The following is a 144,179-nucleotide window of genomic DNA, read 5'->3' as shown; positions in this document are numbered from 1 at the left end:
GGACGGGCCGGGCAGGACTGTGGACACGCACCGTGGGCTTGGTGCAGGGAACAGGGATGGGCCGGACAGGATTGGGGACACGCACCACTGACTTGGTGCAGGGAGCAGGGACGGGCCGGACCGGACTGGGGACACGCACCGTGGGCTTGGTGCGGGGAACAGGAACGGGCCAGACAGGACTGTGAACACGCACTGGTGAACTGAAGCGTGGAGCCGGTTTAGCCACTCGTCCTGGCTGGATGCCCATCCTAGCACGGCATGTGCTGGGCATGTCCACCGGACGCACCGGGCTGTGCGGGCGCACTGGCGACACAGCGTGCAACTCCGCATCCCATGGCTTGGTGCGGGGAGCAGGGACGGGCCGGACAGGACTGTGGACATGCACCGTGGTCTTGGTGCGGGGAGCAGGGATGGGCCGGACAGGACTCTGGACACACACCGTGGGCTTGGTGCGAGGAACAGGAACGGGCCGGACAGGACTGTGGACACGCACCGTGGGCTTGGTGCGGGGAAAAGGAATGGGCCGGACAGGACTGGGGACACGCACCACTGACCTGGTACGGGGAGCAGGGACGGGCCGGGCCGGACTGGGAACACACACCACTGGCTTGGTGCGGGGAGCAGGAACGGGCCGAGCCGGACTGGGGACACGTACCACTGACTTGGTGCGGGGAGCAGGGACGGGCCGGACAGGACTGTGGACACGCACCGTGGGCTTGGTGCGGGGAGCAGGGACGGGCCGGACAGGACTGTGGACACGCACCGTGGGCTTGGTGCGGGGAACAGGGACGGGCCGGGCAGGACTGTGGACACGCACCGTGGGCTTGGTGCAGGGAACAGGGATGGGCCGGACAGGACTGTGGACACGCACCACTGACTTGGTGCAGGGAGCAGGGACGGGCCGGGCCGGACTGGGGACACGCACCACTGACTTGGTGCGGGGAGCAGGGACGGGCCGGACAGGACTGTGGACACACACCGTGGGCTTGGTGCGGGGAACAGGAAGGGGCCAGACAGGACTGTGAACACGCACTGGTGAACTGAAGCGTGGAGCCGGTTTAGCCACTCGTCCTGGCTGGATGCCCATCCTAGCACGGCATGTGCTGGGCATGTCCACCGGACGCACCGGGCTGTGCGGGCGCACTGGCGACACAGCGTGCAACTCTGCATCCCATGGCTTGGTGCGGGGAGCAGGGACGGGCCGGACAGGACTGTGGACATGCACCGTGGGCTTGGTGCGGGGAACAGGAACGGGCCAGACAGGACTGTGAACACGCACTGGTGAACTGAAGCGTGGAGCCGGTTTAGCCACTCGTCCTGGCTGGATGCCCATCCTAGCACGGCATGTGCTGGGCATGTCCACCGGACGCACCGGGCTGTGCGGGCGCACTGGCGACACAGCGCGCAACTCCGCCTCCCATGGCTTGGTGCGGGGAGCAGGGACGGGCCGGACAGGACTGTGGACATGCACCGTGGGCTTGGTTCGGGGAACAGGAACGGGCCAGACAGGACTGTGAACACCCACTGGTGAACTGAAGCGTGGAGCCGGTTTAGCCACTCGTCCTCGCTGGATGCCCATCCTAGCACGGCATGTGCTGGGCATGTCCACCGGACGCACCGGGCTGTGCGGGCGCACTGGCGACACAGCACGCAACTCCGCATCCCATGGCTCCTCCTCCAGATCTTCCCTCAGCAGGTCCTCAATCAACCGCCTCATCTTCGTCTCCTCCTCCGCCGTCATCCCCCACGAGAGCAGTGGTCTGGGCTCTTCCTCTGCCCTTCCGGACCACCCCATTAGCCCCCCCCAAAAAATGTCTTGGGGGTGTCTTCCGGGCCTCCTCGACCGCCGCCTGCGACTCCGTCCACCGGCTGGCATTACCTCCTCGACCTGGGAATCCTTTCGCCAGGGTCCTTTCCCCGACATGATCTCCTCCCAGGTCCAGAACTCCTTCCCCTCGCGAGCCCATCTCTCGCGCTCCTTATCCTCCCGCTGCTTGGTCCTGGTTTGGTGGGGTGTTCTGTAACGATCGTCGTCGGGTGACGAGGAAGCGGACCAAAACGCAGCTGGGAGCGAACACGTTTATTCTTTACACTGAAATAAACACGTACACAAAATCAAGAAAATGCCGATACGTTAACTGCTCAAAAACAAAGAGACAACACCCCACAAACAGCGTGGGGGAAAAAGGAACTTAAATGTAATCCCAATCAGAGACAACTAGCGACAGCTGTCTCTGATTGGGAATCGACAGAACCCAACATAGAAATAACCCACATAGATCTAACACAAGGCTATAACGCACACATAGAAAACAAACCAAGGAAAAATACCCAACATGACACACCTTGACCAAAATACCCGAGTTCACCTGGTCAGGGCGTGACAAGCAGGCTTCACTGATTTCACCTCTTTTCCACATTCCAAAGTGAGGAGCGTTTGGCGAGTTGAATTAGAATGTTATCCTCTGTGCGGCCAACTGTTCCTTCAGCTGGGGGCCCATCGCTTTGTGAAGGCCTCTCGCAGTTCTCGGTCTCCTCCAACGAAGTTCATAACATTGTCCAAAAGAAGCTCGAAAGGCTTGCCTCAACGTGCAAGGAAGCATCTAAGAGACATCAGGAAGGCATCGGCATCCAGGCTCTCCAGGAGGTCCAGGTAGGTGCAGCGGCTGGTCATGCTTTTGTAGACGATGCCCCATCAGTTGTCATTGCAATGTTTTTTATGTTGAATGGTCCAAAACAATCCACTTCGGTAGAGTAGAAGGGTGGCTTGTACAGTCGCAGATGAGCAGGAGGTAGGTCTGCCATCTTTTGAACTTCAGGTTGGCGTGCCATCTTTGGCATTTGAAATAGGTGTGCTGAAACTTTCGGATGGCTTCTCTTCCCCACAGAATCCAGTATCTACAGCGCAGTTCCGTCAGAACCCTCTCTGGGCTGAGATGGAGGAGAGTCTCGTTGAAATCTTGAATAACTAGCTTGGTCAGTGGATCATGTGGATCCAAGACGATGGGGTGCATATCATCCATCTCCAGGTGCTCTGCTCTTCGCAGTCTACCGCCAACTCTAAGGAGTCCTGCATCCTTATCATACTCAGGAGACGAGGGACCCAGATGACTGTTAGAAGGTATAGACCGGTTTGACATGACGTCCTTGACCTCTTCAGGAAACGATTCCATCTGAGCTTGCTTCAAGAGAAGGTTCTCTGCAGCTATGTAGTTTGCTGCTTCACTGGGTGAACTGGAGAGTTTATCGGCCGCCCCGTATAGGGATCTAGCTGTTACCTTCATAAAGTTTTTCCATGTATCAAACTTGCTGATACCTGGGAGCTGAGGACTGGAACTGACAGACATGTCCGCAGAAGGCTGATTTCTTCAGTTCGCTGTCATCAGGCTCCGGGTCAGCAACAGGCATTGAAGGCCACTGATCTTCTGAGTGTTGGAGGAACTCGGGGCATTGGTGCCATCCATGTGGTTGGCCAGCTCTTGGCCCGAGTGATGTCATCAGCCGGGTTGTTCGCAATATGTTCGCAATATCCATAAATCCATATACCTCCAGTTGGCTACATCCATAAGGTTCTGAATCTCTGCAACACAAGTTCCTAAGAAGACCTTGTACCTACATGATTCTGTCTTGAGCCAATGAAGGACTGTGGTGGAATCGGACCAGAGGATGACTTGTCCGATGGGCAGGGTGAGTTCTGCTTGGAGGACACTGGCCAGCTGAGCCCCAATGAGTGCAGCACTCAGCTCCAAGCGTGGCATCGACAGCTGCTTCTTTGGCGCAATGTGAGACCTGGTCAGAACGAAGGAAATGTGTACCTGCTTCTGGTCATACACAGTCCGCATGTAGGCAACAGAGCCATATTCTCTCTCTGATGCATCACAGAATATGTGAAGGTCTCTGGTTGACTTTGGATTGTCAGCATATGGTGGTGCGTAAGTTCTGGGGAAATCCATCTAGACAAAGTCAGGAATCTCTAGTTCCCAGACAAGCATTGTGTCCAGCAGGCTCTGATGATGAATGTTGACCCAACCTATCCCTTATTTTCACAGGTCCTGGACGAGTACCTTGCCCCGGGTTGTGAAAGGCTCGATGTAGCCTAGTGGGTCGTATTGACGGGCGAGCATGCTGTAGATATTCCTCATTGTTGGTTCCTGGAGATCTGTGCTACTTTGGGAAAGCCACAGTTTGCTGCTTTCCGATCTGGCCTCAGATGTTAGGTGCTCAATGACAGCTGATACGCCAGTGGGCTAGCAATGTATCTAAACACCTCTGGTATGGAGCAACTGCCGCAGTCCATTAATGAGGTTTCTTGCTTCATCGGCAGAGGGGATGCTTCGAAGGCAGTTGTCCACGTAGAATGACTCCTCGACTGACTTCACAAGCTCAAGGCTGACTCCTACATTGTCCTGAATGTGTCACTGCAGAGTGTAGATGGCACTCATAGATCCTTGGTTCTTCATTTCTATGCATGTTCCACCAGATGAAGCGTAGCATCAGTTTGTCAGCTGGTAAGAGGCGGATCTGATTAAACATGCCTTTGATGTCTCCACTTACAAGTACGGCATGTTGACGGAATCTGAGGAGGACACTGAGCAGGGATGGTCCCAACGTTGGTCCAGGGAAGAGAAGGTCATTGAGCGACTGTCCTTTAAGCTTGAACGAACAGTTAAACACAATCCTATCCTTCCCATTGTGATGCACAATATGGTGGAGTATAAACCAGGACTCAGTAGATTGTTCAGTTACCTCGGGTGGCAACAGTGACACGTAACCTGCCGTCGGCAGCTTCTTGATCTCCTGACAGTACACCTCTGTGCATTTTGGCTCGTTTGCGAGTCTTCGCTCCGTGCTACGGAGGCTTGGCAGTACAGCTTCCTTTGGAGCGCGGAGAGTTGCATCGTTGACTCAACGAAACATGGGTGTAGTGTAGCGCTGAACGACATCAACTTATATCCTAGAAGATGACTTCTAGAGAAGCGTCATGGCTTGCTGGTCTTGTTTCGAGCGAGTCGCCAGCTTCTCACTCACATAGGGAAGGGTATCAATCTGCCAAAGTCACTCCACGTTTTTGAAGAGCTCGGCGGAAGGCGAAACAGTAGTGGTGAGCAGGCACTGTTGTTCAGCTGGTGCTGTGTGCACAAAGCTAGTAGCGCCTTGCTAGTACCAGCAGAGTTTGGTGTGGACAGCCAGTGTAGCTGTATGGGTATCAGAAGGTGAAGCATGTCTGAACCAATCAGCAGCAGAGGTTGAGCTTGGTCCACAGGTGGCAAAGGCAGCTTGCAGAGGTGGTCATATCGCTTTTGGAGAGCTGCTACTGGGAGGAGTGTTCAGAAAAGCCTAGGTAGTCTGCAGTGAATGCCTGACGTGTCTGACACTTCTTGAACTGTTTAAGCAAGAGGGGACACGTCAAAGGTAACTGAGGCACCTTGCAGTTGCAAATCATCTTGTCGAACAGTCCTGAGGGTGAGGGTCTCCGGCTCAGAACTGAGGTTTAGTTGTTGAACAGCGTGTGGCAGGACGCTATGATTCAGTCATTCTTCATTCAAACTAACAGGAAAAGGTTAATCTGGTGAATTTGGCCATCAGTTGGCAAGGCAATAATGGGCCGGGGGCCTCAATGAAAAGATGGGACAGTGTGTTAGAAATACCAGAGCCGATTACTGGTCGATGGCAAAATGGCAGATTCTCAGGCACCCCTTGACCCCTATATGTGCACGTGTCTGCTTGTAAACAACATTCTTCCCCTTGCTGTAAGAAAGTGTTTTGGCAAATAAAGTTGAAATTCAACATTTGAACACTGTAAAGGAGTATCCTTATTCTGAATTATGTCTGTTTGTGTAAAAGATGACCCGTAATAGTCCATTTGTAATTTAGTTATGGTTTATTGATAAAATTATGAAATGTATCAATGAGTAAAACTAAGCCTGATAATTATGCCAGGCATGACTCTCTCTAGATAAGGTACTCTGTCTATTTTATACACGCCTTCTCCACAGAAAGGTTCATATTTCAATTAGATCATTTAGATCATTATAATTCAATAATATAATAATTCCAAGGAATGTTTACCCAGTGACGTCCTGAGGCATTGACAGATCACAAGCGAAGAAAAACAACTCTCAATACACACAGTCACGAATCTCTAACCCTGATTCTCCCACCTGTGAGTATATCAGAGGTGTGGGTACTGTGGCAGTAAAAATACACATTTCTGTTGCATAATGGACATAAATACATATCTATTTGAGGGGTCTTTTATTTTGAAAACTCCTTATGAATACCCACAGTTAACTGCCAAAATGAAGGAAACACTTCAGTAAATGAGAGATACAAAGTATGTTGAAACCAGGTGCTTCCACACAGGTGTGGTACCTAAGTTCATTCAGTAATTAACATCCCATCATGCTTAGAGTCACGTATAAAAATGCCCAGTTGCCCATTATTTTGGCTTCCATAGCTAGAAGAAGATATCTCAGAGACTTTGAAAGAAGGGTCTCAAAGGAGTATAGTTGTCAAAGCTCCCTAGGAGAGGTGGGTGTGAAGTCAGGCGCAGGAGAGTAAATAATGTAGAGAAGGCGTTTATTCAAGAGTCCATTATAAGAACAGGCACAGGACCAAATACAACAGCCCACTAAATGAGTCCAGAAAAATACACCTGTCTAAACGAACAAAATAAACCGCAAACCAACGACAGGTACACAAACAATCCCGCACGAAACCACACTGGTAGGGCGAGATTAAATACCCCACTAATGAACCTAAACTCGACACAGGTGAAACACAAGACAGACAAAACCAAACGAAAAGGAAAAGGGATCGGTGGCAGCTAGTAGACCGCCGACGACGACCGCCGAGCGCTGCCCGAACAGGGAGAGGAGCCACCTTCGGTGGAAGTCGTGACAATAGTGGGTTTAAAGGGTGTTTGTGTGAGTCTCAGTCACCAGATCTCAACCAAATTGAGCACTTATGGGAGATTCTGGAGCGGGTCATGAGAAAGTGTTTTCCACCACCATCAACAAAACACCAAATTATGGAATTTTTTGTGGAAGAATTGTGTTGCATCTCTCCAATAGAGTTCTAGAAACTTGTAGAATCTACACCAAGGCGTATTGAAGCAGTTTTGGCAGCTCATGGTGGCCCAACGCCCTATTAAGACGCTTTATGTTGTTGTTTCATTGATTTTGGTAGTTACCTGTAAATGTGTTATGAAAGTGTTATGAAGGGGAAGGGGGAAAGGGGGTACATAGTCAGTTGCACAACTGAATGCATTCTACCGAAATGTCTCTTCTACATTTAACCCAACCCCTCTGGTTTCATCAGGTGTTATTGATGCCTGATGTATCCCCCCTTCAAAAGAAGTGTTACCCACTGTTTAGAAATGTTTTTTATTTGGTTTTTACGTTATTGATTCTATTTACATTTCCGAAAATGTGTCCTCAAAGTAATTTCCTCAATAGGTTATGTCAGGGTTCAGCATGTCGGAGAACTCGGGAACAGAGATGATTCACTCATTCTGCATTCAAACTGTCACGTCCTGACCATAGTAAGAGGTTATTTTCTATGGTAAAGTAGGTTAGGGCGTGACAGGGGGTGTTTTGTGTTTTTCTATTTACATTTACATTTACATTTACGTCATTTAGCAGACGCTCTTATCCAGAGTGACTTACAAATTGGTGCATTCACCTTATGATATCGATTCTATGATTTGTATTTCTATGTTTAAGTTCTAGTTTTTCTATTTCTATGTTGTTTTTTGGGGGTTGATCTCCATTTGGAGGCAGCTGGTCCTCATTGTCTCTAATTGGAGATCATATTTAAGTAGGGGTTTTTCTCCCTGGGTTTTGTGGGTTATTATATTTTGAGTAGTGTTTGTTTCTCTCTGCATCACGGTTTGTTGTGTTGTCAAATTCAGATATTTATGTATTGCTAAGTTTCACGGATTAAATAAAATGTGGAACTACAACCACGCTGCAATTTGGTCTGCTCCTTTCGACAGCCATGACAGAATAACCCACCACAAAAGGACCAAGCAGCGTGGAAAGGAATGGACCTGGGAGGAAGTTCTGGACGGCAAGGGATCCTGGACATGGGAGGAGATCCAGGCTGGATGAGATCGCTTCCCATGGGAACAGGTGGAGGCAGCGAGAGCAGAGCGGCGACGAGAGGAGGAACTAGCCTGGCAACAAGGCAAGCACAAGAGGCAGCCCCCCCCAAAACATTTTTTTTGGGGGGGGGGCACATGGGGAGATTGGCAGAGTCAGGTTGGAGACCTGAGCCAACTCCCTGTGCTTACTGTGGGGGGCGAGTGATCAAGCAAGCACCATGTTATGCAGAGATACGCACTGTGTCACCTGCGCGCAGCTACAGCCCGGTGCGCTCGGTGCAAGCTCCTCACAGGTGCGGTGCCAGGAAGGTGTATGCCTGCTCAGCATTCCTGGTCTCCGGTGCGTCTTCTCGGCCCAGGTTATCCTGTGCCAGCTCTACGCACGGTACCCCCAGTTCGCCAACACAAACCCTTTGCGACCTGTCACAACGCCTCGCGCTTGTCGGGCTACGGAGTTTATCCAGCCAGGACAGGTTGAGCCAGCCATAAGCTCCAGACCTCCAGTGTGCCTCCACGGCCCACTATACCCTGTGCCTGCTCCGCGCACTCGGCCTCCAGCGACGTTCCCTAGTCCAGAACTCTCAGCGACGTTCTCTAGTCCGGTGAGACCTATTCCAGCTCCACGAAAGAAGCCTCCACTGATGATCTATGGTCTGAAGCCTGTAGGGATGATCCATGGCACGAAGCCTCCAGTGATGATCCATGGCCCTGAGCCTGTAGGGATGATCCATGGCACGAAGCCTCCAGAGATAATCCATGGCCTGGAGCCTCCAGTGATGATCCATTGCACGAAGCCTCCAAGGATGATCCATGGCGCAAAACCTGTAGCGACGATCCATAGCACTGAGCATGCAGCGACGGTCCCCGGTCCGGAACCTCCAGCGACGGTCCCCGGTCCGGAGCCTCCAGCGACGCTCCCCGGCCCGGAGTCTCCAGCGACGCTCCCCGGCCCGGAGTCTCCAGCGACGCTCCCCAACCCGGAGCCTCCAGCGACGCTCCCCAACCCGGAGCCTCCAGCGACGCTCCCCAGCCCGGAGTCTCCAGTGGCGGCCTGCAGCCCAGAGTCTCCAGCAATGATCTACATTCCGGTTATTTCGACGACAATCCACGGTCCTTTGGTAATAAAGCAGAAGGATCAGCGGGTGGAGCGGGGATTACGCCCCGAACCGGAACCGCCTCCTCTGCTGGAGGTTAAGGTTATGTGGACTGCATTTGAGCCACCATAAACAGGAGTTGCCCACCCTACCCTCCCTTTTGTTTTTGTTTAGTAGCATTCGGAGTCTGCACCTTTGGGGGGGGGTACGGTCACGTCCTGACCATAGTAAGAGGTTATTTTCTATGGTAGAGTAGGTCAGGGAGTGACAGGGGGTGTTTTGTGTTTTTCTATGTTTTGTATTTCTATGTTTAAGATCTAGTTTTTTATTTCTATGTTGTTTTTTGGGTTGATCTCCAATTGGAGGCAGCTGGTCCTCGTTGTCTCTAATTGGAGATCATATTTAAGTAGGGGTTTTTCTCCCTGGGTTTTGTGGGTTATTATATTTTGAGTAGTGTTTGTTTCTCTTTGCGTCACAGTTTGTTGTTTTGTCAAATTGAGTTATTTATGTATTGCTAAGTTTCACGGATTAAATCAAATGTGGAACAACAACCACGCTGCACTTTGGTCTGCTCCTTTCGACAGCCGTTACACAAACAGGTAAACCAGGCAGGACTTGCTTTAGGTCAAGTACTCTGTTTACTTCAGACATGCCTTCTCCCAGATATCATCACAGAAAAGTTATTTATTCAATAAGATAATTCACTTAATTATAATTCCAAGGAATGTTTACACAGTGGCATCCTGAGGCATTGACAGAATACAAACAACTCTCAATGCACACAGTCACTACGCCAGGGCTTAACATGTACTTGAAGAAAAAAAGGTACTGAATTGTACTTAAAGGGGTACAAGCCCTTGTCACTGTAGTGCAGCGTTTACCAAACTAGGGGTCTTGACCCCATGTGGGGTTGCCGACTTGGACATGGGGTCGTGAGATAAACTCACGCTTGGTTTATAGAACCTGGGTTACGTCAGTAAACGGTAGGCCCTAGATGTGTTTAATAAATAGAGCTGTTTCTGTTTTCTTCCTACAAATGTGGTCTTATCTCTTGAACGGTTTAAGTGTAAAATATTATCACCCCATCGCTGAAAGATGAGACTCTCAGGAACACGTGTTTTCTGTTCACCTCTGGAATGCCCACAAGCCTCCTTAGAACAGAATGGACAAGACAAGGCACTAAATCCAGCTGGAGGAAGAATGTTATTTTCTACACTGAAAATCATACAAAATCACTGCCTGATGATCTTCTGAACTGCCCAATACCTTTCTGATGCATTTCAGTCACTTCAAAGCAAACTTCCTTCAGAATGATTTTTTTTTAATCAAATGGGGTCGTGGGCCAAAAAAGTTTGGGAACCCCTGCTGTAGCTGTACCCTATAAGGTCTGTTGTACCATTAGTTATAGGTGAATACTTGTACCCTTGCAGGTTTGTCAAACCAGCACCTTAATCATTTACCCAAGAGCCCTGTACTAGTGATGGGTTGTTTGCGAATGAACAGCTCTTTTTGAATATACCTTTTTGGTGAACGTCAGGAACTGAATCGAATGGATGAAAGAGCCGTTCATTTGGCTCCCTGATTTGCAGGCTTCTACTACTGCTTTTTGAGGCGCAAACAACAATTCTCTGCAGTTCACTTCAGACTCATTCTCTGAAGATGTTGAATTCTCACCACAGAAAAAAATCTATATTGGGGAGAGTGCTTCATTCTGAGCCACTCTCATTTTTGCGGTGCGTAAAAAACATTACACTACATTCAAACATTCAACACAATGGTAGGCTACCTTTTTAGACTTTGCAAAAGAGATTTGCAATTTTTCCATGATTCTCTGTCAGTTTTTAAGCATTTTGAACAAAGAGCTATGTGGGAGCCAAATCAACATATATTTTATGTGAACGGAGCTAAACAATCCGGCTCACAGAAAATACTTTTTGCTCAGCACTTTAATGTCAAATGCTATTATGTAAGCCTTTTTAAAGACTTCAGAACAGTTAGCAGACATGCTCAAACTTTAATTAACATATCCATAAATGACTTAAACTGCTACAAGACTTATTTTTGCGGGTGGCCAAAAATAACTAACTGAAAGCCATGGCCCAACTAGGCCACACCGCCAATGATTGTACCTTCACATAAAACATAATAGGGACAAACATGTACCATAATACTAGATTATCTGCACATGTACCCTAAAATACCGAACCTCTAAAGGTACATTATGTGTAATTTGATATTTTATACCCCAGGGAACAATACTGTACCCTAACTGTACCCATTTTCTGAGAGTGTTGGAAAATTGTGGTACAGAGAGGGTTCTTATTCTGCATTCAAACAAACAGGTCAAGGATCATCTGGTGAATTTGGCCTTCGTCTGTGGTGGTTCTTGTTAAAAGGCCTGATCACCATGCTGTGGCCTTAAGGCCTTAAGTAGGCATGTGACATGTTTTCCTTCACAGCTGTTTCAGGGAAGCAAACAGAGTTAATACAAACCAACCCTCCTCTACTCTTGAAGAAGGTGTCTCTTAAAAACCTATTTAAAGGAGAGGAGGGATAGGTAGAATGTAGGACACAGAGAGAGACCCAGTGCAGTTCTTTGAAGATCTCTGAAGAAGGGAAGCTACAACTGAAGATTTCAGAAGGTGAGATTTCAACAGATATTAATTTAAAACTGTACCTGCTTGCATTCCAATTGGTACCCTACTCCCTATGTAGTGTGATACTTTTGAACAGGGCCCATAGGGCCTACAGTATGTGTTGCTGGTCAAAGTAGTGCACTATATAGGGAGTACGGTGCCATTTGGAAAGCAGCCTCCTGAATTCAAAAGCATAGACTTCTCCTTACCATTGAATTGAATAGTCAATCTCAGACAAGGTATGGCGAGCATCCTAATGGCATCCTATTCCCTATGTAGTGCACTGTGGGTCCTGGTCAAAAGTAGTGCACTACATAGGGAATATGGTGCCCTTTAGGAAGCATACATATTCCTGTGTGCTAGGCTATTCTATTGTATGTGGTTGAAGGAATGATACCTGGTATTCCTTAGCATAGCGTTTCCCAAACTCGGTTCAAAATGTGCACCGCATGACCGAGTTGGGGAAACGTTGCCTTAGGAGTTCCATACTGTTTTTCCATAACCTCTCCTCCAGTTCCCCCAGTTTCACTTATTGGATTTATTCAATAAGTGAAACTGGATTTATTCCACAGCTGACAAATGGTCAACTAATCACTAGCCCTTAATTCATTGAAAATGATGTGATAGCAGTGGGATACATCAGCTAAGTGGAATGGCTGGGAGTAATCGAGGAGAGGCTAGGGAAACTGCATTTACCTACTCTGAAGTACTCACTGAATTTGTCTTAACGGCTTCTCTCTCTCACTGTATTTGTCTGTCTCTCTGTCTGTCTGTGTGGCGCTCTCTCTCTCTCAGAAGACTATATCAATGGCGATGTTGACCATTCTTCTGCTTCTCAGCGCTGCCATTGTTCTGGGCGAGGCCTTTGATCTACGTGCCGCAAGTAAGAGGGAATCCATTTTACACTTTACATTACGAATTCATTAATGTGTGCGTGTGTGTGTGTGTGTGTGCGTGCGTGCGTGCGTGTGACTGACTGACTAATCTACAAGTAATATTGAATAGTTATTTATTATGCAAGGTGATTTGTAGATCAGTCAGTATCCTCTCACCTTTAAAGTCAACTGCAATTTGGAACGTGCACTGTGTCTCCTCCTTACAGAGGCTGGGGTGGTGGAGGAACAGCAGGAAGCAGAAGCAGCAGAGAGTGATCGTCCATGTCCCGGAGGTTGGACCAAATACAAATCACGTTGCTTTATGTTTGTCAACAATGCAATGACATGGCCCCAAGCTGAGGTATATCATGCTTACCCACTTCTACTTAAAGTAGAAGTTCAATTGAAATCAACTCGCTTATTTGTTTTGAGGTTATTGTGAGTCCAGAAAACAAATTCTCACAGACTGGCCTACTGACTAATACTTACATTATGAAATGTCTTTGTCCCTGTCCGCCGCATTCTCTAGAACCACTGTCTGTCCTTTCAAGCAAACCTGGCGTCTATAAAAGACTGTGTGGAGAACTATAATTTACAGCAATTGGTGTTGAGAAACACCGGCCAACATCAACCTACCTGGATTGGAGGATTTAATTCTGTTCAGGTAGAGTATACTCACAGATGAATAGGATCATCAATATCTCAAGGGTCACTTGTGAAGTCAGATCTAGGTTTGAAAGATCTGATAGATGTACTCCCCCAAAAAATGCCCAGTACCAGTGCCAGTCTACACGTTTTAAAGTTGTTTTTGTGTTGGTAGCTTTTGCGGTTTGGCATTACAGGTGATGCAGGAAAGAAAATAAGTATGTTTCAGCAAGCACACCTACTAACAATAATACCAATAATAATAATAAAAAAATGAATAATGATAATATGGTATTTCTTTGAAACTGAGACCTTAATTCTTCCCCACAGAACAAACTATGGTTCTGGAGTGACGGCTCCAAATTTGATTACCAGAGCTGGGGGCAAGGAGAGCCCAATAATTATGGTGGCAATGAGCACTGTCTTCAGATGAACGCGGGAGGTACAGTTAGCCCACTATCATTCACTGATCCATTCATAAAATGTAACTTTTAAATTGTACATTTAACAAAGAAATCTGGCACACACACAGACAATGATATTGTTGTGTCTATATCTGAGTTGATTTAAGAGTTCATTTCTGTTCCGTGTTTCCTCTGAAGGTGACAAAACGTGGAACGATTTAAACTGTGAAGTGAAATTGCCCATGGTGTGCGCACTGAGAACCTGTTAAATCCAGCAAAACATCAACTCAACTGAAAAATACATGTTTTTCCAGTGTCAGCATCCTAACTGAACACACAAGTCAAATACTTTTAAAATTATTTGTTTCTGTAAAATTAACATTTTAGTTACTTGTTGTGCATAAATGTTGAGTAATGATTCTGTTGTTTGTTGTCAATAAAACTGCTGTACACATTATTTTAATTATTAAACATGAATGATACTGCCATAATTGTCAAATCCTTTGAAAGGTTTCCAGTCTAGGATCTGAGAGTCTGTTCAATGGTCATTTCAACTTTTGATTCTTGAAGAATATAGTTCATAAATTCTTCTCTTTTAAGACCACAAATTTGTATTACTCCACGAACGTAAACAAACAATGTATGTACCTTTAAAATAAGTTCAAAACTATCAGGTGGATGTCACAGACTGTCAGAGCACTGTCTATGCATTTGAGAGGTGTTATATTTCCCTACCACACCCCCCTCCCTGTATAAAAAGTAGTGGTTCGGCCATTTTGTTTTTTGTCGAATCCCAGAATGTAGCTTTACACTTCCAAACTCTTACTGGGTATATGCATGTGTGAGTATAATATGTGCTTGTTATAGCCAAATGTATTAGTCTTGTATGGTATGGTACTCCCAGCGTGACAGGGCCATGCTGTCAAAGTGAAAAAAGGGCAAATCACAACCAAAAATAAATAAATCAACCTTAATTAACTGCTCCTGTAGAAAAATTATATATTTTTTAACATTGGCCAACATTTTCTGCAAAAACACACTTAATCATCACACATTGCAGGCTAAGCAAGCTAGTTTCACAGATGAAAGGGAGTTTGTTAAAAGTATAATTTGCTAGAACCACTACTGAGGTGGGCTATGTCAGCTGATCATGGTGAATGTAGGCTAGATCAATAAGCTAGTAAACTAAGCTAAGCCACAAACAAAAGGGTAAACCCAGACATGTCACAGTGGCTGTAAATCGGAAGCATTCGTTTAGAACTTCTTCACACCACCATTATGACAAAGGATGTAAAAGGAATAATAGCGCCATCTTTTGGCCGGTTGGGCACTTATCAACGGAGAGGTTAGAGTTGAAACATCAGGATTCATTTTCATGCATATTGCAGAGTCTGTAATTCTAAGGTTAACTCTAGATATTTAAATGTATTCACTACTTACATTTTACAGCTGACATTGCATTTTTATGTTACTGTTGTGAGTTAGCCTTGGTAGGTTTCCATAGGAAACAGCACCGGATGTTTGGGGTTTCATTAATTAAACCCCCATGGAACATTGGTATTGTAAGGTTGAATTAGAGGGTGATGCTTATGAAATGTATTCACTGATTTAGTAAGTGAAGTTATGGAGATTGTACTCCTATTAGATAGACGGTGTCATGTCTTTGGCTATGCCGGATTAAGTGATATGACATGCTAACCTATAAAATTCTTTCTCTAATTAATATTACCTGATTAAGCTAATCATGTAAATGTAATTAACTAGAAAGTCGGGGCACCACGGAAGAACGTTTATAGAGCCGTTATCTTCCGAATAAACTCTTAAAATACTTAGTAATACTTTACATCGGTAGCAGTCAATATTAACCCTTATCTTATTTTCAGTCTCATAATGAAAGTTGTAAATTCTTGGCTATCTTCACGAACCCTGGCTAACAAGTTGAATCAGCAATACAAAATTGGGTTTAATTATTTATTTACTAAATACCTAAACCAATCACACAGAATTACAAATACACAGAACACAAATGATGTCATACAGAAAACGTCCTGGTGGACGGAACCTGTATCATGGCTGGTTACACAAAGGAAAGGGGGTTGGGCTTGAATGAAAGAGCGGGAAGATTTAGGAACAAACAAACAGCAGCTATGCTATCGTAAATACATTATCTTATGCATTCTAAATTACCACCCATTTGGAAAAGGAAAATGCAATAAATATTTACTCTGAGCTGCGCTTCGGTAGATTGGTCGTAGATGCTGGCCGGGTTGGCCAACAGATCTTCCTGTACTCGGAAGAATGTCTCTGGTGGTAAATTGGATACGTGGTGGTATCTTCGTCCGTCTGTTAGACTGGATCCGTCGTCCGTCCTTTCCTAGCCCACATCTACAGCGCCCGCTGCTAACTCAACGGCTAGGAAGTATCACTTCTGTGGTGAATAAGCTCAAAGTTCATACCATTCGCCACCAAAGCTCACGCCGAGGTTGGCTTAGTTCTGTACTTGACCTGTGTGTCCTTCTAACGTAGAGGCTGCAGACCTCACGTACTGGAACAACGTGGTTATCTTTTCGTCAAAGGCTTATATAGTGGAGAGGGGGTGGATGTGTTTCATCGTTTATAACCCCTGTCTCTTCACAGGGGTGGGCCACTGATCAAGCAGGGCACTTTCCTTATGAAAACCCAATTCTCTCATTTGGAAGCTAAAATTAGATTTAATCTCCTAACAAACAATTTCAATATCAAACATTTCAATTGCATAACAATTCCATGTTACTCTGATAACTAGAGGGTGTATACTTTCTCAGGTACAGTTTATGTCGTCCTGTCATCAGTCATAATGTCTCAGATGACAACCGAACTGACATACATACTCATTACGTTCCCAAGCATATTTCCAACTGGTTTTATTACCAAAATATGGTTCCTTTTCCCCATTTGTTTGATGTTCCCAGACTCTCTATATTTAACACAGGCTATTCAAGTCCTTCAGTAGGGTCAGAGAGGGGAAGGGAGAAAGGTATTTATGGGGGGGTGGGTCATAAACCTTACCCACAGGCCAACGTCATGACAGTCCCCCCATGTTGGGTTCAATCTTGCGATTAAACTGCATGTTGTAAACCAACATAAAAATGAACGTGGGTTGTCCTGGTTGTGGATCATCGTTCTGGTCCCCATCTGGCGGTCGACCCGGGTAGGGTGTCTGCAAATGAAGAAATCCGCTCCAAGGCTGGGCAGCAAATGTCCAGTTGGTGGTTGCTATTGCAGTCCCCCCTCTGGTGGTCGACCCGGGTAGGGTCTCTGCAAATGAAGAAGTCCGTTCCATGGCTCGGCAGCGGATGTCCGGATTGGGATCGCCGTTCCGGACCCGTCGTCTGGTCGTTCAGACTGGAATATCTGGGAGGTAACTTAGGCAGATGTTAACCTCTATGGGCTAGGTGGGACGCTTGCGTCCCACCTACGTAACAGCCACTGCCAGCCTGTGGCGCGATTTTCAAAACCTTAAAAATCCTATTACTTCAATTTCTCAAACATATGACTATTTTACAGCCATTTAAAGACAAGACTCTCGTTAATCTAACCACACTGTCCGATTTCAAAAAGGCTTTACAACGAAAGCAAAACATTAGATTATGTCAGCAGAGTACCAAGCCAGAAATAATCAGACACCCATTTTTCAAGCCAGCATATAATGTCACCAAAACCCAGAAGACAGCTAAATGCAGCACTCACCTTTGATGATCTTCATCAGATGACAACCCTAGGACATTATGTTATACAATACATGCATGTTTTGTTCAATCAAGTTCATATTTATATCAAAAACCAGCTTTTTACAGACCTCCTCTATGCACTCGATATGTCCGATTTTAAAATAGCTTTTTGGTGAAAGCACATTTTGCAATATTCTAAGTACATAGCCCAGGCATCACGGGCTCGCTATTTAGACACCCGGCAAGTTTAGCACTCACCATAATCATATTTACTATTATAAAAGTTTGATTACCTTTTGTTGTCTTCGTCAGAATGCACACCCAGGACTGCTACTTCAATAACAAATGTTGGTTTGGTCCAAAATAATCCATCGTTATATCCGAATAGCGGCGTTTTGTTTGTGCGTTCCAGACACTATCCGAAATAGTAAAGAAGTGTCGCGCGCATGGCGCAATTCGTGACAATAAAATTCTAAATATTCCATTACCGTACTTCGAAGCATGTCAACCGCTGTTTAAAATCTATTTTTACGACACTTTTCTCGTAGAAAAGCGATAATATTCCGACAGGGAATCTCCTTTTCGGCAAACAGAGGAAAAAATCCCAAAGGCGGGGGCGGTCGGGGTCATGCGCATAAGGCCAGTGTCCCTTGATCGGCCACTTGAGAAAGGCGATAATGTGTTTCAGCCTGGGGCTGGAATGACGACATTCTGTTTTTTCCCGGGCTCTGAGCGCCTATGGACGACGTGGGAAGTGTCACGTTAGAGCAGAGATCCTTAGTAAATGATAGAGATGGAAAAGAAGTTCAAGAAATGGTCAGACAGGCCACTTCCTGTAAAGGAATCTCTCAGGTTTTGACCTGCCATTTGAGTTCTGTTATACTCACAGACACCATTCAAACAGTTTTAGAAAATTTAGGGTGTTTTCTATCCATATGTAATAAGTATATGCATATTCTAGTTACTGGGTAGGAGTGGTATCAGATTAAATCGGGTATGTTTTTTATCCAGCCGTGTCAATACTGCCCCCTAGCCCTAACAGGTTAACAATGCACACACACTCATGAAATATATCATTACATTTCCTCCCAAATGAGCAGCGTTGTGGCACTAACTGATGGTTGTATGGGGGAGTTGTTTATGGCTCTATCACTTTCTATGTGCCGAAGAAAATGAAACAAAATGAATGAAAGCATAAACAAAACAAAATATAGTTATGCCACCTTAATCATCTAATTGGACTGTATTCTATCTACGTCCATGGTCTTGGCAAAATGACCCTATCATGGCATTGTCTAATGTCATATCTAGGGCTTTCCTAATTTGCGGGGTGGCGCTTAGGGTACTATCCTAAGTTGACAACTATATGATAAGTCTACAGCTGTAAGGCACTAGTTTTGGGCAGTCTACAGAGATGACCTATGGACTTCTGGTTAGAAAACTGGTGAGTGCTGTAGAGTCAAAGGCCTAGAAGTAAATGTTCAACTTTACTCAGGCTGGTATTTTGCTTGGACCCTTAAGTGATCCTAGCATAAATCCTAATTGGATGTTCCGTTGTGCATGTGCATTTATGCTTACACAATCGCGCATGTCAAGGGAAGAAAACCAAGTATCCTGGCAGATTACAACTTGTTCAGAATGAGTCTGACGTAGTCAGGTAATTTTCAGGTCAATGCCTGGAGGTCAGTCAGAATTGGTGTCAAGGGAGTCTGTAGTAGTTTTTCTACAAGTCACTGTGTCTTCCACTATTGTAGTGGCAGTAGGTATGAAGTCTATTTCATAGCTATGTTATCCACGGAGGAGCTAACCTCACGACGGAAGTACTCTTTAAGTATTAGACCAGTCGTACGTGGCGTGATCATGGTTCATGACTTCTAATAACTTTTCTCCTGAACGGAGGGTTCTATTTATTAGTGGCATGTGTTAACCATTGGAAGAGTGCAATGGAGATTCCCTTCCCCGTGTTGCACTCTGAGTGACTCCTATGACGCTATTATCAATAGCAATTTAACTTGTGAGGTTACTAATCCTCTTACTGAGTGTTGCTGGACTGACTGTGGTATTGGTACTGGTATTCAAGGGGTCCAGTTGTCCTACCGATTTATTCTGAAATATTATCTATCGGAACACATGATTGGAGCATATTACTAGTTGTATTGTAGTTGAACCTACACATGGCAAGGAATGATTATTGTTGCCATTTGTTTTGGAGGTGGACAAGTCCATTGGACTTCCTTTACGACCAGTGTGGTACACCTCAGTACTATCTTAGATGTGTTCTAAGATAATCCCCGTCTAGGGGCCTGTCTGCTCCTCACTGTTCTCATAGGGGAGTTTACAACTAGATTTGATTTATGCTCTGGCGGCCTCGTACGGTGTTGTCCGTAGTCTCGACCCCCCCACCGGCCTCGATGAGGCTCATCATGGGTCTGGGCTACTATTCCCCCCCTTTGTGTCTCGGGACCCCCCCACCAGCGGGTGGTGTTGGTGTCCGAGGCGCAAACGAAAAGGTCGGACCCTATGTACGAGTTGTCAGTGGCCGCGTTATTATGATAATGGCTGTAACCTTTCAACCAAATCTCCTGGTGTTTGTGCTTCAACACCCTCAGTGGCTGTCGAGGTCTGTCAGTCACCACCGCGTCCGAGTGTGGCAACCTCTTCAGTACCTGTAAACTGAGACGAGGATATCGGTCTGTGATATCGCAAAGTGTTTCACCAGTGGGAGTCATCGGGTCAGTTGCTGGACTGACGCCATTAGTGTCATTGTAAGGGGTGACAGTCCCCAACAAAGCAGACGGTGTATCATCGGAAGCAGAGTGTACTCTGCGCATCAATGTTTTTCTTGCTGAGACGGCCGCAGTGCTTGCAGAAGTGTCCGAAGGGCAAGAGAAGTTCATCTCAACTACCGTATTGCACAACTGCAAGGAGGAGGGAAGTTGCTCATTCACAGAGACAGCTGGCTCGAAATCATGAAAAGAATGGTCAATCAGATTGGCTGATGGAATGTGTCGAGATATCGTAATATCTCCTTGGATCGGATTCTGCACCCAGAGGTTTCTAAACGTCTTTTTCCCAAGGGGTGCTTTCGACAGATACCCCTCGTGAATGACTGCGTTGCAGCTAGCGTTAGGGGAAGACAGTGTGGTCAGTGGAGAAGGCACTGTGGCCTGTGACCATACCTGGTTGGTTTTCCAATCCATCAATGGGAGTAATCGATCCATCAAGTCTGCTCCAAGTAGCAGGGGTACAGTTTCGAGGCTGGTAACATACACAGGGTGAACGAGCGATACGTCCTTGAACTGTAGTTTCAGCATGACTCTCAATGTGAGAGGCGAGGTAGTCTGAGTGACCCCTCGAAGTGTAGTTTCGCATCGTTCCACTTTTAACCAACGTTTAGTTGGCTTCAAAGCCCTTTTGAGATCATCAAACAATGTTTGAGAGATGAGTGATATTGTCGCACCCGAATCAATTAGCGCATGACAAGTTAAGCAGTCCTCCAGGACTGTTTCCAGGTATGGCCGTTTAGATTCGTGGTTAGTGGACATATTCTTTAACGAAGCGTTTGACCATTTCTTCTTAAATTTTGTATCAGAGTCTACAGACAAAGCCCGGGGCTTGTTTCTTGATCAGGCGGGCCCTGGATAGGGTCTTGAATGAGAGCGGGAGAAATTTGAACTTTAACGTCCTTGCTATGGGTGTTAATTCCTGCGGACCTGGTGTCCGGTAATTCCCAGTCTAGTCCTTGTGACTTATCTTTTACCCTTTTGTCAAATTGTTCTCGCTTTAGTTCTTCACGTAGTGGAACTTCTGGAGAACATTGGTCTACGTTTTGATCGTCCTTCAACCCTTTGTTACCCTTGTGTTCTGACACTTTGTGTGGGTTGGGTGCAGGAACGTAGCGAACAGGTCGATTGTAGCGGTAGTCGTTTTGAAGGCGACGTACTTTACAGTTATTTCGACCGCAGCGGTTATTGGAATCATGGTTTCGTTGTAGAAACTGTTGTTGTGCGTCAGCTCTCGACGCTCCAATACCTGATAATGCACCCTCTAACTGGAGTGAGTGCTCCTGGTCAAACTTCAAAACCGAGTGGTCAGGGCTCTTAGCGTTGCGAGCTTTTGATGCCTCAAAAGCTGTGCTTGCAAGCTCTCTGAGTTGTAAGATAGGCAAGCCAACGTGGGCTGCAGGGCCCAAGTAGGTAATGACGGTGGGATACATGTTCGACAGAAACATTTGTTTGAATGGTAACAGCTCTTCCATTCCTGTTTCCGTGAATAGGCCAAAGTAAGCTGAACGAAGCCTATGATAGAAAGCTTGTGGGTGTTCGTTACATTTACATTTACATTTTAGTCATTTAGCAGACGCTCTTATCCAGAGCGACTTACAGTAGTGAATGCATACATTTCATACAACTCATACATTTTTTTTTCTTTTTTTCTGTGCTGGCCCCCCGTGGGAATCGAACCCACAACCCTGGTGTTGCAAACACCATGCTCTACCAACTGAGCTACAGGGAAGGCTCGTTCCGAGCTTGTTTGACCGTGTTAGCCAGTGAGCTATCGTGTTTGCGAGTCGCAGAACCACTGAATTCTAATTTCAAAGCTGTGGCAAGTTTAGCGTAGTCATTTAGCACGTGTTGCTGTTGTAGGCGAATGAACCTCGTCACGTGTCTATTCGACGTTCGCTTCAACAGGTAAACCCTGTCAGAACCCGTAGCATTCGGGTAGCCACCCAACGCGTCCTCTATGTCAGCTAGGAACGTCTCAGTATCGTTTGGCTGACCTGGAACGGGGTCAAAGGTGGGGAAATTCTTGACGAGTTTGTCAAGGTATTCCGTGCCAAGCGGGCGGAGAGTGTTGGCTTCATCCTGTGGAGAAATTGGAGCCGACAGGCCAAGAGGAGAAGCCGTGCTTTGGCTTTGTTGGCCAAGAGGCTCCATATTACTCAGTGCCGAATGGCCAAGAGGAGAAGACTGAGGGACACATGATGGAGGCAATGTCTGAAACCTATCGTCTTCACTCCTTTGAGTACCGGACTCCGGTTGCTTGGATGGGTAGGCATGCTGTAGAGCGTGACCATTCTGGACTTCCTCCAGATGGTACCTAAGGGTGGTCTTCTGCTGCCTTGCAGAGTCCACTTGAGCGCTTAGAGTACCAATTTTGGACACGTGAGTGTCACACCTGCTCCATTCGGTCTCAAAATTATCTGTCATGGTTTGCAGATTGAGGTCTCGAGTACGGAGCGAGAGATTCAGTGATGAGATTTCCTCTGCTTGCTTAGAAATCAATATTTCCATCCTCATCACCTGAGTTCTCTCATCATTCATTTGGTCAGCAACTTCAATAAGTTCTGCTGATTTGTCATCCAACGTTGTCATTGTGTTCATCAACTGATCGTCTTTGGTCTGCAGAATTTGGAGTAGAACATTGTTACCTTGAGTAACGTTCAACAAAACTGCCTGCATGTTATCAAATTGCGCGTTCCTGTTTGTAGATAACTCGACAGATTTATCTAGTTTGGCGTGGACTACATCGCATTATGTTTTGGCTAAATCGAGTTGTTCCTGCAGACGATGATTTTGTTGGAGAGTTTGTGCTCGTTCATCGTCATAAGTATTTGCAATTACTTTTAATTCTTCCGATTTCAAACGCAGTTCCTCAACTAGCAGAATGTTTTCATTTCCTTCTTTTGTCAATAGTTGCTCAGTTCTCTCCACCTTTGCCCTCATGTTAGCCATGTCGTGCACGTGCTTCAGCTGTGCACTGTGGTATTGGATCGATGCCAACCTTTGATGGTGATACATAAGTGCTAAAGTGGAGAGAACCGTCACAAAGCCTGTGTTTGATGGTTGATTTTGGAGAGCGTTCGCAATTTCGGCTGTGTTTTCGCTAATGTCATAATTAGGGTTGGTATCCCTGCTGAGGTCAGAGATCGATCCTTTTATGGGTTGAGGTACACTAATTAGCGGAGGAGTGGTGACCACCTCCTTTGGTAGCTTGCACATTATTAGAAAAATGTAGAGGAAAAATGTTCCTATTTTTTTCAATGTTTGGGTTTGGAATTCATTGGAAGCTGCAAAGACAAGTTTAATCTATTCATAGATGTTGACGAACCATCAGTACTGTACCAGTAATGTGGAAGTTGGACGTGAATGAATTTGCAAAAGCAAATTGAATTAATTAATCAATGCCAATGATTAACCTGTATAGTGCTAGGGGGCAGTATTGACACGGCTGGATAAAAAACGTACCCGATTTAATCTGGTTACTACTCCTGCCCAGTAACTAGAATATGCATATAATTATTGGCTTTGGATAGAAAACACTCCAAAGTTTCTAAAACTGTTTGAATGGTGTCTGTGAGTATAACAGAACTCAAATGGCAGGTCAAAACCTGAGAGATTCCTTTACAGGAAGTGGCCTGTCTGACCATTTATTGTCTTTCTTTGACATCTCATTCAATTACAAAGGATCTCTGCCTGTAACGTGACACTTCCCACGGCTCCAATAGGCTCTCAGAGCCCGGGAAAAACCTGAATGTCGTCATTTCAGCCCCAGGCTGAAACACATTATCGCCTTTCTCAAGTGGCCGATCAAGGGACTGTGGGCTTAGGCGCGTGCACTGGTCGCCCCCGTCTTTGTGTTTTTTCCTCTGTTTGCCGAAAAGGAGATTCCCGGTCGGAATATTATCGCTTTCTTACGAGATAAATTGCATAAAAATTGATTTTAAACAGCGGTTGACATGATTCGAGGTACGGTATTGGAATATTTTGAATTTTTTTGTCACGAATTGCGCCATGCACGCGACCCTGATTTACCATTTCGGATAGTGTCTGGGACGCACGAACAAAACGCCGCTATTCGGATATAACGATGGATTATTTTGGACCAAACCAACATTTGTTATTGAAGTAGCAGTTCTGGGAGTGCATTCTGACGAAGACAACAAAAGGTAATCAAACTTTTATAATAGTAAATCTGATTTTGGTGAAGGCTAAACTTGCCGGGTGTCTAAATAGCTAGCCCGTGATGGCTGGGCTATGTACTTAGAATATTGCAAAATGTGCTTTCACCAAAAAGCTATTTTAAAATCGGACATATCGAGTGCATAGAGGAGTTCTGTATCTATAATTCTTAAAATAATTGTTATGCTTTTTGTGAACGTTTATCGTGAGTAATTTAGTAAATTGTTAGTAAATTCCCCGGAAGTTTGCGGGGGGTATGCTAGTTCTGAACGTCACATGCTAATGTAAAAAGCTGTTTTTTGATATAAATATGAACTTGATTGAACAAAACATGCATGTATTGTATAACATAATGTCCTAGGGTTGTCATCTGATGAAGATCATCAAAGGTTAGTGCTGCATTTAGCTGTCTTCTGGGTTTTTGTGACATTATATGCTAGCTTGAAAAATGGGTGTCTGATTATTTCTGGCTGGGTACTCTGCTGACATAATCTAATGTTTTCCTTTCGTTGTAAAGCCTTTTTGAAATCGGACAGTGTGGTTAGATTAACGAGAGTCTTGTCTTTAAATAGCTGTAAAATAGTCATATGTTTGAGAAATTGAAGTAATAGGATTTTTAAGGTATTTGAAAATCGCGCCACTGGATTACACTGGCTGTTACGTAGGTGGGACGATTACGTCCCGCCTAGCCCATAGAGGTTAATCCTACCTGGGTAGGCTATCTGGGTATTAAACTTGAATTAACCTGAGAGGTTGCTTCATCCAGGTTAATATGGGAAGTTTAAAAGTGTCTCATTTGATTGCAAGAACATTAAGGTATGTTCAACAATTTAAGTTACTAAATTGAATGAGATGATAATCCATACAATCTCCATTGATTGGATATCATAAGTGTAAACAGTAGTTCAAATGTTGGGAACACTCCCCACTATGGTACACTTCTTCCTTGGGCCGAAGCCACATGGGATTCCCAAGGGGGCGGGACTTCTGTCAGTACTGGATTACTGAATGGGTTTTGCAAAAACCAAATTTTACTGATTGATCAATTTTAATGATAAATCAAACCTGTATAGGCTATTTGGGATTTAAACTTTAATCAACCGTTGTTTGCCGCGAGTTCCGGTTAAAATATCGTCAAATATCGCCGAAAAGGGTTTGAACATAATACATTATAAGTAAAACCTTTCCCTTGCCAAGGGAATCCTATGTTGAGCATTTTTCAGGCATAAAGTAGCATTAGCTTGCTCGAGATGCTAAGCTAACAAAAGGGAAAACAGCCATTTTGTTATGTGCCACATTGTAAATCCTCCGCCTTGGGTACTTCCGCTTGATTTCAGCGTGTGCCAGCAGGGACCTCTGAAGAGTCACCAGTACTTTCCTTCAAGAATAATTAGTCAGGTGACACTCAAGCCTGAGAGGTTTATTCATCTAGGTTAATGTGGAAAAAAGATTACAATGTCTCATTTAGAAAACTCATCAATTTGGATATTATTTAAAAGATCCACTTGAGAATGTAAATCTGGCAATTTCACTTATTAGTTCAATTGAATAAGACATCGATATCCGTCTGGATATCACGAGTAACCTTATCGCTGGTCAAGCTAATCTCTCCTAAATTTCAATCGGCTGGCTCTTTGTCCTCGCTCGAGAAATTAATAATGACCTAGCCAACACGCGTCTGAAACGCGAGAGGCAGAAATAGCCCAGCGTTTGGCCAAACGCGCTATTTCTCAGATAGCTTTATCAGCCATCATACATAAATGTATAGTTTATGCTACCCACTGACTACGTCAGAGCACAACACGGAGGCGATTCTCCAGAGCACACACGCACCAATAAATCCGGTCTACAATTCCCATAATGTATAAAATAAACTTGGTATATTACGTAATCTGCTTTTCAATTTTATATAGGCTGAATCAAAATGAAAGCTTCATCCTATTTTAGATGCCTCACACGGGGCACCAAATGTCGTGTCTTTGGCTATGCCGGATTAAGTGATATGACATGCTAACCTATAAAATTATTTCACTAATTAATATTACCTGATTAAGCTAATCATGTAAATGTAATTAACTAGAAAGTCGGGGCACCACGGAAGAACGTTTATAGAGCCGTTATCTTCCGAATAAACTCTTAAAATACTTAGTAATACTTTACATCAGTAGCAGTCAATATTAACCCTTATCTTATTTTCAGTCTCATAATGAAAGTTGTAAATTCTTGGCTAGCTTCACGAACCCTGGCTAACAAGTTGAATCAGCAATACAAAATTGGGTTTAATTATTTATTTACTAAATACCTAAACCAATCACACAGAATTACAAATACACAGAACACAAATGATGTCATACAGAAAACGTCCTGGTGGACGGAACCTGTATCATGGCTGGTTACACAAAGGAAAGGGGGTTGGGCTTGAATGAAAGAGCGGGAAGATTTAGGAACAAAGAAACAACAGCTATGCTATCGTAAATACATTATCTTATGCATTCTACATTACCGCCCATTTGGAAAAGGAAAATGCAATAAATATTTACTCTGAGCTGCGCTTCGGTAGATTGGTCGTAGATGCTGGCCGGGTTGGCCAACAGATCTTCCTGTACTCGGAAGAATGTCTCTGGTGGTAAATTGGATACGTGGTGGTATCTTCGTCCGTCTGTTAGACTGGATCCGTCGTCCGTCCTTTCCTAGCCAACGTCTACAGCGGCCGCTGCTAACTCAACGGCTAGGAAGTATCACTTCTGTGGTGAATAAGCTCAAAGTTCATACCATTCGCCACCAAAGCTCACGCCGAGGTTGGCTTAGTTCTGTACTTGACCTGTGTGTCCTTCTAACGTAGAGGCTGCAGACCTCACGTACTGGAACAACGTGGTTATCTTTTCGTCAAAGGCTTATATAGTGGAGAGGGGGTGGATGTGTTTCATCGTTTATAACCCCTGTCTCTTCACAGGGGTGGGCCACTGATCAAGCAGGGCACTTTCCTTATGAAAACCCAATTCTCTCATTTGGAAGCTAAAATTACATTTAATCTCCTAACAAACAATTTCAATATCAAACATTTCAATTGCATAACAATTCCATGTTACTCTGATAACTAGAGGGTGTATACTTTCTCAGGTACAGTTTATGTCGTCCTGTCATCAGTCATAATGTCTCAGATGACAACCGAACTGACATACATACTCATTACGTTCCCAAGCATATTTCCAACTGGTTTTATTACCAAAATATGGTTCCTTTTCCCCATTTGTTTGATGTTCCCAGACTCTCTATATTTAACACAGGCTATTCAAGTCCTTCAGTAGGGTCAGAGAGGGGAAGGGAGAAAGGTATTTATGGGGGGGGGGGTCATAAACCTTACCCACAGGCCAACGTCATGACAACGGTGAGAGAGACAGTTCATCAGTTTAGTTTTTTTTAAATGTTGATTGGAGATTAGCAGTGTTTGAATTTCTGTGCCATGTCACTCAACTGTGATTATCCAATTAACTGTCCATTTATCCATACAACATGTGGTCTGAAAATCATCAACATTAATACAATGGCATCAATACTAAGATAAGGCATATTCATTTATAATAATCCAATGACAAGTGAAAATACAATTCGCTAGCAACATCAGACTAACCAGCTATCAATGACGTGCGAAAATGTACCTAACGATGTGAGATAGCTAGCATAAAAACAAAATACATAATTCTGTAATAATGAAGAAAATATTCTTTAACTATTGAAAACTTCGTCAGAAAAACAGGGGAAATCATATACCGTACTTACAGTTCTTGTATTCACGTACTGTGATGAATAAATTGGTCATAAAGGAAATAATGTCCAAATCTGAGACTTTGCATTCAAAGCTTCACTTGGTAATGAACTAAACACTCTGCCAGCTTGCGATAGCTGTGATGTCATCACTGAGTTCTTAAAAGGGACAGGCTTTCTTACACAGCCAATCCCAAATGTCTGCTACGACATTCTAACCAGATTTAAAGTCTAGATGACAGGTTCTTCTACATTGTCATCAAGGATGGCTGGGAGCTGAACCAGCTGCGTAGGTAAGTCCGACCCTTGACCTGGATAGCAGCGGTCCTAATACGTCCACCACGATGAGAACCACTTGATCCACAGTAAGGTCCCTTCATTCCTCCACTTCTGTCTTTTCTGTCGACTTGGCAAGTAATAGCAAACGAACTGGGACCAAAAGTGATCAGCAAGGACTTGGCTGTGCTTCCGGCGACGTTTCCCTAGGATGTTACAGGAGTCATACAAAACCTGAGGAAGAGATGTGTCGTAGCGTCCCATGAGTAGGAGGCTTGGTGTGATGGGATCTGGGTCGGCGAAATCAAAGGAAATGGACCAGAGGGGTTTTGAGTGCAACATTCCCTCCACTTCGGTAAGCACAGTGTGGGGCACGGTTTCAGTGACGGTCTGTTCCTTGAGTATGACCTTGAGAGCAGTGTAACGATCGTCGTCGGGTGACGAGGAAGCGGACCAAAACGCAGCTGGGAGCGAACACATGTTTATTCTTTACACTGAAATAAACACGTACACAAAATCAAGAAAATGCCGATACGTTAACTGCTCAAAAACAAAGAGACAACACCCCACTAACAGAGTGGGGAAAAAAGGAACTTAAATGTGATCCCAATCAGAGACAACTAGCGACAGCTGTCTCTGATTGGGAATCGACAGAACCCAACATAGAAATAACCCACATAGATCTAACACAAGGCTATAACGCACACATAGAAAACAAACCAAGGAAAAATACCCAACATGACACACCTTGACCAAAATACCCGAGTTCACCTGGTCAGGGCGTGACAGTACCCCCCCCCCAACGGTGCGTACTCCGGGCGCACCAAACTTAAGTCTATTAGGGGGGGACCCGGGTGGGCGCCTCACCCTCGGTGGAGGCTCTGGCCCCGGGCGTGTTCTTTCCCCCGCCTCCACCTTAGCCCTACCCCTCTGGCCCGGACTGGACCACTGTGGAGCGGCATGCTCAAGCTCCGGAGCGGAGCCGTTGACCGGAAACAGGATTGGGCACCGGTGGACCGGACACGGGCCGTGCCGGACTGGGAACACGCACCACTGGCTTGGTGCGGGCAGCAGGAACGGGCCGGGCCGGACTGGGAACAAGCACCACTGACTTGGTGCGGGGAGCAGGGACGGGCCGGACAGGACTGTGGACACGCACCGTGGTCTTGGTGCGGGGAGCAGGGACGGGCCGGACAGGACTGTGGACACACACCGTGGGCTTGGTGCGGGGAACAGGAACGGGCCGGACAGGACTGTGGACACGCACCGTGGGCTTGGTGCGGGGAACAGGGATGGGCCGGACAGGACTGGGGACACGCACCACTGACCTGGTACGGGGAGCAGGGACGGGCCGGGCCGGACTGGGAACACACACCACTGGCTTGGTGCGGGGAGCAGGAACGGGCCGAGCCGGACTGGGGACACGCACCACTGACTTGGTGCGGGGAGCAGGGACGGGCCGGACAGGACTGTGGACATGCACCGTGGGCTTGGTGCGGGGAGCAGGGACGGGCCGGACAGGACTGTGGACAAGCACCGTGGGCTTGGTGCGGGGAACAGGGACGGGCCGGGCAGGACTGTGGACACGCACCGTGGGCTTGGTGCAGGGAACAGGGATGGGCCGGACAGGACTGTGGACACGCACCACTGACTTGGTGCAGGGAGCAGGGACGGGCCGGGCCGGACTGGGGACACGCACCACTGACTTGGTGCGGGGAGCAGGGACGGGCCGGACAGGACTGTGGACACACACCGTGGGCTTGGTGCGGGGAACAGGAAGGGGCCAGACAGGACTGTGAACACGCACTGGTGAACTGAAGCGTGGAGCCGGTTTAGCCACTCGTCCTGGCTGGATGCCCATCCTAGCACGGCATGTGCTGGGCATGTCCACCGGACGCACCGGGCTGTGCGGGCGCACTGGCGACACAGCGCGCAACTCCGCATCCCATGGCTTGGTGCGGGGAGCAGGGACGGGCCGGACAGGACTGTGGACATGCACCGTGGGCTTGGTGCGGGGAACAGGAACGGGCCAGACAGGACTGTGAACACGCACTGGTGAACTGAAGCGTGGAGCCGGTTTAGCCACTCGTCCTGGCTGGATGCCCATCCTAGCACGGCATGTGCTGGGCATGTCCACCGGACGCACCGGGCTGTGCGGGCGCACTGGCGACACAGCGCGCAACTCCGCATCCCATGGCTTGGTGCGGGAAGCAGGGATGGGCCGGACAGGACTGTGGACATGCACCGTGGGCTTGGTGCGGGGAACAGGAACGGGCCAGACAGGACTGTGAACACGCACTGGTGAACTGAAGCGTGGAGCCGGTTTAGCCACTCGTCCTGGCTGGATGCCCATCCTAGCACGGCATGTGCTGGGCATGTCCACCGGACGCACCAGGCTGTGCGGGCGCACTGGCGACACAGCGCGCAACTCCGCCTCCCATGGCTTGGTGCGGGGAGCAGGGACGGGCCGGACAAGACTGTGGACACGCACCGTGGGCTTGGTGCGGGGAACAGGAACGGGCCAGACAGGACTGTGAACACCCACTGGTGAACTGAAGCGTGGAGCCGGTTTAGCCACTCGTCCTGGCTGGATGCCCATCCTAGCACGGCATGTGCTGGGCATGTCCACCGGACGCACCGGGCTGTGCGGGCGCACTGGCGACACAGCACGCAACTCCGCATCCCATGGCTCCTCCTCCAGATCTTCCCTCAGCAGGTCCTCAATCAACCGCCTCATCTTCGTCTCCTCCTCTGCCGTCAACCCCCACGAGAGCAGTGGTCTGGGCTCTTCCTCTGCCCTTCCGGACCACCCCATTAGCCCCCCCCAAAAAATGTCTTGGGGGTGTCTTCCGGGCCTCCTCGACCGCCGCCTGCGACTCCGTCCACTGGCTGGCATTACCTCCTCGACCTGGGAATCCTTTCGCCAGGGTCCTTTCCCCGACATGATCTCCTCCCAGGTCCAGAACTCCTTCCCCTCGCGAGCCCATCTCTCGCGCTCCTTATCCTCCCGCTGCTTGGTCCTGGTTTGGTGGGGTGTTCTGTAACGATCGTCGTCGGGTGACGAGGAAGCGGACCAAAACGCAGCTGGGAGCGAACACATGTTTATTCTTTACACTGAAATAAACACGTACACAAAATCAAGAAAATGCCGATACGTTAACTGCTCAAAAACAAAGAGACAACACCCCACAAACAGCGTGGGGGAAAAAGGAACTTAAATGTAATCCCAATCAGAGACAACTAGCGACAGCTGTCTCTGATTGGGAATCGACAGAACCAAACATAGAAATAACCCACATAGATCTAACACAAGGCTATAACGCACACATAGAAAACAAACCAAGGAAAAATACCCAACATGACACACCTTGACCAAAATACCCGAGTTCACCTGGTCAGGGCGTGACAAGCAGGCTTCACTGATTTCACCTCTTTTCCACATTCCAAAGTGAGGAGCGTTTGGCGAGTTGAATTAGAATGTTATCCTCTGTGCGGCCAACTGTTCCTTCAGCTGGGGGCCCATCGCTTTGTGAAGGCCTCTCGCAGTTCTCGGTCTCCTCCAACGAAGTTCATAACATTGTCCAAAAGAAGCTCGAAAGGCTTGCCTCAACGTGCAAGGAAGCATCTAAGAGACATCAGGAAGGCATCGGCATCCAGGCTCTCCAGGAGGTCCAGGTAGGTGCAGCGGCTGGTCATGCTTTTGTAGACGATGCCCCATCAGTTGTCATTGCAATGTTTTTTATGTTGAATGGTCCAAAACAATCCACTTCGGTAGAGTAGAAGGGTGGCTTGTACAGTCGCAGATGAGCAGGAGGTAGGTCTGCCATCTTTTGAACTTCAGGTTGGCGTGCCATCTTTGGCATTTGAAATAGGTGTGCTGAAACTTTCGGATGGCTTCTCTTCCCCACAGAATCCAGTATCTACAGCGCAGTTCCGTCAGAACCCTCTCTGGGCTGAGATGGAGGAGAGTCTCGTTGAAATCTTGAATAACTAGCTTGGTCAGTGGATCATGTGGATCCAAGACGATGGGGTGCATATCATCCATCTCCAGGTGCTCTGCTCTTCGCAGTCTACCGCCAACTCTAAGGAGTCCTGCATCCTTATCATACTCAGGAGACGAGGGACCCAGATGACTGTTAGAAGGTATAGACCGGTTTGACATGACGTCCTTGACCTCTTCAGGAAACGATTCCATCTGAGCTTGCTTCAAGAGAAGGTTCTCTGCAGCTATGTAGTTTGCTGCTTCACTGGGTGAACTGGAGAGTTTATCGTATAGGGATCTAGCTGTTACCTTCATAAAGTTTTTCCATGTATCAAACTTGCTGATACCTGGGAGCTGAGGACTGGAACTGACAGACATGTCCGCAGAAGGCTGATTTCTTCAGTTCGCTGTCATCAGGCTCCGGGTCAGCAACAGGCATTGAAGGCCACTGATCTTCTGAGTGTTGGAAGAACTCAGGGCATTGGTGCCATCCATGTGGTTGGCCAGCTCTTGGCCCGAGTGATGTCATCAGCCGGGTTGTTCGCAATATGTTCGCAATATCCATAAATCCATATACCTCCAGTTGGCTACATCCATAAGGTTCTGAATCTCTGCAACACAAGTTCCTAAGAAGACCTTGTACCTACATGATTCTGTCTTGAGCCAATGAAGGACTGTGGTGGAATCGGACCAGAGGATGACTTGTCCGATGGGCAGGGTGAGTTCTGCTTGGAGGACACTGGCCAGCTGAGCCCCAATGAGTGCAGCACTCAGCTCCAAGCGTGGCATCGACAGCTGCTTCTTTGGCGCAACATGAGACCTGGCCAGAACGAAGGAAATGTGTACCTGCTTCTGGTCATACACAGTCCGCATGTAGGCAACAGAGCCATATTCTCTCTCTGATGCATCACAGAATATGTGAAGGTCTCTGGTCGACTTTGGATTGTCAGCATATGGTTGTGCGTAAGTTCTGGGGAAATCCATCTAGACAAAGTCAGGAATCTCTAGTTCCCAGACAAGCATTCTGTCCAGCAGGCTCTGATGATGAATGTTGACCCAACCTATCCCTTCTTTTCACAGGTCCTGGACGAGTACCTTGCCCCGGGTTGTGAAAGGCTCGATGTAGCCTAGTGGGTCGTATTGACGGGCGAGCATGCTGTAGATACTCCTCATTGTAGGTTTGGAGTGCTCCACAGTGCGGTGCTTGCACACCAAAGAGTCTCTGAGGCAACGTAGCCCCAGGGTTGGTTCCTGGAGATCTGTGCTACTTTGGGAAAGCCACAGTTTGCTGCTTTCCGATCTGGCCTCAGATGTTAGGTGCTCAATGACAACTGATACATTGCTAGCCCACTGGCGTATCTAAACACCTCTGGTATGGAGCAACTGCCGCAGTCCATTAATGAGGTTTCTTGCTTCATCAGCAGAGGGGATGCTTCGAAGGCAGTTGTCCACGTAGAATGACTCCTCGACTGACTTCACAAGCTCAAGGCTGACTCCTACATTGTCCTGAACGTGTCACTGCAGAGCGTAGATGGCACAACAGGGACTACAAATCTTTCCGAATGGTACGACCTGCCACTCATAGATCCTTGGTTCTTCAGTTCTATGCATGTTCCACCAGACGAAGCGTAGCATCAGTTTGTCAGCTGGTAAGAGGCGGATCTGATTAAACATGCCTTTGATGTCACCACTTACAAGTACGGCATGTTGACGGAATCTGAGGAGGACACTGAGCAGGGATGGTCCCAACGTTGGTCCAGGGAAGAGAAGGTCATTGAGCGACTGTCCTTTATGCTTGAACGAACAGTTAAACACAATCCTATCCTTTCCATTGTGATGCACAATATGGTGGAGTATAAACCAGGACTCAGTAGATTGTTCAGTTACCTCGGGTGGCAACAGTGACACGTAACCTGCCATCTGCAGCTTCTTGATCTCCTGACGGTACACCTCTGTGCATTTTGGCTTGTTTGCGAGTCTTCGCTCCGTGCTACGGAGGCTTGGCAATACAGCTTCCTTTGGAGCGCGGAGAGTTGCATCGTTGACTCAACGAAACATGGGTGTAGTGTAACGCTGAACGACATCAACTTCTATCCTAGAAGATGACTTCTAGAGAAGCGTCATGGCTTGCTGGTCTTGTTTCGAGCGAGTCGCCAGCTTCTCACTCACATAGGGAAGGGTATCAATCTGCCAAAGTCACTCCACGTTTTTGAAGACCTCGGCAGAAGGCGAAACAGTAGCGGTGAGCAGGCACTGTTGTTCAGCTGGTGCTGTGTGCACAAAGCTAGGAGCGCCTTGCTAGTACCAGCAGAGTTTGGTGTGGACAGCCAGTGTAGCTGTATGGGTATCAGAAGGTGAAGCATGTCTGAACCAATCAGCAGCAGAGGTTGAGCTTGGTCCACAGGTGGCAAAGGCAGCTTGCAGAGGTGGTCATATCGCTTTTGGAGAGCTGCTACTGGGAGGAGTGTTCAGAAAAGCCTAGGTTGTCTGCAGTGAATGCCTGACGTGTCTGACACTTCTTGAACTGTTTAAGCAAGAGGGGACACGTCAAAGGTAACTGAGGCACCTTGCAGTTGCAAATCATCTTGTCGAACAGTCCTGAGGGTGAGGGTCTCCGGCTCAGAACTGAGGTTTAGTTGTTGAACAGAGTGTGGCAGGACGATGCTACACTCCGAGCCATCGTTGAGCATTGCGTATGTCTCCAGGGCTCAGTCTCCATTGTGAAGTAAGACCTTCACAACTTTCAACATTACATTCACTGATCGGTTGGGTCTGTCCAGGTACACCTTGGTCGTAGGGACACTCACCATGAGCAGGCTTTTCTGGATTTCCAGTATGGCGTCATGAAGGATCGTTAGGTGCTGCTCTTTACATGTCTTGCAAGGTCGTCTGAGGGTGCAAGCATCAGCTTTGTGGGATCATCCGCAATTCCAACACCTTTTTCCATCCTTTATCCACTTGACGATCTATCGTGTGTTCAGCTCCTTGAACTCTTCACTTGAGTTGAGAAAGTGTTCTTTATTGTCACAGTGGGGGCGGTAAGGCAGTATGGCTTGGGTCTGGATTTCTCCTTGGATTGAGTAGGCTCCTTGGAATACATGGCACGTGTCTGCTTGTAAACAACATTCTTCCCCTTGCTGTAAGAAAGTGTTTTGGCAAATAAAGTTGAAATTCAACATTTGAACACTGTAAAGGAGTATCCTTATTCTCAATTACTGCAACTCGCTGTTGGCTGGGCTCCCTGCCTGTGCCATTAAACCTCTACAACTCATCCAGAACGCCGCAGCCCGTCTGGTGTTCAACCTTCCCAAGTTCTCTCACGTCACCCCGCTCCTCCGCTCTCTCCACTGGCTTCCAGTTGAAGCTCGCATCCGCTACAAGACCATGGTGATTGCCTACGGAGCTGTGAAGGGAACGGCACCTCCATACCTTCAGGCTCTGATCAGGCCCTACACCCAAACAAGGGTACTGCGTTCATCCACCACTGGCCTGCTGGCCCCCCTACCTCTGAGGAAGCACAGTTCCCGCTCAGCCCAGTCAAAACTGCTCGCTGCTCTGGCACCCCAATGGTGGAACAAGCTCCCTCACGACGCCAGGACAGCGGAGTCAATCACCACCTTCCGGAGACACCTGAAACCCCACCTCTTTAAGGAATACCTAGGATAGGATAAAGTAATCCTTCTAACCCCCCCCCTCCCCCCTTAAAATATTTAGATGCACTATTGTAAAGTGGTTGTTCCACTGGATATCATAAGGTGAATGCACCATTTTGTAAGTCGCTCTGGATAAGAGCGTCTGCTAAATGACTTAAATGTAAATGTAAATGTAATTATGTCTGTTTGTGTAAAAGATGACCCGTAATAGTCCATTTGTAATTTAGTTATGGTTTATTGATAAAATTATTAAATTTATCAATGAGTAAAACTAAGCCTGATAATTATGCCAGGCATGACTCTCTCTAGATAAGGTACTCTGTCTATTTTATACACGCCTTCTCCACAGAAAAGTTCATATTTCAATTAGATCATTTAGATCATTATAATTCAATAATATAATATTTCCAAGGAATGTTTACCCAGTGACGTCCTGAGGCATTGACAGATCACAAGCGAAGAAAAACAACTCTCAATACACACAGTCACTAATCTCTAACCCTGATTCTCCCACCTGTGAGTATATCAGAGGGTTGGGTACTGTGGCAGTAAAAATACACATTTCTGTTGCATAATGGACATGAATACATATCTATTTGAGGGGTCTTTATTTTGAAAACTCCTTATGAATACCCACAGTTAACTGCCAAAATGAAGGAAACACTTCAGTAAACGAGGGATACAAAGTATGTTGAAACCAGGTGCTTCCACACAGGTGTGGTACCTAAGTTGATTCAGTAATTAACATCCCATCATGCTTAGAGTCACGTATAAAAATGCCCAGCTGCCCATTATTTTGGCTTCCATAGCTAGAAGAAGATATCTCAGTGACTTTGAAAGAAGGGTCTCAAAGGAATATAGTTGTCAAAGCTCCCTAGGAGAGGTGGGTGTGAAGTCAGGCGCAGGAGAGTAAATAATGTAGAGAAGGCGTTTATTCAAGAGTCCATTATAAGAACAGCCCACTAAATGAGTCCAGAAAAATACACCTGTCTAAACGAACAAAATAAACCGCAAACCAACGACAGGTACACAAACAATCCCGCACGAAACCACACTGGTAGGGCGAGATTAAATACCCCACTAATGAACCTAAACTCGACACAGGTGAAACACAAGACAGACAAAACCAAACGAAAAGGAAAAGGGATCGGTGGCAGCTAGTAGACCACCGACGACCACCGCCGAGCGCTGCCCGAACAGGGAGAGGAGCCACCTTCGGTGGAAGTCGTGACAATAGTGGGTTTAAAGGGTGTTTGTATGAGTCTCAGTCACCAGATCTCAACCAAATTGAGCACTTATGGGAGATTCTGGAGCGGGTCATGAGAAAGTGTTTTCCACCACCATCAACAAAACTTTTTGTGGAAGAATTGTGTTGCATCTCTCCAAAAGAGTTCTAGAAACTTGTAGAATCTACACCAAGGCGTATTGAAGCAGTTTTGGCAGCTCATGGTGGCCCAATGCCCTATTAAGACGCTTTATGTTGTTGTTTCATTGATTTTGGTAGTTACCTGTAAATGTGTTATGAAAGTGTTATGAAGGGGAAGGGGGAAAGGGGGTACATAGTCAGTTGCACAACTGAATGCATTCTACCGAAATGTCTCTTCTACATTTAACCCAACCCCTCTGGTTTTATCAGGTGTTATTGATGCCTGATGTATTCCCCCTTCAAAAGAAGTGTTACCCACTGTTTAGAAAATGTTTTTTGTTTTGTTTTTACGTTATTGATTCTATTTACATTTCCGAAAATGTGTCCTCAAAGTAATTTCCTCAATAGGTTATGTCAGGGTTCAGTATGTCGGAGAACTCTGGAACAGAGATGATTCACTCATTCTGCATTCAAACTGTCACATCCTGACCATAGTAAGAGGTTATTTTCTATGGTAAAGTAGGTTAGGGCGTGACAGGGGGTGTTTTGTGTGTTTCTATTTACATTTACATTTACGTCATTTAGCAGACGCTCTTATCCAGAGTGACTTACAAATTGGTGCATTCACCTTATGATATCGATTCTATGATTTGTATTTCTATGTTTAAGTTCTAGTTTTTCTATTTCTATGTTGTTTTTTTGGGGTTGATCTCCAATTGGAGGCAGCTGGTCCTCATTGTCTCTAATTGGAGATCATATTTAAGTAGGGGTTTTTCTCCCTGGGTTTTGTGGGTTATTATATTTTGAGTAGTGTTTGTTTCTCTCTGCGTCACGGTTTGTTGTGTTGTCAAATTCAGATATTTATGTATTGCTAAGTTTCACGGATTAAATAAAATGTGGAACTACAACCACGCTGCAATTTGGTCTGCTCCTTTCGACAGCCGTGACAGAATAACCCACCACAAAAGGACCAAGCAGCGTGGAAAGGAATGGACCTGGGAGGAAGTTCTGGACGGCAAGGGATCCTGGACATGGGAGGAGATCCAGGCTGGATGAGATCGCTTCCCATGGGAACAGGTGGAGGCTGCGAGAGCAGAGTGGCGACGAGAGGAGGAACTAGCCTGGCAACAAGGCAAGCACAAGAGGCAGCCCCCCAAAAAATGTTGGGGGGGGGGGGGGCACATGGGGAGATTGGCAGAGTCAGGTTGGAGACCTGAGCCAACTCCCTGTGCTTACTGTGGGGGGCGAGTGATCGAGCAAGCACCATGTTATGCAGAGATACGCACTGTGTCGCCTGTGCGCAGCTACAGCCCGGTGCAAGCTCCTCACAGGTGCGGTGACAGGAAGGTGTTTGCCTGCTCAGCATTCCTTGTCTCCGGTGCGTCTTCTCGGCCCAGGTTATCCTGTGCCAGCTCTACGCACGGTACCCCTAGTTCGCCAACACAAACCCTTTGCGACCTGTCACAACGCCTCGCGCTTGTCGGGCTACGGAGGTTATTCAGCCAGGACAGGTTATGCCAGCCATAAGCTCCAGACCTCCAGTGTGCCTCCACGGCCCACTATACCCTGTGCCTGCTCCGCGCACTCGGCCTCCAGCGACGTTCCCTAGTCCAGAACTCTCAGCGACGTTCTCTAGTCCGGTGAGACCTATTCCAGCTCCACGAAAGAAGCCTCCACTGATGATCTATGGTCTGAAGCCTGTAGGGATGATCCATGGCCTGGAGCCTCCAGTGATGATCCATTGCACGAAGCCTCCAGGGATGATCCATGGCGCAAAACCTGTAGCAACGATCCATGGCACTGAGCCTCCAGCGACGCTCCCCGGTCCGGAGCCTCCAGCGACGCTCCCCGGTCCGGAGCCTCCAGCGACGCTCCCCGGTCCGCAGTCTCCAGCGGTGGCCGGCAGCCCGGAGCCTCCAGCGACGCTCCCCAACCCAGAGCCTCCAGCGACGCTCCCCAACCCAGAGCCTCCAGCGACGCTCCCCAACCCAGAGCCTCCAGCGACGCTCCCCAACCCAGAGCCTCCAGCGACGCTCCCCAACCCAGAGCCTCCAGCGACGCTCCCCAACCCAGAGCCTCCAGCGACGGTCCCCAGCCCAGAGCCTCCAGCGACGGTCCCCAGCCCAGGGTCTCCAGCGACGGTCCCCAGCCCAGAGTCTCCAGTGGCGGCCTGCAGCCCAGAGTCTCCAGCAATGATCTACATTCCGGTTATTTCGACGACAATCCACGGTCCTTTGGTAATAAAGCAGAAGGATCAGCGGGTGGAGCGGGGATTACGCCCGAACCGGAACCGCCTCCTCTGCTGGAGGTTAAGGTTATGTGGACTGCATTTGAGCCGCCATAAACAGGAGTTGCCCACCCTACCCTCCCTTTTGTTTTTGTTTAGTAGCATTCGGAGTCTGCACCTTTGGGGGGGGGGGGGGGTACGGTCACGTCCTGAACATAGTAAGAGGTTATTTTCTATGGTAGAGTAGGTCAGGGAGTGACAGGGGGTGTTTTGTGTTTTTCTATGTTTTGTATTTCTATGTTTAAGTTCTAGTTTTTCTATTTCTATGTTGTTTTTTTGGTTGATCTCCAATTGGAGGCAGCTGGTCCTCGTTGTCTCTAATTGGAGATCATATTTAAGTAGGGGTTTTTCTCCCTGGGTTTTGTGGGTTATTATATTTTGAGTAGTGTTTGTTTCTCTTTGCGTCACAGTTTGTTGTTTTGTCAAATTGAGTTATTTATGTATTGCTAAGTCACGGATTAAATAAAATGTGGAACTACAACCACGCTGCACTTTGGTCTGCTCCTTTCGACAGCCGTGACACAAACAGGTAAACCAGGCAGGACTTGCTTTAGGTCAAGTACTCTGTTTACTTCAGACATGCCTTCTCCCAGATATCATCACAGAAAAGTTATTTATTCAATAAGATAATTCACTTAATTATAATTCCAAGGAATGTTTACACAGTGGCATCCTGAGGCATTGACAGAATACAAACAACTCTCAATGCACACAGTCACTACGCCAGGGTTTAACATGTACTTGAAGAAAAAAAGGTACTGAATTGTACTTAAAGGGGTACAAGCCCTTGTCACTGTAGTGCAGCGTTCACCAAACTAGGGGTCTTGACCCCATGTGGGGTTGCTGAATTGAACATGGGGTCGTGAGAAACTCACGCTTGGTTTATAGAACCTGGGTTACGTCAGTAAACGGTAGGCCCTCGATGTGTTTAATAAATAGAGCTGTTTCTGTTTTCTTCCTACAAATGTGGTCTTATCTCTTGAACGGTTTAAGTGTAAAATATTATCACCCCATCGCTGAAAGATGAGACTCTCAGGAACACATGTGTTTTCTGTTCGCCTCTAGAATGCCCACAAGCCTCCTTAGAACAGAATATACAAGACAAGGCACTAAATCCAGCTGGAGGGAGAATGTTATTTTCTACACTGAAAATCATACAAAATCATTGCCTGATGATCTTCTGAACTGCCCAATACCTTTCTGATGCATTTCAGTCACTTCAAAGCAAACTTCCTTCAGAATGATTTTTTTTTTATCAAATGGGGTCGTGGGCCAAAAAAGTTTGGGAACCCCTGCTGTAGCTGTACCCTATAAGGTCTATTGTACCATTAGTTATAGGTGAATACTTGTACCCTTGCAGGTTTGTCAAACCAGCACCTTAATCATTTACCCAAGAGGCCTGTACTAGTGATGGGTTGTTTGCGAATGAACAGCTCTTTTTGAATATACCTTTTTGGTGAACGTCAGGAACTGAATCGAATGGATGAAAGAGCCGTTCATTTGGCTCCCTGATTTGCAGGCTTCTACTACTGCTTTTTGAGGCGCAAACAACATTTCTCTGCAGTTCACTTCAGAATCATTCTCTGAAGATGTTGAATTCTCACCACAGAAAAAAATCTATATTGGGGAGAGTGCTTCATTCTGAGCCACTCTCATTTTTGCGGTGCGTAAAAAACATTACACGACATTCAAACATTCAAAACAATGGTAGGCTACTTTTCTAGACTTTGCAAAAGAGATTTGCAATTTTTCCATGATTCTCTGTCAGTTTTTAAGCATTTTGAACAAAGAGCTATGTGGGAGCCAAATCAACATATATTTTATGTGAACGGAGCTAAACAGCCACGGCCCAACTAGGCCACACCGCCAATGATTGTACCTTCACATAAAATATAATAGGTACAAACATGTACCATAATACTAGATTATCTGCACATGTACCCTAAAATACCGAACCTCTAAAGGTACATTATGTGTAATTTGATATTTTATACCCCAGGGAACAATACTGTAACCTAACCGTACCCATTTTCTGAGAGTGTTGGAAAATTGTGGTACAGAGAGGGTTCTTATTCTGCATTCAAACAAACAGGTCAAGGATCATCTGGTGAATCTGGTGGTTCTTGTTAAAAGGCCTGGAGGGCTGATCACCATGCAGTGGCCTTAAGGCCTTAAGTAGGCATGTGACATGTTTTCCTTCACAGCTGTTTCAGGGAAGCAAACAGAGTTCATACAAACCAACCCTCCTCTACTCTTGAAGAAGGTGTCTCTTAAAAACCTATTTAAAGGAGAGGAGGGATAGGTAGAATTTAGGACACAGAGAGAGACCCAGTGAAATTCTTTGAAGATCTCTGAAGAAGTGACGCTACATCTGAAGATTTCAGAAGGTGAGATTTCAACAGATATTAATTTAAAACTGTACCTGCTTGCATTCCAATTGATACCCTACTCCCTATGTAGTGTGATACTTTTGAACAGGGCTCATAGGGCCTACAGTATGTGTTCCTGGTCAAAGTAGTGCACTATATAGGGAGTAGGGTGCCATTTGGAAAGCAGCCTCCTGAATTCAAGAGCATAGACTTCTCCTTACCATTGAATTGAACAGTCAATCTCAGACAAGGTATGGGAAGCATCCAAATGGCATCCTATTCCCTATGTAGTGCACTGTGGGTCCTGGTCAAAAGTAGTGCACTACATAGGGAATATGGTGCCCTTTAGGAAGCATACATATTCCTGTGTGCTAGGCTATTCTATTGTATGTGGTTGAAGGAATGATACCTGGTATTCCTTAGCATAGCGTTTCCCAAACTCGGTTCAAAATGTGCACCGCATGACCGAGTTGGGGAAACGTTGCCTTAGGAGTTCCATACTGTTTTTCCATAACCTCTCCTCCAGTTCCCCCAGTTTCACTTATTGGATTTATTCAATAAGTGAAACTGGATTTATTCCACAGCTGACAAATGGTCAACTAATCACTAGCCCTTAATTCATTGAAAATGATGTGATAGCAGTGGAATACATCAGCTAAGTGGAATGGCTGGGAGTAATCGAGGAGAGGCTAGGGAAACTGCATTCACCTACTCTGAAGTACTCACTGAATTTATCTTAACGGCTTCTCTCTCTCACTGTATTTGTCTGTCTCTCTGTCTGTCTGTGTGGCGCACTCTCGTTCTCTCTCTCTCAGAAGACTATCTCAATGGCGATGTTGACCATTCTTCTGCTTCTCAGCGCTGCCATTGTTCTGGGCGAGGCCTTTGATCTACGTGCCGCAATTAAGAGGGAATCCATTTTACACTTTACATTATGAATTCATTAATGTGTGTGTGTGTGTGTGTGTGTGTGTGTGTGTGTGTGTGTGTGTGTGTGTGTGTGTGTGTGTGTGTGTGTGTGACTGACTAATCTACAAGTAATATTGAATAGTTATTTATTATGCAAGGTGATATGTAGATCAGTCAGTATCCTCTCACCTTTAAAGTCAACTGCAATTTGGAACGAGCACTGTGTCTCCTCCTTACAGAGGCTGGGGTGGTGGAGGAACAGCAGGATGCAGAAGCAGCAGAGAGTGATCGTCCATGTCCCGGAGGTTGGACCAAATACAAATCACGTTGCTTTATGTTTGTCAACAATGCAATGTCATGGCCCCAAGCTGAGGTATATCATGCTTACCCACTTCTACTTAAAGTAGAAGTTCAATTGAAATCAACTCGCTTATTTGTTTTGAGGTTATTGTGAGTCCAGAAGACAAATTCTCACAGACTGGCCTACTGACTAATACTTACATTATGAAATGTCTTTGTCCCTGTCCGCCGCATTCTCTAGAACCACTGTCTGTCCCTTCAAGCAAACCTGGCGTCTATAAAAAACTATGGGGAGAACTATAATTTACAGCAATTGGTGTTGAGAAACACCGGCCAAAATCAACCTACCTGGATTGGAGGATGTAATGCTGTTGAGGTAGAGTATACTCACAGATGAATAGGATCATCAATATCTCAAGGGACACTTGTGAAGTCAGATCTAGGTTTGAAAGATCTGATAGATGTACTCCCCCAAAAAATGCCCAGTACCAGTGCCAGTCTACACGTTTTAAAGTTGTTTTTGTGTTGGTAGCTTTTGCGGTTTGGCATTAAAGGTGGTGCAGGAAAGAAAATAAGTATGTTTCAGCAAGCATACCTACTAACAATAATACCAATAATAATCATAAAAAAATTTATAATGATAATATGGTATTTCTTTGAAACTGAGACCTTAATTCTTCCCCACAGAACAAACTATGGTTCTGGAGTGACGGCTCCAAATTTGATTACCAGAGCTGGGGGCAAGGAGAGCCCAATAATTATGGTGGCAATGAGCACTGTCTTCAGATGAACGCGGGAGGTACAGTTAGCCCACTATCATTCACTGATCCATTCATCAAATGTAACTTTTAAATTGTACATTTAACAAAGAAATCTGGCACACACACAGACAATGATATTGTTGTGTCTATATCTGAGTTGATTTAAGAGTTCATTTCTGTTCCGTGTTTCCTCTGAAGGTGACAAAACGTGGAACGATTTAAACTGTGAAGTGAAATTGCCCATGGTGTGCGCACTGAGAACCTGTTAAATCCAGCAAAACATCAACTCAACTGAAAAATACATGTTTTTCCAGTGTCAGCATCCTAACTGAACACACAAGTCAAATACTTTTAAAATTATTTGTTTCTGTAAAATTAACATTTTAGTTACTTGTTGTGCATAAATGTTGAGTAATGATTCTGTTGTTTGTTGTCAATAAAACTGCTGTACACATTATTTTAATTATTAAACATGAATGATACTGCCATAATTGTCAAATCCTTTGAAAGGCTTCCAGTCTAGGATCTGAGAGTCTGTTCAATGGTCATTTCAACTTTTGATTCTTGAAGAATATAGTTCATAAATTCTTCTCTTTTAAGACCACAAATTTGTATTACTCCACGAACGTAAACAAACAATGTATGTACCTTTAAAATAAGTTCAAAACTATCAGGTGGATGTCACAGACTGTCAGAGCACTGTCTATGCATTTGAGAGGTGTTATATTTCCCTACCACATCCCCCTCCCTGTATAAAAAGTAGTGGTTCGGCCATTTTGTTTTTTGTCGAATCCCAGAATGTAGCTTTACACTTCCAAACTCTTACTGGGTATATGCATGACTGAGTACAATATGTGCTTGTTATAGCCAAATGTATTAGTCTTGTATGGTATGGTACTCCCAGCGTGACAGGGCCATGCTGTCAAAGTGAAAAAAGGGCAAATCACAACCAAAAATAAATAAATCAACCTTAATTAACTGCTCCTGTAGAAAAATTATATATTTTTTAACATTGGCCAACATTTTCTGCAAAAACACACTTAATCATCACACATTGCAGGCTAAGCAAGCTAGTTTCACAGATGAAAGGGAGTTTGTTAAAAGTATAATTTTCTAGAACCACTACTGAGGTGGGCTATGTCAGCTGATCATGGTGAATGTAGGCTAGATCAATAAGCTAGTAAACTAGGCTAAGCCACAAACAAAAGGGTAAACCCAGACATGTCACAGTGGCTGTAAATCTGAAGCATTCGTTTAGAACTTCTTCACACCACCATTATGACAAAGGATGTAAAAGGAATAATAGCGCCATCTTTTGGCCGGTTGGGCACTTATCAACGGAGAGGTTAGAGTTGAAACATCAGGATTCATTTTCATGCATATTGCAGAGTCTGTAATTCAAAGGTTAACTCTAGATATTTAAATGTATTCACTACTTACATTTTACAGCTGACATTGCATTTTCATGCTACTGTTGTGAGTTACCCTTGGTAGGTTTCCATAGGAAACAGCACCGGATGTTTGGGGTTTCATTAATTAAACCCCCATGGAACATTGGTATTGTAAGGTTGAATTAGAGGGTGATGGTTATGAAATGTATTCACAGATTTAGTAAGTGAAGTTATGGAGATTGTACTCCTATTAGACAGACGGTGAGAGAGACAGTTCCTCAGTTTAGTTTTTTTTTAATGTTGATTGGAGATTAGCAGTGTTTGAAATTCTGTGCCATGTCACTCAACTGTGATTATCCAATTAACTGTCCATTTATCCATACAACATGTGGTCTGAAAATAATCAACATTAATACAATGGCATCAATACTAAGATAAGGCATATTCATGTATAATAATCCAATGACAAGTGAAAATACAAGTCGCTAGCAACATCAGACTAACCAGCTATCAATGACGTGCGAAAATGTACCTAACGATGTGAGATAGCTAGCATAAAAACAAAATACATAATTCTGTAATAATGAAGAAAATATTCTTTAACTATTGAAAACTTCGTCAGAAAAACAGGGGAAATCATATACCGTACTTACAGTTCTGGTATTCACGTACAGTGAATAAATTGGTCATAAAGGAAATAATGTCCAAATCTGAGACTTTGCATTCAAAGCTGCACTTGGTTTGAACTAAACACTCTACCAGCTTGCGATAGCTGTGACGTCATCACTGAGTTCTTAAAAGGGACAGGCTTTCTTACACAGCCAACCCCAAATGTCTGCTACGACATTCTAACCAGATTTAAAGTCTAGATGACAGGTTCTTCTGCATTGTCATCAAGGATGGCTGGGAGCTGAACCAGCTGCGTAGGTAAGTCCGACCCTTGACCTGGATAGCAGCAGTCCTAATACGTCCACCACGATGAGAACCACTTGATCCACAGTAAGTTCCCTTCCTTCCTCCACTTCTGTCTTTTCTGTCGACTTGGCAAGTAATAGCAAACGAACTGGGACCAAAAGTGATCAGCAAGGACTTGGCTGTGCTTCCGGCGGCGTTTCCCTAGGATGTTACAGGAGTCATACAAAACCTGAGGAAGAGATTTGTCGTAGCGTCCCATGAGTAGGAGGCTTGGTGTGATGGGATCTGAGTCGGCGAAATCAAAGGAGATGGACCAGAGGGGTTTTGAGTGCAACATTCCCTCCACTTCGGTAAGCATAGTGTGGGGCACGGTTTCAGTGACGGTCTGTTCCTTGAGTATGACCTTGAGAGCAGGCTTTACTGATTTCACCTCTTTTCCACATTCCAAAGTGAGGAGCGTTTGGCGAGTTGAATTAGAATGTTATCCTCTGTGCGGCCAACTGTTCCTTCAGCTGGGGGCCCATCGCTTTGTGAAGGCCTCTCGCAGTTCTCGGTCTCCTCCAACGAAGTTCATAACATTGTCCAAAAGAAGCTCGAAAGGCTTGCCTCAACGTGCAAGGAAGCATCTAAGAGACATCAGGAAGGCATCGGCATCCAGGCTCTCCAGGAGGTCCAGGTAGGTGCAGCGGCTGGTCATGCTTTTGTAGACGATGCCCCATCAGTTGTCATTGCAATGTTTTTTATGTTGAATGGTCCAAAACAATCCACTTCGGTAGAGTAGAAGGATGGCTTGTACAGTCGCAGATGAGCAGGAGGTAGGTCTGCCATCTTTTGAACTTCAGGTTGGCGAGCCATCTTTGGCATTTGAAATAGGTGTGCTGAAACTTTCGGATGGCTTCTCTTCCCCACAGAATCCAGTATCTACAGCGCAGTTCCGTCAGAACCCTCTCTGGGCTGAGATGGAGGAGAGTCTCGTTGAAATCTTGAATAACTAGCTTGGTCAGTGGATCATGTGGATCCAAGACGATGGGGTGCATATCATCCATCTCCAGGTGCTCTGCTCTTCGCAGTCTACCGCCAACTCTAAGGAGTCCTGCATCGTTATCATACTCAGGAGACGAGGGACCCAGACGACTGTTAGAAGGTATAGACCGGTTTGACATGACGGCCTTGACCTCTCCAGGAAACGATTCCATCTGAGCTTGCTTCAAGAGAAGGTTCTCTGCAGCTATGTAGTCTGCTGCTTCACTGGGTGAACTGGAGAGTTTATCGGCCGCCCCGTATAGGGATCTAGCTGTTACCTTCATAAAGTTTTTCCATGTATCAAACTTGCTGATACCTGGGAGCTGAGGACTGGAACTGACAGACATGTCCGCAGAAGGCTGATTTCTTCAGTTCGCTGTCATCAGGCTCCGGGTCAGCAACAGGCATTGAAGGCCACTGATCTTCTGAGTGTTGGAGGAACTCAGGGCATTGGTGCCATCCATGTGGTTGGCCAGCTCTTTCAAGGTCTTGCCCCGAGTGATGTCATCAGCCGGGTTGTTCGCAATATCCATATGCCTCCAGTTGACTACATCTGTAAGGTTCTGAATCTCTGCAACACAAGTTCCTAAGAAGACCTTGTACCTACATGATTCTGTCTTGAGCCAATGAAGGAATGTGGTGGAATCGGACCAGAGGATGACTTGTCTGATCGGCAGGGTGAGTTCTGCTTGGAGGACACTGGCCAGCTGAGCCCCAGTGAGTGCAGCACTCAGCTCCAAGCGTGGCATCGACAGCTGCTTCTTTGGCGCAACATGAGACCTAGCCAGAACGAAGGAAATGTGTACCTGCTTCTGGTCACACACAGTCCGCATGTAGGCAACAGAGCCATATTCTCTCGCTGATGCATCACAGAATATGTGGAGGTCTATGGTCAACTTTGGATTGTCAGCATATGGTTGTGCGTAAGTTCTGGGGAAATCCATCTGGACAAAGTCAGGAATCTCTAGTTCCCAGACAAGCCATCTGCCCAGCAGGCTCTGAGGCTGAATGGGGTTGACCCAACCTATCCGTTCTTTTCACAGGTCCTGGATGAGTACCTTGGCCCGGGTTGTGAAAGGCTCAATGTAGCCTAGTGGGTCATATTGACGGGTGAGTATGCTGTAGATATTCCTCATTGTAGGTTTGGAGCACTCCACAGTGTGGTGTTTGTATACCAAAGAGTCTCTGAGGCAGTTCCAATGTAGCCCCAGGGTTGGTTCCTGGAGATCTGTGCTACTTTGGGAAAGCCACAGTTTGCTGCTTTTCGATCTGGCCTCGGAAGTTAGGTGCTCGATGACAGCTGATACATTGCTAGCCCACTGCCGTATCTCAAAACCTCCAGTATGGCGCAACTGCCGGAGTCCATAAATGAGGTTTCTCGCTTCATCGGCAGAGGGGATGCTTCGTAGAATGACTCCTCAACTGACTTCTCAAGCGCAAGGCTGACTCCTACATTGTCCTGAACGTGTTGCTGCAGAGCGTAGATGGCGCGACAGGGACTACAAGTCGTTCCGAATGGCAAGACATGCCACTCATAGATCCTTGGTCCTTCAGTTCAATGCATGTTCTGCCAGATGACGGGTAGCATCGGTTTGTCAGCTGGTAAGAGGCGGATCTGATTAAACATGCCTTTGATGTCACCACTTACAAGTACGGCATGTTGACGGAATCTGAGGAGGACACCGAGCAGGGATGGTCCCAAGGGTGGTCCAGGGAGAAGAAGGTTATTGAGTGAGTGTCCATTAGGCAGGCCTGTACCCACTGGCTGTATGGGTATCAGGAAGGGAGGCATGTCTGAACCAATCAACAGCAGAGGTTGAGCTTGGTCCACCAGTGGCAAAGGCCGCTTACAGAGGTGGTCATATCGCCTTTGGAGAGCTGCTACTAGGTAGTAGTTGAACAGCCTGTGGCAGGACGATGCTGCGCTCCGAGCCATCGTCGAGCATTGTGAAGTAAGACCTTCACGACATTCAGCATTACTTTCGCTGATTGGTTGGGTCTGTCCAGGTACACCTTGGTCATAGGGACACTCACCATGAGCACACTTTTTTTGTTGTTGGCAAGAACAGTTCAAATAAGCAAAGAGAAATTACAGTCGATCATTACTGTAAGATGTTACGCACGCCTCTAGAAAGAGGGAACACAACACCCTGCTACAACTTAACTCTCCATGGTGTGAAAGAGGTATGGGAGTGTAGGTGTGAGTAAGGATGACAAAAGGCAGAGAATACCGTTTACAGGGAATTTATTCCTTCACACGGTAAGTTTGGGGAAAAGGGGCTGGACGGAACCAAAGCAAAGAAAGTAAATATCAAAGCCCCCTCTCCTACCTTACCTGCCTACCCACTACTTACCTAACTAGCACCACCTGGTGCACTAACCAAAATACAGGGGATGGTCCGCCCAGGTCTTACCTAGTGTGCATAGACAGCAAACTACTACGGGTAATGTATGCCCGCGGGCCTCTTGCCTAAGCACTCCCTAGGTGCCTTCCCCTTCCCCCCTGGGAACAAAGGAAACAGAATAATAAACAATTTCACAACAAAACTGAGAAAACACTAAACCAGGACATTAAAGAAAACTTTGAGCACCAAACACAGAACATAACAATAAGCTTTCTCAGCAACAACTAACTAAGTACATACCAAATCTCTTTCTGAGAAACAACCAACACATATATATATATATATATATCCCTCTGCCATCAACCTTCTCTGCCATCAACCTTCTCTGCCATCAACCTTCTCTGCCATCAACCTTCTCTGCCATCAACCTTCTCTGCCATCAACCTTCTCTGCCATCAACCTTCTCTGCCATCAACCTTCTCTGCCATCAACCTTCTCTGCCATCAACCTTCTCTCTCAGCAATTATCTCTCAGTGGTCATCTCCCTTTCTGAGCAACAGAACACTGGCTTATATAGCTTTAGGTGGGGTTGGTAATTGGAGACAGCTGCGTCCTGACGAGGGTGCGGGGTCAGCTCTCCAATCAGCAATGGGGCCGACCAATCAGCTGCTTGGGGAATTTCAGGAATCCATTACCTGAAACACACTCACAAATACACAAACTACAACACAGAAACTGGGGAACGTAACATAAGACATGAAGGTCAGTCAATACAGAATTCACAGAATTCTGCAGCGATACCATCCCATCTTGTTTGCACTTAGTGGTACTATAAAGTTTTTCAACAGGACAATGACCCAAAACTTACCTCCAGGCTGTGCAAGGGCTACTTGACCAAGAAGGATAGTGATGGTGCTGCATCAGATTACTTGGCCTCCACAATCACCCGACCTCAACCCAATTGAGATGGTTTGGGATGAGACTGTTAGAAAAGCATTGCTCATGAAGCTGGTTGAGAGAATACCAAGAGTGTGCAAAGCTGTCATCAAGGCAAAGGGTGGCTACTTTAAAGAATCTAAAATCCAAAATATATTTTGCTTACTACATGATTCCATGTGTTATTTCATAGTTTAGATGTCTTCACTATTATTCTACAATGTTCAACGATATTGCCTGACATTCATGTCTTACAGTAATGATGGACTGTTGCTTATTTGAGCTGTTCTTACCATAATATGGACTTGGTCTTTTTCCAAAGAAGGTTATCTTCTGTATACCACCCCTACATTGTCACAACACAACTGATTGGCTCAAACGCATTAAGAAGGAAAGAAATTCCACAAATTAACTTTGAACAAGTCACACCTGTTAATTGAAATGCATTCCAGGTGACTACCTCATGAAGCTGGTTGAGAGAATACCAAGAGTGTGCAAAGCTGTCATCAAGGCAAAGGGTTGCTACTTTAAAGATTCACAAATATAGAATATTTTGGTTACTACATGATTCCATGTGTTATTTCATTGTTTTGATGTCTTCACTATTATTCTACAATGTAGAAAATAGTAAGAATAAAGAAAAACCCTTGAATGAGTAAGTGTGTCCAAACTTTTGACTGATACTGTATGTATAATTTATTTTAGTCTCTCTGTGTTTCATCATTTTCATTAAATTCGCAAGTGGCCAGGCTAAATGTATATCTCAACAGAGAAATCATCAGAGCGAGGGAAACAGTGCCCCGCTGTCTCAGTAGTCTATGTGTAGTCAATGTATCTGATGCTGTCTGGTCAAAAAGAGAGTATAACATGATGTTGCTGCCAGTAGCATTGAATTCAGAAGCAACTGCTTCCCTTAATAAAAATAGTTTAAAATAATAGCCAATCAGTATTGAACTGAAATGAGAGAGCTCAACTCTGAATGGTCTTGGTTCAGCCCCCCAAAAATGTAAAAGGAGGCCCTTTTGGATTTGGCTTCACTCCAATCAAATCACACCAAAGCAAAACGTCACTGTTAGCTTCTGGTCTGTGTCCTGCACAGTGGTGACCCATCATTTCGGTCAGGTAAAAATATATATTTACATTTTTTGGGGGGGGGGGGGTTATCCTATTTTGCATGTTATTTTGGCATTAATATGTGTCACATATCAGTTTGCAAACCATTTCAAATATATGTTTATATATATCATTGAGTTAATAAAGCCGCATGCAAACATGGTCTCTTTTTTGTTTTCTATAGTAAGGCAGCTTCAAAATGCAGGTGTTTCAACCTAGCTCAGTGCTTTCTGTGGTGGTAGAGCAAGCCAGCAGAAAATACGGAGTGTTGTGTCGTGATTGGCTCAGTGTTCTGTCACTCATGGGGACACTACGTCACCACCAAGTCTAAGGGTAGATTTACAAAATTCAAGCCCCTTGGGTGCTGCCATAGAGTTACATTAGAAGTGCCCATCCAAAAAGGTTCAATGCCATTGGCCACAGATAAAATCACATTATATCTACAATAGATTTGATTGGACTGATCATGTCAACATCATACTTTCAAAATCTTAACTAGCAGTCATCATCATGAATCATTTCAACAATCTACTGGCAAATACTTTTTAATCCTTGTCATATGAAAATAATTAATGAAGAGAAATTATAGATAAAACATATCAGTGCTCATCGGCCATTGGACATAAACATTACACAACAAGTTGTAAATCGCAAATTCAACAATGAGTGGTTTGGAAGGAATCAGTGACAGTGGCTAATTGCAAGCACTGCAATGCAATAAATAGCCTGCTATTCAGTGGAGTGGCAGTGTTGTCCCAAGTCTAATATTAAGGGTCTCTTTTCCTAGTTTAAAATGATAAACATTCAACATTGGCTATGCTGTCAATGAAGCATGACTTGTGCCACGCTCAAAACAACTGTTAACTAGTAAGTGCAAAATATTACTTTAGTGAGTTCAAGACAACTGGGAACTCGGGAAAAACAAGCTATGACTGGGAAAATACGTTTTGAACTTTCATCCAACTCGGAATTGTACATTCTGAACTCAGGCCTCTTTCTAGAGCTACGACCTGAAGATCACTGACGTCATCATGATTCTACCTTTTTTTTCCTGAGTTCTCAGTTGTCTTGAAAGCATCATAAATCCAGAAAATGCTAGACTTTGATGACAAAATTTGCCCACAAAGGACCGCCGTGCCACCTTCCTGTTCAAGTGAGCACGTCCAAAAATGTTTTGTATGCTGCTGCATAAATGATGTAATATGCCAGGGAGATGTATGCTGTAGCTAAGAAAGTAATACTAAGTGTATGTTGTGTAGTAAGCTGTTAGTAGCACATGTGCCTCACCGTAATAATTTGGTCTATTTACACTTCTTAATTTCGCCTACTTTTCTGACCTGGTGGGGCACATGTAACCTATAACCTGTTTTTGGTCAATGTAACCACTGAATATTGTAAGAGCTTTCGTTGTCTGCTTATATGCCCCCTTTATTTATCCTACGGTTCTGACTTGGTGTACAGGGAGAACACTAAGAACGGCTCATTTTTTAAATTTTGTTTCTGTACATTTCAAAAGTGCTGAACAAATAGTTATATTGACTACGTCCGTCCTAGCTCCCTCATAATTGTCTTAATCGAAATTACGGATTGCCTCTTGTCCGCTTGTCCTCCCCTTTTGCCATAGTTTGTACATCTCAATTGTCAGTAGAAACCAACCACAATTGTTTAAGCAAGTCAGCCATATCAGCTATGTTTTTTTAAAAGGAGGTAAATGAGGCTGAATTAACTGTTTCGCTGGCACACAAGGCTCAGCTGATAGCCAGGTGTAGCAGTGGTAAGGTGTTGGGACTACTGTTGTGACTGCTGTTGGGTCAGCTTTAAGTAGGCTCTAACAGTTTGTGATCACCTTTTGTCACTGTTATAGCGCAATTAATGTTTTGTTTAGTGTTGTGTTGTGTAGCAGCTGTGCTGGGATGTATCCCACTTTAATTTTGTTTTGCCCCACCAAGATTTATATGCAAAAATCGCCACTGGTCCTGCAGTAGTTTGCTATGGATGGAGATGGGGATCTAGAGTTTCTAGTTCAAAACGATTTTGTAAAATCAAAGAGAATGGGAGGCAGACTCTGAAATTGGATATTGTGCAGGGGAGAGGAGCACGGGTTGGACCTGATCTTTCAACACTGATAATTACCATAGGACCAACTGGCGACCTCAGAGTGCTATGCTGAAGAAGCTGTTTTGCTGGATATGCCTTCTATTTGAGAAGAGCATGTTTGCTCAACAACTCTTGGGCCATGACTGGTTTTTCTGAACATGCAAACTTGAGCAGATCCCTTGACTGGCATGGAAAATCTAAAATGCAAGTTATGACGAGCTTGAAACTAAAGCTCTTTGGTCGAGTCTGGATCAAAGAGTCTCTCAACCAGGTCGCAGTGATCAGTGTCCAGAGGCACAACGAACAGGTGAATAAAAACAGAGACATTCTGAAGAAACTGGTCATCGCAGTAATGTACCTGGGACAGCAAGCCTTTAGGGGGCATGACGAGTCAGCAACAAGCCTTAACAAAGGTCATTTATTGGAACTTGTCAATGCATTTGCAGAGTTCAATACTACCATGGCTGAACACCTTGGGACAAGCACCGTATTTACAGGTATGTCAAACATCATAGAGAATGACATCACTCAGAGCATCGCAGATGTGATACAAAGTGAAATTGACAGTGAGATCAGTTCAGCACCCTTCATAGCAGTCCAGGTGGATGACACCACAGACATATCCTGCAAATGTCAATTGACAATCAGAGCACGCTATGTCAATGATAAGGGTGTTGAATGCGAGAGATTCCTGATTTTTTTTCCATGTGAGCACAGAGTTAAATGCAGAGGCGATCATCGCTATTATAATGGAAACTACTGGCAAATACAACTCAACCCAAACTCATCTGCCAAGCTTACGATGGGGGAAAGCTGCATGTTATGTACCCAGTAGTTCCCTCTGGCCCTCTGGCACTGGCCTTTTATCTATCCCAAAGTCTAGGACCAAGAGGCATGGAGAGGCAGCCTTTAGTTACTAAGCCCCCAGTCTCTGGAATAGCCTGCCAGAGAACCCGAGGGGGGCTGAAACTGTGGACATATTTAAAAGAGATCTTAAAACACACTTTTTTACCTCTGCTTTTCCTTAGGCTGCTTTTTAGTTTAGTTTGTGTAATTATTTTGTTTTTATCTTATATTTGTTGTATAGTAAATATTTCAGCTTTTATTTTCATTGTTCTTTCTTAGTTTTTTTCCTGTAAAGTACATTACGTTGCATTCCATGTCTGAAATGTGCTCTATAAATAAAGCTTGATTTGATTTGCGTGGGCAGCAAGGTGGGGTTCAGGCGCTCGTGAAAACTCATTGTCAATATGCCCTGTTCATGAATTGTTATGCCCACAAACTAAACTTCGTTTTAGCACAGGGGACAAGCAATATTGAAAACGCTTATTTTTTTTTTGCATCCATTGACAATTTTACCTGTCATGCATTTTACAGACACGCTTACTGAGGTTGACAATACCATTCGGTTACCAGGAGGCTGTGCAACTGATTGGAACTTCAAAAGCAGAGCATTGCATGCTGTGCACGAAGGCCAGAGATCATTGGACATTGTTTTTGATCGGTTCATTACTGAGCCCAGCTGTGATGAAGATTCAATCGCCCAGAGCAGTGCTCTGAAACAGAAACTGAAGGACTACATGTTAATTGTTTTAGTTGATGTTTGAGGCCATTTTTTGATTCACCGAACAACTGTTTCAGGCCCTACAGAGCAAATCTTTTGACGTAAGACATTCTTGTGTACAGGTAGATGGTACACTGAATGCATTGAAAGCCATCAGAAGTGATGCAAAGTTTCAAGGGATAGATGACAACACTATCCAGACTGTTGGAATGGAAGATGAAAAACTCATAAGACACCACGGTGGCTGGGATGACTATGAGCTCAACCACCGGGACAACGCTGACTATGACCTAGGCTTCCTGGACAGATACCGACGACTGTACTTCAAAATACTCAATGGAATCATACTACACATGACCCAGAGGTTTGCTGACATGAAGAGCCTCGACTTCGTCCATGTTCTTGATCATAGGTAATTTCCTGAGTACTCAAAGCAAGAGGGGTTTCCTGATAGAGTACTCACACAGCTGTTCCAGACGTACCCTTTCTTTGACAACCAGAGATTGAAAAATGAGCTGCAGGTAGTCTATGCTGATGCCTTGTTCAACAAACCACCAGATGAGCTGCTGCAATCACTTGTGAAAAATGACCTGACCACCACTTTACCCTAGGTATGCAAGTTCCTGAAACTGATGCTCACCATCACTGTTACAAGTACATCAGCTGAAAGGTCATTTTCCTGTTTGGAAATTATTAAAACATACTGTACTTACGCTATAACTGTAGACAAGAGAGATTCACGCATTTGTCAAAAATGTAAATGGAAACGTGAAAGCACTAGTTATACAAAAGTATGTGGACACTCCTTAAAATGAGAGGATTCGGCTATTTCAGGCACACCCGTTGCTGACAGGTGTATAAAATCGAGCACACAGCCATGCAGTCTCCATAGACAAACATTGGCAGTAGAATGGCCTTAGTAAGGAGCTCAGTGACTTTCAATGTGGCAATGTCATAGGATGCCACCTTTCCAACAAGTCAGATCGTAAAAATTTCTGCCCTACTAGAGCCACGGTCAACTGTAAGTACTGTTATTGTGAAGTGGAAACGTCTAGGAGCAACAACGGCTCAGTCGGTAAGTGGTAGGACACACAAGCTGACAGAATGGGACCACCGAGTGCTGAAGCACGTAGTGCGTAAAAATCATCTGTCCTAGCCTCCCTAGTGGCACAGTGGTCTAAGGCACTGCATTGCAGTGCTAGCTGTGCCACTTGAGATCCTGGTTCAAGTCCAGGCTCTATCGCAGCTGGCTGTGACCGGGAGACCCATGGGGTGGTGCACAGTTGGCCCAGCGTCGTCCGGGTTAGGGGAGGGTTTGACCGACAGGGATGTTCTTGTCCCATTGTGCACAAGTGACTTCTGTGGCGGGCCGTGCGCAATGCATGCTGTACATGTTTCCTCCGACACATTGGTGCATCCGGGTTAAGTGGGCATTGTGTCAAGAAGCAGTGCAGCATGGATGGGTTGTGTTTCAGCGGATGCACGCCTCTCGACCTCCGCCTCTCCCAAGTCCATACGGGAGTTGCAGTGATGGGACTTTAACCACAAAAAAGGGGTAAACATTTTTTATATAATAATAACTAAAGAAATGTAAAAAATAAGATCTAAAAATAAAGAACAACAAATAAAATAAAGGAAAAAAAAGATTTTTTTTTTTATATAAAAATAAATAAAGAAAAAAGAATAATCTGTCCTTGGTTGCAACACTCACTACTGAGTTCCAAACTGCCTCGGGAAGCAACGTCAGCACAAGAACTGTAAGGAGCATCATGAAATGGGTTTCCATGGCCAAGCAGCCGCACATTGTGTCAAGAAGCAGTGCAGCATGGATGGGTTGTGTTTCAGCGCAATGTCAAGCGTTGGTTGGAGTGGTGTAAAGCTTGCCGCCATTGGACTCTGGAGCAGTGGAAATGCGTTCTCTGGAGTGATGAATCACACCATTCCAGTGAAGGGAAATCTTAATATTACAGCACAATGACATTCTAGACAATTCTGTGCTTCCAACTTTGTGGCAACAGTTTGGAGAAGGCCCTTTCATGTTTCAGCATGACAATGCCCCTGTGCACAAAGTAAGGTCAATACAGAAATGGATTGTCGAGATTGGTGTGGAAGAACTTGCCTGGCCTGCACAGAACCCTGACCTAAACTCCATTGAACACCTTTGGGATGAACTGAAACACCGACTCCAAGCCAGGCATAATTGCCCAACATCAGTGCCTGACCTCACTAATGCTCTTGTGGCTGAATGGAAGCTAGTCCCTGCAGCAATGTTCCAATATCTAGTGGAAAGCCTCCACTAAAGCAGCAAATAATGCCCATGATTTTGGAATACAGATATATCGTATTCCCAGTCATGTCTCTTTCTCTCTTTCTGTCTTTCTCTCGGAGGACCTGAGCCCTAGGACCATGCCTCAGGACTACCTGGTATGATGACTCCTTGCTTTCCCCAGTCCACCTGCCCGTGCTGCTGCTCCAGTTTCAACTGTTCTGCCTGCGGCTATGGAACCCTGACCTGTTCACCGGACGTGCTTGTTGCACCCTCGACAACTACTATGATTATTATTATTTGACCATGCTGGTCATTTATGAACATTTTAACATTTTAACATCTTGACCATGTTCTGTTATAATATCCACCCTGCACAGCCAGAAGAGGACTGGCCAACCCTCATAGCCTGGTTCCTCTCTAGGTTTCTTCCTAGGTTTTTGGCCTTTCTAGGGAGTTTTTCCTAGGGAGTTTTTCCTAGCCACCGTGCTTCTTTCACATGCTTTGCTTGCTGTTTGGGGTTTTAGGCTGGGTTTCTGTACAGCACTTTGAGATATCAGCTGATGTACGAAGGGCTATATAAAAATACATTTGATTTGATTTGATGTGAAATCCACAGATTAGGTCCTAATGAATTTATATAAATTGACTGATTTCCTTATAGGAACTGTAACTCAGTAACATCTTTGAAATTGTTGCATGTTTGTTCAGTATATAAATTCATGGGTGCAATTAAGAAAACCGTTCCAATAGGATTCTGATAGAGGTGATTACAAAATACTATATAATTGCTAGAATCATATGGGGTCCAACAGTATTACTTTTTATTTCCAATAGGAAAAAAATGGGTCTAATAGGATTCCAATAGGATTCTGATACAGGTGACACAAAATCCTATAGGACTGCGAGAATCCTACAGGATCCAATATGGTAACTTTTTAATTTCAATCAAATCAAATGTTATTTGTCACATGCGCCAAATATAATGTTAATTGCTTACTTACAAGCACTTAACCAATAGGAAAAATGTTATCCAATAGGATTCCAAAAGGATTCTGATTGAGATGTTGCAAAATCCTGTAGGATCGTGAGAATCCTATGGGATTCTATTTTAAAAATCACAAATGCTATAGGATTTTTTGACTTAACATTGCCAACATTGCTGTTCTCCAGAATGAATGAGTAGTACGTTCCACCTAGCCACCTTGCCACCACATTCAGCAGCGTTTTTTGGGTATCACACAACCCATCACCTGCACTTTAGGAGTGGAAGCCTTTTCTGTTAGTTGAAGTCGTTAGGGATGGCGGTGTGGATTCCGTCTATTACTGCGTTCGTATTTGGGAACCCACTGATGGGAAAGAAACCATTCTTGAATTTAACCTGTTGTGCGATGGTATATGGAAATTGAATGTTACAGTTCATTTTACTGATGATTGCACCCAAAACATTGACTCATTGAGGGATGTGAGATGGTGATCGCCAAGCTCCCACTGAAAAGTACCCGTTGCCAAAAACCTGAGGGTGGAGAGCACTTTGATGTGCAGTGGAAAGTGTTTGTTTTTCTAAAGTATGTCTTAAATCCTCGCAAAGATCCTATGTGATTGGTTTTGGAACACTACAGTATATCTGATGAGCCAATCAGTACTTTCTGCAAAAAAAAGTCCCACCTGTCTCTAAAAACACGCTCTCTGTGGAATGCAGCCTGTTCTAAATCTTCAAACAGGGCAAGATCAGCCATCTCTCATTCGATTTGCCATTATATTAGTATTTTATAGTATACTGCTCAAAAAAATAAAGGGAACACTTAAACAACACATCCTAGATCTGAATGAAAGAAATAATCTTATTAAATACTTTTTTCTTTACATAGTTGAATGTGCTGACAACAAAATCACACAAAAATAATCAATGGAAATCCAATTTATCGACCCATGGAGGTCTGGATTTGGAGTCACACTCAAAATTAAAGTGGAAAATCACACTACAGGCTGATCCAACTTTGATGTAATGTCCTTAAAACAAGTCAAAATGAGGCTCAGTAGTGTGTGTGGCCTCCACGTGCCTGTATGACCTCCCTACAACGCCTGGCCATGCTCCTGGTGAGGTGACGGATGGTCTCCTGAGGGATCTCCTCCCAGACCTGGACTAAAGCATCCGCCAACTCCTGGACAGTCTGTGGTGCAACGTGGCGTTGGTGGATGGAGCGAGACATGATGTCCCAGATGTGCTCAATTGGATTCAGGTCTGGGGAACGGGCGGGCCAGTCCATAGCATCAATGCCTTCCTCTTGCAGGAACTGCTGACACACTCCAGCCACATGAGGTCTAGCATTGTCTTGCATTAGGAGGAACCCAGGGCCAACCGCACCAGCATATGGTCTCACAAGGGGTCTGAGGATCTCATCTTGGTACCTAATGGCAGTCAGGCTACCTCTGGCGAGCACATGGAGGGCTGTGTGGCCCCCCAAAGAAATGCCACCCCACACCATGACTGACCCACCGCCGAACCGGTCATGCTGGAGGATGTTGCAGGCAGCAGAACGTTTTCCACGGCGTCTCCAGACTCTGTCACGTCTGTCACGTGCTCAGTGTGAACCTGCTTTCATCTGTGAAGAGCACAGGGCGCCAGTGGCAAAATTGCCAATCTTGGTGTTCTCTGGCAAATGCCAAACGTCCTGCACGGTGTTGGGCTGTAAGCACAAACCCCACCTGTGGACGTCGGGCCCTCATACCACCCTCATGGAGTCTGTTTCTGACCGTTTGAGCAGACACATGCACATTTGTGGCCTGCTGGAGGTCATTTTGCAGGGCTCTGGCAGTGCTTCTCCTGCTCCTCCTTGCACAAAGGCGGAGGTAGCGGTCCTGCTGCTGGGTTGTTGCCCTCCTACGGCCTCCTCCACGTCTCCTGATGTACTGGCCTGTCTCCTGGTAGCGCCTCCATGCTCTGGACACTACGCTGACAGACACAGCAACCCTTCTTGCCACTGCTCGCATCGATGTGCCATCCTGGATGAGCTGCACTACCTGAGCCACTTGTGTGGGTTGTAGACTCCGTCTCATGCTACCACTAGAGTGAAAGCACCGCCAGCATTCAAAAGTGACCAAAACATCAGCCAGGAAGCATAGGAACTGAGAAGTGGTCTGTGGTCCCCACCTGCAGAACCAGTCCTTTATTGGGGGTGTCTTGCTAATTGCTTATAATTTCCACCTGTTGTCTATTCCATTTGCACAACAGCAGTTGGATTTTATTGTCAATCAGTGTTGCTTCCTAAGTGGACAGTTTGATTTCACAGAAGTGTGATTGACTTGGAGTTACATTGTGTTGTTTAAGTGTTCCCTTTATTTTTTTGAGCAGTGTATTTCAACAATGGTTTCTCTTTCACACATGCCTCTAATTTAACACATTACTGTACTTTATATGGATTATCTGAGGACGTGGAAACCGGCCAGTATATTTTACAATAGTTATATTTTGTTTATTTTTAGTCCCATCCAGCTCCACTCAACCCCTCCAATCTATCTCTGAACACCATCCATATATTTTCAACTGTGCTGTGTTGTTTCACTAATGTTCTGAACCTTTCTATTTTCATAGATTCTACATATTGTACGTTAAAAAAATGTTTTGCTAAGAGTATCATTTTATTATTGATCGATTGACTACAACTTTTTAAATCACCCAGCAGTGCTATTTGCAGAAAGGAACATAACTTGGCACGGTGTCTGGGGGTCCTCCCATTTTTGGGGGCATCTAAAGCACATTTCCTACATTTCTACACAATCTAATATGACCCATGGCCCTTCTAGCCTTCTCTATTTAGAACAACAAAAAGTAAGCAAAAATGCCCACAGTCATCAAGCTAGGTAAGATATTATTAAATATGTTTAAGTGATTGATAAGATTGAACTTGATCCATGATCATTCAATAATCAATATTGTGTTGCACCTTTAACCAATTGCCTACAAATAAACAACTCTTACAAATAAAGTACAAATTTCAGAAAGACAACCCAGCCAACCAAAGCCGCCTACACACCCGACCCCCACCAGTCTAGTCAATAACTCAACTCTCTCTGCAGCACAACTGCCTTCCCATCTTTTTTTTTTATGTCTCAAGGGAAAGGTTTGGAAAACAAAAGTTGAATGAAAACACACATACACCTACACATTAACACACAGAAACAGTACACGTTCCATATAATTCATACCATAGGCCTAATAGTACTGTAGAGCTCTTTTTACTTGCACACAATATAGCTGGGTCACCCTGTCCTGCCCCTAGGGGTCCACTGCCCTGCAGCGCCTCAACCCAACACACCCCACTCAGCTTTAGGATCTTAGTGAAACATTTATTATTGGTTTCAGATGTGTTAGGTCGAGGCCAGAGTGACAACAGTACAGCCCCAGGGACAGGACTGAGCAACCCAGCAGCTAGGGATTGCCTAAATAGGTATCTTCCCTGACGTGGGCATGTTTTCAATACAGACTCCTTTTGTCGTACAGTGTTCCATATAAGGCATCCAGACCTTATGAAAGTTGCACAGTTTACCCTTAATCTTAAAACGAGTGTTTTAGAGCAGAGAAAGGAAGGGACAGGGGTGGACTGAAGACAATAGAGAGGCACCAAACTCACCTCAGGAAAGACAGTGGTATTAGTTTGAGGACTGATTCATTAACCCTCAGGCACTGGGGATGAATAGAAGAGACCATGACCATGCTGTCTGTACCTTTACAGTTTCAGGGCTCACATTATGTTCAATACATATGCCTTGTGCTATATGCAGATATACCATTTGCTCTATGAGCAGGAATTGGCATCAGAATACTTGTGATTGAATGTTGCCATGTAAGCACAGGTTGGTTGAGGTCTAAACATTTTTTTACTGGCAATGACGTAGGATGACTGCTTGAGGCGGTGCCCCTCTCTGTGGTGCTCCCTCAGACTCTCCGCCCTTGGAGGCGTTTCAAAGCTCGCAGAGAGTAATGATCAAATATCGTCTCTATCTATATAACGTTAGCTAGCTAACGTTCATTTGCCTACCAGAAAGACCCCCAGGTAACCAAAAGGCCTTTATTCATTGGTTTGCGTGTTAGCTTCCTACTGAAAGGCGAGCCCGCGCTTTCACGCGGACTTCGACATTATTGTTCTGCGATTTCTGGGCCCTGTGGTTCGCGGATGGATTAGCTTTGTGGCAGACAATAGTGAGTCTTATTGTGTGCATATGTCAGCTTAATACAATGTCATCATGCTTTATATTTTACTCCACGTTATACTGGTTGGTGATAAAGTATCCTTGTAAAAAGTTAAAATGGATGGTTGAGTTTTGGGCGTGTTGACAGGCGCATCTAGCTAAGTTGCTAGCTACTGTTGCTAACCATTATTAGCTAGCTTCAGTTGATGTTGTCAGCTGACGTTTGCAAGAACAGTCTTAGCTTAGCATCGTTAGTTAGCTAACTAGCTGTGCATTGATGCTTAACTGTGCTCCTTGATTCTAAAGTATGCGTATATATATATATATATATCGTTATTTGATTTGCGGGCGAGGTTCTGTCAATAATGTTTATCATTAGCCTAACGTTAACTAGTTAACCTATTGAGATTGTGTTGAAGATGGAGCCTTTTCCAAGCCTTTTTCCATCATGCCATACATGTGTTTTATTGTATTATCATTGAACACACTATGTTTGGCATTACTTAGCTAACTAGTTAAATCGATGTTTGCTAGTGTCGCAGACTCGCAGTTAATTCATGTAGCTAACTTAGCTAGTTAGTTAGTGTAGTTAAGCCATCTAACCTTACCCAGCCAAAATATTGAACTCGCCCCAGCCAGTCTGCCATATCATAGCTTTTTGCCAGACTCTGTTGCCATGTTATTTGGCAAATCTTTACATATCGCTCAGCTAATAAAACCATATAGGTTATGTTTGCAAGTAACTAATTTGGCTAGCTAACGTTAGCTAGATAACTAGACAGATGGATAGATGACTAACATATTGTTGACGAAATATGCACTTCATGTGTCAAAGCTGTTTACCCCAAACTGCATGGATCAATATGAAATCTGAAAAGGCAGCCTCTCTCCTGCGAATGCATTAGGGGAGAATCGCATGGTTTGTCCTTTCAAATAGAGCTGTAGCACAGCCATTTTAACCACAACTAGCGGGGTATTGTAATGGCCACGTTTTGTCTTTTAGATCTCTACTTAGACATTGCATTAGAAAAGCTAATGGTTCTACTGAATTATGTCTGCACTTTGCACACAAGTGCTATTGGTGTGGGCCAGAGTATCATACTGATGCTTTCATAAATAAATTGCATGATGTTTTCTAATTTCACGTTGGTATGATAACTATGGAAATGACTGCACTATTGACATACCAGCACTCATTCCAACTTAAAATAGATGTCACATAAAAAATGGTGACTCACTTTGTTTTCATATTTCCATTACAGTTGAATTTGTAAGGCCTAAGGCAAACACACAGAGGTCATCATGGGTGACGACAGTGAGTGGATGAAGTTGCCCATCGACCAGAAGTGTGAACACAAGGTGATTACCCCTTAAACACACTAAAACAAACCTGACTTTCCTCTGTGTTGAATCCTTGCTGGATGGGTTTCAGCAGCGGTGGTTTTGTTTCATAAAATGTTATCCAATAGCACACCTAGTATTTTCATTGTAAGATCATTTATAGAGCAGCTTTTATTGAACATGGTTTTCCCCACAAAAACATCTCATTTAAACTGGATTTCCAGCAGCATAGAGCTAGACGAGAAGGCTTATTGGCTTCTTACAAAAGTATAACTAATACAATAGTATAACTAATCCCGCTCTTCAGTTTCTCTCAAATGATCGAAACCCCTTACTGGCTGCTTCAATCACAATGGATTATATGCTAGGCCAAGCAACAGCCCAATATAACATCCAAAGAAGGCCCATTTTAAATTAGTTTCTCTACTCTGGCATTCCAACTAGAATCTGGATCACATCACCCTATCACTTAATTATAAACTCAAAATGACCTTGACTCCCTCTCCTCACAATGCTCACTATTCTCCTGCTTCATCCCAACCAAGGTATGGAAAGCCAGACTAAATGGCTATGAAGAAGCCCTGAAGCTCTTCCAGCGTATAGAGGATGAGAAGAGCCCAGAATGGGGCAAATACCTGGGCCTGCTTAAGAAGTTTGTGACAGACTCAAATGCTGTGGCCCAGCTCAAGGGCCTCGAGGCAGCACTTGCTTATGTTGAGAAAGCTCATTTGTCTGGCAAGTAAGTATTAAACCTACATCTGTCATCTGACTTGTTCTCAGTCTTCAGGCTACTTGAATATGTCCTGATGTAAACACTGTATAGAGACTAATGAAGAGGCCTAACTTATAGCCTGGGTCTACAGGGTAGGTGATTTCATAGAATTATAATACGTGACTCATCGTAATTCTATGGGTGAATATAACAACAGTCTCCCAGTGAAAGCTTTCTGTTTGTGTTATAAGTACTGCTCTCTGTGTGAATATGGGCTTGTTGTGGAAAGCTCCAGTATGCTGCAACACAGTCAGGAGAAATGTGATGCCTGTCTGATATTTATTTATGGCGTGAGTCAGTCTGACATCATATCCATCTATTGTGTGCAGCCTATTGGGCAAGGATTACACTATTGAATGACTGGTAGATACTGAGTTTAGCTAAAAGGTGGTATTTCCAGATGACCTCATACACCTCCTGGACAGCTTCAGGTTATGAACAACATGGTATTATATTGCATTCTACAATGGTATCCAATGTCAAGTATTGTTTCCACAAACCCTTGTTATATGATGTACACTCTACAGTATGTATCCCACATTTTACAGAATTTCAACAGCTTGTATTTGAATGGTTGGCTAAGTATTCTTCTCTGTATTGTACTTGTGTTCCAGAACATCAGGAGAGGTGGTGTCTGGAGTGGTCAGTAAAGTGTTTAACCAGCCTAAAGCCAGGGCCAAAGAGCTGGGCTCTGACATCTGCCTCATGTACATAGAGATCGAGAGGGCTGAGGTGGTTCAGGACGAGCTCATCAAAGGCCTCGATAACAAAAACCCTAAGATTGTTGTCACCTGTATTGAAACTTTAAGGAAGGCACTTAGGTGAGCTGTTCAATTTCTTAGATTTCCTAGAGATTTCTCCAACCAATTAATTCACTCTTTTCTTTTTTTTTTTTTCATCGCTATTTTCATTACATACATAGCCCTAAATTCTGAAATGTAACATGATTTTTATTCTTTAATTTCCAGTGAATTTGGCTCCAAGATTATTACCCTGAAGCCAGTGGTGAAAGTTTTGCCCAAACAGTTTGAGTCGAGAGAAAAGGCAGTCCGAGATGAGGCCAAACTACTCTCAGTAGAGATCTATAAATGGATCCGGGATGCCCTGCGACCTCCTCTCCAGGGCATCAACTCTGTTCAGGTGAGATGACACTTCTGAACACTTTCTTTCACATCCTCTCTTCTGAGGGGAGGGACGTTGGACTGTCTCCAATAATAGGATTATAGCATGGAATTGTGGCAAGACAAATTGAGATGCAGCCAGAGTTTCTCTATGCTCATGTGCAATATGGGTCTCCCTAAATGCCGGAACAACCGATGAATGGGATGTCTAACAGTTGGGTTTCTTCCTCTTTCTTCCACAGTTGAAAGAGCTGGAAGAGGAGTGGGTGAAGCTGCCAACAACGGCCCCTAAACAGAGTCGCTTCCTCCGCTCCCAGCAGGCCCTCAAGGCCAAGTTTGAACAGCAGCAGGCGGCTGGAGGAGACGAGGCAGACGGTAGGCTTTATCATAAATAGTTTTGATGTTCACATTTAAGCCTTTTTCCTAGCCTGGGTGCCGGTGTGTTTGTGCTATCTTGCCCACTCCTTATGGAAATGTTGGCTAGATGGCACAAATAGATCTGTGACTAGGCTGCTTTTTACCCCTTGCAGCTTAATTCCATTTGTGGAACAATTGATCTTCATCAATGGCGTTTGAGAATGAATTTGTGCAATGCTTTATATCTTTGTGAAAGTGAACTTTAAATGCCCAGGTGTTGTTGACAGACAAGAAGATTGACGTATGATGGAAACTGGTCTTGAGAAAGGCCTTTGTGCTGAAGCGTCGACATCAAACCGTCTCCAATATATCCCCTCTTGTCTTTTTTCTTCTTCTATACTCTTACTGATGAGATGGGTCTAGGACTACAATATCAGATGGTCTCAGTCTGTAAACTCTTTCAGGAGATAATGATGACGAACCTGCACCTCAGGTTGATCCTTATGAGCTGCTGGAACCAGTGGAGATCCTCTCCAAACTACCTAAAGACTTCTATGACAAAATTGTAAGTTTGGGCCCCTGTGTTTTAGGAAAGGCCCTATTGGATCTTTGGATATGATGTAATGCTGAATGTGTCTAAATTATTTTATATGATGAGTTTCACTGCAAATTTGTTTCCTGTAACAACTATCTGATTTTTATTTGACCATAGGAGGCCAAAAAATGGCAGGAGAGGAAAGAGGCCTTGGAAGCATTGGAGACCTTGGCTAAAAACCCTAAATTGGAGAACGGTGACTATGGGGACTTAGTCAGAGCACTAAAAAAGGTACAGTAACATGCATATCTGCTTAATGGAGATGCCAGGGATCCTGGGAAATGGAATGCGTCTCAAGGAATTAGGTCAGTCGACAATGAAAAATCTACTGAACAACTCTGTCTTGTTTTCCAGGTTATTGGGAAAGATGCAAATGTTATGTTGGTGACCTTGGCAGCCAAATGTTTGGCTGGACTAGCTGCTGGGCTCCGGAAGAAGTTTGGAACATATGCAGGACATGTAAGTTAACTAGGTAGCTATCCTCACAGCAGAGGGAACATCTCTTTATACATCTTGATTTCTGACGAAAAAAGAGAAGTACTTATATATTATGCGCAATGTTTTCAAGGTGGTGCCAACGATTTTAGAAAAGTTTAAAGAGAAGAAACCTCAAGTGGTCCAGGCCTTGCAAGAGGCTATTGATGCAGTCTTCCTTACTGTGAGTATACTGTTTCATCCAGTGTAGATGCATATAGATTGCATTTGGATTACTGTCACAGTGATATTTGGGTTGTTAATAGTTCTGCAATTTCTTGATTAACCCGGAAGCCAGCCGCTCCAAAGTGTCGGAGGAAACACCCTACAACTGGCGACGTGTCATTGCATGCTCCCGGCCCGCCACATGAGTCTCTAAAGCCAAACCCTTCCCTAACGATGCTGGGCCAATTGTACGCAGCCTCATGGGTCTCCCGGTCGCTGCCGGCTGCGACACAGCCTGGGATCGAACCCAGATCTGTAGTGACGCCGCTAGCACTGCTATGCAGTGCCTTAGACTGCTGCGCCACTCGGGAGGCCCTCAATGTCTTGTTTTTGACACAATGCTATCAATGTTTTTCAGACAACTCTCCAGAATATCAGTGAGGATGTATTGGGGGTGATGGACAATAAGAACCCTTCCATCAAACAACAGGCCTCTCTGTTCCTGGCCAGAAGCTTCCGCCACTGTACCCAAGCCACATTGCCAAAGAGCATGCTCAAAGCTTTCTGCCCTGCATTTCTCAAGGTATCTGAACATTTCCTATTTCTAAGCAGGCAAATTCAGGGCTGGTTTCCCAGACACAGGTTAAGCGTTGTCCTGGACTAAAAAGCATGCTTAATCAAGACTCTAACATTGTAAATGCTTTTTAGTCTAGGGCTAGGCTTTATCTGTGTCTGGGAAAATGGCCCTCTGTTCAGATTATGCTCTGTCCTCCAATTTGTGATTGAGTGTGTGGAGTAATGCTCCTACTCCTGATCTCTTGATTAACCCTCTCAGCAAGTGAATGATTCGGCCCCAGAGGTGAGAGATGCTGCGTATGAAGCTTTGGGTACAGCCATGAAGGTGGTGGGTGAGAAGGCTGTCAACCCATTCCTGGCTGATCTGGATAAACTCAAGCTTGACAAGGTGAGGCTAGGGCTGTTGCGATGACCGTATTACCACCACACCGGTGATCGCAAGTCATGAAGGCAGTCAAATTCCACGTGACCGTTTAGTCATGGTAATGATGATTCTCCAAGTTCTAATGCTGCTGCTGATCATTAGTAGCCTACCGAACTTGCTAACTGCCTGGTACTCAGCACTCTATTGTCCCTCTAATCACTCTGACGTCAATGCAAATGTACTCAAATGTACTCAAATCTAATCAAACATGAGAGCTCATGTTGAGCAACATTTCTATAGGCTATGCAATTGTGTGAGAAAACAGAGTGATGGCCTCTGCTAAAAAGAGGATCCCATCAGCTTTCTATAGGCTAGGCCTACTATATTTATATCTCAACTTTCCTAATGTTAAGCACATTGCTTATATTTACAACAGGAGTATAGCCTACCTGTCTGGCATGAAAATGAACCACGGGAAAAGTCTCCTCCATTCACTATTTAAGTGCATAGATTACATGTTTTTTTCCCCGCTACCCCTGTTTGGAGACAGGACCATTGTCATGCACCTGTCTAAATCCAAACTTCACACGTATATGTTGATGGATTCTGGGTACTAAACTCCTAATCTTGGGATAAGGTTAATTGTCAGGTATCCTATTGAAATATTGAGTGCTCAGGTTTAGAGGGTCTACACCAGAAGTTAATGGGTATCTGTAGGAGGAAGGTATATAGTGTGTGCAACTAAGCTTGGAATGTACTGATTGCAGGAAAGCGTTCACATGTGGCAGGCCTTGATAAGGGGAGAGAGCCATGGATTAGTGATGAAGGGGGTCTAGGTCAGGTCACATTAAGGGAGAAATAAAAGTTTATGGCCCGTATCACTTAAGTGTCGTGCCTTGCAGTTAAGATACAATGTTTGTACAGATGTGTAGGAGACTCAGCCTATGAGGAAGGGTTAAAAATCTGTGCTTGTGTGTAAAGGTTTTTGTCTAATGCAGCTGTATTGATCCTCTGGGAAGAATAAACTTGGTTTAAGCTTTCATAGTGTCCGTCGGGTTTTTACTCTGAAAATTAGAACCTGACAAGATTTAAATCAAGAATAGTCTGATGGGTGACAATATTAGCCTATCACTTGTGAATGATATATTATCACTTGTGAATGATGCCCAGTATAAGAAACAATGCATTTTTTTGCGTGACCTTTTCAAATCAGTCGCACACCTCATTTAGCTTAGCCCATGGGCCTTTGTGTTTTCATAAGGTTTGTATCACAACTAAAGTGGCCAAATAACGTCTTAAAAATGAAGCACATTAATCCGCTTTACAAGGGGTGTAGAGCCTAACTGGCGTACATAAGCAGCACGTGAGTTTCAAGTTTGGGGAAGATAATTTTCACCATTAAAAATGCACCTTTATAATAAAAGCATTACATGTATAATCGCACTTGCGATCACTTTTGATAATGGTGTTTTCCACTAATGGAACATTAACGCTTATAGCCTACTATCATGTGTGCATTGCTGCGCTTATAATGTGAAGAAATATCCTAATAGTTTATCAACATATTTTAAGCCAAATGTTCTGATCTGTTGCGTCAGCCACATTGTGAAAAATCGTGTTTTTGATGCTAGTGGTTGTATTAGTTTGGAATCTATCTCATCCCACAACTGTCCCAGACTATGTTTGGAATATTTATTTCTCGCACAGAATAGGTGGACTTTTGTACTATGGGGGATAGTAGATTGACATAGACTAGTGCTTTTGCTGTTTGTTAGGCCTACTCATCTTGTTGGCTGACGAAAAGTAAATATGGACCGTTCTTCCAATATGCATCTCGGAATTGTATAAGGACGCACGCAGTTGCATCCCTAATGTCTGTCTACGCTTGTACCCGCGCAGACGCTCCCGAGCGCTACAGGGGCACCTCCGGCGGCCCCCGGGGATCGACCCCCCCGGCGTGCACCCTGCCCCCGAGCACAGGGGGCCATGTGCCAGGTCCCGACCGGAGGGCCTGGGGGGGGCTTCGGAGCGCGCAGCACTCAGGGAGAAGGGCACAACGCAGCACTCCGGGCCAAGGGCACAACAGCCACTGGCCGCAAAAGGCATCGTTTTTTTATGGTGCATTATGGCCACACAAAGGGATGCCGTCGGGAAATTCGAGGCATTATCAAGTGCTTGTCAAATTGTGAATAAGAGACTGATGAAGTGCGACTTTTCAAGTGATCATTAGTCACATCATGCAGCCTTACAATGTATTAAATGTAAACATATAGTCCAACGTTTGTAGAACAACTAAAGTTAAATTAATAACTCTAAATTAAGCATATAGGAGTACATCTTTTTTTCTTAACCGCTCAACACAGAATAGCCAAATGTGCGCACTCAAATCATTTGGAGAAAATATCCTTTCTATTTTAATTCGGCTATGTTCAATTGTAATTCTTCATACTATAAAGTAATGCCACGGAATTCTAAGCAAATCTTGTCTGCTAAATAAACTAGTGTAGCCTGCAGCCATTTGTCATAGCCATATCAGGACCTAACATGAGGACAACTCAAAGTATGCTATTTTGTTCTTCTGAAATAGACTACATTTTCTTCATATCATATTTCTTTAGACCTAAAATAAATAATGGATTTGTGATGGTGTAGGCTATATTAAATGGATTTAAAATGTAGATGTTCCAAAGGTCTGCATCAGTGGCTTGTATGGAAGCCAGGAGATGCTAAATGTGTTTGTCAATTACCATGAGACCGACAGTTATTTGCGTGACAATTTTGTGACCGCCACAGCCCTAGGCAAGTCTATATAAAAGATGTATCAGTCTATCGTTTTCATATATATAAATAAAATTATCTTGTTGCTTATCCTGTGAAAAACTAGTTTACCCCTTCAGACTAGTTGAGGCCAATGTGATGAGTTCTTTATTGGATAAGGGTTCTATTATGAGTGAGTGACGTTGTACCCTTTTTGAAGTTTAGCCGTTAAAGAATTGACAACAAATGAAATGACCTGACCTCCATCTCTAAATGAACAGATTAAAGAAAGTGCTGATAAAGTGGAACTGCTGGGAAAGAAAGGTGGTGGAGGGGCGGAGAAGAAGGCACCTGCTGCAAAGGTAGCACCGCCTGCAAAGGTTGCACCGCCTGCTGAGAATCCAGCTAGATCCTCTGGACCACCCAAGAAGGCCTCAGCAGCTAAGGTGTGATTTGGAGATTAATTATACAATTAAAATGCAAATAAAGCCACTCTGGTCTGAGACAACATTACAAAGTGAATCCCAGGCTACCAGTTTTGTTTACTAGGCTCACTACACTGCTCCTAATGAGACACAGGAACCATAGGAATAATAATAGATTGCATTTATATAGCGCCTTTCCATCTACAGTAGGTGCTCAAAGCGCTTTACATAGTAAAGGGGGGAAACTCACTACTTCCACCACCAATGTGTAGCAACCAGTTGGGTGACGCACAGCAACCATTTTTTGCCAGAACGCTCACTATACATCAGCTATCATGGTGGAGAGGTGAGGAGTGATCAATACCAATTGGGGAATCGGGCAATGATTAGGTGGCCAACTACTACTAAAGTTATTTTTTTTGTGTTTTTCATTATTTTGCAGTCTGGTGGACCTCCTAAGAAAGGGAAATCTGCCTCTGCTCTGAGTGCCAAAGGAAAGAAAGTTCCTGAAACAAAGGAATTCATAGAGACAGAGCTATCGGTAAGTTGGCTCATAACGTTTCACGGCTGTTTCGCAGATTGTAATGTGCAGCCATTTCACCGTAGGAATACTCAGTTGCGTTTTGATGCTTTAGTAATCTGTTTCAATATGAGTGAGGCAGTCGTCTCTATGGTTGGCTCTGACCCTGGTTCCTCTCCAGGTTTCTTCTTTCTAGGGAGTTTTTGCTCTCCGTTAACTTGAGTGCGTTCTTATGTCTGTGTCCACTAGATTGAGATATGTGAGGAGAAGTCGGCCGCGGTGCTCCCTGCCTCCTGCATGCAGCTGCTGGACTCTGCTAACTGGAAGGAGAGACTGGCCAGCATGGAGGAGTTTCAGAAGGTGACTAGTTTTGACCTTGTATAGTTTGACTTCTTTTTTGCTCATACAGTGCAATTGGAAAGTATTCAGACCTCTTCCCCTTTTCCACATATTGTTACGTTACAGCCTTATTCTGAAATTGATTCAATTGTTTTTTCCCCTCATCAATCTACACACAATACCCAATAATGACAAAGACGAAACATGTTTTTAGATTTTTTTTGGCAAATGTGAACAAATAATCTGGGGAAGGTTACCAAAACATTTCTGCAGCATTCAGTATCCCCCAAGAACACAGTGGCCTCCATCATTCTTAAATGGCAGACGTTTGGAACCACCAAGACTCTTCCTAGAGCTGGCCGCCCGGCCAAACTGAGCAATCGGGGGAGAAGGGCCTTGGTCAGGGAGGTGACCAAGAACCCAATGGTCACTCTGACAGAGCTCCAGAGTGCCTCTGGAGATGGGAGAACCTTCCAGAAGGACAACCATCTCTGCAGCGCTCCACCAATCAGGCCTTTTATGGTAGAGTGGCCAGATGGAAGCCACTCAGTAAAAGGCACATGACAGTCCGCTTGGAGTTTGCCAAAAGGCACCCAAATGACTCTGACCATGAGAAACCAGATTCTCTGGTCTGATGAAACCAAGATTGAACTCTTTGGCTGAATGCAATGCGTCATGTCTGGAGGAAGAAAGGCACCAAAAATGTCTGAACTGTTTTTGCTTTGTTATTATGGGTTATTGTGTGTAGATTGAGGGGGGGGGGAACGATTTGATCCATTTTAGAATAAGGCTGTAGTGTAACAAAATGTGGAAAAAGTCATACTTACCAAATGCACTGTACCTCATAATAAAATACATTTGTGTTCTATTTAATTTGGTGCTTTTGCTCATATCATGAACATGCTCCATACAACATAATGGTATTGTCTACTGAATTCCAGTGAATTTTTTGGCATCTACAACTGGCATATAAACCTCTTTTTTTAATTTTTTTTATTTTTTTGCTTTAAAACCTGTTAGGGACAGACATTCCGCTAGCGGAACGCCTCACCAATATCCAATGGTATAGCGTGGCGCGAAATACACAACACCTAAAAAATGCTATAACTTCAATTTCTCAAACATATGACTATTTTACGCCATTTTAAAGATAAGACTCTCGTTAATCTAACCACACTGTCCGATTTCAAAAAGGCTTTACAGCGAAAGCAAAACATTAGATTATGTCAGGAGAGTACCCTCCCAAAAATAATCACACAGCCAATTTTCAAGCAAGCATATATGTCACAAAAACCACAGCTAAATGCAGCACTAACCTTTGATTTTCATCAGATGACACTCCTAGGACATTATGTTATACAATACATGCATGTTTTGTTCAATCAAGTTCATATTTATATCAAAAAACAGCTTTTTACATTAGCATGTGATGCTCAGAACTAGCATACCCACCGCAAACTTCCGGTGAATTTACTAAATTACTCACGATTAACGTTCACAAAATACATAATAATTTTAAGAATTATATATACAGAACTCCTTTATGCAATCGCTGTGTCAGATTTTAAAATAGCTTTTCGGTGAAAGCACATTTTGCAATATTCTGAGTAGATATCACGGCTAGCTAATTTGATACCCACCAAGTTTGGCACTCACCAAACACAGATTTACTATTAAAAAAAAATTGGATTACCTTTGCTGTTCTTCGTCAGAATGCATTCCCAGGACTTCTGCTTCAACAACAAATGTTGTTTTGGTTCGAAATAATCCATAGTTATATCCAAATAGCTCCGTTTTGTTCGTGCATTCAAGTCACTATCCGAAGGGTGACGCGCCGGCGCATTTCGTGACAAAAAAAATCCATTACCGTACTTTGAAGCATGTCAAACGCTGTTTAAAATACATTTTTATGCGATTTTTCTCGTAAAATAGCAATAATATTCCAACCGGGCGACGTTGTATTCGTTCAAACACTGAAAGTAAAACATGGAGTCGTCTCGTGCACGCGCGCTCCAGTGTCATTGTTCTCAGAAGGACCACTCACAAAAACCCCTGCTGTTTTTCGCCCAGAGACTGGAGAGCTCTCATTCCACTTGCTGGCGCCTTCCTAGAGCCAATGGAAGCCTTAGAAAATGTCACGTTACAGCAGAGATGCTGTATTTTTGATAGATATGCCCTAGTAGGAGAACAAATTGTCAGACAGGGCACTTCCTGCATGGAATCTTCTCATGTTTTGGCCTGCCATATGAGTTCTGTTATACTCACAGACACCATTCAAACAGTTTTAGAAACTTTAGAGTGTTTTCTATCCAAATCTACTAATTATATGCATATTCTAGTTTCTGGGTAGGAGTAGTAACCAGATTAAATCGGGTACGTTTTTTTTATCCGGCTGTGAAAATACTGCCCCCTATCCCTAACAGGTTTTAACCTACCTGGGTATTACATGTGTAAATAGGTTATAGACATGGTTTAAGTGGCGGCGTCATGTACTGTTATCTTATGCTATGTTCTTTCATGTGATTGTCATCAGGCTGTGGAGCAGATGGACAAGAATGAGATGCCGTGCCAGGCTCTGGTCAGGATGCTGGCCAAGAAACCAGGCTGGAAAGAGACTAACTTCCAGGTACAGTATTCCAACTTTAAACACTTACCGCTAAAATGGAAGTATCACAATAAAATATATATTTTAGTGTACAGTCCCTTTTTTGGTATTGGACCTTGTTTTTGTCCAGCTCCTGTCATTTATTTTGGATGCGTGTAGAAAGAAAACGTATTCACTAGATGAATCCACCCACATGCCTCTGTCTGCATAACTGACTTTTGGCTCTTGTGTTTGTTCAGGTGATGCAGATGAAGCTCCACATTGTGGGTCTGATAGCCCAGAAGGGCTCCTTCTCCAAGACGTCTGCCTTCGTGGTGCTGGACGGCTTGGTTGATAAAATAGGAGATGTGAAGTGTGGGGGTAAAGCCAAGGAGGGCCTGACTGCTACTGCCGAGGCCTGCTCCCTCCCCTGGACTGCTGAACAGGTCTGTTGTTTTCAGTATTTGTTTATGACACTGCTGTTCTGTTAGTCTGTTGTTTTTGAATGAAAAGAACAAAACTAAGAAATATGGCAACGTGAGTAAGATAAATATCACAGGGGTTCCACTATGTCTGTTGTACAAAATATATTACCAAATATTTCATTTTCTGTTACAATGTGTGCACTGAACTGACATGCATGATTGTTGATGACGCTCCGATGTTCTGATCAATGTCATTAAATAGTCTATAATGGACATCACAGCGGCGCTCAACTCAGACAGCAGTGTGTAGCCTACTGTAGTTGCTGGCAGAGGCATTCAAAGCCGATAGTAGCACTGGAAAGTATTAAATTATCTTTGCCATGTAATGGTGTTAATGATACTAAATCAGATTGTAATGTGTAGTTGACCTATGACCTAGTCTGTAGTTACTGTGTGTTCTATGCAGGGTAAATATTCCTCTCAAGGTGCATTCAAGTCGGGAGAGCCATAAACGTGTATTCTGACAAGCAGTCAGTGCACAACAATTCTAAATGCAATTGCAAGAACACTTTTGAAAGTGGTTATGGCAAATATTTTGAAAGCAGTTTTGGCTTTTGATTTTTGATTTTTTTTTTTTTAAGAGGGGAATCCCAGTTTTACAAATGCAGTTTTACAACCTGAGTTTCAAGCATGGTTTAGGCGCAGCTGTGCAACAGAGCTCTTAAAGGGGCATTGTCATCTTAAAAGGACAGTGACATACTTCGTCATATACAGTTGAAGTCGGAAGTTTACATACACTTAGGTTGGAGTCATTAAAACTCATTTTTCAACCACTCCACAAATTTCTTGTTAACAAACTATAGTTTTGGCAAGACGGTTAGGACATCTATGTGCATGACACAAGTAATTTTTCCAACAATTGTTTACAGACAGATTATTTCACTTATAATTCACTGTATCACAATTCCAGTGGGTCAGAAGTTTACATACACTAAGTTGACTGCACCTATAAACAGCTTGGAAAAGTCCAGAAAATAATGTCATGGCTTTAGAAGCTTCTGATAGGCTAATTGACATAATTTGAGTTAATTGGAGGTGTACCTGTGGATGTATTTCAAAGCCTACCTTCAAACTCTTTGCTTGACATCATGGGAAAATCAAAAGAAATCAGCCAAGACCTCAGACAAAAAATGGTAGACCTCCACAAGTCTGGTTCATCCTTGGGAGCAATTTTCAAACGCCCGAAGGTACCACGTTCATCTGTACAAACAATAGTACACAGTTATAAACACCATGGGACCATGCAGCCGTCATAACGCTCAGGAAGGAGACGCGTTCTGTCTCCTAGAGATGAATGTATTTTGGAGCGAAAAGTGCAAATCAATCCCAGAACAACAGAACCTTGTGAAGATGCTGGAGGTACAAAAGTATCTATATCCACAGTAAAACGAGTCCTATATTGACATAACCTGAAAGACCTCTCAGCAAGGAAAAAGCCATTGCTCAAAAACCACCATTAAAAAAGCCAGACTACGGTTTGCAACTGCACATGGGGACAAAGATTGTACTTTTTGGAGAAATGTCTTCTGGTCTGATGAAACAAAAATATAACTGTTTGGCCATAATGACCATCGTTGTGTTTGGAGGAAAAAGGGGGAGGCTTGCAAACCGAAGAACACAATCCCAACCGTGAAGCACGGGGCTGGCAGCATCATGTTTTGGGCGTGCTTTGCTGCAGGAGGGACTGGTGCACTTCACAAAACAGATGGCATCATGAGGACCTGTTTTGTCATGTTTGACCCAAGTTAAACAATTTAAAGGCAATGCTACCAAATACTAATTGAGTGTATGTAAACTTCTGACCCACTGGGAATGTGATGAAAGAAATAAAAGCTGAAATAAATCACTCTCTCTACTATTATTCTGACATTTCACATTCTTAAAATAAAGTGGTGATCCTAACTGACCTAAGACAGGGAATATTTACTAGGATTAAATGTCAGGAATTGTTAAACTGAGTTTGAAATGTATTTGTCTAAGCTGTATGTGTACTTCTGACTTCAACTGTATATATTTTTTTCTCCATTTTCAGAGTTAAGTATAGTCATATATTCATAATATTAATGACAATCAGGATGTGTCCAATGGGATAAATGCAGGCTGAAGAATGTTAATCTATGTACATTTTATAGCCACTATGCTTCATCAGTTGGGCTACAGGTGATAATGCTTATTGCTAATAGCACATCTGATAATATAGACCATGCATAGGCCATACATGTTAAAATGATGTTAACATTTTTATCAACATGTTTGTTTTTGGGCCATTTCTGGAGGTGGACTCTGTTTAGTACATGTACAAAATGATAATTTTCCCCTAAAAGCATGATGATGGTCATGACTTTCAATACATGAAGGGAGTTTAACTTGGCCCCAACCAATCAAACTGAGATCCTCTTCAGTTTCAGTCATGGGCCTTTTTTATTTTTTCAACCGGTCCCTGGTCTGTAAACTATGATTTGACTGGTTTCTAGATATGATTCCACTTTCTCTAAGAACGTCGCCTGATGGTCCTAAGGGAACATTCTCTGTGGGACCTTTGTCTAGTTCCCTGTACGTTCCCAGGACATCAGAGGACCATTTTAGGACGTTCCCAGGACGTTCATGGACATCGTGTAGTTGTTCACTAGTGTGCTTCATCCCTCAGGTGGTCTCCATGGTTTTTGCACAGAAGAATCCAAAAAATCAAGCTGAAACCCTCAACTGGTTGTCTAACGCCATGAAGGAATTTGGATTTACTGGGTTAGTCTTAATTTCCATTATTGGAGGTGTATTCATCTACCAATAACAGTATCAAAGCCTTTAACGTCCTATGATTTAGATATTTGAATTCACCAAATCATTGTGGTAACACAAGTCTGCAGGTAGAATGCTTTGCGTTATAAACATTTATGATCATGTTTATCCCCTGCAGCATCAATGTGAAGGGTTTCATCAACAATGTAAAGACAGCGTTGGGAGCGACCAACCCTGCGGTGCGGACAGCAGCCATCACCCTCCTAGGAGTCATGTACCTGTACATGGGAGCTCCTCTACGCATGTTCTTCGAGGATGAGAAACCTGCCCTGCTGAAACAGATAGACGATGAGTTTGAAAAGGTAGGAAAAAACGTGTGAGCAACATGTTGAGTGAAGTAAACAATATAGTATTTGATGTGTTTTTTTTCCCTTCTTCCTAATGACTGGCCTCTGTTTGAAATTTGTAGCTAGAGGTTTATTTAAACTTTGATCTGTTTGGTCAACATAAGATGAATCTCTTGTGAACCGACTATTTTAACATTCTGGTACCGTCGATCTGTCATCAGGATTTGGGCTGCATGAGATAACGAGCAGAATTAGTTCAGTGTTTGGATTTTCGTCTCTGGTTATTTAGACGAATTGGGTTTGGGCGAAGGCAGTGGTCCAACTGGGGGTGAGGATATCCAGCCTGAATAAAAACATCCAGAATTATCGGGGGGGTGGGGATATCCAGCCTGAATAAAAACATCCAGAATTATCGGGGGGTGGGGATATCCAGCCTGAATAAAAACATCCAGAATTATCGGGGGGTGGGGATATCCAGCCTGAATAAAAACATCCAGAATTATCGGGGGGGTGGGGGCTGAGGGTTTTATTTTGCAAGGGTGGAGACTAGTGATGTTAATCGGTTAGCTGCCGAAAATACATGCTTAATGGTCTATAGGTTGTTTTCATAATTTTGTGGAATTAAATTAGCGCGTCTATTTTCGTAGTCGTCATGCATTTAATTTATCACAGCATACAGACCCTAGTTTGAGGAGCTGAATAGCCTACCACCTGTCAGTCAGCACGAGAGTAGCTCCTTAAAAAGCCTGTAGGTTACTGGAGTGAAACCTGCTTTTATAAGCCCAGTCATTGGCAGCAAATAACAATTCTAAATGCAATCGCGTGTTTAACTTTGGTGGCCACGATATCAAAAAAGTAGCATTTCTTTTTTTGGTGAAGCGCACCTCCCATTTGTCTTTAGGATGCATAGGCTATAGACTGCTTACTGTCTTACTATCAGCACATCACACACTTCTTTTCAATGTGAGCTGGAGGCAGGGGAGTGAGCTGGAGGCAGGGGAGTGAGCTGGAGGCAGGGGAGTGAGCTGGAGGCAGGGGAGTGAGCTGGAGGCAGGGGAGTGAGCTGGAGGCAGGGGAGTGAGCTGGAGGCAGGGGAGTGAGCTGGAGGCAGGGGAGTGAGATGTGAGCTGGAGGCAGGGGAGTGAGATGTGAGCTGGAGGCAGGGGAGTGAGATGTGAGCTGGAGGCAGGGGAGTGTAATGTGAGCTGGACGTTTTACTTTACTTCAAAGTAGCCATGCGAAAATCCATCCATAGAAGTGTGCAGGTAATTATTTTCTAAAGACTTCCTCATGCCATTAACCAGCATTTCTCTCCTGTTCTATTGGATTTCATATCAACTTACTTTCGTTGTCCAGAAGCCAAAGCCACAATCCAAGTCATATTAGCAACCCATCATAGTAGTTGCCATTAGATTCCCCCTTTTTGCACGTTTCTAACTGAGATTTCCGTCTGTCACATGAAAATGCTCGCCATTAGGTGTGTAGTTTAGAACTGTGTTTTCCATGAAATAACTGTTTTCCATTAATTGTATTTATTAGCTGCTTCATTACAGCAGTTGCTTGTTCAATAATAGGCTATAGCTTTTTGACTGTAAGACGATAGACTTGCTATTCATGAAAAATATCCAGTCCTTGTATGCATGCATGTCAGTATCAGGGAGGAAGAAGCGACGCGAGCGGTTTCGCTCTTGCCAAAACAAGTTCAATGCGATTTCTTTAGGCTTATTTTGGGCATAAGCTTGTCACCTGCCTTCCCGCCTTGCCATTGTTGGGGTGGAAACATAAACATCTTGTTATTATATGCAGATCTCTGATAGTATTTTCTGTTGGTCACGTCATTTTACTTTTTTATTTTTTAAATGTAACCGTTTGTTGAGGGTCAGTTAGTCTGCAGCAAAATTGACTGACATTTGCATCCCTAGTGGAGACTTCCCCAGACCAGAAATCTCAATTTGTAACGCCCCCCCCCCCCCCCTCTTTATGGTTTAACTGAGATCAACATAAGATTGATGTCAGGAAGGCATATAAGAAATGTTTATATGCACAGGTATATATTTTCCAATGTGACTGAGATTGCTGCTTTTGCCTCTTCAGATGCAAGGCCAGTCTCCTCCAGCTGCGTTCAGAGGAACCAAGAAAGGAGGTGCAGAGGAGGACGGTGAGGAGGCAGACGAGCAGGAGGAGGATGGAGGAGGAGCACCTAACATCATGGATCTGCTACCTAGAACTGACGTCAGGTTTGAATTCACACACTACCTCACCGCTCCTTTTCAGCACTGTTCCATATTTTCAACAAGTATGCTGGATGTGTAAACAGGCCAGCTCAGTCCTGCTTCGATTGGTTTGGTGTGAAAAGCCCTATACTACTTGGACTATTTTGGTTTTGATGTTTAATGGTTTAGCCATTTCACCTTATGAATCTATTTTCTTCATCTCCTGTCAGTGATAAGATCACACAAGACATGGTGGATAAGATGGCTGATAAGAACTGGAAGATCCGTAAGGAAGGTCTGGATGAGGTGGCAGCAGTCATCTCTGAGGCCAAGTTCATCCAGCCCAGTATAGGAGAGCTGCCCATGGCACTGAAGGGCCGACTCAACGACTCCAACAAGATCCTGGTAAGAAATGGACTCTGCTCTGACAGATACCATGACATAAAAAAATGACCATTTTAGAGATCCTTAGTCATCTGTTTTTCTCCAGGATATTGGAGTATCAGTGCAAACATCATTTGTAGATGTCCTGCCATATTGTAGGTATTTCTGACACTGAATTATGTCTCTCCCCAGTGCCAGCAAACCCTGACTATTCTTCAACAAATAGCCGTAGCGATGGGCCCAGCTCTGAAACAACATGTTAAGAGCCTGGGCATGCCCATCATCACTGTACTGGGAGACAGTAAGGTAAAGACTATCATACTCTAAAATACCTACACAAAGGAATAGGTAGGCATTAGGATTAATGTGATAGAGAATATTATACTGTATGCATAGAACATACATAATACAAGCATAACAATCTCATTCCATTGATAGACTAGTGTAGAGTTATCAGAATCACTTGTCACTCTCTGTATTGGATTGAGTGAATAATGGTGTTGGCGCTCTGTGTCCCCTCCTCCCCTGTAGACCAATGTGCGTGCTGCTGCCATGACAACCCTGCAGGCCTGGGTAGAACAGACCGGCATGAAGGACTGGCTGGAGGGAGAGGACCTGTCTGAAGAGCTCAAGAGGGAGAACCCTTTCCTCAGGCAGGAGGTACAAACACAGCCCTTCAGGTCATCTCTTAGAATCTCTGTTAAAGCCTACCTCTTGTAGCTGGCAGTAATGTGTACTGACAATGTGGTTAGATGTCTGTCATGGGTATTGTGTGGATTCACTGGGGGCATTTGGACTGTTAAAAAAAGGGGGAGCATAATACCTCCAACCATGTTTGAGGAAGACCCATGTAACCCCTCCTCTCCCCAGGTGCTGGGCTGGCTGGCAGAGAAGCTCCCCACCATGCGTACGGTGCCCTCTGACCTGATGCTGTGTGTGCCCTACCTGTTCATTTGCCTGGAGGACCGCAACGGAGACGTGAGGAAGAAGGCCCAGGACGCCCTGCCCACCTTCATGATGCACCTGGGCTATGAGAAGATGTTGAAGGCCACTGGCAAACTGAAGGTACATTATGCCATGGAGGAGATGACTTAGAGACGCTAACTCAAGGTGCGTTATGGATGAAAGAGACGACTAGGACAGGTTCAATTAAAGATAACTTGGCTAAAATATATCTACCAGAAATGGGTGAGGTGCAAGTTCATTGAATAGCTTTTGAAAACAATTGAATTACAGTAGATGGTAGAGTATAATTTGAATTACTAATTCATAGTGGAAAACAGAGCTGGATTCATAGTGGAAAACAGAGCTGGATTCATAGTGGAAAACAGAGCTGGATTCATAGTGGAAAACAGAGCTGGATTCATAGTGGAAAACAGAGCTGGATTCATAGTGGAAAACAGAGCTGGATTCATAGTGGAAATCAGAGCTGGATTCATAGTGGAAATCAGAGCTGGATTCATAGTGGAAATCAGAGCTGGATTCATAGTGGAAATCAGAGCTGGATTCATAGTGGAAATCAGAGCTGGATTCATAGTGGAAATCAGAGCTGGATTCATAGTGGAAATCAGAGCTGGATTCATAGTGGAAATCAGAGCTGGATTCATAGTGGAAATCAGAGCTGGATTCATAGTGGAAATCAGAGCTGGATTCATAGTGGAAATCAGAGCTGGATTCATAGTGGAAATCAGAGCTGGATTCATAGTGGAAATCAGAGCTGGATTCATAGTGGAAATCAGAGCTGGATTCATAGTGGAAATCAGAGCTGGATTCATAGTGGAAATCAGAGCTGGATTCAGTCTGGATTCATAGTGGAAAACAGAGCTGGATTCAGTCTGGATTCATAGTGGAAAACAGAGCTGGATTCAGTCTGGATTCATAGTGGAAAACAGAGCTGAACTCAGTCTGGATTCATAGTGGAAAACAGAGCTGAACTCAGTCTGGATTTCGAGGCTAGAATACATTGTCTTAGGTCAGATAGTGCAGTGGTTCATGGCAACACTTGCGTTAGAATGACGCCATCTGTGTGAACACAATGGGCTGGGGTATTGTTATTGGGTAGGGACTCACAAGACCATGGGCTGGGGTATTGTTATTGGGTAGGGACTCACAAGACAATGGGCTGGGGTATTGTTATTGGGTAGTGACTCACAAGACAATGGGCTGGGGTATTGTTATTGGGTAGGGACTCACAAGACCATGGGCTGGGGTATTGTTATTGGGTAGGGACTCACAAGACAATGGGCTGGGGTATTGTTATTGGGTAGGGACTCACAAGACAATGGGCTGGGGTATTGTTATTGGGTAGGGACTCACAAGACCATGGGCTGGGGTATTGTTATTGGGTAGGGACTCACAAGACAATGGGCTGGGGTATTGTTATTGGGTAGGGACTCACAAGACAATGGGCTGGGGTATTGTTATTGGGTAGGGACTCACAAGACAATGGGCTGGGGTATTGTTATTGGGTAGGGACTCACAAGACAATGGGCTGGGGTATTGTTATTGGGTAGGGACTCACAAGACAATGGGCTGGGGTATTGTTCTGTCATCTGACTCTGTGTGTGTCCATGTCCTCCTCCTCCCTATAGCCGGCCTCCAAGGAGCCAGTGTCTGCCCTGCTGGAGAAGGCCCGGGCAGTGATGCCAGCCAAGCCTGCTCCACCACCTGGCAAAGCTGGCGCAGCCAAGTCTAGCAGCGACGGCGCCCCCACTGCAAAGTCAGGTTGGCTTGCCTCTCCATTACTGTCTGAATGATGGATGAGTCTGAATGATGGATGAGAGTTCATCCCCAATTGCACCCTATTAAGTGCACTACTTTTGACCAGGGTCCATAGAGCTCTGGTCAAAAGTAGTGCACTATGTAGAGAATAGGGTGCCATTTGGGACACAATGTCTGCCACCAGTACATTCCTTATGTGCTACACCAACTAAGTAACGTCAGCCAGGAGGGGATCTCTCTTTCCAGTGTTCTAATCTTGAGCAATAATCCAATCAAATGGTATTTCTAATGTGCGTGTGGAATTTACTGTGAAATGCTTACTTACGAGCCCTGAAAAGTAAGAAAATGTAAAAAAAATTGGCAAATAAGAAGGAAAAAAGGAAATAGTCACACAATAAAATAATAAGGCTATATACAAGGAGTACTGCGTCAATAAAATAATAAGGCTATATACAAGGAGTACTGCGTCAATAAAATAATAAGGCTATATACAAGGAGTACTGCGTCAATAAAATAATAAGGCTATATACAAGGAGTACTGCGTCAATAAAATAATAAGGCTATATACAAGGAGTACTGCGTCAATAAAATAATAAGGCTATATACAAGGAGTACTGCGTCAATAAAATAATAAGGCTATATACAAGGAGTACTGAGTCAATAAAATAATAAGGCTATATACAAGGAGCACTGAGTCGACGTGCAGGGTTACGAGTTATTTGAGGTAACATGTAGGTAGGGGTAAAGGTGACTAGGCAATCAGGGTAGATAATAACCAGAGTAGGTGTGTGTGTGTGTGTATTACCGTTCAAAAGTTTGGGGTCACTTAGAGATTTCCTTGTTTTTGAAAGAAAAGCACTTCTTTTTTTCATTTTTAAAATAACATTATATTGATCAGAAATACAGTAGACATTGTTAATGTTGTAAATGACTATTGTAGCTGGAAACAGCAGATTTAAAACAAATATTTTATGGAATATCTACATAGTCGTACAGAGGCCCATTATCAGCAACCATCACTCCTGTGTTCCAATGGCACGTTGTGTTAGCATCTACGTTTATCATTTTAAAAGACTAATTGATCATTAGAAAACACTTTTGCAATTATGTTAGCACAGCCTCACAAGTCCTCAACTGGCAGCTTCATTAAATAGTACCCACAAAACACCAGTCTCAACGTCAACAGTGAAGAGGTGACTCCGGGATGCTGGCCTTCTAGGCAGAGTTCCTCTGTCCAGTGTCTGTGTTCTTTTTCCCATCTTAATCTTTTCTTTTTATTGGCCAGTCTGAGATATGGCTTTTTCTTTGCAACTCTGCCTAGAAGGCCAGTATCCCAGAGTCACCTCTTCACTGTTGACGTTGAGACTGGTGTTTTGTGGGTACTATTTAATGAAGCTGCCAGTTGAGGACTTGTGAGGCTGTGCTAACATAATTGCAAAAGTGTTTTCTAATGATCAATTAGTCTTTTAAAATGATAAACGTAGATGCTAACACAACGTGCCATTGGAACACAGGAGTGATGGTTGCTAATAGTGGGCCTCTGTACTATGTAGATATTCCATAAAATAACATTTTTAAATCAACATTAACAATGTCTACACTGTATTTCTGATAAATTTTATGTTATTTTTATGAACAAAAAAATGTGCTTTTCTTTCAAAAACAAGGACATTTCTAAGTGACCCCAAACGTTTGAACATGTGTGTTGTAATGTGTGGGTAGAGTCCAGTGAGTGTGCATAGAGCCAGTGCCAAAGAAAAGGGGTGGAGGGGCAATGCAAATAGTCTGGGTAGCCATTTGATTAACTTTTCAGCAGTCTTATGGCTTGGGGGTAGAAGCTGTTCAGGAGCTTTTTAGTCCCAGACTTGGCGCTCCGGTACTGCTTGCCGTGCTGTGACAGAGAGGACAGTCTATGACTTGGGTGGCTGTAGTTGTTGACAATTTCATATTTATTTATTTATTTTGGAGTGTGGAGAGAAACTTCCTGACCGCTGTTGTTTTTTGTGCAGGTCTGTCTAAACCTAAACCTGTCATTGATGACTATGATGATGACGATCCTGAGCCTGAGACTAAGTCTAAGAAAGTGGTCAAGCCTGGAGCAGCCAAAAAGGTGTGCAATTGTTCAGCTTTTCTTTTGTATTAAGTTTATTTGTCAGGGACCATGTAGTTACATTTGATGCATTGTTCCACATAGTTGGACTGATAATGTTCATCTCCAGTCCCTGGGAATCTTACTTGCCAATGTCATGAAAATATCATTTCAGTACCATCTCATTCAGCTCTCGGCACACCAAACTCCTACAATGTGCCAGCTTTTCTCTCGGTGAAATTGATATTTCATTTTGCATTTAATAGAATGCCACCCAGGAATCTGTTGCGAGCTCGTATAAAGATAGTCAGTAGTCCTAAAAGACTTACAAAGGGGAAGCCTAGCAGCCAGCAGGTACATGGTCTGAGTCAAGCACCACTGTGTTACTAATGTGTGACTCAGGAATGACTAACTGGGTGGAGCCTTGTGTCGGGAGTTCAGACACTGCGCTCTGTCCAAGGCGTTGCACAGTATCTAAGACTTTTAAATCTAGCTTTATATTCATCTTTGTATTCTTGGTGAAAAATATGGTTAGTGTATAGCGCTTTTCATTTACAGGCTGAAATCACAAAGCTCTTTACATTATGAAGAGGATGGTGTTTTGGTGTTGTCTTAACCTTGGTCTTTGTCTGACCACACTATACATGAGTTTTACAGCTTTTATATATAGCTGTACATGTTGTAGTAATGTTTCTGTCTGTTAAACCTCTACCACATTCTGAGCACAACCCTTTAGCTTGTATCTACCTTTGGATCTTTAATGATGCTATTTCTGTGCTTTGTCTTGTAAACCTCCCCATCTCTCTCCCCCGTCTTCAGGGTGTGCTTGGGAAGAAGGCCCCGGTCACGAAGGCCAAGGATGAGGAGGACCGGTCTGGTGTCATCTTCATCCTGGTCCCCAATGGCAAGGAGCAGAGGATAAAGGAAGAGAAAGGGCTGAAGGCACGTCACCTTTGACCTTTTCACTTTTGATAAAAGTAGTGTGAGATTTCTCTTTGTAATCACTTGAAAAGGAGATGTACATCTCAATGTGAATTCTCTGGTTAAATAAAGAATAAATCAAAAATCAAAGTAAATTGTGCGGTGGAGATGGAAGCTAGAGGTTGCTGTAAAGGACAGTCATGTTTCATCTGCTCCCTGACAGTGTGTTCTGGATGCCCAGGATAAGACTGTTTGCTGAGCAAGACATTTTAACTCTTTATTTAATCTTGGAGTCCCATTGAGAGCAAAGTCTCTTTTGCAAGGGAGCCCTGCAAAAGTGTAAAGGAAAATATTGTTTTATTTTATCCTTTTATTTAACCTGCCAAATAATATTAGAACAAATTCGTATTTACTTTGAAAACCTTTCTTGCTGAACAAGAAATAACTTGTAATGTGAATAAGAATGCTGATTTTATCATTCTTGACTAATGATAATCGTCTAACTTGTGATGCAGGTGTTGAAGTGGAACTTCCAAACCCCACGAGATGAGTACGTGGATCAGCTAAAGACTCAGATGTCCACCTGCTTTGCCAGATGGCTCCAGGATGAGCTCTTCCATGCTTCTGACTTCCAACGCCAGGTCAAGGCTATCGGGGTCATGGGAGAGGTGAGAACCTGCAGGAGACAGTGAAACGCACTAATGATTAGATGGAGCCCTTGGTTGAGTGTTTTCTTTTTTTCTTTAACCTTTATTTATACAGGTGTGTGTTACTGAGATGAAATCTCTTTTGCAATAGGGACCTGCACTCTCTACATAACCGCTTTTGTTGTTTGAGTCTGAAGACTGAAAAGGCTTCAAAAATCGAATCTTGATTTTTAGTTTCTCTTAGACCAAAACCATTAGTGTTTCTTAGAAACCTAAGGGAGTTGCTTGTGTACTTGACTGACTACAATCTTATGTTTCCACTCTGTAGCGAATGGAGGATGAGCTTGAGGGCACAGTCAGCTGCTTGGACCTGATCCTGAAGTGGTTCACGCTGCGTTTCTTTGAGACCAACAGTACTGTGCTGATGAAGGTGCTGGAGTACCTCAAGCAGCTCTTCCCCACACTGAGCAGAGAGAACTACCACCTCAATGAATACGAGGCCTCCTCCTTCATTCCCTACCTCATCCTCAAAGTAAGTCATCCCTACCTCATCCTCAAAGTAAGTAATTCCCCTACCTCAGTGGTCACCAACTGGTCGATCTCCAAGGCATTCGTAGTCGATCACCAAACATTTCTGTGTAAAAAAACAACGATGAAGCCTTGCGTTCCTTCTTTGGTGGGGGGGGGGGTTGTGCTGTTGGTGGTTGGTGCACTTGCTTCAGCAGCCCTAGTGCCTGGAAAGAAAGGTATTCCCATTATGAACCATTTCACGTGCCTGAAAGTAGAACTCTGCATACACGGCAGGCCTAGGGAGCAAATCAGGGGCACCTACCGCTGGCCAATCAGATAGCTCAGATCACCGTGTCTGCACAGTTTCCTCAAGCCATAGGTTGTGATAAGAAACCTCGAACACACAGCAAAGTTGATACTTTGAGTTTTCTAAACTTTTAAAACCATGACTAGCTGCTGTTTTTATGAGTAAGTTCATGTTTAAGTTGTTATTCATCACTGTCAATACATAAAATGTGTGTTCTCTCTTCTTCCACTCATGCTACAACCAGCGGTGCAGCTGTAATGAATGAGTATAGCAAAGTGTTCCCATAAGCTTGCATTCTTCTTATTATTAGTGGCTTGTTTCCTTTTTAATATCAAGGAATATTTCTCTTCCTCTGGTCATTCCTTCCTCCGAGTAACTTGGTGTAAGTTGGCGCATGAGGCAGAAATAATGCAGAAATAATGATGACGAATTCAGTTTCGTCATCAGCTGGAAGACTGTCCCCTTTTCTCAGCGGAGGGAGGGAGAGAGAGATGGTGAGTTGGGTGAGAGGCAGCCTCACCTCTGCTCCCTCCCCTCACACTGCCAATCAGATGCAGGCCATCAGTCCAGTAAAATGAAAAAAGCTAATTATTATGCTCACTCCACTGTGCCTCACAAGTAATACAACACATTATATACACTGCTCAAAAAAATAAAGGGAACACTTAAAGAACACAATGTAACTCCAAGTCTATCACACTTCTGTGAAATCAAACTGTCCACTTAGGAAGCAACACTGATTGACAATAAATTTCACATGCTGTTGTGCAAATGGAATAGACAACAGGTGGAAATTATAGGCAATTAGCAAGACACCCCCAATAAAGGAGTGGTTCTGCAGGTGGTGACCACAGACCACTTCTCAGTTCCTATGCTTCCTGGCTGATGTTTTGGTCACTTTTGAATGCTGGCGGTGCTTTCGCTCCATTGGTAGCATGAGACGGAGTCTACAACCCACACAAGTGGCTCAGGTAGTGCAGCTCATCCAGGATGGCACATCAATGCGAGCTGTGGCAAGAAGGTTTGCTGTGTCTGTCAGCGTAGTGTCCAGAGCATGGAGGCGCTACCAGGAGACAGGCCAGTACATCAGGAGACGTGGAGGAGGCCGTAGGAGGGCAACAACCCAGCAGCAGTCCCGCTACCTCCGCATTTGTGCAAGGAGGAGCAGGAGGAGCACTGCCAGAGCCCTGCAAAATGACCTCCAGCAGTCCACAAATGTGCATGTGTCTGCTCAAACGGTCAGAAACAGACTCCATGAGGGTGGTATGAGGGCCCGACGTCCACAGGTGGGGGTTGTGCTTACTGCCCAACACCGTGCAGGACGTTTGGCATTTTCCAGAGAACACCAAGATTAGCAAATTCGCCACTGGCGCCCTGTGCTCTTCCCAGATGAAAGCAGGTTCACACTGAGCACATGTGACAGACGTGAGAGTCTGGAGACGCCGTGGAGAACGTTCTGCTGCCTGCAACATCCTCCAGCATGACCGGTTTGGTGGTGGGTCAGTCATGGTGTGGGGTGGCATGTCTTTGGGGCGCCGCACAGCCCTCCATGTGCTCGCCAGAGGCAACCTGACTGCCATTAGGTACCGAGATGAGATCCTCAGTCCCCTTGTGAGACCATATGCTGGTGCGGTTGGCCCTGGGTTCCTCCTAATGCAAGACAATGCTAGACCTCATGTGGCTGGAGTGTGTCAGCAGTTCCTGCAAGAGGAAGGCATTGATGCTATGGACTGGCCCGCCCGTTCCCAGACCTGAATCCAATTGAGCACATCTGGGACATCATGTCTCGCTCCATCCACCAACGCCACGTTGCACCACAGACTGTCCAGGAGTTGGCGGATGCTTTAGTCCAGGTCTGGGAGGAGATCCCTCAGGAGACCATCCGCCACCTCATCAGGAGCATGCCCAGGCGTTGTAGGGAGGTCATACAGGCACGTGGAGGCCACACACACTACTGAGCCTCATTTTGACTTGTTTTAAGGACATTACATCAAAGTTGGATCAGCCTGTAGTGTGGTTTTCCACTTTAATTTTGAGTGTGACTCCAAATCCAGACCTCCATGGGTTGATAAATTGGATTTCCATTGATTATTTTTGTGTTATTTTGTTGTCAGCACACTCAACTACCGTAAATTCCGGACTATAAGCAGCAACTTTTTTCCCAGGCTTTGAACCTCGCGGCTTAAACAATGACGCAGCTAATATATGGATTTTTCCCGCTTTCAATTTTTTTTTTTTTCTGTGACGTGCTCAGTTTTTTGCCGGCATGAAGCTTTCATTAGACCAATGAAAGGTCAAACAACTTTTTTGTTTACTGTTTAGATTAAATCGAGCGCTCTCAAACTTCCCATCATTCTGATTACGGTAGTCATTTTGTCACCCTCATCATGGTAAAGACACGGAGAAATGCATATGATGCAGCTTTCAAGTTGAAGGCGATTGATCTGGCTGTTGGAAAAGGAAATAGAGCTGCTGCACGGAAGCTTGGTCTTAATGAGTCGATGATAAGACGTTGGAAACGGCAGCGTGTGGAATTGACTCAGTGCAAAAAGACAACTAAAGCTTACTGCTAATTTTTAATTTTTGTTACAAGCCGTGTTTCGTTAAAGCCTGTGTAAAGTTCATTTGTTTCAATGTACCGGTAGGCACCTGCGGCTTATTTATGTTCAAAATAATATATTTTTTAAAATTCTGTGGGTACGGCTTATATTCAGGTGCGCTTAATAGTCCGGAAATTACGGTATGTAAAGAAAAAAGTATTTCATAAGATTATTTCATTCATTCAGATCTAGGATGTGTTATTTTAGTGTTCCCTTTATTTTTTTGAGCAGTGTATTACCAGTGTGATCATATACCTAAAATGTTGAAATAATTTCATAATGATCTGTGAAGAACAATGGCAGGGTAATTCAAGCATTGCCAATATGCAGTGATAATGTATTGGGCCTATAGCTTACTGTACAAACCTCATTGCTATAAAACAAACTGTTTTTAGTAGGTTAATGTAGCATAGGCTTATGTTTTTAATGGGTTAATGTGTAGGCTTACGTTTTTAATGGGTTAATGTGTAGGCTTACGTTTTTAAGCCATGTTTATAAAAAAATAAAAATAAATCTGAGCGGTATAGCTCTGCTTGCTTTTGGACTCAAAGTGATCTTGACTCAAAAGGTTGGTGACCATTGTCCTACCTCGTCCTCCAAGTAGGGCGTCCCGCCACCTCGTCCTCCAAGTAGGGCGTCCCGCCACCTCGTCCTCCAAGTAGGGCGTCCCGCCACCTCGTCCTCCAAGTAGGGCGTCCCGCCACCTCGTCCTCCAAGTAGGGCGTCCCGCCACCTCGTCCTCCAAGTAGGGCGTCCCCTGTGAATTGTGCCGTAAAAGTTGTTTTCATGTATGAATTTCAGTGGCAGGTAGCCTAGTGGTTAGAGCGTTGAGCCAGTAACCAAAAGGTTGCTGGATCGAATCCCCGAGCTCACAAGGTAAGAATCTGTAGTTCTGCCCCTGAACAAGGCAGTTAACCCACTGTTCCTAGGCCGTCATTGAAAATAAGAATTTGTTTTTAATAGACTTGCCTAGTTAAATAAAAAACAACAAGTCTTAACAAAAAAGGAAAGGTATAGTAGAAAATTCGATACACGGTGAAGCTGCAAATGCCAATATGACTATTGACTAACCATCTGTAACCCTTTTTCACCTGCCAGGTTGGAGAGTCGAAGGATGTGGTGCGTAAAGATGTGCGTGCCATCCTCACCATGTTGTGTAAGGTCTACCCCGCCAGCAAAGTCTTCCCATTCCTCATGGACGGGACCAAGTCCAAGAACTCCAAACAGAGAGCTGGTAAGTAAAAAATCTCTTTGTTGTGACTGAGGTTGACCAAGGCTATAAAGACTTAAACAGGTTCTAGAATTCATTACAGTAAGTGATTATGTCAGAAATGTTGTAATTCATTGTAAGAACATTCAGGTTCTTAATAAATACTCTATGGGCTAGTTTCCCAGACACAGATTATGCTTAGTCCTGGATAAAAGCTATTCCATTTTATGGGGGGATATTAAAAGATGTTTTAGTCCAAGACTAAGCTTAATCTGTGTTTGGGGAAACTGTCTGAATACCTGAAATGTGACGTTCCTGTCTGAAAAGCTCCAGATCTTACCATCCATCTATCCCTGTATTTCCCCAGAATGTCTTGAGGAGCTGGGCTGTCTGATAGAAAACTATGGGATGAACGTGTGTCAGCCAACACCGGCCAAGTCCCTGAAAGAGATCGCTGTTCACATCGGAGACAGGGACAACTCAGTACGCAATGCTGCCCTCAACACAGTGGTGGCTGTGTACAACGTCTGTGGCGACCAAGTCTACAAACTCATTGGCAATGTAAGATACATTTATTCCATTGGCAATGTAAGATACTTATATTTCCCCCTGCCCCGAGCCCTCAATGTACTGAAACACAGTGTACAAAACATTAGGAACACCTGCTCTTTCCATGACAGACTGACCAGGTGAATCCAGGTGAAAGCTATGATCCCTTATTGATGTCACCTGTTAAATCCACTTCAATTAGTGTAAATGAAGGGGAGGAGACAGGTTAAAGAAGTTTCAAGCCTTGAGATATGGATTGTGTATTTTATTTTTATTTCACTTTTATTTAACTAGGTAGGCTAGTTGAGAACAAGTTCCCATTTACAACTGCGACCTGGCCAAGATAAAGCAAAGTAGTGCGACACATACAACAACACAGAGTTACACATGGAATAAATAAGCGTACAGTCAATAACACAATACAAAAAAAGAAAGTCTATATACAGTGTCTGCAAATGGCGTGAGGAGGTAAGGCAATAAATAGGCCATAGTAGCGAAGTAATTACAATTTAGCAAATTAACACTTGAGTGATAGATGTGCAGATGATGATGTGCAAGTAGAAATACTGGTGTGCAAACGAGCAGAAAAGTAAATATAAACAATATGGGGATGAGGTAGGTAGATTGGATGGGCTTTTTTACAGATGAGCTATGTACAGCTGCAGCGATCGGTTAGCTGCTCAGATAGCTGATGTTTAAAGTTAGTGAGGAAATAGAAGTCTCCAGCTTGAGTGATTTTTGCTATTCCTTCCAGTCATTGGCAGCAGAGAACTGTAAGGAAAGGCGGCCAAAGGAGGTGTTGGCTTTGGGGATGACCAGTGAGATATACCTGCTGGAGCGCATGCTACGAGTGGGTGTTGTTATCGTGACCAGTGAGCTGAGATAAGGCGGAGCTTAACCTAGCATAGACTTATAGATGACCTGGAGCCAGTGAGTCTGGCGATGAATAGGTAGCGAGGGCCATGTGTGCCATTTAGAGGGTGAATGGGCAAGACGAGATTTAAATCACTTTGAATGCGGTATTGTAGTAGGTGCCAAGTGCACACCGGTTTGAGTGTCGAGAACTGCAACACGCACCTCAATATTAGGAAGGTGTTCATAATGTTTTGTACACAGTGTAAACTTCAATACAATAGAGGGTATGTCACAACGCAGGATCAATGAGTTAACCAGCTAACTTGCTTAAATCTTCTGGAATGAATACATTTGAAAAGATATGCTTGAAATGGGAATGGACTGTTTCAACCAACAACCCATTTAATTTATTAATGAACCATTCAAATCTGAATGTTTATCAAAGTTGGCCAATTTACTATCCTGCTTTGGACTAGACCCCTCTGGATATATCATCTCCGGTGTTAATCTCAAACATCCTGTCTTTCTCCTGCAGTTGTCTGAGAAGGAGATGAGTATGTTAGAGGAGAGGGTCAAGCGCTCGGCTAAGAAGACCACGACAGCTGCCCCACCACCCAACAGACAGGCTGCAGAGAGGGAGAGGCCCCAGAGAGAGCACCCCTCCAACCCCAATGCTACCTTCATGAGGAAGCCTGCTCAGCAACCTCAGGAAGAAGTGCCCAACAAGCTCAAGTATGGGAAGGATCAAGTCCCTGGCCTAGTGCCTCTACTACCTGCCACAGCATGGCTCTCTCTCTTCTAACAAACCTGCCTATGGGGTTTTTACTATACTTAAGTTTGGTGATCTAGTAGATAGTACCACTTTTTTACCATTACTAACATTCATGGTAAATACATTCTGTCCATGTCTTAAGATCTACAAACCCTCGTAAGAATATTTTAATGCTCCTCCTCAATGTCTCTTGAATGTCTTTCCTCCTGCTCTAACCTATGTTTCATTGGGTACAACTAAAGGCATGTGACTGGCCTGCAACTCATTGACAGTCCAATATGGGCAACCCTAAAATGACCCTAACCTTGAACAAACCCCTAATGCAAACCTCCAACCTAACTTGAACCAATTAGAAATTCCACGTGTTCCCTGGTCAGTCACCCTTTAGTTTTCCCAGTTTCGTTGCATGGTGTGGTCTCTTAATCCAGAGCCTCTCTTCTCCTTTATAATTGCTCTTCTCTTATCGCTGCTCTGCTCTCCATGGACAGAATAATGTATCGCACTTATAGGATGTGAGTACCGCCGAGCTTCTCCCAGACAGTGTGCCCTCTGCTCTCCTCCAGAAGCACTCAGAATGGGGCTGTAATGTAACACTCACCAGTCTAAACTAAGTAGTTAATTTATGGTGTCCTCCCCTCCTCGTTCGTAGTAACTGTCTTAATGTGTCCATGGTACCCTTCCAGTGTCCATACTAACAAACCACATTGTATTGAGCATGCATTCTAAGTAGTAAGCTAGTGGAGGATATTGGAACAGAGCTAATGTGTGCTGCCTGCCTGCCTCTCTGTCCGTGTTGGTTTCCATGACATGGTTCTGATTCTGTATGATCCTCTTCTGTCCTCCCTCCACCAGCCAAGCGCGGGCTCAGAACGCAGAACGGGAACACTCACACCCCTCTATCCCCAAGGAGTTTCAGCTGGATCTAGACATGATTGAGAATGACCACACGCGGGTCAGTGAGCTGCCTGACCTGGTCCAACACAAACTGGATGAACTGCTGGAGCCCATCATGATGCCAGAGCCCAAGTAAGTGTCCACCTGAGCCCTAATACTCTACCGGCTGCACTGAGCCCTAATACTCTACCGGCTGCACTGAGCCCTAATACTCTACCGGCTGCACTGAGCCCTAATACTCTACCGGCTGCACTGAGCCCTAATACTCTACCCGGCTGCCCCGAGCCCTGATACTCTACCCGGCTGCCCCGAGCCCTGATACTCTACCCGGCTGCCCCGAGCCCTGATACTCTACCCGGCTGCCCCGAGCCCTGATACTCTACCCGGCTGCCCCGAGCCCTGATACTCTACCCGGCTGCCCCGAGCCCTAATACTCTACCCGGCTGCCCCGAGCCCTGATACTCTACCCGGCTGCCCCGAGCCCTGATACTCTACCCGGCTGCCCCGAGCCCTGATACTCTACCCGGCTGCCCCGAGCCCTGATACTCTACCCGGCTGCCCCGAGCCCTGATACTCTACCCGGCTGCCCCGAGCCCCGATACTCTACCCGGCTGCCCCGAGCCCCGATACTCTACCAACACAAGTTGGGAGCTCTGCCTGCCAACTTTATTACTTTGTTCTGAAATAGCCATGTTGTTAGCTGGCTGGGAGAGATGTGTGTTGATGGATCTTAAGTGCAAGAGACTTAACAACTCTGTCATCCTCAGACTAATCATCAAGAGATCTCATAAGACACATGGTTATTTAAGGTGTGAGTTGCTTGTGTTCCCTCAGGATCCGCTCTGTGTCGCCCCACTTTGACGACCTCCACAACAGCACTGCGTCCACCATCAACTTTGTCATCTCCCAGGTGGCCAGTGGCGACATCAACACCAGCATCCAGGCTCTGGCCCAGGTACAGCATTGACTCTAGTGTAGGCATAGCACAGGAGGTTGGTGGCACCTTAGCTGGGGAGAATCAGTGGAATGGTATCAAACTCATGGTGTCCAGGTGGTTTGATGCCATTTAATTTGCTCCGTTCTAGACATTATGAGCCGTTCTCCCCTCAGCCGCCTCCACTGAGGCATAGCAACATCACTCACTGGGGCAATACCAGGCTTTACTGTTCAACTTTAAACCTCAGCTCTTTTTTTCTTTTTCGTTGTTGCAATGTGTAATGAATACATTAGAAATTCTATTTACCCAAGCTCTCACAATCACAAGAAATGGAAGTAAGGTAACCTCTTAACACCCATCTATTTACCTGAGGTACTCTGCTCTGGTTAGGAGAGAGTAAACGGTTGATAACGACAGTACCAAAGTGTGTGTGATTCTCTCTGTAACCCTTGTGCCTCCCCCTGTCCCCAGATTGACGAGGTGTTGAGGCAGGAGGACAAGGCAGATGCCATGTCAGGTCACATTGACCAGTTCCTCATTGCTACCTTCATGCAGCTGCGCCTCATCTACAACACACACATGGCTGACGACCGCCTCGACAAGAAGGACATCTTCAAGCTCTACAGCTGCATCATCGGCAATATGCTCTCAGTGAGTGTGACTACACATGAACACCACTAGGGGGTTCTGTTCGACCATTTAAGGCCTGAAGATTGTCAGTGTATCCTGGCAGATCTTTCTAGAGAGAAATTATAAAGGAATTGTTCTTTGTCATTGTATTTATTAAAACATTTTACCAAACGTTTTTTGCCAAGCACACCAGAGTAGACTGGTGTTGACATCTGTGTTCCTGCCCTGGGTCTGTCTCCTGTAGCTGTTCTCCATGGAGAGCCTTGCACGGGAGGCGTCGATGGGCGTGCTGAAGGACCTGATGCACGGTCTGATCACCCTGATGCTGGATGCCCGGGTGGAGGACATCGAGGACGGGCAGCAGCTCATCCGCTCTGTCAACCTGCTGGTGGTCAGAGTACTGGAGAAGTCTGACCAGACCAACATCCTCAGGTCAGATTCCACTCACTCTCTGAGACTGACAGGGATGTCATTTTCCTTCTTCCTGATTTAATAAGGAATTTCTACTTTTCTCACATCTTCTATTCATATTGAAATGTACCTACCCCCAAACAAACATCCTACGTTTCCTGATTTTATATGTTGGAGTTTCCAGTGAGTTCCAGTATCTAGTGTTTATACAGAGTCTCTGTTCTATGTCTCTGCAGCGCCCTTCTAGTGCTGCTACAGGACAGTCTTACCACTTCTTCAGGGTCACCTATGTTCTCTGAACTGGTCATGAAGGTAATATCACTGTTTCACTATATTTTGTTGTGGGAGAGTTTACTTTTGTCGTTTCACGTACTATTTGGGCTGAGAATTGTTAACCTGTTGAGGACAGGATTTTACATTGGCGCGTGATGTTCAGAAAATGTATTCCCACCAAAAACTTCCGGTGAATTTACAAAAATACATAATTATTTTAAGAATTATAGATACAGTACTCCTTTATGCAACCGCTGTGTCAGATTTTGAAATAGCTTTACGGAGAAAGCACATTTTTTCAATATTCTGAGTTCATAGCTCGCCATCACAGCAAGCTATACAGACACCCGCCAAGTTCGGGGTCACCTAAACTCAGAATTAGTACTATAAATATTCTCTTACCTTTGCTGATCTTCGTCAGAATGCACTCCCAGGACTGCTACTTCCACAAGAAATGTTGTTTTTGTTCGAAATAATCCATATTTATGTCCAAATACCTCCGTTTTGTTCGTACGTACAGAGCACTATCCAAAAGCATAACGCACGAGCGCAGTACCAGAGACGAAAAGTCAAAATGTTCCATTACCGTTCTTAGAAGCATGTCAAACGCTGTTTAAAATCAATCTTTATGGTATTTTTAACGTAAAAATGCGATAATATTCCAACCGGACAATAGCATATTCATTCAAGAAGGAACGGCTCACTTGCCGGACCGCGCATATCCAATCCCTTTGTCCCCAGGCAGTCCACTCAGTGACTGAGCTCCTATACTCTGCCCAGTGACAGGAGAATGCTGAAAGAACTTTCTGAAGGCTGTTGACAGCCAATGGAAGCCTTAGGAAGTGCAACGTGACCCCACAGACACTGTAGTTTCGATAGAGATTCAAAAGAAGAACTACAATTCTCAGACTTTCCACTTCCTGGTTGGATTTTTCTCAGGTTTTTGCCTGCCATATGAGTTCTGTTATACTCACAGACACCATTCAAACAGTTTTAGAAACTTCAGAGTGTTTTCTATCCAAATCTACTAATAATATGCATATTCTAGTTTCTGGGCAAGAGTAGTAACCAGTTTAATTTGGGTACGTTTTTCATCCGGCCGTGAAAATACTGCCCCCTATCCCAAACAGGTTATTAAGGACCTCACAATATATTATCACCATACTCAGGTGCTGATATGTATCGTGGTTCTCATGATTCTATGTATTGCGATTCGTTACTGAGGATTTATTACAATTTGATGTTACAAACATTGCTCACGATATGTCTGCTACAGAGAGACGAGAAAATGAGTGCTGAAAACATTTTGGCTCATTATTTAAAAACAAAATGGAGAACAAGCTATAGGATGAAAAATCCCTGAGTTTTGACACCGGTACAGCCGACTAGCGCTAGCTAACACTACCTAGCAATTACTATTTATATTTTTACAGAATGAATACTTGCTGTCAAAGTATCAATATAATATTGTAATTTGTAACTATCTATTCCCCCCAATCACTACATACTATGTACATTGTCACGTGATTTTGTCAGACATAAACTTCCTGTTATTTGTATTCCCAACTAACACAAATGGAGGATAATGAATTTGACTTTAAAAAGTGGTGAATTTCTCCCTTTACACTGACTGTACAATCTAAACTGATGATTGGAGTTACATGGAATTCATTTTGTTTTGTGTCTTCAGTGCCTGTGGCGAATGATCCGGTTACTGCCAGAGACCATCAACAGCATCAATCTGGACCGCATCCTGCTGGATGTTCACAACTTCATGAAGGTGTTCCCCAAAGAGAAGCTCAAGCAGCTGAAGAGTGACGTACCCCACAGGACCCTCAAGACCCTGCTGCACACACTGTGTAAACTCACTGGAGGCAAGGTACTATACACACGTCATTCACAGCCAATGGTTCAGTTATGTTTTATGTACACAGATTAATTTCCCCCTTGAGGAACAATTAAGTTGTGTTGAATTGAACCACCTTACTATTTATTAGTGCATTATTCAGAGGTACTGCTGTGTATTTTCACTGGTTTTCATTATTCAGAGGTACTGCTGTGTATTTTCACTGGTTTTCATTATTCAGAGGTACTGCTGTGTATTTTCACTGGTTTTCATTATTCAGAGGTACTGCTGTGTATTTTCACTGGTTTTCATTATTCAGAGGTACTGCTGTCTATTTTCACTGGTTTTCATTATTCAGCGGTACAGCTGTGTATTTTCACTGGTTTTCATTATTCAGAGGTACTGCTGTCTATTTTCACTGGTTTTCATTATTCAGAGGTACTGCTGTCTATTTTCACTGGTTTTCATTAAGTAGACCATAGGTGGGCTGTTGTGGTTGTTTTGACCATGTTGTTTTGCGGTGGCTAGATCCTAGACCACATGTCCATGATCGAGAACAGGAATGAGTCTGAGCTGGAGGCCCACCTGAGACGTGTGGTTAAACACTCTGGAAACTTCTCTGGCATGAAGTCTGACAGGGGCTCAGAGAAAGGACAGGTCTGTTCACTTAACCCCACCTCTAATTATTAGATTTATTGAACACCAAGTCAATATACTGAATTAAAAATAATTCAGTCAGCTTCCATAAAGCCTAATCTCTTCTTACTGCTTCCAGGATGACAGGATGTCGAAAGCTAAAGTGAGCGACATCCTCTCTGAGATCTTCAAGAAGATTGGTTCCAAGGAAAACACAAAAGAGGTGATGTATTTTCTTTATTTTTCCTGTTCATGTATCTTAGTTTTACTGTTTGCACACCTAACTCCCCCCCCCCCCCCCCTGCTCAGATCCTAATTGTAAAAGAGAATGCGTTCTCAATAACTGGTTAAATGAATTTCCAGTACCACTCCAGAACGGTTTTAAGTTGGCTGTGTGTGTTGTGGCTGGCTGGGTGTGTGTTGTGGCTGGCTGGCTGGCTGGCTGGGTGTGTGTTGTGGCTGGCTGGCTGGCTGGCTGGCTGGGTGTGTGTTGTGGCTGGCTGGCTGGCTGGCTGGCTGGGTGTGTGTTGTGGCTGGCTGGCTGGCTGGCTGGCTGGGTGTGTGTGTGGCTGGCTGGCTGGCTGGCTGGCTGGGTGTGTGTTGTGGCTGGCTGGCTGGCTGGCTGGGTGTGTGTTGTGGCTGGCTGGCTGGGTGGGTGTGTGTTGTGGCTGGCTGGGTGTGTGTGTGGCTGGCTGGCTGGCTGGCTGGCTGGGTGTGTGTTGTGGCTGGCTGGGTGTGTGTTGTGGCTGGCTGGCTGGCTGGCTGGGTGTGTGTTGTGGCTGGCTGGCTGGCTGGCTGGGTGTGTGTTGTGGCTGGCTGGCTGGCTGGCTGGGTGTGTGTTGTGGCTGGCTGGCTGGCTGGCTGGCTGGGTGTGTGTTGTGGCTGGCTGGGTGTGTGTTGTGGCTGGCTGGCTGGGTGGGTGTGTGTTGTGGCTGGCTGGCTGGGTGGGTGTGTGTTGTGGCTGGCTGGCTGGGTGGGTGTGTGTTGTGGCTGGCTGGCTGGGTGGGTGTGTGTTGTGGCTGGCTGGCTGGGTGGGTGTGTGTTGTGGCTGGCTGGCTGGGTGGGTGTGTGTTGTGGCTGGCTGGCTGGGTGGGTGTGTGTTGTGGCTGGCTGGCTGGGTGGGTGTGTGTGGGTGTTGTGGCTGGCTGGCTGGGTGTGTGTGTGTGTTGTGGCTGGCTGGCTGGCTGGCTGGGTGTGTGTGTTGTGGCTGGCTGGCTGGGTGTGGGTGTGTGTGTGTGTGTGTGTTGTGGCTGGCTGGCTGGCTGGCTGGGTGTGTGTGTGTTGTGGCTGGGTGTGTGTGGCTGGCTGGCTGGCTGGGTGTGTGTGTGTGTTGTGGCTGGCTGGCTGGGTGTGTGTTGTGGCTGGCTGGGTGTGTGTGTGTGTGTTGTGGCTGGCTGGGGGTGTGTGTGTGTTGTGGCTGGCTGGCTGGGTGGGTGTGTGTGTGTGTGTGTTGTGGCTGGCTGGCTGGCTGGCTGGCTGGGTGTGTGTGTGTTGTGGCTGGCTGGCTGGCTGGGTGTGTGTGTGTTGTGGCTGGCTGGCTGTGTGTGTGTGTGTGTGTGTGTGTGTGTGTGTGTGTGTGCTGTGGCTGGCTGGCTGGGTGTGTGTGTGTGTGTTGTGGCTGGGTGTGTGTGGCTGGCTGGCTGGCTGGGTGTGTGTGTGTTGTGGCTGGGTGTGTGTGGCTGGCTGGCTGGCTGGGTGTGTGTGTGTTGTGGCTGGCTGGGCGGGGGGCGTGTTGTGGCTGGCTGGGCGGGGGGCGTGTTGTGGCTGGCTGGGCGGGGGGCGTGTTGTGGCTGGCTGGGCGGGGGGCGTGTTGTGGCTGGCTGGGCGGGGGGCGTGTTGTGGCTGGCTGGGCGGGGGCGTGTTGTGGCTGGCTGGGCGGGGGCGTGTTGTGGCTGGCTGGGCGGGGGCGTGTTGTGTTGTGACTCTGTGTGTTGTGTTGTGACTCTGTGTTGTGACTCTGTGTGTTGTGTTCTCTCCAGGGTCTGACAGAGCTGTATGAGTATAAACAGAAGTACTCAGACGCTGACCTGGAGCCCTTCCTGAGGAACACGTCTCAGTTCTTCCAGAGTTATGTGGAGAGAGGCCTGCGCATGATTGAGTCTGAGAGAGAGGGCAAAGGCAGGATCCAGTCCTCTAGCACAGGTAATAACCCTGCAGGATTAAAAGGGAATTATTGGTCTTTACCTTTTTTGATACTTTATCCTCTCTGGGCTAGGCGGGACGAATTCGTCCCACCTACGCAACAGCCAGTCTAATCCAGTGGCGCGATTTTCAAATACCTTAAAAATCCTATTACTTCAATTTCTCAAACATATGACTATTTTACAGCTATTTAAAGACAAGACTCTCGTTAATCTAACCACACGGTCCGATTTCAAAAAGGCTTTACAACGAAAGCAAAACATTAGATTATGTCAGCAGAGTACCAAGCCAGAAATAATCAGACACCCATTTTTCAAGCTAGCATATAATGTCACAAAAACCCAGAAGACAGCTAAATGCAGCACTAACCTTTGATGATCTTCATCAGATGACACACCTAGGACATTATGTTATACAATACATGCATGTTTTGTTCAATCAAGTTCATATTTATATCAAAAACCAGCTTTTTACATTAGCATGTGACGTTCAGAACTAGCATACCCCCCGCAAACTTCCGGCGAATTCACTAACAATTTACTAAATTACTCACGATAAACGTTCACAAAAAGCATAACAATTATTTTAAGAATTATAGATACAGAACTCCTCTATGCACTCGATATGTCCGATTTCAAAATAGCTTTTTGGTGAACGCACATTTTGCAATATTCTAAGTACATAGCCCAGCCATCACGGGCTAGCTATTTAGACACCCGGCAAGTTTAGCACTCACCAATATCAGATTTACTATTACAAAAGTTTGATTACCTTTTGTTGTCTTCGTCAGAATGCACTCCCAGGACTGCTACTTCAATAACAAATGTTGGTTTGGTCCAAAATAATCCATCGTTATATCCGAATAGCGGCGTTTTGTTCGTGCGTCCCAGACACTATCCGAAATGGTAAATCAGGGTCGCACGCATGGCGCAATTCGTGACAAAAAAAATCTAAATATTCCATTACCGTACTTCGAAGCATGTCAACCGCTGTTTAAAATCCATTATTATGCCATTTTTCTCGTAAAAAAGCGATAATATTCCAACCGGGAATGTCCATTTAGCTAAACAGAGGAAAGAAAACAAAGCTTTCGGTCGACGCGGGCACGAGCCTGAGTCTCACAGTACTGTAACCAGCCACTACCCAAACGCGCTACTTTGTTTCAGCCAGAGCCTGCAAAGCCACGATTCAGCATTTTGCCGCCTTCTGAGAGCCTATGGCAGCCGTAGGAAGTGTCACGGGACAGCTAAGATCCTCAGTCTTCAATAAACAGAGACAAGAAGAACGACACCTTTTCAGACAGGCCACTTCCTGCATGAAATCTTCTCAGGTTTTTGCCTGCCATATGAGTTCTGTTATACTCACAGACACCATTCAAACAGTTTTAGAAACTTTAGAGTGTTTTCTATCCAAAGCCAATAATTATATGCATATTCTAGTTACTGGGCAGGAGTAGTAACCAGATTAAATCGGGTATGTTTTTTTTTATCCAGCCGTGTCAATACTGCCCCCTACCCTCAACAGGTTATCTGATATGACTAGTGTCTACCATGTCCAACCCACAGACTTTAGTCCCTACCCTTTACCTGAGCAGTAGGGAATGTAATCCTGTAACATTGGCTCCAGTGCTCTGGTATAAGGAGTGTTATTACTGTTGTGGTTTACTAGTAGCGAGCTACTGTATGTCAATTCATTGATATTATATGCATCTGCTGGACTGGTTAAAAAGCAGCTCAGTAGCTGTGAAGAGTTGAAGTGTGATGTTTCTCTCTCTGTTCCAGTGATTCCCCAACATGGCCTAGACTCTGGCTCAGTGCCTCTGAACGGAGAGGAGATGAAACCTGCAGTGTACTATGAGAGACTGAAGATACTGAGACAGAGACAGGGACTGGAGAACAACTCCAGGGTTAGTTTAATATTGATCACATTGATGCCACTTGGCTTAGCAATTTCACATTTAGATGTATATATTGATATTATGATGTAGATTTGTAATACTTGCTGTATTGATGAGTGTCCCCATTATATTATAGCTAGTGTCACACAATTTTAAACTGTATCACCTGTTCTCTCTTGACCTTTTTCTCTATATATTCTCTCCTCTTCCCTCCTCTCTGTCATAACAGCAGGCTCAGTTATTGCAGCAGGTGGAGGGGGACAGTGGACAGATGCGTCCCACCACGTCCCTGCTGTCCAAGCCCTCAGTGGCCTCCTCCACAGACATGCTCCAAAGCAAACTGTCTCAGCTCAAGGAGTCCCGTGAGTCCCACTTCCAGCAGGAGCAGTCCCACTCCCACAGCCCCACACGCTCCTCGTCCCCCGCCGCCAACCTCGACGACCTCAAGAAGAGGCTGGAGCGGATAAAGAGCAACCGCCAATGAGTGACCCCTAACCCCACCTCTATAACCAGTCTATCCAATGTGTTAGCCAGCCTCCACCCTGAAACCCAGCAAGCATTGGCTTTACCTGCCCCAAAACCCTGCTCTTATCCTGGCCTTATTTTTCAGGGCAATCCCCTCTTCTGTGTATAAATTAGAAAAAAAGAACCTGTCATTGTATAATATTCTATAAGTGGACTAGTTTTTGTTTAGTATCGTGGCACAATTGTTTGTATATACTCATGTGTGCTAACCACTCAATGCTTTTAAGTGTCAAGTTAGGGTTATAGTGTACAGTTTCCATGTGCAAAATGCTGTAATATGTGTAAGTTAACCTATCCTTTTTTAGGTTTTAGAATTCCTTGGTTAAACCATAACATGTCTCTTCTCTGAGCCTCCAGCAAGGTTGCAGTGTGTTCCATTTCAATTCATGAAGTAAACTGACATTCCCATTTTTAAAAGATTGTCATAGAGAAGTATTGCGGAAAATCAGAATTGGAATATCAGTTTACTTCTGAAATTGAAATGGAATTGACCCCAAACCTGTTTCCAGGCCTTGTTAGTTTATACCACTGTTTGCTGAACTTGCTAATGAGCTTTTTCATCTATGAAGTTAAGACTCATAAAACCTGAAGGATTCTGTTCTCAAAGTGAAGGAAGGAGCATGGCATGAAGGAATTAATGTTTTGTAAATAAAGTTTGCATTACTAAAATCTGCTTATTAAATCATTGATTTAATGATGCGCCCATCTTGCATACTGTAGCAGAATGTTGCTAATTCTGACTCATTGTTTTTGTATTTAATTCAAATGGAAGTAGTCTTAAATTGTTGCTCTTATGAGTGTTTAATCTGTAGTGAAAATGGCAATAAAGCAAGTTTGTTTTTGAACAAACTATGTTTTGCATTTTATTCTTGATCATGACACAGGTGCACCTTGTGCTGGAGACAAAGGGGCACTCTAAAATGTGCAGTTTTGTCACAACACAATGCCACAGATACCTCCAGTTTTGAGGGCGTGTGCAATTGGCATGCTGACTGCAGGCATGTCCTCCAGATAATTGAATGTTCATTTCTCTACCATAAGCCGCATTCAATGTCATTTTGGAGAATTTGGCAGTACGTACAACCGGCGACCACGCATAACCACGCCAGCCCAGGACCTCCACATCCAGCTTCTTCACCTGTGGGATCATCTAAACCACCCGGACAGCTGATGAAACTGAGGAGTATTTCTGTCTGTAATAAATCCTTTTGTGGGGAAAAACTCATTCTGGTTGGCTGGGCCTGGCTCCCCAGTGGGCAGCAGGTAGCCTAGTGGTTAAAGCTTCTAGTAACCAAAGGTAAATATGTAGTTCTGCCCCTGAACAAGGCAGTTAACCCACTGTTCCTAGGCCGTCATTGAAAATAATAATTTGTTCTTAACTGACTTGCCTAGTTAAATAACGGTAAAATAAAAAAAAACAGGCCCATACACAATCAGATTTCAACCGAAATATGGCTGAGACAAAGAAAATTCGAGGAGGGGGTACAAACATTGTCAGATTAATACTGCCATTGAGAAAATATAAAACGACTCTAAGCATGATATATTTCAAGGACAGTCTCGCAAAAAGAAGCATTCTTGCGTTTTTACTACCCGCTATTCGAAACGCTCTGAACAAACTAAGGGAATCGTTTACAAACATTGGCACATTCTAAGATCCGATGACCGTATCGGTAATGTGTTTTTGGACCCTCCCTTGGTCGTATTCTCACGGGGAAAGACATCTCAGAGATCAATTGGTAAACTCTGATTTACCACCCCAAAATACCCCGGCACAACGTCCATTTGCGCCTCTACCGGATGGAAACTACAAGTGCAGTTATTTATCTTCGTCCTTGTGGTAAAAAAAAACTCTACGTACCCAGTTATGGACCACTTTTTGGAAGTGAACCACTCGATCTGTCCCTACGTTATATCGGCATTGAACACGTCACCATCCCTAGGAGAGGGGTTGACATCGACAATTTATTGTTAAAACGAAAGGCTGCCTGGATCTTTAATTTAAAGAACCTTGCTCCCTTCGGTCTCAACGTAGACTTTGACCTGAAACCATTATTGTAATTTTGCAATTCATTGAAAATGTTTGTAGGTCTATGCAGCCAAATTGTATCTATGATCGTATGCTATTCATTTATGTTTTTTATGTGTTCTATTTATATCTGTAAATTAACCGATGATATCAACTGTAAATTAACCAATGATATCAACTGTAAATTAACCAATGATATCAAACCACGCCCGGCCATGATTACCGACAGCTGTTTGTGTTCTTTGACATTATATTAACTAGTGACCCGCAGTGTTCGTCATTATATGACGACAGTTTGTCTGTCGAAATGTTGGTTATGAGGTTATTGCATCTGAGCTCCTAGTGTGCGGCTCTCCTTTTCTTTTTCAAGTGTTCTACTCCGCTAGCCAGCACCTCGCCTAAACAGGCGTGCGTTTCTCTCGCCTCCCTGCAGTCATGTGAAATCCATAGATTAGGGTCTAATGAATTTATTTCAACTGACTGATTTCCTTATATGATCTGTAACTCAGTAAAATCATTGACATTGTTGCACGTTGCGTTTATATTTTTGTTCAGTATACACAATGTATATTAATAAAGGTATTTCAGGATGTCATCAGGTTTAGGCCAAGATTTAATCCGAACATGGTTTTTAATGCTGCTGCGCTAAACAGCTGACAATTTGCCTGTTAAAGGCTACTTCCCTGCCCTTTGCAGAGTTCACATTCATGGTAAACGCTTTGAATGTCGGCTCAAGTGTAAATGACCTTTTCAAAGGCAAAATGTCCCCTATACCGCAGCTGCACTATAGCATGGGTCGGATTGAATCCAAGTCTTAAAATTGTATTTTCAACATTTACAATAAAGGCAAATATACATATCGCAATTGTGTAGATAAATACAAAATCTGAGGTATTGCCTCAAATATCCATAAAGTACTGCAAAAGCACACTATTTTAAACAATCTAATAACTTAATTAATTTTCAATCCATACAATCTTCTAAAATTCGAGTACATCTCAAAGGCCAAAGGTTACCTGAAGATGTGGCATAAACATGCTGGAAAACATTTGTGATCAAATTGAAATTGACTGGCAGTATATTCAACTTCCCATCGATGTTTCTGTCTACAAATCTTTCACTAAGCACTCCATCTTTGGTTTTGTACATCCTAAGTTAATGTAAAAGAATGGAAAACACAGTAGATTCAACAGTACAGCCTCCAAGCATGCTTTGTGACTACATGCAAGGGAAGATGAGGGCTGTATTCAAACAAGTGCAAGCATACAATACATTTAGAAACACTCTCAGCAGCCAAAGACAAATAGAAGCATGACACACAAGGACGGCAACATTATGTGTAACGTGCCAAATTCTTGACAAAGGACAATGTTTTCTGATTCAGTTGTAGGCACATGCAACACAAATTATTTGACATACAAGTTACACGTTGCTTATACAAAAGGCAGTGTCATTTTAGAACAAGAGACGTTTGAGGTTGATGCATTCGTTGTAGCAGCAGTTTTTCTCTGTTGGGATGTGCTTATTAGTTCATTGAGTAGCTGACATGGAATGTTTACATATAACTATGCAACAGTACACGCAAACAGATAGGGGTGGCAATATATCTTTCATCCACATGTTTCCTGTTGCAGATTTCTTGACAATGACATGCATCACAACAAATCTCATTATTCAAATCTATTTAGTAACAGTGTTGAGAAGTGACCTGTTTTATGTGCTGGGAGGTACATGTCTATAACCATTCTCCTATTCAGTGGGCTCAGAATAGTTATTTTAACACATAAAATAAACAGCAATGTGGAAGACTGGAGATTAAGCACAGTAGGCACCAAATCAGCCCTGTTTACTGTAAAATCGATCATAGCTCTACTGTTGTATTAAAGGGATGGTCTTTGTCAGAAGACAACATGCATAATCTTGGACTTTGACTTTCAATTTCCCTTGGTGTAATCTATAGAAAAGTGTGCAAACGGTGAATAGAGCGAACAACAGATGACTACTGCAGAGTTGGTGAACTTTGTTACTGTCCAGGAATAGACATTAGCACTGGGTCTGGCCCAGTAGAAGGCCTTTAGGAGGGAGTTTGAGCCCCAGGGAGTTGGTTCCTAGCGGGTCGATCATGTTCTTGTAGCGTTCTCCTCTGTGCTTTATCAGGAAGGGGCCCCAGTCCGGCTGAGGGGAGCACACTAGCTTCAGACGCTGAAACATAGTTCAATTCATTACCATAACATGTCGTAATACCAGGGTACACAGCAGGACAACATTAGAACACTGCTGTATAAAAACCATTGTCCGTTGAGCCAGATGTTCTGGAACATGTGTAGCAACATAGCATCAGAAGAATATTCCAATTATTTTCACTCTTTTGTAGGATGATCTTACCAAGCATCTCAATTTCACTATCAAGCTACATTAGGCATTATTAGGCTACATTAAGCATTATTAGGCTACATTATTGGACCACTACATAACATGGAAGATGAGAGAGACAGTAAATGTCTTTAGTAGGGGGAGGGGGGAGCTACAGTAAATGTCTTTAGCAGAGAGAGGGGGAGCTACAGTAAATGTCTTTAGCAGAGGGAGGGGGAGCTACAGTAAATGTCTTTAGCAGGGAGAGGGGGAGCTACAGTAAATGTCTTTAACAGGGGGAGGGGAGCTACAGTAAATGTCTTTAACAGGGGGAGGGGAGCTACAGTAAATGTCTTTAGCGGGGGGAGGGGAGCTACAGTAAATGTCTTTAGCAGAGGGAGGGGGAGCTACAGTAAATGTCTTTAGCAGGGAGAGGGGGAGCTACAGTAAATGTCTTTAACAGGGGGAGGGGAGCTACAGTAAATGTCTTTAGCGGGGGGAGGGGAGCTACAGTAAATGTCTTTAGCAGGGGGAGGGGAGCTACAGTAAATGTCTTTAGCAGAGGGAGGGGGAGCTACAGTAAATGTCTTTAGTGGGGGGAGGGGAGCTACAGTAAATGTCTTTAGCAGGGGGAGGGGAGCTACAGTAAATGTCTTTAGCAGAGGGAGGGGAGCCACAGTAAATATCTTTAGTGGGGGGAGAGGGGAGCTACAGTAAATGTCTTTAGCAGAGGGAGGGGAGCTACAGTAAATGTCTTTAGTGGGGGGAGAGGGGAGCTACAGTAAATGTCTTTAGCAGGGGGAGGGGAGCTACAGTAAATGTCTTTAGTGGGGGGAGAGGGGAGCTACAGTAAATGTCTTTAGCAGGGGGAGGGGAGCTACAGTAAATGTCTTTAGTGGGGGGAGAGGGGAGCTACAGTAAATGTCTTTAGCAGAGGGAGGGGGAGCTACAGTAAATATCTTTAACAGAGGGAGGGGAGCTACAGTAAATGTCTTTAGCAGAGGGAGGGGGAGCTACAGTAAATGTCTTTAGCAGAGGGAGGGGGAGCTACAGTAAATGTCTTTAGTGGGGGGAGGGGAGCAACATGAAATGTCTTTAGTGGGGGGAGAGGGGAGCTACAGTAAATGTCTTTAGCAGAGGGAGGGGGAGCTACAGTAAATGTCTTTAGTGGGGGGAGGGGAGCTACAGTAAATGTCTTTAGCAGAGGGAGGGGAGCTACAGTAAATGACTTTAGCAGAGGGAGGGGAGCTACAGTAAATGTCTTTAGCAGAGGGAGGGGGAGCTACAGTAAATATCTTTAGTGGGGGAGGGGAGCTACAGTAAATGTCTTTAGCAGAGGGAGGGGAGCTACAGTAAATGTCTTTAGCAGGGGGAGGGGAGCTACAGTAAATGTCTTTAGCAGAGGGAGGGGAGCTACAGTAAATGTCTTTAGCAGGGGGAGGGGGAGCTACAGTAAATGTATTTAGCAGAGGGAGGGGGAGCTACAGTAAATGTCTTTAGTGGGGGGAGGGGAGCAACATGAAATGTCTTTAGCAGAGGGAGGGGGAGCTACAGTAAATGTCTTTAGCGGGGGGAGAGGGGAGCTACAGTAAATGTCTTTAGTGGGGGGAGGGGAGCTACAGTAAATGTCTTTAGCAGGGGGAGGGGAGCTACAGTAAATGTCTTTAGCAGAGGGAGGGGAACTACAGTAAATATCTTTAGCGGGGGGATAGCTACAGTAAATGTCTTTAGCAGGGGGGAGGGGAGCTACAGTAAATGTCTTTAGCAGGGGGAGGGGAGCTACAGTAAATGTCTTTAGTGGGGGGAGAGGGTAGCTACAGTAAATGTCTTTAGCAGGGGGAGGGGAGCTACAGTAAATGTCTTTAGCAGGGGGAGGGGAGCTACAGTAAATGTCTTTAGCGGGGGAGAGGTGAGCTACAGTAAATTACTTTAGCAGGGGGAGGGGAGCTACAGTAAATGTCTTTAGCAGGGGGAGGGGAGCTACAGTAAATGTCTTTAGCAGAGGGAGGGGGAGCTACAGTAAATGTCTTTAGCAGAGGGAGGGGGGAGCTACAGTAAATGTCTTTAGCAGAGGGAGGGGAGCTACAGTAAATGTCTTTAGCAGGGAGAGGGGAGCTACAGTAAATGTCTTTAGCAGAGGGAGGGGGAGCTACAGTAAATGTCTTTAGTGGGGGGAGGGGAGCTACAGTAAATGTCTTTAGCAGGGGGAGGGGAGCTACAGTAAATGTCTTTAGCAGAGGGAGGGGAGCTACAGTAAATATCTTTAGTGGGGGGAGAGGGGAGCTACAGTAAATGTCTTTAGCAGAGGGAGGGGAGCTACAGTAAATGTCTTTAGTGGGGGGAGAGGGGAGCTACAGTAAATGTCTTTAGCAGGGGGAGGGGAGCTACAGTAAATGTCTTTAGTGGGGGGAGAGGGGAGCTACAGTAAATGTCTTTAGCAGGGGGAGGGGGAGCTACAGTAAATGTCTTTAGTGGGGGGAGAGGGGAGCTACAGTAAATGTCTTTAGCAGAGGGAGGGGGAGCTACAGTAAATGCCTTTAGCAGAGGGAGGGGAGCTACAGTAAATGTCTTTAGCAGAGGGAGGGGAGCTACAGTAAATATCTTTAGTGGGGGGAGAGGGGAGCTACAGTAAATGTCTTTAGCAGGGGGAGGGGAGCTACAGTAAATGTCTTTAGTGGGGGGAGAGGGGAGCTACAGTAAATGTCTTTAGTGGAGGGAGGGGAGCTACAGTAAATGTCTTTAGCAGAGGGAGGGGAGCTACAGTAAATGACTTTAGCAGAGGGAGGGGAGCTACAGTAAATGTCTTTAGCAGAGGGAGGGGGAGCTACAGTAAATATCTTTAGTGGGGGAGGGGAGCTACAGTAAATGTCTTTAGCAGAGGGAGGGGAGCTACAGTAAATGTCTTTAGCAGGGGGAGGGGAGCTACAGTAAATGTCTTTAGCAGAGGGAGGGGAGCTACAGTAAATGTCTTTAGCAGGGGGAGGGGGAGCTACAGTAAATGTCTTTAGCAGAGGGAGGGGGAGCTACAGTAAATGTCTTTAGTGGGGGGAGGGGAGCAACATGAAATGTCTTTAGCAGAGGGAGGGGGAGCTACAGTAAATGTCTTTAGCGGGGGGAGAGGGGAGCTACAGTAAATGTCTTTAGTGGGGGGAGGGGAGCTACAGTAAATGTCTTTAGCAGGGGGAGGGGAGCTACAGTAAATGTCTTTAGCAGAGGGAGGGGAGCTACAGTAAATATCTTTAGCGGGGGGATAGCTACAGTAAATGTCTTTAGCAGGGGGAGAGGGGAGCTACAGTAAATGTCTTTAGCAGGGGGAGGGGAGCTACAGTAAATGTCTTTAGCAGGGGGAGGGGAGCTACAGTAAATGTCTTTAGTGGGGGGAGAGGGGAGCTACAGTAAATGTCTTTAGCAGGGGGAGGGGAGCTACAGTAAATGTCTTTAGTGGGGGGAGGGGAGCTACAGTAAATGTCTTTAGTGGGGGGAGAGGGGAGCTACAGTAAATGTCTTTAGCAGGGGGAGGGGAGCTACAGTAAATGTCTTTAGTGGGGGGAGAGGGGAGCTACAGTAAATGTCTTTAGCGGGGGGAGAGGTGAGCTACAGTAAATGACTTTAACAGGGGGAGGGGAGCTACAGTAAATATCTTTAGCAGGGGGAGGGGAGCTACAGTAAATGTCTTTAGCAGAGGGAGGGGGAGCTACAGTAAATATCTTTAGTGGGGGAGGGGAGCTACAGTAAATGTCTTTAGCAGAGGGAGGGGAGCTACAGTAAATGTCTTTAGCAGGGGGAGGGGAGCTACAGTAAATGTCTTTAGCAGAGAGAGGGGTACTACAGTAAATGTCTTTAGCAGGGGGAGGGGGAGCTACAGTAAATGTCTTTAGCAGAGGGAGGGGGAGCTACAGTAAATGTCTTTAGTGGGGGGAGGGGAGCAACATGAAATGTCTTTAGCAGAGGGAGGGGGAGCTACAGTAAATGTCTTTAGCGGGGGGAGAGGGGAGCTACAGTAAATGTCTTTAGTGGGGGGAGGGGAGCTACAGTAAATGTCTTTAGCAGGGGGAGGGGAGCTACAGTAAATGTCTTTAGCAGAGGGAGGGGAGCTACAGTAAATATCTTTAGCGGGGGGATAGCTACAGTAAATGTCTTTAGCAGAGGGAGGGGGAGCTACAGTAAATGTCTTTAGTGGGGGGAGGGGAGCTACAGTAAATGTCTTTAGCAGGGGGAGGGGAGCTACAGTAAATGTCTTTAGCAGAGGGAGGGGAGCTACAGTAAATATCTTTAGTGGGGGGAGAGGGGAGCTACAGTAAATGTCTTTAGCAGAGGGAGGGGAGCTACAGTAAATGTCTTTAGTGGGGGGAGAGGGGAGCTACAGTAAATGTCTTTAGCAGGGGGAGGGGAGCTACAGTAAATGTCTTTAGTGGGGGGAGAGGGGAGCTACAGTAAATGTCTTTAGCAGGGGGAGGGGGAGCTACAGTAAATGTCTTTAGTGGGGGGAGAGGGGAGCTACAGTAAATGTCTTTAGCAGAGGGAGGGGGAGCTACAGTAAATGCCTTTAGCAGAGGGAGGGGAGCTACAGTAAATGTCTTTAGCAGAGGGAGGGGAGCTACAGTAAATATCTTTAGTGGGGGGAGAGGGGAGCTACAGTAAATGTCTTTAGCAGGGGGAGGGGAGCTACAGTAAATGTCTTTAGTGGGGGGAGAGGGGAGCTACAGTAAATGTCTTTAGTGGAGGGAGGGGAGCTACAGTAAATGTCTTTAGCAGAGGGAGGGGAGCTACAGTAAATGACTTTAGCAGAGGGAGGGGAGCTACAGTAAATGTCTTTAGCAGAGGGAGGGGGAGCTACAGTAAATATCTTTAGTGGGGGAGGGGAGCTACAGTAAATGTCTTTAGCAGAGGGAGGGGAGCTACAGTAAATGTCTTTAGCAGGGGGAGGGGAGCTACAGTAAATGTCTTTAGCAGAGGGAGGGGAGCTACAGTAAATGTCTTTAGCAGGGGGAGGGGGAGCTACAGTAAATGTCTTTAGCAGAGGGAGGGGGAGCTACAGTAAATGTCTTTAGTGGGGGGAGGGGAGCAACATGAAATGTCTTTAGCAGAGGGAGGGGGAGCTACAGTAAATGTCTTTAGCGGGGGGAGAGGGGAGCTACAGTAAATGTCTTTAGTGGGGGGAGGGGAGCTACAGTAAATGTCTTTAGCAGGGGGAGGGGAGCTACAGTAAATGTCTTTAGCAGAGGGAGGGGAGCTACAGTAAATATCTTTAGCGGGGGGATAGCTACAGTAAATGTCTTTAGCAGGGGGAGAGGGGAGCTACAGTAAATGTCTTTAGCAGGGGGAGGGGAGCTACAGTAAATGTCTTTAGCAGGGGGAGGGGAGCTACAGTAAATGTCTTTAGTGGGGGGAGAGGGGAGCTACAGTAAATGTCTTTAGCAGGGGGAGGGGAGCTACAGTAAATGTCTTTAGTGGGGGGAGGGGAGCTACAGTAAATGTCTTTAGTGGGGGGAGAGGGGAGCTACAGTAAATGTCTTTAGCAGGGGGAGGGGAGCTACAGTAAATGTCTTTAGTGGGGGGAGAGGGGAGCTACAGTAAATGTCTTTAGCGGGGGGAGAGGTGAGCTACAGTAAATGACTTTAACAGGGGGATGGGAGCTACAGTAAATATCTTTAGCAGGGGGAGGGGAGCTACAGTAAATGTCTTTAGCAGAGGGAGGGGGAGCTACAGTAAATATCTTTAGTGGGGGAGGGGAGCTACAGTAAATGTCTTTAGCAGAGGGAGGGGAGCTACAGTAAATGTCTTTAGCAGGGGGAGGGGAGCTACAGTAAATGTCTTTAGCAGAGGGAGGGGTAGCTACAGTAAATGTCTTTAGCAGGGGGAGGGGGAGCTACAGTAAATGTCTTTAGCAGAGGGAGGGGGAGCTACAGTAAATGTCTTTAGTGGGGGGAGGGGAGCAACATGAAATGTCTTTAGCAGAGGGAGGGGGAGCTACAGTAAATGTCTTTAGCGGGGGGAGAGGGGAGCTACAGTAAATGTCTTTAGTGGGGGGAGGGGAGCTACAGTAAATGTCTTTAGCAGGGGGAGGGGAGCTACAGTAAATGTCTTTAGTGGGGGGAGAGGGGAGCTACAGTAAATGTCTTTAGCAGGGGGAGGGGAGCTACAGTAAATGTCTTTAGTGGGGGAGGGTAGCTACAGTAAATGTCTTTAGCAGGGGGAGGGGAGCTACAGTAAATGTCTTTAGTGGGGGGAGGGGAGCTACAGTAAATGTCTTTAGTGGGGGGAGAGGGGAGCTACAGTAAATGTCTTTAGCAGGGGGAGGGGAGCTACAGTAAATGTCTTTAGTGGGGGGAGAGGGGAGCTACAGTAAATGTCTTTAGCGGGGGAGAGGTGAGCTACAGTAAATGACTTTAACAGGGGGAGGGGAGCTACAGTAAATATCTTTAGCAGGGGGAGGGGAGCTACAGTAAATGTCTTTAGCAGGGGGAGGGGAGCTACAGTAAATATCTTTAGTGGGGGAGGGGAGCTACAGTAAATGTCTTTAGCAGGGGGAGGGGAGCTACAGTAAATGTCTTTAGCAGGGGGAGGGGAGCTACAGTAAATGTCTTTAGTGGGAGGAAAGCTAAAGTAAATGTCTTTAGCAGGGGGAGGGGAGCTACAGTAAATGTCTTTAGTGGGGGGAGAGGGGAGCTACAGTAAATGTCTTTAGCGGGGGAGAGGTGAGCTACAGTAAATGACTTTAACAGGGGGAGGGGAGCTACAGTAAATATCTTTAGCAGGGGGAGGGGAGCTACAGTAAATGTCTTTAGCAGGGGGAGGGGAGCTACAGTAAATGTCTTTAACAGGGGGAGGGGAGCTACAGTAAATATCTTTAGTGGGGGGAGGGGAGCTACAGTAAATGTCTTTAGCAGGGGGAGGGGAGCTACAGTAAATGTCTTTAGTGGGGGGAGGGGAGCTACAGTAAATGTCTTTAGTGGGGGGATAGCTACTGTAAATCATCTCATACCTGGATGAAGCTGCCGGGGGCCAGGTGCATCTTGATGCCAAACATGATGGGGATCCAGATAACAGAACACACCACCATGAGCCAGCCCATCACCATGGACCAGGTGGGGTAGGTGTAGGTCTCATAGGTCATCACCTTCCAGTGGTACAGACTCAGACCCAGGATAAACTGTAGTGCAGGCAGAAGACAGGGACAACCAAGACATTAAAGGCTACTGAGCATTAGGTGAACTATAGAAATATAATTATTAGAAGGGATAAAGCCCCTGCATTTGGCTAGAACAGGGTGCACGTTTTTGGTCCTGGGGCCCACCCTGGGTGCACGTTTTGTTTTTTACCCTAGCACTACACAGATGATTCAATAATCAAAGCTTGATGATGAGTTGGTTATTTGAATCAGCTGTGTAGTGCTAGGGCAAAAAACAAAATGTTCACCCAGGGTGGGCCCCAGAACCGAGTTTGGGAAACCCTGGACTAGAACACTCATGCAAACACTCAATATGACTGACATGGTATAGTGATGCACAATGTCCATGTAATTAGATTTTTATGCAGTTAACACCGTTTCTTATGCTGAAAGCAACATGTTCTATATAAAATCACACAGTGCAACATGGGAATATAGAATATATTTCATCTTGGCCTGGGGATGGTAGCACCTACTGTGAGAATGGAGGGGGTCACAAAGGCCCAGCAGACCCTCCAGAACATGTTTGGCTGGAACCCGATCATCATTTCAATGTCTTCACAGAACCTCTTCAGACCTAGAACACAACAACCAGTTAGTTTGAGTCCTTTCACGCACAGTACCAAGGTTGATAATGTTACTCAACCACAATTAGTAAAGCATATCTTGAAAACATTTACAGGATGGCCTATGCCAAATAAGGTCTTTGTCGAATAAGGTATCTTTCGAATACGGTCTGAAAAAACTGTACAAACACTGGACCAATGCCTGTCAAGGCTATACATGACTCACCATAAATGTATGAAACTCCCACAAGTTCAAAGATGGCGATGATGATCAGAGAGTATGAGGCTGCATATGTGTCCACCAGCTGAAGCATATACATCCCATTCTGCCAGGATGGGATACAAGACCCATCAGAGCACTGAAAACGTAGCAGTCCTCTATACAGCCTCACTGACTCTCAATGTCATTCTATTAGTTTGACTGTGTATCCTTAGTGTTTGAGACGTGCCACTCAGACACCTAAACTGTATAATACATTTGCGGTATTGACAAAATGACTAGGGCCGGGATCTAGTTGTTGCAGAGCAGCGCACTACACAGCGCCTTCTCAAGGCATTCGCCATTTATGGTAAACACTACAGATGCATGTTGAGGATCAGATTAGGCCTTACCTCTGTGATCATGGGGTACCCCAGGATGTAGAAAGAGGTGCAGCACCCCAGGGTGAAGAGGGCCTTGTACTTCCTCAGATATCTGGGGAACTCATCTGACACAGACGTCACTATGGTCTCAATGGTGGCAAACTGAGACAGGGACAGTAGATACTTAGTTAATACAATAGATTCCGTCGAGCAACAGAAAGCAAAATGACAATCTTGGTACTACACACACTTACAATGAACCACTAAGACCTTGCGGAGGTCTTATCAACCACTAAGACCTTGCGGAGGTCTTATCAACCACTAAGACCTTGTGGAGGTCTTATCAACCACTAAGACCTTGTGGAGGTCTTATCAACCGCTAAGACCTTGCGGAAGTCTTATCAACCACTAAGACCTTGTGGAGGTCTTATCAACCACTAAGACCTTGTGGAGGTCTTATGAATCATTAGGGCGGCGCACAATTGGCCCAGCATCGTCTGGGTTAGGGGAGGGTTTGGTCAGGGTAGGCCATCATTTTAAAATAAAAATGAGTTCTTAACTGACTTGCCTAGTTAAATAAAGATAAAATAAAAATAAAAGACCACCAAGTAATTAAATACAAACACTTACATCCACACAAAACAGAAAGCAGAACAATAGTTACCATGGTATCCAATCCCAGGGTGAGTAGCATGAGGAAGAAGATGATGGCCCAGAAAGGAGAGAGAGGAAGTCTGGTGAGGGCCTCTGGATACACTACGAAGGCTATGCCAGGACCTGCAGAATCACAACAAGACAATAGAACTGTCTGGTTACACTAATGTTAGTTCAATAAGTTATTTTAATAGAATAGAATAACGGTTTTCTTTACCCCCATCAGCCACCTGTTCGATGGGCACTTTCAGCTCATGAGCCATAAACCCGATGACAGAGAAGATGACAAACCCTGCAAAGATGCTGGTGGCACTGTTGGTGCAGGTCACAATGATGGTGTCCCTAAAAGATCAAAGACAGTCTGAAACTGTCTGAAAGAAGTTGTTGCATCTACAGTATAGTTTGCCTGTAGGGCATGTTTCCTGGACCCGACTAGTCCTGGAGTGAGAAGCATACTCAATAGAGAATCTGTGTCTGGGAAAACGTCCCATAAGGTTTAACCCTGATCACCTGTAGCAGTTGTTATGGAACTTGTTGTAGGAGGACAGCGTGATAAGTCCACCCCAGGCTGCTGACAAGGAGAAGAAGATCTGGGTTGCAGCATCCTTCCACACCTTGGCATCGTAGAGTTTCTCCCACCTGGGAGTGATGAAGTAGAGGATGCCATCTCCAGCTCCAGGTAGAGTAACTCCTCTGACCAGCAGAATCACCAGCACCACGTAGGGAAACGTAGCCGTGAAATACACCACCTATAGAATAGAACAGAATCCAAAGAATCCAATCCAATCCAATAAAATAGAATAGAAAAACTTTAATAATCCTTTAATCCTATTGTCAATCAGTGCAGCAACGTAGACACAAAGACAGCAATCCAAAAACAGACACCAATAACCACAACATATCTCTCTTAAGAAAAGCCTCAAAAGGATCATTTAAGTATGTTGGCTGGAAAGTGACAATGATTACCTTCCCAGATGATTTGATTCCTTTAGCCAGTGAGGCGTAGACAATAACCCAGGCCAAGAGAAGACAGAGGGCCAGAGGCCAGCGGATTTCCCCTGGGTATTCTATTCCTTTGGAGATGTTCAGTACATTATATCTGCATGGAGAGAGGGAGTGGGAGACATCAGGCTACAACGCTATGTCTTCAAATCAATAAGATATTATTTTCACTGAAAGATCTAACTTCAGTCACACACACACACACACACACACACACACACACACACACACACACACACACACACACACACACACACACACACACACACACACACACACACACACACACACACACACACACACACACACACACACACACACACACACACACACACACACACACACACACCACCTATATTTTTTATTTTATTACATAGCCTAACATAATAAACAATACTTACTTAAAATACTCTTCACTTGGACTGACATAGGTTTTGTTGATCTCAGATGTGATGTTAGTGAGTTTGCTCAGATTCCCAATGACATCAGCAGACAAACATAGTGTAGTATTCCTTATAGAGGTGGCGTTCCCATCGCGCAAAATGCATGAATCTGACAGGAGAACAAAAGCGAAGAAAGTGGGTGGTAGCATGCAGGGGCGGAAATCCCGGGGGGGACGGGGGGGACATGACCCCCCCATCCTGGGAAAAATATGATTTGTCCCCCCCAACATATCACTGAAACATAACTATGTCATTTAAATAATATTAATAATACACAATGAAAGCAATTGTGCTGATTATAGACACTTAATAGCGCGTTTTTAAGTTTCAAAAGATTGCGACCCCCCCCCACCCTTAGCCTCACAATGGTTTGATCCACTGCCAGTTCCTTAGTTGGCAAGGTAACAGAGGGGTCGTGTCTACTGTCTGAAAGGCACTCAATGAACGTAACTGACGTGAGGTTAATCCAGTCAATCGCGCACACACACTAGCTGAATATGCAGAGCTAGCGCGCAAATATTAACTATTAAGCTAGCTAGTACCTATTCCATTTATGTGGCCTCGTCAAAGATGGAATCTTTGCTATCGTCAATTTATTCCAAGATCAGCACGCAGATGATGTAAGTTAGTGCTTCAAAGTCCCTGTGATAAGGTTAGCGATAAACTGAAGTCCAAACTGAACAGAACTACACTCTCTTCTACCATTGTCTTAAATATATTTAATGGTCTCGTTGCAAAAGCTAAATTGTCGCAAGGGAACTTTTATTTATTTATTTTATTTCATCTTTATTTAACCCGGGTAGCAAAGATTATAGCAAACACCACTGAAACGGAATTGGTGCTCGCTAGCTTTGCAAATTCAGCAATTGTTGGAAGCCAGCCAATATGAAACAAACTATTAAAATTACAAAAGGTTGCAGCATATGTTGTGTAAATGGTGAACTCATACAGCTGTCAACTCTTGTCATTTTAATCCGTTTCACATTTGCTAGCTACCTTTTAGATCGAAGCCCAAATAGAATGATAAAAGATAAGATGATAGAAGCCCATCTCCTACTGTAAATAACCTACACACTGCGTGTGTGTGTAGCCAGCCAGGTAGAAAAATGGCAGAAAAATAAAAGACGGACATCAGAGTATTTTTCAGTACACCAAAACGCAAAGTAAGAACCCTAGTAGCCTAATATCTCAAAGACTAGTTGATAAAATGTTCATAAGAAAGAAATGAAATTCTAATGGAAATGTTTCACAATGATGTCATTAGGCAGAGCAGGCAACAGATGGCACACACAGCAGAGTTGGGGACAGATATGCAGGGACAGACTGGCAGAGACAGGGAGTCTCAGGTAAGTTTGTTGAGTCTTTGTTTGGCAACATTATGAAAGGTTCTCAATTTTTTTTAACTTGTAAAATAGGAACATAATTGGAAAATGGCATGGATACACCCAGACTCTGCTTAAACTGGTGACTGAACTAAGATTTGTTAAAGGCAATGGTATTGCTGTTGTGATTAGTTGTGTAGTTTTGGGTACCGGTAGTTAGGAGAACGGCAAAAACACTATTTATTTGGTTCCTCAATATACATTTACCATATTACAATGTAGGCTATGTGTTACAGCACTACTTTTGGTGTCCCCCTCAGGAATTGCTCTTGAGAAAATGTCATGTAATTGTCCCCTCCAAAGTTGATATCAGATTTTCGCCCCTGGTAGCATGTGTGAGTAGTTAAGTTCTGTGGTGGCTAAAATTGAGGTGGTATGAATAAATCCACTATGCAGCGCAAGAAGAACAGATGGACGCTAGAGGGCGTCACAGTAGCCTGCCCTCCTGCAAGAATTGTGTCTAGTAAGCGTTTGTACAGTACCTGACATTAATGCTTTGCCATAGTATTCGATTGTGCCCTATTTATATGACTTACAATCCAAATACAATGTATTTTGATTTTATATCCCTGAATAAATGAAATACACAGTATTTTCCCACAATAAACATTTCTAACAACAATTAATCCTTGCATTCCAAATTGGAAGGTGTTCTGCCTTCTGAATACTTACCAAGAAGAAGCATGTCTTTGTCCTTGCAATCTTGAGTGTTCCATTTATTCTTACAGTTCGCCCAGGGGAGTGAGCCCTTCAACGAAGCGAACAGGTAGTACAATGTCCAGCACATTACTATGTTATAGTATATGGCTATCAAGACTGATATTATCAACATGGCAATCCCGCAACCTAAAATAACGAATGAGACGAAATATAGAAATTACTCTTTTGCACCTGAAATGTATAGGTTATAATAAAAAATAAAAAATAGACTATACTTACGTACTGTTCAAGTATGATCGCTGTTGTTTGGCTTACCTTGAAGAGCAGGGATTGCTTTCCATACGGACACGGGTCCTTGGCTTGCAAACTGCCCCAAGGACACCTCCAATAAGAATATGGGGATTCCAGCAAGGCCCAACATGATTAGATAAGGAATCAAGAAAGCACCTACAGGAAGAAAGTGGAAACGGAGTTGAATGTCAGGCAGCTCAATCCGATTACAGTTTTGCATGAAACAGGCTGAATGGTGAAATTATTGGACAAGAAATATGTAATTTCACAACATATAAATGTAAATTGTAGATGAATCACAATTATTATTCGTTTTATTTAATAATATAAACTGCATTAGTATCAATATTAAACGAATCACACAATTATTATTGTAATTATTATTCTTGTATGTAAATTGTTAATTTATTATTATTTAATTTATTAAAATAGGCTATTGAAATAATAGTCAAACGCTAAAACGAATAAAGTCTCCAAAAGAAATAAACAGATAGGGATTTAATTATTTTTATATATTCCGTTTTCTTTGCTGCGATAAGCAGATGCAGTTGATGATGAAGTATGCAAACGAATAAAATTGTTTTGCAACATAAATGTGTCCTTTACCTCCTCCATTTTTGAAGGCTAGGTATGGGAATCTCCAGACATTCCCCAAACCAACAGCATATCCAACCATAGAGAGAATGAAGTCCATTTTTTTGGACCAGTTTCCCCTCGCTTTATTCTCATCTCCTCCTTCATCATCATCATCCTGAAGGAAACAATTAACGTTTAACGGTTATTTAAAAACACAAATATAAATGATTGATGTCGAAAAGTGTTTAATTATCACCGATCAATGTAATCTATTCCTGCACATTTCACCGTTTTTGTATTTATAAATGTAGGACTATTCATTCTAATGATTCTGTTTCGATTAGGCTACAATCATGATGCTTTCCATCACTTCCACACGAAGGGCGCTATTTGGTTTGATATGTCCCCAGGGAATAGAACAATGGAGAGGGCCTGCAGCGCTACAAATTACTCCGCAACACCCTGCTCTGCGGTAAGTAATGCATTGGGAAAGAACACCAGCAAAATGCTCTCAGGAAAGTGAAATTCGTTTAGGCAGCACACCAGTTTACACTTGTCAGATGAAATCAGCCACTGGCTATGTTCTGGGCATGCTTTTTAGTCGCGTCATGCCTGAGTAATAAAATAACGGACTCTTACCCCGTCCCCGGTCACTGTGCCAGGTAGAACCGAAATGTTTCCATCTGTCCCCAGTATCACAGTGGTGGGACTAATCGCCGTCCCCGTGCCATTTTGCTCTACTGGGCTCGTTGTAACACTTTGATTGGGACAGGAAGCTGTGCCATGACAGTGTATCGTAAAATGATCCACAGAGGCACATTCGGCTCCATCAATGTCGGTATTATGCGTTGCAGGTGCGTCGGTTTTAAACGTTCCATTTCTTGTGTTAGGCCTATCCACCGGTTGAGAAAAAGTTTGTTCCTCGGTTTTTGAGGGATGCTGCCAGTTTGAAGAGGGTAGATCTGGGACATTCTCTTGTTTGTTTATTGCTACTCCTACCGCTCCATTATCTGATTGTGGTAACGACTCCTGAGTGGAAGGATCAGATACCTGGCGGTTGTTCATCTCTTCAGACCAATCCTACAAAAGGTGAAATTAAGATTCGTTAGAATATAGGCATATACATATAACTGTACAAAATAAATGGTAAAATAGACTGGAAAATCAAGTGGCTTAATTGGTGGCTATTCACATATTGGATAACATATATACAGTTAGGCCTAGTGCATGTGTTTATTATTTAAATACTATTATTGCATATTTGTGGCAATTCCTTGGTGGGGCATTGGTCGACTCTGGATTGGTTATGTATTCATTATTGCAGAGATTCTTTAATTTTACGGCTCATTTGCGCTCGGTCATTCCGTGCAGCAGCAGCGGCCCCTCTCTCTGATTGAACAGGCAATAGACAAGCTGTTGAGCCCCCTCTCCCCAGTCCCTGCCCAGCAGGCATTCTCCACGGAAGTAAAACATAAACACACCAAACAGATCAAATGATTACCCGCGTAGAACCAATAATCGTTATTGTTTTAAAATTGAGATACATAAAGCTACTTTGCCAAAGTAAAAACACACAAACACAGGCACGTATGCTATAAAAATGACTAAGCTAATGACAATAGAAGAGAATCTTGCAAAAAATAAAAAAGATGCTAGAATAAGATTAGCCAAATAAAATGACAGATTAAACTGAACAGAAGAAGTCGAGTAAGGAATGTTTCGCTGCCTGGAGTAGAGGGAATGAGCAATAAACAGACGCATCATAGTTTCAGCACAATGCATTTCAGCACAATGGACGGTGACAGTGGTTCGACTACTGTACAGTCTACAGTAGTCCACTGTGTTGACTGAATAAGTGCCACTTGTGATTTTTCATAAATGTTAGTCTAAAATAACTGTAAGTAGCCACAATCATTATTTAGGCTAGGAATTGAGGATCAATGAACGCATCTCACCATGTTTGTAGTAAATTCCAGGACAGCCGGAAGCTGAGAAGAGAAGTCAGGACTGCAGCGAGATTGAAAGAAACTGCAAACGCAAAGCTCTGTCGGTGGGAGTTTCTTTAGCCTACGTCAGAGTATTGCAAGGTGCCCTTCGAGGAACGTTTTACTGCTAATATATATTCAATGCATCTTCAGTTGGAGATTCACAATTCTTCCAGGAACAACTATGCATGCCTACTGCAGTGTGCACGCTTTGTCACTCGTCGTTCGCTGCCAGCTCTGGTGTTTGGCTGGACAAATTAATGGACAAAGAATACACGAGGGAATACTCAAAACAATAAAAACCGACATGAATCTCGTCACATAAAGAGAAATGCGACCTAACCATGGACTTCACGGGTTCGTTTCAGGGCAATGACCTCAATAATTGAATTATATTGAAATACAATTATAATTATTTTATAGTTTCCATATTATGATTAGTAAACCTACAATGTCAGAGTGCATCCAGATCTGACAATTTTCTGTTTTCATCATCACCTATGCCAGGTAGCGATACAGCACATTTTAGCCATTCAGCAGGAATGAACGCCTCGCATCGCGAGCCAAGCTGAACATCTGTGCTTGGCAGTGATACGCTCTTCCACATTTAACTGGCCAATACGGGTTTAATTACTTTCTCAACCAAGATTAATTGTAATTGATCTCATTTCGTCTCCCCTTACACCATACTTTGTTTCTCAGACCAAGACCATTCTGAGAAGAAATACATTGTTGTAAAAAATAATTGTTATCACATTTTTATCGAGTGGATCGGAAATATTTGCTATTGGATATCGTGCTTATCATATTTGCTAAAAACAAACAGGAAAACATGTTCATTGAAAAATAATTACTATTTATTGCATTTAATTAATCAATATAGGCCTATATAAAACACATCTGACCTTACGAAAGATAAAGTAATTATGGCTGAAATGAATAATCAACACCATAATAACCTCATACTCATTAATAATATTTGATTATTTCAGTAAATATATTTGAATGTGTATCTGGAGGTGAGAGTTTCTGTGTGTTATTTCCTAACAGCTTCTGTTGATCTATGTGTTGAGGGTGCTTGGAGGGGCCAATGATGCAGAACTAATAGCTTTTAGTCCTGAAACAGCTTCCTGCTCCCAACAGCAGAGAAAAACCCAAAGCTCTGGGCCCAGTTCGTTGGGTGGGTGTGTGTGTGTGTGTGTGTGTGTGTGTGTGTGTGTGTGTGTGTGTGTGTGTGTGTGTGTGTGTGTGTGTGTGTGTGTGTGTGTGTGTGTGTGTGTGTGTGGATATCGGGGGATAGTCCTTTAATGAACTCTGGCATCTCACTAAAGGACTCCTCAAGATGCCATCTCCTAAACAAACTGTTTGCAGCCAAGAGGCAGAAGAGCTCCCGAGTGGCGCAGCAGTCTAAGGCACTGCATCTCAGTGCTAGAGGCGTAACTACAGACCCTGGTTTGATTCCAGGCTGTATCACAACTGGTCGTGATTGGGAGTGCCAATTGGCCCAGTGTCGTCTGGGTTTAGCCAGAGTAGGCCGTCACTGTAAATAAGAATTTGTTTCTTAACTGACTTGCCTGGTAAAATAAAGAAGAGGGGGAGGGAGAGAGACAAAACACTGCTATCTCTCCCTAGGCAGGGTGAAATAGATACTTATCAGGACCAACCTCAAAAGGTACAGGGAGTAATTAATCAGCTTTCCTTTACTGGTATCATGTGGGAACAGCGTGTGTCTGATACACGTCAGTAGCATGTCTTAGGAACAGCCAGATAATGGGGTTGTATGGGGTTTAGTGAAGCGTGAGCTCCTCACACTCACCAGAATAAGGCACAGGGATGGTTGGCTTACTAAACTACTCTAGAATGGCGGCACATGTACAAGGTCCTAACCCTAACCCTAGCTTCATGTTCACAACCCGGGTCAACCCTAACCCTAGCTTCATGCCCACAACCCGGGTCAACCCTAACCCTAGCTTCATGTCCACAACCATAATCCTAGCTTCATGTCCACAACCCGGGTCAACCCTGAACCTAGCTTCATGTCCACAACCCTAACCCTAGCTTCATGTTCACAACCCGGGTCAACCCTAACCCTAGCTTCATGTCCACAACCCGGGTCAACCCTAAACCTAGCTTCATGTCCACAACCCTAACCCTAGCTTCATGTTCACAACCCGGGTCAACCCTAACCCTAGCTTCATGTCCACAACCCGGGTCAACCCTAACCCTAGCTTCATGTCCACAACCCGGGTCAACCCTAACCCTAGCTTCATGTTCACAACCCGGGTCAACCCTAATCCTAGCTTCATGTCCACAACCCGGGTCAACCCAAAACTAGCTTCATGTTCACAACCCGGGTCAACCCTAACCCTAGCTTCATGTCCACAACCCGGGTCAACCCTAACCCTAGCTTCATGTTCACAACCTGGGTCAACCCTAATCCTAGCTTCATGTCCACAACCCTAACCCTAGCTTCATGTCCACAACCCTGGGCAACCCTAACCCTAGCTTCATGTTCACAACCCGGGTCAACCCTAAGCCTAGCTTCATGTTCACAACCCGGGTCAACCCTAACCCTAGCTTCATGTTCACAACCCGGGTCAACCCTAACCCTAGCTTCATGTCCACAACCCGGGTCAACCCTAACCCTAGCTTCATGTCCACAACCCTAACCCTAGCTTCATGTTCACAACCCGGGTCAACCCTAATCCTAGCTTCATGTCCACAACCCGGGTCAACCCAAAACTAGCTTCATGTTCACAACCCGGGTCAACCCTAACCCTAGCTTCATGTCCACAACCCGGGTCAACCCTAACCCTAGCTTCATGTTCACAACCTGGGTCAACCCTAATCCTAGCTTCATGTCCACAACCCTAACCCTAGCTTCATGTCCACAACCCTGGGCAACCCTAACCCTAGCTTCATGTTCACAACCCGGGTCAACCCTAAGCCTAGCTTCATGTTCACAACCCGGGTCAACCCTAACCCTAGCTTCATGTCCACAACCCGGGTCAACCCTAACCCTAGCTTCATGTCCACAACCCTAACGCTAGCTTCATGTTCACAACCCGGGTCAACCCTAACCCTTGCTTCATGTACACAACCCTAACCCTAGCTTCATGTCCACAACCCTAACCCTAGCTTCATGTCCACAACCCGGGTCAACCCTAACCATAGCTTCATGTCCACAACCCTAACCCTAGCTTCATGTTCACAATCCGGGTCAACCCTAACCCTAGCTTCATGTCCACAACCCTAATCCTAGCTTCATGTTCACAACCCGGGTCAACCCTAATCCTAGCTTCATGTCCACAACCCTAAACCTAGCTTCATGTCCACAACCCGGGTCAACCCTAATCCTAGATTCATGTTCACAACCCGGCTCAACCCTAACCCTAGCTTCAAATACAACCTGGCTCAATCCTAACCCTAGCTTGAAATACAACCCGGCTCAATCCTAACCCTAGCTTCATGTCCACAACCCTAACTCTAGCTTCAATCACAACAGGGGCGAAAATCTGATATCCACTTTGGAGGGGACAATTACATGACATTTTCTCAAGAGCAATTCCTGAGGGGGACACCAAAAGTAGTGCTGTAACACATAGCCTACATTGTAATATGGTAAATGTATATTGAAGAACCAAAGAAATAAGGTGTTTGCCGTACTCCTAACTACCGGTACCCAAAACTACACAACTAATCACAACAGCAATACCATTGCCTTTAACAAATCTTAGTTCAGTCACCAGTTTAAGTTGAGAGTGGGGGTATCCATGGCATTTCCCAATTATGTTCCTATTTTACAAGTAAAAAAAATTGAGAACCTTTCATAATGTTGCCAAACAAAGACTCAACAAACTTACCTGAGACTCCCTGTCTCTGCCAGTCTGTCCCTGCATATCTGTCCCCAACTCTGCTGTCTGTGTGCCATCTGTTGCCTGCTCTGCCTAATGACATCATTGTGAAACATTTCCATTAGAATTTCATTTCTTTCTTATGAACATTTTATCAACTAGTCTTTGAGATATTAGGCTACTAGGGTTCTTACTATGCGTTTTGGTGTATTGAAAAATACTCTGATGTCCGTCTTTTATTTTTCTGCCATTTTTCTACCTGGCTGGCTGGCTGGCTACACACACAGTGTGTAGGTTATTTACAGTAGGAGATGGGCTTCTATCATCTTCAATCATTCTATATGGGCTTCGATCTAAAAGGTAGCTAGCAAATGTGAAACGGATTAAAATGACAAGAGTTGACAGCTGTATGAGTTCACCATTTACACAACATATGCTGCAACCTTTTGTAATTTTAATAGTTTGTTTCATATTGGCTGGCTTCCAACAATAGCTGAATTTGCAAAGCTAGCGAGCACCAATTCAGTTTCAGAGGTGTTTGCTATAATCTTTGCTACCCGGGTTAAATAAAGGTGAAATAAAATAAATAAATAAAAGTTCCCTTGCGACAATTTAGCTTTTGCAATGAGACCATTAAATATATTTAAGACAATGGTAGAAGAGAGTGTAGTTCTGTTCAGTTTGGACTTCAGTTTATCGCTAACCTTATCACAGGGACTTTGAAGCACTAACTTACATCATCTGCATGCTGATTCCATCTTTGACGACGCCACATAAATGGAATAGGTACTAGCTAGCTTAATAGTTAATATTTGCGCGCTAGCTCTGCATATTCAGCTAGTGTGTGTGTGCGCGATTGACTGGATGAACCTCACGGCAGTTACGTAGCAAGCTAAGGAACTGGCAGTGGATCAAACCATTGTGAGGCAAAGGGCGGGGGGGTCGCAATCTTTTGAAACTTAAAAACGCGCTATTAAGTGTCTATAATCATCACAATTGCTTTCATTGCGTGTTATTAATATTATTTAAATTACATAGTTATGTTTCAGTGATATATTGGGGGGGACAAATCATATTTTTCCCAGGATGGGGGGGTCGTGTCCCCCCCGGGATTTCCGCCCCTGAATCACAACCAGGCTCAACCCTAACCCTAAACCCAGCTTCAGTTACAACCCGGCTCAACCCAAAACCTAGCTTCAATCACAACCCGGCTCAACCCAAACCATAGCTTCAGTTACGCACCGGCTCAACCATAAACCTAGCTTCATGTCCACAACCCGGCTCAACCATAAACCTAGCTTCAATTACAACCCAGCTCAACCCTACTCCTAGCTTCAATCACAACCCAGCTCAATCCTAACCCTAGCTTCAGTTACAACCCGGCTCAACCCTAAACCTAGCTTCATGTTCACAACCCGGCTCAACCCTAACCCTAGCTTCAATCATAACCCGGCTCAACCCTAACTCCATCTTCAGTTACAACCCGGCTCAACCCCAAATCATAGCTTCAATCATAACCCGGCTCAACCCTAACCCTAACCCCAGCTTCAGTTACAACCCGGCTCAACCCTAACCCTAGCTACATGTCCACAACCCGGCCGAACCCTAACCCTAGCTTCAGTTACAACCCGGCTCAACCCTAAACCTAGCTACATGTCCACAACCCGGCCGAACCCTAACCCTAGCTTCATGTCCACAACGCAGATTAACCCTAACCCAAGCTTCATGTCCACACCCCGGCTCAACCATAACCCTAGCCATAACACTAACCATAACCCTAGCTTTATGTCCATAACCCTAGCATAACACTAACTATAACCCTAGCTTCATGTCCACACCCCGGCTCAACCATAACCCTAGCCATAACACTAACCATAACCCTAGCTTTATGTCCATAACCCTAGCATAACACTAACTATAACCCTAGCTTTATGTCCATAACCCTAGCATAACACTAACTATAACCCTAGCTTTATGTCCATAACCCTAGCATAACACTAACTATAACCCTAGCTTTATGTCCATAACCCTAGCATAACACTAACTATAACCCTAGCTTTATGTCCATAACCCTAGCCATAACGCTAACCATAACCCTAGCTTTATGTCCATAACCCTAGCCATAACGCTAACCATAACCCTAGCTTCATGTCCATAACCCTAGCCATAACACTAACCATAACCCTAGCTTTATGTCCATAACCCTAGCCATAACGCTAACCATAACCCTAGCTTCATGTCCATAACCCTAGCCATAACGCTAACCATAACCCTAGCTTCATGTCCATAACCCTAGCCATAACGCTAACCATAAGCCTAGTTGTATGTCCATAACCCTAGCCATAACGCTAACCATAAGCCTAGTTTTATGTCCATAACCCTAGCCATAACGCTAACCATAACCCTAGCTTTATGTCCATAACCCTAGCCATAACACTAACCATAAGCCTAGTTTTATGTCCATAACCCTAGCCATAACGCTAACCATAACCCTAGCTTTATGTCCATAACCCTAGCCATAACACTAACCATAACCCTAGCTTTATGTCCATAACCCTAGCCATAACGCTAACCATAACCCTAGCTTTATGTCCATAACCCTAGCCATAACACTAACTATAACCCTAGCTTTATGTCCATAACCCTAGCCATAACGCTAACCATAACCCTAGCTTCATGTCCATAACCCTAGCCATAACGCTAACCATAACCTTAGCTTTATGTCCATAACCCTAGCCATAACGCTAACCATAACCCTAGCTTCATGTCCACACTCCACCTCAACCCTAATGTCCGCACCCTTTGTTTTTCATAAACATTGATGTTTTTCAAGGCAATTAAATACAAATTATTTGACTAATAGGAACATGAATATTCCAAATCCCTTCATCTCTCTAAGCCATTTTCAAATGTTTGTCACCCCATGTGGCTCAGTTGCTGTATTAGGCAGGACATCAAGTCCCCATCAGTTCCACTCATTCATCAACAGACTAAAAGGCCCATCTCAGCCTGTCTTCTATGCATCTGTCTCTCTATGTCTAGGCACCTGTAATGGATCTTCTCCCCTGACAGTCCTGATTAGGTGAACCAGCTTGTTTAATGTCTGTGGACTGGGTGCTGACTGTCTATCAGTGCCCTTTACTAAGCATTCTGCCACACACTCAAACCCTGCAGATGCTAACCAGAAGAAGTAGTGAACACAAATACAGACAGGCCAATGGATATTATGGGGATTGTCAGTTATTAATGTGTGGTATCAACAAAGAACACATAGCAATTCCGTCATCTGTAAGAAGTGAACCCAACTACAGAGCCAATGGATATTACAGGCTGTCAGTTCGCTTTAACGTGTGGTATCAACACCTACTGGCCAATATTCAGTAGAGGTGATGAAACAAGTAACTCTCATACACCTAGAGACATTTAAGACTGAAGGGAGGTTCATGATGTGAGAGGACATTGTCATGATTTCCACAGCAGTCAGGAATATGTTCGTAATGGACAGGAGGTGGCTGGTGTGGTGTTTCCAGTCTATATAACTCAGCAGGGCAGCTCCACAACATCATGGAGTTCTCCTCAGAATGCTATTGACCCCTGTGTGACCACATGTTCCGCTTCAGTGGGCGCCATATTAATCCTGATAGCATTCCATCACTGCCAGTAGCAGATGTAGGGTTTTGTCGACCTTATAGGACCAGCTCTAGACAACACACTTTATTACTGAGAGCTCAGATTGTGGTGTCCAATTCACAGAACAAGATTATATTTCTATGGTCCAACCCCCCCCCCCCCAGTCAGAAACACATTTAGCTGCTTATTTGTTTACCAACAACCTCACAATCTTCTCCAAATCTCTCCTTTCCCCTGTCACCAATGGTTGACCTCCACTGTGGAATCTCCTGTATCCACTCAGCCACAGCGAATACACCCATAAACATACATGTTTATATACATCATTGGAATACACCCTGGAGGTCTGTCTGCCCTTGGGCCAGGCAATGGTTTCCTTTATTACCTCCATCAGAGCAATATGGCCTATGTGCATTGACTGCACGGCCCAGCAGAGTACAGCCCTCATCTGTAATTTAAAATGTAATTTCACAGTCCGCTGCTGCCTCACTTCACCTGTAGCAGAGACATCTGTAGGGAGAATTATATCTGACATCATCTCCCACCATGTAGTCTCCTCGCTACAATGCTGCAGCCACAGTTCAGCTGTAGCAGAGACATCTGTAGGGAGAATTATATCTGACATCATCTCCCACCATGTAGTCTCCTCGCTACAATGCTGCAGCCACAGTTCAGCTGTAGCAGAGACATCTGTAGGGAGAATTATATCTGACATCATCTCCCACCATGTAGTCTCCTCGCTACAATGCTGCAGCCACAGTTCAGCTGTAGCAGAGACATCTGTAGGGAGAATTATATCTGACATCATCTCCCACCATGTAGTCTCCTCGCTACAATGCTGCAGCCACAGTTCAGCTGTAGCAGAGACATCTGTAGGGAGAATTATATCTGACATCATCTCCCACCATGTAGTCTCCTCGCTACAATGCTGCAGCCACAGTTCAGCTGTAGCAGAGACATCTGTAGGGAGAATTATATCTGACATCATCTCCCACCATGTAGTCTCCTCGCTACAATGCTGCAGCCACAGTTCAGCTGTAGCAGAGACATCTGTAGGGAGAATTATATCTGACATCATCTCCCACCATGTAGTCTCCTCGCTACAATGCTGCAGCCACAGTTCAGCTGTAGCAGAGACATCTGTAGGGAGAATTATATCTGACATCATCTCCCACCATGTAGTCTCCTCGCTACAATGCTGCAGCCACAGTTCAGCTGTAGCAGAGACATCTGTAGGGAGAATTATATCTGACATCATCTCCCACCATGTAGTCTCCTCGCTACAATGCTGCAGCCACAGTTCAGCTGTAGCAGAGACATCTGTAGGGAGAATTATATCTGACATCATCTCCCACCATGTAGTCTCCTCGCTACAATGCTGCAGCCACAGTTCAGCTCAAGGACCATTTCCTCTTGTTTTGTTACTGTTCTTTTTACTCGATGGTTGAAGGACTGTGAAGGTGCAGCTGTGAGGCTGTGATAAGTGACTGTGATAGTGACAGTGTATGTGACTGTGATAGTGTAGCTGTGTGTGACTGTGATAGTGATGGTGTGTGACTGTGAGCTTCAGACCCACTGACAGGATGAGTGATTACTGTGTACGTCCTCAGCATCTCTAAAGCTCCCAGCAGAGATAATGAGACCCAGGAGGCAATGGGATTTCATTTATCTTCTATTTTCCCCTCTCCTCACACACAAACCGAGCAAACGGTCTTGCTGAACACTGGGACACACACACACACACACACACACACACACACACACACACACACACACACACACACACACACACACACACACACACACACACACACACACACACACACACACACGACTAGACTTATTGAGGTCAGTAATCATTGGATAAAAGGTAGAAGATTTGACTTGTACTAATTTGGGCCACTCCCATTGTAGTAAAAGAGAGCAAATACATTAGGGTACTCCTAAAGCAAAAGGTATAAATAAATGGTCAATGTATATGCTAACTGCATATTCAGGCATGTAATACAAATGCAAGTTCTTATAACACTTTTTTTTTTAAAAACATATCTGCATACATTTCTATTGAGCTTATAAGACCGGTAATTTCCTCTAGATCAAATTCTGGTTTCGAGGCGTAGCCCATTTGTCATTTTTTTGGTTTCACACTATCACGGCTCATTTACAGATGCCTGTATGATGCATTGCCACACTTTCAGCTAGTCAAAGACTGAGGCTGTGGTCATTCAACCAATGTGGTACTATTCATTTCATTGAAATTTGGGCAGAAATACTGTACCTCAGATGGAAAACGTAAAGTAATAAAGTTTAATGAAAGCTTTGGATTTAAAGTCAAGCGCCTCGTTAGAGAGCTGAGAGTCCTCCAAACCAGAAGTATTAAGAGAGAGCTGAGAGGCCTCCAAACCAGAAGTATTAAGAGGGAGCTGAGAGTCCTCCAAACCAGAAGTATTAAGAGAGAGCTGAGAGTCCTCCAAACCAGAAGTATTAAGAGAGAGCTGAGAGTCCTCCAAACCAGAAGTATTAAGAGAGAGCCTCATTAGAGAGCTGAGAGTCCTCCAAACCAGAAGTATTAAGAGAGAGCCTCATTAGAGAGCTGAGAGTCCTCCAAACCAGAAGTATTGAGAGCCTCGTTAGAGAGCTGAGAGTCCTCCAAACCAGAAGTATTAGAGAGAGAGCCTCATCAGAGAGCCGAGAGTCCTCCAAACCAGAAGTATTAAGAGAGAGCCTCATCAGAGAGCCGAGAGTCCTCCAAACCAGAAGTATTAAGAGAGAGCCGAGAGTCCTCCAAACCAGAAGTATTAAGAGAGAGCTGAGAGTCCTCCAAACCAGAAGTATTGATGGGAAAAGACAACAGAAGTCTTTCCTCCAGCTATAGAAAAATAACTTGCACACCCATTAGATTACCAGGTTTATGGAGAATATATTTCCTAGACATACAATAACAGAATGGGGTTATAGGTCAAGCTAAAAGAGGGTTTAAACATGGGTCCATTCACACGGTATAGAACTTGCCAGTGGCGCTCTGGGGTTGCTTTTAACTGAATCTCCCAAATGGCCTTTTCTTTCTAAACACATGACCTCTCACTGGGTACGGACTGGGGGATGAAGTGTGTGTGCACGCGCTTTGGTTGGGCTCGGGGTCTGAATAAAATAAAGGCTCTTTCAATGAGCATCACATTCACCTCATAGCCTCCATATTCAATCTCTGCATTATTCTGTTATCACGACAGCCAGACCGTGTTACCAGACAGTAGAATTACTCAGTGTATTTATTACAGTCACAGCAATGCTTTACAATGTATTAAGAGTTATCCTTATCTTCCTCTGTCAGTGTCCCAGGCTGTGTAACAAATCTATTCACTATAGACAGCACTCCTTTTGACCAGGGCTATGGCCAGCTCAGATACACCCTATTCAGTCCCCAGACAAAAACTGTCACCCCATGACAGGAATCATTTGCAGAACTGAGGATAATGATACTCCCAGTGGACCACAGAACAACACTGACATCAGCTGGAACAAGGGAGGTAAGACATGGAATTTCACCCGCTACTACATTCACAACTTTAATTGATACTTGCCACTCTTTTCTATAAATCAATTTGGCATCATCCTGTGAAGCACCCAATGCCATTTTTATTTCAAAACAGTTGCAAAAAGGAACACATATAAAGAATAAGCTTGGTAGAGGATGTTTCATGCAGGCTGTATAAAAAGGTATGTTGAAAAGAGAAAAAAGGAAACCAAAGACAAAGTAAATACATTTATAAAATCTATTTAAGAAAGGCAAGAAATAAATCTCCACAGTAGAGGGCACCCTTGAATTGTTCTGGGACTGAATGTAAATTAAAATGAGAGTAATCTATAGTCGTTTGGTTGTCCCAGCTTAACAGATCTATCTATCTATGTATATCTGCGAGTGAAACTAAAAGTTTGTGGATGAAGATTGTCCGGGGAAGTAAAAAAAAAAAGTGAAATCCCTGGAAGTTGGAAAGTCCCAATCAGCAGGGTAAGAGTCAGTCCTCCACCCAGGTAGAAGGCAGGCTGGAACGTTCTGGGTGATGTTCAATTATTTATAAAACATGAATATTCAATTATTTATAAACATATGAATATGTAGGTCTATGGTGGTTTTGGGGTTTCTTGTTAGTGTAGACAGGCTGGAACATTGGACAGTTAGGGTTTCTTGGGAGCAAAGACGACAGGTAGTACCCGCCGGGAGTTGCTTTTCACCCAGGGGTGGGTGATGACGCTCTGCAGGGGGAGCCGCATAGAGGGACTGTGGCGGAGCAGCTTAGAGACCAGGTCCCGAGCACCATCAGACACCACCTTGGGGAACTGCAGGTCAACCTGACAGATGGGAGGTCATTCACCGTTTAAAAGCTGTGCTTTGGGTAAATATCTAACTACTACATGTATGCCTATTCTATTTAAAACAGATATTAGTCAGAAATCACAATGGAACTACTCAAGCGATTACACCTGAATTAGGGATAATATTACTACTGGATATACAAGTAATTGACGATTTAAAAAATGCAAACCTTTGTGATGCGCTTGTACGTGTCAGAGTGGCTGGCAGTTTCAAACGGGGGGTTTCCAACAAGGCACTCATAGCAGAGCACCCCGATGGACCAGAGGTCCACCTTCTCATCGTGGATCTTCCCCTCAATCATCTCTGGGGGCAGGTAGTCCAGCGTTCCACACATTGTGCGGCGCCTAGAGGGGGTAAGACAGCAGCTAGATAAGTGACAAGGTTTTCTAATGGCAACATGTCTACAAATAGACAGTCAAGATGAAGAAAAACCCAGTGAATTCATGACATGCAGTGCATTTGAGGAGATCAGTTTGAGCTAGACAGGGTGCAGAATCTCCAATCTTGTTAACATAAACAAGTAGTTATTTGGGATGCAACAAGGTGATTTGTAGATCAGTGATTCTGTACAGTCTCAAACATACAAATTGACCGTATTTAGTTGTGAAGCAAACATATGAGGCTATAGAGGGTTCAGTTCAGGGTTCTCTCACCTTAAGGATGGGGCATGGACAGACCAGCCGAAGTCTGCTATCTTCAGCTCCCCACGGAGCCCCAGCAGCAGGTTCTCAGGCTTGATGTCCCGGTGTATCACCTTCCTCTCATGGCAGTACAGCAGCGCATCAGCCAACTCCTCCATGTACTAACAAAGGACATACAGATATTAAGACATGACTCATTTCCACATTGCAATTCAAATGCAAATAAAGTAATGCCAACTTAAATCAATGGCAAAACGTAGCTACCATTATCAGACCAAAATATTACAAATATACTATCTAACAACCAAATGCCATGATTGGAGGATACTGATTATTCAGAATAGATTAATTAGCTTGTCTATACAACAATAAAATGGCAACTTCTCTTACCGTAGCAGTGCGCTGGTCATCGAAGCGACCACATTTCTGCAGCTCTTTGTACATCTCACCCCGTGGGGCGTACTCCAGGATCAGGAAGACCCTTGAGCGGTCATGGAAGTAGTTGTAGAAGCGCAGGATATTGGGGTGTCTAAAGGAACAGGAGGAAGGAATGATTTAAATCTACCTTCTCCAGCCTGAGAAAATAATACACCCTGAATTATAGAGGGAATACTGGTCAGTTTCAAAACGCCAGCTTAAATCCGCTCACTGAACGTACATTTCATAATGTTGGTGTTAACTAGCATGTCAAAACATTTCCCACAGAGAAATCATTATATTAAGGCAACATCAACCTATACCCCCACTAGGCTAGATTCAAAAAGTTGAGAAAAATTCCAAATCAGGGTACTACTGACCTAAGATGGGACTGAATCTCAATCTCTCTTCGGAGCTGGTGCTCCACGCCTTCCTTCTCCATCTGAGACTTGAAGAGCACTTTCAGTGCCACAATGAAATTCAGCTTCTTATCCCGTGCAACGTACACGTTCCCAAACTTGCCCTTGCCCAGGGGCCGCCCGATGTCAAAGTCATGGATGGTGAATTTCCTGATAAGGAGAGACGTCAAGGTTGTAAAACCACACCTTCATGACACATCTAGTTGATAAAACCAAAAAATGCTAAGGCGAATTGACCCTTTTTCTTAAACAAATTCCAAATGCACAACATCAGGGTGAGGTGACGATATTACTGGGCAGAAGACCTACTTTGCCGGAGCGGCACCGGAGGAAGAGGTGACAGGTTCTCTCCCAGGACCTGTAGTGACATCATAGGGATTCAGAATTGAGCAAAAAACATATTTGGTACATTGTTAGCACCATTAAAAGTGGTGTGATGTGTTTCTATACACTTTTAGGTGGCATATCAGGCAGAATGGTAGCTATTGAAATGTACCTGTAATTGCGTTTTTGTCTGTAGTCTCTGGGGCAGATGGTATTTGAACTCTCTGAGGACCCACAGAAACCATTGAAGTTGCCATCTATCAGGTAGAAAAACATCCTAGATTAAACCTAATTGCCCCCAGCACTGGTTCAAAGTTAAGAATTCAAAATGGTAGCCAGCCAAATGGGCAACTTCATTTTATGGCAACTAGCTAGCCAGGAATGGAGTAGATGAGGTTCCAACTCCACGATGTACATCACGGTGGAGTTGGGTTGCGACGACTGTGGGCAGAGTGTACCTCCGACTAGATCAAGTCGCTCTCAGTCAATACGAGGAAACAGTTGGTGGTTGTATTTGATTAACGTTTTATTAAGAAGGATGGATTTCAGCAACAAACAAAAAAAAAGCTACAGAGGACAAACATTATGTACACAGTAAGGGTTTCAGAATTTACATTTTAGAAGTATCGACCAACAGCGACACGATGTAGTCAGAGCTACAGGGTTGTCACTAGTTACCACAAAGTCATAATTATGGATAAACCTCGCCTTCTTCTACACTGTTTCTTCTTAAAGGGAAATGTAAATGTTTGAACTCCATATTCATCATCTCCAGCACCACCCCAACACACAAACTAGGTGGACACCGCTTCAAAATGAGTGGATTCGGCTATTTCTGCCACACACATGGCTGACCGGTGTATAAAAACCAAACACACGCCATATCAATATCCATAGACAAACATTGGCAGTAGAAGGGCCTGTACTGAAGAGCTCACTGACGTTCAACGTGGCACCGTCATAGGATGCCACCTTTCCAACAAGTGGTTAGGTTTAAATTCAAAATGTTTTTGTGTGATATTCATAATCTCTACACCACGCCAACATCAACATACTTTTGGTCATGTAGCATGTGGACACCTGCTCTGCGAACAAAATCATGGGTAATCTGGGGTTGGACCCCCCCCCCCTTTGCTGCTTTAACAGCCTCTACTCTTCTGGGAAGATTTACCACTAGATGTTGGAACATTTCTGCAGGGACTTGCTCCCATTCAGCCACAAGAGCATTAGTGAGGTTGGGCGATTGGTCCTGGCTCACAGTCGGTGTTCCAATTCATGCCAAAGGTGTTAGATGGGGTCGAGGTCAGGGCTCTGTGCAGGCCAGTCAAGTTCTTCCACACCGATCTCGACAATCCATTTCTGTATGGACCTCGCTTTGTGCACAGGGCATTGTCATGCTGAAACAGGAAAGGGCCTTCCCCAAACTGTTGCCATGAAGTTGGAAGCACAGAATTGTCTAGAATGTCATTGTGCTCTGTAGCATTAAGATTTCCCTTCACTAGAACTAAAGGGCCTAGTCCGAACCATGAAAACAGCCCCAGACCACTATTCCTCCTCCACCAAACTTTACAGTGTGCTCTATGCATTGGGGCAAGTAGCATTCTCCTGGCATCCGCCAAACCCAGATTCGTCTGTTGGACTGCCAGATGATGAAACTTGATTCATCACTCCAGAGAACCCATTTCCACTCCTCCAGAGTCCAGGCTTTACACCACTCCAGGCGATGCTTGGCAGTGCGCATGCTGATCCTAGGTGTCTGTGATGTATCTCGGCCATGGAAACCCATTTCCCGACGAACAGTTATTGTGCTGACATTGTTTCCGGAGGCAACTTGGAACTCTATATTGAGTGTTGCAACCAAGGACCGTTGATTTTTACATGCTTCAGTACTCGGCGGTCCTGTTCCGTGTGGCCTACCACTTCACTGCAGAGCCGTTGTTGCTCCTAGACGTTTCCACTTCACAATAACAGCACTTACAGTTGACCAGGGCAGCTCTAGCAAAAATTTGAACTGCTAACCTTATGCCTAACCCTGCCCTAGCTTGTGGGTTAGAGATCTAACTCCAAGGATGCTCCAATTCCAACATACAGCTCTGCAAGCGTATTAATGCCAAAATACATTTGTTACTCACAAAATAACAAAAGTCTGTGGTAAGTACAGGCTTAGGAGATCTTATACGTTTTGTTCTATGAAAATCTTTATCAGAAGCATTTATATAAAATTATTATTATTATTTTTTTTTAAACAAGCACATGAATGCTTTAAAATTCAGTGGTTAACTGACTGATATCTCAGAACAAAACATATAATATCTCTTAAGCCCGTGTTAACCTCAGACCTTTTCTGCGTTTAGTCATCCGTCACCATCATCTCATGTTTCAGCATGATAATACACAGCCATGTCGTAAGGATCTGTACACAATTCCTGGAAGCTGAAAATGTCCCAGTTCTTCCATGGCCTGCATACTCAGATATGTCACCCACTGAGCATGTTTGGGATGCTCTGGATCGACATGTACAACATGGTGGGATAACATTCTACTGGCCACAATCAGTGTGATCAACTGTTATGCTGCACGAGGCAAATGATCATCACACCAGATACTGACTGGATTTCTTAACTATGCCCCTACTTACATCATTTTTTAAAAACATTTTTTATCTGTTACCAACAGAGGTATATCTGTATTCACAGTCATGTGAAATCCATAGACTAGGCCTAATGAATTTATTTGAATATGAACAGTAACTCGGTAAAATATTTGAAATTGTTGCATTTATATTTTTGTTCAGTATACATACCGGTCATAACGCGAGTAAATGAAAATAGTTGCTCAGCGAAACTCCATATTTGCTGAGTAACTTACGTATTTTGACATAACGATTGCAGAGCTGTCTAATGGGAGTTTGGTTTGTTGCTCCCAGGGCGTTAGTTAGGAGAACCGTAATACCCATCATATCTAACGCACAGATACTGGGGCAGCCTAACCTTAAATTAAGACCAAAAAGTTAGTTCACACGATATAGCCATTTTGACTGATTGTGGTAACTAGTGACACTAATTCCATTGATGTAGCTACATCGTGGAGTTGCGAAAACTCGGCTAGGAAAGAAGGGAATCATAAAGGTAAACAGGACCAGTGTGGCGAAACTTACCGGTCTTTGTAGGCCTTTAGGGTCACAATTCTCCTTATTCTGCAAAGATATTGAATAGTTTAACAAGCTAAATTGGCTAACGTCATCATTGGCACTGCCTAGAAGTTGACGTTAGCCATAGATAAAGTTTTAGCTAACTAGCTATTACCCTGGCTAATGTTAGCTAGCCAAAGCCATTTTTCAAACAAAGCTAACGCAAGCTATTAGCTACAGTGTTAGTTAGTTAGAGACAACAGTAATGTAGGAAGAAACTTTAGTAATTTAATTAAACTCTTACCTGCATCACACTGACGCATTTAGCTATATGTTAAGTACAATAACTTTAAAACCAAACGGCACCCTATCCTTTGGGCTTCGACCGCCAATCTTTCAAATCCACTGTCGTTGTGTGTGATTGGCTAGATCAAATGTACAACTCCTCGTCGATTAGTCAGCCCAGCAGTGACGCGCTTCCGTTTTACTTCCTATTCGCGTGTGTTTTTTCTGTTGTTGATGTTTGTGGTGTCGAGGTAGCGAGCTAGTTGTGGTGAGTTCCACACAAAAAAGGCGAATATGATGACCATAATCAGAGGATCCCTCGCGTCATTGTTATCTAAATATTGTTTTTACACTGGCAAATATATTTATTTACACAATATTTAGATAACAATGACGTGAGGGATCGAGCACACAGCCATGTAATCTCCATAGACAAACAATGGCCTTACTGAAGAGCTCAGTGATCTTCAACGACAAGTCAGTTCGTAAAATGTCTGCCATGCTAGAGCTGCCCCGGTCCACTTTAAGTGATGTTATTGTGAAGTGGAAACATCTAGGAGCAACAATGGCTCAGCCGCTAAGTGGTAGGTCACACAAGCTCACAGAACGGGACCAAAATTGTCTGTCCTCAGTTTGTGACAACCCTCCCACTCTGTCAGCCGTATTCTTTCTCTTTGCTCTTGTTTTCCTTAATAGGATGTCGGTGGGTGGAGCTGGGAGGGTCGTCAGCGACATGGGACACACCTGGGCCCGGGTGTGTCCCGGGATAAATACACCTCTTCCCCGCTCATTGAGGAGACTCCATGCAGACACACTGTTAGATTTTTGTTGTGGCTGTTTGTTTGTTTGGCACCTTTCAACAACCCTCATTATCACATTTATGCACGCAATCACTCACTTACACTACTGATTACACACACCATTGTTAATTGTATTTAGTTTACTTCAGTTAATAAATATATTTTGTTATTCCTTATCTCCACGTTGTCTCCCTATTTGTTATGAACTTCGAGATGGTTTGTGAGAAGTTGATGATCCAGTCTGGTCCCAGATCTGTTTTAGCTCTTGCCAACTCCATTGCTGTCATTGTCAAGCCAAACATTCTTTGTCATGATAATGAGTGACAAGGAGTTGGCATGATAGTACAAACACACACAATGGTACTACTGATGAGGCAAGCGCATTCAGGCTTTTAATGATCCAGGAGATCATAGAGCCTAATCAGGAAGTCTTGAGGAAGTAATGCTGCCATTGAACCTATTTTCCCAACAATGAAGCAACATTTCTGCTAATGATAAACATAATGTTGATTACTACTGATTTCAAGAGTTATGTAAATGAAGGACAATCTATTTGACCACTAATATGTTTTGCTTTGTGTTCAACAGGCCCTGCCACAGATGGATGAGTGTTTCCTGTTCATGACTTGTCTTGCACTGGGCCTGAAGCAGAGGGACCTGGCCAATTGCTACAGCATCTGCCAGTCCACCGTGAGCCGCATCATCACTTCCTGGGCCAACATCCTGTACTGCCTGCTTGGCTCCGCCTCCATCTGGATGTCACCAGGGAGCGTCAGGGCCCACCTGCCCCTGGAGTTCAAGGACTATGCAGACATAACGGTTCTGGTAGACTTTACAGAGCTCCGCTGCCACTCACCATTCTCCTATCAGCGGTACAGTCTTCCTCCACCTTCAAGGTAATGGTGGGGATGGCACCACACGGCACAGTCACGTCTGTATCTGCACTCTATCCTGGAGCTGTAAGTGTTGAGGAGATTTTCCTGCAGTGTGGCATCGTTCCCCTACTCACCACAGACGCGGCCATTATGGTGGATAAGGGCCTTGGTGTGGACGAACATGTAAGGTCCACCGGCCAACTTCCTGGTCAAAGGGCACACAGATGCCAGCAGGGCGCAATGTGATGGATGATGAAAGGGTAAGGGGGATACCTAGTCAGTTATATAGGGTAAGGGGGATACCTAGTCAGTTGTCCAACTGAATGTATTCAACTGAAATGTGTCTTCCGCATTTAACCCAACCCCTCTGAATCAGAGAGGTGCGGGGGGGCTGCCTTAATCGACATCCATGTCTTCGGCGCCCGGGGAACTGCCTTGCTCAGGCGCAGAACGACAGATTTTTACCTTGTCAGCTCAGGGACTCGATCCAGCAACCTTCCGGTTACTGGCTACCTGCCGCCCCTGCCGGATGAGACACAGATCATTGCAAAACTGAGGGGACCGGTAGAGAGGACAATGCATAGAGTCAAAGACCACAAGCTCTTTGAGACAGTGATGTACCTGTCAGATATAATCATTCAACTGTTCACAGTGGCATACCTGCTGGTCAACTACCAACATGAACAACTACCAGCAATTAAAGTACCAAGGCACAGGCGGAAAGGAAGTGAGGGGGGAGTTGGGCCTCTTGCTCCGTCTACTCCTCTCTGGCCAAATACTGTACTGCTGGAAAGGGTTTTGAAGAACCAGTAGGGGGCACTACTCTCCTCTCTTGGTCTAAGTAGAACACAATACCCCACAAATGATG

At 44.6% G+C, this 144,179-nt stretch overlaps 5 protein-coding genes across 7 annotated transcripts; 3 read left to right on the top strand and 2 right to left on the bottom strand.

The window, feature by feature from the left end:
- Positions 1-12,641: 12,641 nt before the first annotated feature.
- Positions 12,642-14,245, top strand: LOC123723969 (ladderlectin-like). The gene is made up of 5 exons (XM_045688785.2): positions 12,642-12,717; positions 12,937-13,070; positions 13,239-13,373; positions 13,685-13,796; positions 13,957-14,245. Exons 1-5 carry the CDS (start codon positions 12,642-12,644, stop codon positions 14,025-14,027), a joined length of 528 nt encoding a protein of 175 aa, XP_045544741.1. The 3' UTR covers positions 14,028-14,245.
- Positions 14,246-42,824: 28,579 nt separating this feature from the next.
- Positions 42,825-44,578, top strand: LOC106561635 (ladderlectin). Its single transcript, XM_082956633.1, has 5 exons — positions 42,825-43,027; positions 43,207-43,440; positions 43,579-43,713; positions 44,025-44,136; positions 44,297-44,578. Exons 1-5 carry the CDS (start codon positions 42,956-42,958, stop codon positions 44,365-44,367), a joined length of 624 nt encoding a protein of 207 aa, XP_082812759.1. The 5' UTR covers positions 42,825-42,955; the 3' UTR covers positions 44,368-44,578.
- An 18,086-nt stretch (positions 44,579-62,664) lies between these two features.
- Positions 62,665-105,717, top strand: LOC106561606 (cytoskeleton-associated protein 5-A). Of its 3 annotated transcripts, none has more exons than XM_014125724.3 (44): positions 62,665-62,805; positions 64,204-64,300; positions 64,828-65,021; positions 65,669-65,875; positions 66,023-66,194; positions 66,418-66,550; positions 66,997-67,097; positions 67,245-67,358; positions 67,482-67,586; positions 67,696-67,785; positions 68,185-68,349; positions 68,602-68,730; positions 71,745-71,909; positions 72,331-72,429; positions 72,658-72,768; positions 75,281-75,373; positions 75,592-75,777; positions 78,464-78,558; positions 78,731-78,914; positions 80,994-81,136; positions 81,343-81,517; positions 81,689-81,802; positions 82,028-82,156; positions 82,367-82,561; positions 84,088-84,220; positions 86,227-86,327; positions 87,126-87,248; positions 87,743-87,895; positions 88,203-88,406; positions 92,390-92,525; positions 92,869-93,062; positions 94,441-94,637; positions 95,166-95,189; positions 95,530-95,703; positions 96,406-96,526; positions 96,980-97,159; positions 97,383-97,570; positions 97,786-97,861; positions 99,513-99,701; positions 100,197-100,325; positions 100,444-100,527; positions 102,284-102,446; positions 104,228-104,352; positions 104,573-105,717. In XM_014125724.3, the coding sequence occupies exons 2-44, from the start codon at positions 64,244-64,246 to the stop codon at positions 104,825-104,827; spliced, it is 6,105 nt and encodes a 2,034-aa protein (XP_013981199.3). In that variant the 5' UTR covers positions 62,665-62,805; positions 64,204-64,243; the 3' UTR covers positions 104,828-105,717. The 3 variants fall into 3 exon arrangements, with proteins under 3 accessions (XP_013981199.3, XP_045544412.2, XP_013981198.3); XM_014125723.3 differs by having other exon boundaries at positions 62,677-62,951; XM_045688456.2 differs by lacking the exon at positions 95,166-95,189.
- A 1,694-nt stretch (positions 105,718-107,411) lies between these two features.
- Positions 107,412-124,751, bottom strand: LOC106561605 (sodium- and chloride-dependent glycine transporter 2). The gene is made up of 15 exons (XM_014125722.3): positions 124,532-124,751; positions 123,216-123,656; positions 122,607-122,751; positions 122,025-122,156; positions 121,722-121,895; positions 119,626-119,776; positions 119,189-119,321; positions 118,733-118,971; positions 118,440-118,564; positions 118,233-118,345; positions 117,599-117,730; positions 117,213-117,312; positions 116,897-116,997; positions 116,235-116,402; positions 107,412-109,099 (listed from the first exon to the last, which is right to left on the bottom strand). Exons 1-15 carry the CDS (start codon positions 124,532-124,534, stop codon positions 108,941-108,943), a joined length of 2,316 nt encoding a protein of 771 aa, XP_013981197.1. The 5' UTR covers positions 124,535-124,751; the 3' UTR covers positions 107,412-108,940.
- A 10,545-nt stretch (positions 124,752-135,296) lies between these two features.
- LOC106561604 (aurora kinase B) lies at positions 135,297-141,794 on the bottom strand. The gene is made up of 9 exons (XM_014125721.3): positions 141,656-141,794; positions 141,379-141,417; positions 138,394-138,478; positions 138,207-138,255; positions 137,859-138,047; positions 137,452-137,590; positions 137,074-137,222; positions 136,590-136,764; positions 135,297-136,395 (listed from the first exon to the last, which is right to left on the bottom strand). Exons 1-9 carry the CDS (start codon positions 141,659-141,661, stop codon positions 136,222-136,224), a joined length of 1,005 nt encoding a protein of 334 aa, XP_013981196.1. The 5' UTR covers positions 141,662-141,794; the 3' UTR covers positions 135,297-136,221.
- Positions 141,795-144,179: the final 2,385 nt, after the last annotated feature.

Source organism: Salmo salar, chromosome 10, assembly GCF_965601325.2.
Source record: "Salmo salar chromosome 10, fSalSal1, whole genome shotgun sequence".
Lineage (NCBI taxonomy): Eukaryota > Metazoa > Chordata > Actinopteri > Salmoniformes > Salmonidae > Salmo > Salmo salar.
Note: the sequence above shows the minus strand (reverse complement) of the source record. Positions and strands in the feature narration are given on the sequence as shown.

Coding starts and splice junctions, on each gene's coding strand:
- LOC123723969 (XM_045688785.2), top strand. CDS start 12,642: ATGGCGATGTTGACCATTCTTCTGCTTCTCAGCGCTGCCATTGTTCTG. Junction 13,071..13,238: donor TGACATGGCCCCAAGCTGAG/GTATATCATGCT, acceptor CGCATTCTCTAG/AACCACTGTCTGTCCTTTCA. Junction 13,797..13,956: donor TCTTCAGATGAACGCGGGAG/GTACAGTTAGCC, acceptor TTTCCTCTGAAG/GTGACAAAACGTGGAACGAT.
- LOC106561635 (XM_082956633.1), top strand. CDS start 42,956: ATGGCGATGTTGACCATTCTTCTGCTTCTCAGCGCTGCCATTGTTCTG. Junction 43,028..43,206: donor AGGCCTTTGATCTACGTGCC/GCAATTAAGAGG, acceptor GGTGATATGTAG/ATCAGTCAGTATCCTCTCAC. Junction 43,714..44,024: donor GAGGATGTAATGCTGTTGAG/GTAGAGTATACT, acceptor TCTTCCCCACAG/AACAAACTATGGTTCTGGAG.
- LOC106561606 (XM_014125724.3), top strand. CDS start 64,244: ATGGGTGACGACAGTGAGTGGATGAAGTTGCCCATCGACCAGAAGTGT. Junction 87,249..87,742: donor AGGAAGAGAAAGGGCTGAAG/GCACGTCACCTT, acceptor CTTGTGATGCAG/GTGTTGAAGTGGAACTTCCA. Junction 92,526..92,868: donor GAACTCCAAACAGAGAGCTG/GTAAGTAAAAAA, acceptor GTATTTCCCCAG/AATGTCTTGAGGAGCTGGGC.
- LOC106561605 (XM_014125722.3), bottom strand. Junction 118,346..118,439: donor CGAACAGGTGGCTGATGGGG/GTAAAGAAAACC, acceptor GTGATTCTGCAG/GTCCTGGCATAGCCTTCGTA. Junction 117,731..118,232: donor CCCTGGGATTGGATACCATG/GTAACTATTGTT, acceptor TCCCTGTCTCAG/TTTGCCACCATTGAGACCAT.
- LOC106561604 (XM_014125721.3), bottom strand. Junction 138,256..138,393: donor AGACAAAAACGCAATTACAG/GTACATTTCAAT, acceptor ATGTCACTACAG/GTCCTGGGAGAGAACCTGTC. Junction 137,223..137,451: donor ATGACCAGCGCACTGCTACG/GTAAGAGAAGTT, acceptor GTCCTTTGTTAG/TACATGGAGGAGTTGGCTGA.